Source organism: Dermacentor albipictus, chromosome 3 (genome assembly GCF_038994185.2).
Source record: "Dermacentor albipictus isolate Rhodes 1998 colony chromosome 3, USDA_Dalb.pri_finalv2, whole genome shotgun sequence".
In the NCBI taxonomy this organism is placed as follows: domain Eukaryota; kingdom Metazoa; phylum Arthropoda; class Arachnida; order Ixodida; family Ixodidae; genus Dermacentor; species Dermacentor albipictus.
In genome coordinates this window covers 166588540-166732718 of record NC_091823.1, presented here as the reverse complement: position 1 = coordinate 166732718, position 144179 = coordinate 166588540, and the positions used below count along the sequence as shown (strand labels likewise).

Below are 144179 nucleotides of genomic sequence, written 5' to 3'. Positions count from 1 at the left end.
TACCTTGGCATTAAAGTCGCCCATTATTATAGTGTATTTAGTTTTCACTCTACCCATCGCCGATTCCACGTCTTCATAGAAGCTTTCGACTTCCTGGTCATCATGGCTGGATGTAGGGGCGTAGACCTGTACAATCTTCATTTTGTACCTCTTATTAGGTTTCACAACAAGACCTGCCACCCTCTCGTTAATGCTATAGAATTCCTGTATGTTACCAGCTATATTCTTATTAATCAGGAATCCCACTCCTAGTTCTCTTCTCTCCGCTAAGCCCTGGTAGCACAGGACGTGCCCGCTTTTTAGCACTGTATATGCTTCTTTTGGCCTCCTAACTTCACTGAGCCCTATTATATCCCATTTACTGCCCTCTCATTCGTCCAGTAGCACTGCTAGACTCGCCTCACTAGATAACGTTCTAGCGTTAAACGTTGCCAGGTTCATATTCCAATGGCGGCCTGTCGCGCAGTGCTGCGACATTTTCCCCGGGGGCAGACGAAGCTCGCTGAGCGAGTTAAAGGGACCTGTGATGGTACTGCTTGAGTCTGGCCACGTGAACAACTTGCGTCGCACGTGAACGCCGATTACTTTCCGTCACATTGACGACGACATAGTTCACATCACTAAAGCGGCTGAGTATAACGAATGGTCCGGTCTAAGTGGCGAGAAACTTGCGGTACAATCCCTTTTTGCGAACAGGTGTCCACAACCAAACATAATCAGCGGGAGTAAAGCTAACGGGGATATCCCGCGCATCATAGCGAATCTTGCTGTTGCCTTGTGAGGACAACGTCCTAAAATGCGCCATTCGACGTGCCTCCTCAGCATGACACAGAGTTTGGGCGATGGAAAGATCTTCTTGGCGCGATAAAGGTAGAATAGTGTTCAGAAAGCTCTGGGGAGTGCGTGCGTACAGCAAAAAGAACGGCGCATATCCAGTAACTTCGTGATTGGCACTATTGTACGCGTACGGTACAAAAGGTAAGACGGCGTCCCAATACTTGTGGTCAGCAGCGACATACATTGATAACATGTTGGTAAGGGTTCGATTCGTCCGCTCCGTAATGCCATCGATTTGCGGGTAGTAAGGAGTGGAATGACGATATGCAGAACCACAAAGCCGTAGAAGTTCTTCAACGACTTCGGCGGTGAATTGCCGTCCACGGTCACTGCTGACAACCCGGGGAGCACCGTGAAGGAATATGACGTGATGCAATAAAAATGAAGAGACATATTCTGCAGTGGCAGATGGAAGTACCGCCGTTTCCGTGTAGCGAGTAAGATAATCTACGCCTACTATAACCCAGTGGTAGCCAGCTGACGTCTTTGGAAGCGGGCCAAGCAAGTCTATGCCGACTTTTTTAAAGGGTAACGTCGGTGGCCTAACTGGTTGTAAATAGCCCGCTGGGGACGTCGTCGTTTGCTTGTGGCGCTGGCAAACAGTACAGCTGGCGACATACTGTTTCGTCGTTTTCGAGAGCTTGGGCCAGAAAAATCTCTAAGTCGGTGTAGTGTGCGTGCAAAGCCAAGGTGCCCGGACATGATATGGTCATGCATGGAACGAAGAACAGCAGGGCGCGGGTTTTCGGGCACAACTAGAAACAATTGGGGACCATCAGCCGAGCAATTTTTTTGTACAGCAAACCATTACGAAAAGTAAACGGTGTTGTTCCTGCTGGCGCACATGCAGCTGCCCGTAGGGATTTCAAGGTAGGCTCGCAATGTTGCTCACTCCCGATGGTACGCAGGTCTGGAAAGTCGGAAGAAGTGGAAACTAGGTAGCCATCGAAGTCATCATCGTCAGCTTTAGTGTGCGGCGAAGGGAGACGGGATAGGCAATCAGCATCCGTGTGACAGCGTCCGCTCTTGTAGTTAACGAAAAAGCTGTACTCTTGAAGGCGCAAAGCCCAGCGGGCCAACCGACCAGATGGGTCACGCAGCCCAGCCTGCCAACAGATTGAATGATGGTCCGTCATTATCGTGAATGCGTGGCCATGTAGATACGGACGGAATTTCTGAATGGCGAAGACGACTGCTAGGCACTCGAGTTCAGTAACGGTGTAGTTTGTCACCGCTTTTGTAAGTATCCGACTAGCGTAGGCAATGACATGCTCACGGCCACCGCAGAGCTGAACAACCACAGCACCAACACCCGCACCGATGGCGTCAGTGTGCAGCTCAGTTGACGCCTCCGGATCAAAATGCCGCAGTACCGGTCCAGAAGTCAACAGAAATTTCAGCTGTTCAAACGCCGACTCGAAGTCAGCAGTCCACAAGTATGGGGTGTCTCTGTGAAGGAGAGACGTGGGGGGAGAGGCAAGCTGTGCTAAATTCTTGACAAAGCGCCGGGAATATGACCAAAGGCCCAAAATACTTCGCAAGTTTTTCACCGTTTGTGGCTGTTGGAAGTCGCGAACCACTGCTATCTTTTCAGGGTCTGGTCGTATGCCGTCTTTGTCAACCAGAAAACCTAGTACGAGGGCTTGACGCTCACCGACATGACAGTTCTTCGAGTTTAAAATAAGGCCAGCTTGCTGGATACACTCAAAAACGATCGGCAAGCGCTGATTGTGCTCGTGAAATGTCCAGCAGTAGAGAATGACGTCGTTTAAATAGCACATACAAATTTCTCATTTGAGTCCGCGGAGCACGGTATCCATAAATCGCTGGAATGTCGCTGGAGCGTTGCGTAAGCCAAAGGGCATAACTTTGAACTCAAAGACCGTCAAGTGTCACGAAGGCTGTCTTCTCCTTGCCTGATGGGTGCATGGGAATTTGCCAATATCCTGACCGTAAATCAACAGAAGAGAAATACGACGCGAAGTGGAGGCAGTCGACGGCGTCATCTATTCGTGGTAGGGGGTACACGTCCTTCCTTGTGACGGTGTTTAGGCGACGATAGTTCACACAGAATCTCCATGAGTTGTCTTTTTTCTTCAGAAGGATCACAGGAGCAGCCCAAGGGCTACATGATTCCTGGATCACTCCTTTCTGTAATATTTCTTCAACCTGCTCGGCGAGCACTTTTCACTCTGAAGGTGAAACGCGGTAGGGCTTCTGGCGAATTGGCGTTGCTTGCCCTGTATGGATGCGGTGTTGCATACGAGACGCCGGTGGTGTATGGGACACTCGTTGGCCTTGAGGAAAATCAAACACTGTGGCGTAGCGAGTGAGCACAGCTTCCAGCAGACACTGCTCACTGGAAGACAGCGACTTGTTAATCATGCGCTTAAAGTCAGCAGAATTATCATAGTTGGAATCGGGGTTGGATTTTTTTTTTTTTTTGTTTTCGAGAGGTACGGGAATCGACACCCCGCACCTCCACCAAAGATGTTACGAATGATGTTTATTTACAGGGTGAAACAAGCTCCGAGAGGGAAGCTACAGGCCTGGCCCAGCCGGTGCAGACTAACCCCGAGATCACGCGCGCACACTCTACTTCTTCTTTCTCTGCCTCAGTCGCGCAGTGCTGCGACACTATTGTTCAACCGGCGTCGCGTAGAATAATGCAAACACATCGCACCTAACCATGTGTGGGAAAGCAAGCTGCCAGATATCGTCGTACGAGCCTGGGAACTAGGAGAAGGCGAGGGCAAGTTCTGCGGGCACTTCAAAAAGGCTTCCACAGTCAAATGTGAACAAAATTAGGCAGCCATGAAAATTCTGGAATATTTCCTTCTCTGCAATTATCCTCGGTACAGAAGCAGGATAAATAGACGGGAAGACAGGGAAGTTAGCCAGTTCTCTGACCGGCTGGATACCCTGTGCTAGGAAAAGGGGTAAGCGGAATAAAAGATCATCGAAAAGGGATTTAACAGAAAAAAAATAACAAAGGTAGAAAAAAAAAGTCAGAGAGAAAAAGGAAAGGAGAATATGGCACTGCTTAAAGTGCAAGGCCAGTCCTACGCAAAAAGCGCGACAACACTTTCAAAGCCTTCTGTGATGAGGATATGGTCTCGACCAGTGTCCCAGGACCTTTTCCTCCGATAAAGAGCGTTTGTAAAGACCATCTAGCACTCTTCAATGTTATTTACTGGATGCCCGGAAGCGAGGACACTCACAGAGAAGGTGGCGATTCTTTCCTCGCAGCTACATTTATCGCATGTCGGCCTGCTGGCCATTCTGATACGAAATGAGTACGCATTTGTGAAGGCCACGGCAAGCCACAAGCGGCACAGAAGCGTCTCCTCAGTTTTAGGTTGTGGATCCAAGTTGTGGAGAGAGAGAGGGAGAAAGGCAAATGAAAGATTGGGAGGTTAACCAGAGATTATCTCCGGTGGGCTGCCCTGTACTGGGGGAGGGGCAAGGGGATGCGATAGGTGAGAGAGAGAAGGATTTAAAAAAAGAAAAAAAGGAAAAGATACTACGCACACACGCACGTACACATAAACTGTTTCTGTGGGCACTGTCACGCAACCTACAAAAGCGTTCCTAGTGTTATGCAGTGTCACCGTACAATCCTGCGTCACACAGTGAAGTCACAATCTGTGAGAAGGTCCAGTGTGGTTTAAATACCCCAGCAACGCCGTCTGTAAGATTCGTCGGGTGATCTCGTCGCTGCCACCATTTGTTAGAGTTGTCGGACGATCTACGAGCTGTAGGCCGATCTCACCGCTGCCATTCAGATGTAAGATTTGGCAGTCGTAGCTGTAGAAAGGAGCTTGCCTCTTTGTCGGGACTTAGGAGGGCAGGATTTATTTACATGTTATTTACAGTTGAACATGAGATACATCGACAGTCTAGCGTGACTCAAAAATGGAGCCCGCAAGACGAGCATACAGCAACAAGCTTACGAGCATACAGCTCACGAGTACATTTCGAGCACGACAGTGAGCACGACGACGAGCACTCCGCTTCACGTCATAGTTCGACGTCATTTTAGATGACCCGCCCTTGGAGGAGGTGGGCTCGAGACTTGGAGGAGGATGAGGGCTCACACACACGCACACGCACACACACACACACATAGGTGCGATGGTCCCGGAGCCGACGTCAGAGGGGCTTCGTAGAACTCTGAGCCGTTGCGGGTAGCGTGCCCGGGTAGCATATTGTCTTGCGTCTTGGTCGGCGCGTGAGAAGGAGCCCTCGTCGGTGTTCCCGCGGCAACTCCCCCACTCATAGCAGAACAGGGCGGCGTTGTCGTGTTGCGCACAAAGCCTGCTTCGTTGAACTCGGAGCCGACCCGGGTTGCGCGACCGGGTAGCACATTGTCTGGTGTCTCGAAAAGCGCATGGGGAGGTTCCGCCAATTACCTCCCCTCGAGAACTCCCCTGAGCTGACCCCTCGCCACGTGGCTGCCGGTTATCCGCAGTTCTCTGAAGTGCGCCGCCGTCCCGGTTGGATCGGAACACGTGCAGCGGGCTGAAATAGCTGCTGGTCGATCCTAACTGCTCCTCCATGGCCCGGAAAATCTCGCCTGGCCAGTGCTGGCAACTGCTAGGCAGGAAGAGAATGGCTGGCGAGCAAGACGATGGCTTTGCTCTCTGCAACCCCTGCGCCCTTGGAATGCCTTCAATCATCTCACAACAACTGGCACAGAGGAGTCGACCCGGCAACACAATACTGCTCAGCGTTCAAACGCCCGGAATTAGCTGTTAACCCACCAGGCTTCCTATCACAATTTCAATCTAAGTCACTCAACTGGGAATCCCAAATTTTGCCCCAAAATATTGTGCCGCCAAAGCAAGCGTTCACGTTCCCCTGAGTTTAACCGGATCGGACTGTCGCGCTGCACAAAAGTAAAGGTTTACGTAGAACTGAACCGAAGGCTCTCAACTACCAGTACCCAACCATTACTTAAGCAGCCTAGCTTCACGAACAGCCTGTTCTTACCCTATCACAGTGGCGTACTTATCTCATGTACGGTTGACACTGAAATGTCTGGCCAACTCCACAGGTAAGTAATCACAATCGCGCTAGCTTTGTGGTTCCTTTTCAGAACGCTCACTTGCGTCATACGTAAGCATTTCATCATGCTTACTCACATTTGTTCCTTTGGTCCACACCGGACACGTTCCTTAAACGAACAACCAAACTTGCGTAACTTACGCAACTCAGAGGAACCTGTAAACAAATGTGTGTTCTAATAACTCGTTCCCTGCAAGCTAACTACAGAAGTCAGAATACGGCTGCCCTTAACACACACGAGCAACCCAGTCAAACAATCTGCTTCCCTCCGTCCACACAGGACACGCGCTAAAGGAACTACGAACTCTTAGTGCAAAGAACGCACTTACTGAATATATACGCGCTTAACCTTAAAAAATAAAAAAACACATAAAAAAGAAGGTTAAGTAAAACACACGCGCGTTACCATAGGCCTCTCAACGATAACCTTTATTCAGGTTGCTCGCACCCACAAAAAAGCCTATTTACTCCTTAACGAACATCTCGCGAAACTACGTGTTTACATACAACGCGTCTTTCAAATCTCTGAGCTTCTCAAGCGAAAACACAAATAAAGTTCATACCTTACACATTGAAAGATATTCTAGTCTTGAATCGCGAAAATTTTCAAAATGTTCAAAAATACAACAGACATGTTTTCACTTCTACGGAAGCTCTCTTGGCCTCCCGTTCCAAACATTTTCGACTGACTCATACTTTTGAGCCGTATTCGAGGTGGTCGCGGTTCAAAAGCTACTCTGCCTACCGTGGAACAACAAAAGGGCTGACTCACTATCAGCTCCACCAAGACGTTACAGTCTTTTGCCAATTTGCGTCCTCGCGCCACGCTTTCATCTCGAACTCTACTGACCGCGTCGCGACTCCCTACCATCTCGTTTCGTCTTGCCACCTGGCGCTCCTTCGCCCTACATGCTGCACTCCGAAAAGAACGACGGAACGACGAGTAATTTAACTGCCCCGTGCCCTTTTTTCGCGTCCGTGCAGAACATGCTTCTCGGTCTCTCTTCGACCGGTGGCTCGAACGTGCTTGATGCGTACATGTCGTCATCGACGACCACACCTTTCTTCTCCTCGCGCCTGCCCTTTTGGGTCTCTCGCCGTCTTTGGCTGCGCTACATTAGTCACCGTCTTTCGGTCTTTATCGCGCTTCTTTTTACGGCGCTTTCTCTTTGAAGTCTCTTTCATGCCGTCCTCTGGTGCCTCGTGCTGGCCGGTACACATTTCGTCGGCCGGGATCGGTCTCTTATCCGCACAGTCTGAATGATTCTTAACTAAATTATCGCTCTCGTGGCTACCTAGACTAGCGGAGAGCTGTACCGATCCCTGGGTCTTCCCTTCAGCTACGGAGCTCGCAATCCTGCGAATTACTTTCAACTGCATCGTCCAGCTCGCACATCACTTCGGCACGCAGATCCGACTCGACATGGGTGCTCGTGTCTGTCGGGTCCGTAGTATTCTGTACCTCGCTAACGACCTCGCTACCATGAGATGCGACGCACACGCGCGGTAACTGTGCCAATTTGTTCGCAGCTGGCCTAGCTTTCTCTACAGTCCTCTGTTGGCACAGCACCCCGTCGCTCTCACTCTGACCTTTAACGGCCTCTGTTGCCACTAAGGCATCGTTAGCTGCTAGCACTTCGAGTTTACTTGTGGACGTGCTGCTAGTCTCGCAGGTACTGCTACTTCTCTCGGCTTTCGACTAAAATCTACTATTTACTTCCTGCCATTTTCACTACGTCCAGCCTACAGATTTCTCAAGCCGTTGTTGATTTAGTTCGATTGCCTGGTCTAAACCTTGAATCTCATTGTTCAATGCAGCAACGTACTGACTCGTTACTTCTGTTAGGCCTTCTTCCTGCGAAACCCCTTTCAGTTTCTGCCTAGCTTCTTCCTGTTTTTGCCTAAATTCATCCTGTTCTTGCCTAATTGCTTCCTGTTCCAGTTTCTTACTTAGAATTCGTTTGCCCATTTGTTCTATGAATTTCAAATCATTCTCACTTTCGAGAATTGTCTTACGAATTTCTGTTTCCGTCAAGTCCTCTTCTATGTCTACCTCGATCTCCTCACACAACCACAGCTAGTCAGCTCTCGACAAACACATTAGGACCATTATCGCTACTTTATGCTTTTGCTCTGCTGTCACACAATACTTGCTGTGATACCCGCGCAAATCAATATGCAAGTAAAAGATCCCAGCTAATCAAATCAACAAACAGAGCGAAATTGAAGCCTGGTAAATCTTACAGCCAAACCAAGCGCTTACCCACTGAAGTAGCACCATATCATCAGTCCTTCTCCGCCGCATCCGGTCAGTTGCAAGAGGTGGTCAATCCCAAGTCGCCTCCAACTTGACCAGGATACCGGCCGGTCAGCATGTGCCAACGTCCGTCAGCTGCCGTTGCTGTCTCCGAGTCGCAGGCCGATTTATGAGCCGTAGGCCGACCTCACCGCTGCCAACCAGATGTAAGAATTATCGGACGATCTCGCCGCTGCCACCATTTGTTAGAGTTGTTGGACGATCTACGAGCTGCAGGCCGATCTTACCACTGCCATTCAGATGTAAGAGTTGGCAGTCGTAGCTGTAGGAAGGAGCTTGACTGTTCGTCGGGACTTAGAATAGCAGGATTTATTTACATGTTATTTACAGTTGAACATGAGATACATCGACAGTCTAGCGTGACTCCCAAATCGAGCCCGCAAGACGAGCATACAGCAAGCAGCTTACGAGCACACAGCTCACGAGTACATTCCGAGCACGACAACGAGAACGACGACGAGCACTCCGCTTCACGTCATAGTTCGACGTCACTGTAGATGACCCGCCCTTTTGGAGGAGGCGGGCTCTCGACTTGGAGGAGAATGAGGGCTCACACACACGCACACGCACACACACACACACACATAGGTGCAATGGTCCGGAGCCGACGTCAGAGGGGCTTCGTAGAACTCTCAGCCGTTCCGGGTAGCGTGCCCGGGTAGCATATTGTCTTGCGTCATGGTCGGCGCGTGAGAAGGAGCCCTCGTCGGTGTTCCCGCGGCAACTGCCCCACTCATAGCAGAACAGGGCGGCGTTGTCGTGTTGCGCACAAAGCCTGCTTCGTCGAACTCGGAGCCGACCCGGGTGGCGCGACCGGGTAGCACATTGTCTGGTGTCTCTAAAAGCGCATGGGAAGGTTCCGCCAATTACCTCCCCTCGAGAACTCCCCTGAGCTGACCCCTCGCCACGTGGCTGCCGGTTATCCGCAGTTCTCTGAAGTGCACCACCGTCCCGGTTGGATCGGAACACGTGCAGCGGGCTGAAATAGCTGCAGGCCGATCCTAACACTACATAGCCGATCGCGCTGATGTTCGCGTAGGCCAGTTGCCAAGGAGCATGTTTTCTGTCATTGGGCGCTCGTCCAGTTTGTCTAGGGTGGCTGAGAGGACTGCTCTTTGCGGGTTGAAACGAGAGCACTGACAAAGAAGGTGGGCGATTGTTTCATTGCGCCCACAGAAGTCACAAAGTGGGCTGTTGGCCATTCCGATAAGAACAGAGTACACATTTGAAAATGCTACTCCAAGCCATAGACGAACTAGAAGGGTGCAGTCGCGTCGTGGAAGCTCGGGCGGAATACGGAGTTGTAAATTAGGGTCCAGGGAATGAAAGTGTGCACTTGGGAAATCGGATGAATTTCACTGAGCTAATGTCAGGTCGTGTGGAAGTACGGCAAGTTTTTTCGCTGCGTCAGCTCTCGGAAGAGGAATCCCAGTTGAAAAACACAACAGGAAATTTTGACAGTCTGTCGTATTTTGGGACGCTGTTTCTGTAGTTCTGTTGCCTGTAGTTCTGTTGCCTGTAGTTCTGTTGCCTGTAGTTCTGTTGCCTGTAGTTCTGTTGCCTGTAGTTCTGTTGCCTGTAGTCCTGTTGTCTGTAGTTCTGTTGTCTGTAGTGTGACGTCCTGTAGTAGAAAGCTCTGTAGTTCATGATCAATATTTAATTAAAAATTGACAGAGACCTCCTTAAGGATATGTAAATTTGTTAGTACAGAAAAAGAAAAATATAAAAGTGAAAAAAATTTAAAAAAAAACGTCCGCGGCCAGGATTCGAACTTGCGACCGCACGATTCCGAGCCCGACATCTTACCACTGCACCACCGCTGACTTTTTTTTTTCTTTATTACATGGAAAAGAAAACTGAAGGTGTATTACAAAGTGGACACAACTACACACTTAAAACTCAGGCAAACACACACATGCATCCAACAAGTGCATCCAGTCTGGCGGAGGTTCCTGCGCAGCGTAGACACTTCTTACATAAGCAGCACTTTCGCGAAAGAAGGACTTTGTAGATCGCGGGCTTTCGGCATGGCGGTCACACAGTCTACTTCTCCATAGGCTATGTAAGCCAAGTACTATGAACATGTCATAGGGAGGACCACCCGTAACCTTAAACGGTAGAAACCTAATTGTATATGGAGTCATGTCAATGTCCTTTTTGAGCGTCCGTTGGAGAATGTCCCAAAAGAATACAGCGTCCCTACAGTCTATGAAGCAGTGATCCATGGTTTCGGCACGTGGACAGAGCCGACAGTTTGTTGACCACGGCACAAAGCAACCCCTCGAATTCAACCAAGTTTTAACAGGGAGTGTTTCCGAATGTAATTTAAAGAAAAATGTTTTTACTCCAGGAGGTACACACATTTTTCGGACGCGCTTAAGTACATCCTGATAAGGTCGGCTTAAATAAGGTGCACGATACAAGGGATCTGGGAAAATAGAGTCAACCAGTGTCGCAGAAATTGCTTTTCGACTCGCTGTGAACACGTACTCCAGGCTGAATCTAACTTTCAAGAAAAGAAATGTGTCAACAACCTCCTTAAGAAAGCCCCAAGGAGCCTGTGGGACATCTTTGGCATTTGATGACACTACTATATTAGGAATATAATGAACTAAATGGAGTTGCAACATTTCACGCAAAAAAGGATGGTCATTGTCTCGAAAGAAGAACAGGCGTGAAACAATTTGCCTGATGAAGAGGTGGACTAATCCTAGACCACCACGTTCAAGAGGGAGGAACAGATTGTCGCGCCGCATCGATTCACAACTGGAACTCCAAATGAATGTTGCAAATACGCGATGCAGTGCCTGAAGGCGAAGTCTTGAGCAGTGCAGTACTTGCAGTACATACATAAGACGGGAAGCTAAGAAAACGTTACACACTTCAGCACGAAAGAACATTGACAAATTCCGCCCTCGCCATGAATTCACTTTACGTTGAATTTTGCCAACTTCTCCCGACCAATGAGCGTTGCTATTTCTATACTGTGAGAGAGGCACACCTAAATAACGCAGATCTTCTTTCCATTGAATGCCTGCGTAATGTGATGGCATTGTGGCCCATAATCCAAACCAAAAACCTGAACTTTTTTCAAAGTTAACGCTTGCACCAGAAGCCGCACAATATTCTTCTGTAATTGCAAGAGCAGTCTTCACACTCTCTTTATCTGTACAAAAAAAGGCCACGTCGTCTGCATACGCAAGAACCCGAACCTCATTAGTCAGTAATTTAAACCCTTGGAAATTTTGTTCTTTAACAATGCTCATACAAAGTAGTTCTAAATACAAGCAGAACAGGAGCGGTGACAAGGGGCATCCTTGTCGTACTGATGATACAAGCCTAATCGAATCGGAGAGAGAGCCATTCACTATCAGCCTCGTTGAACCATTAGCATAGCATATCCTGACACCTCTAAGGAGCAGGGACCCGATATTTATATGCTCTAGTACAGTAAACAGGAATGAGTGATTTACCCTGTCGAATGCCTTAGCCAGATCTAGCTGTACCATTGCCACCTGTCCAAACCCTTCAGCTACACACTCTAGCACCGATCTCGCAACATGAATGTTCGTCTGAATGGACCGGCCCCTGATGCCACATGTCTGATGATCACCGACCACAGATCTTATTACAACTTGCAAACGGTTAGCTAATACCTTAGCAAAAATTTTATAGTCAACGTTGCATAAGGAGATAGGCCGATATCCGTCAACTTTTTGCAAATTAGACTCATCATCGCTTTTGGCTATAAGGACGGTGTGTCCTTCGTACATTGTGGCGGTTAGGTACCCTACTTCCAAGGCCTCACGGTACACCTGAAGTAACAATGGTGATAAGAGGGAACGAAAACACTGATAAAATTCGGCAGTAAGGCCATCGGGGCCGGGCGTCTTGCCCTTCGCTAACGCATCGATGCATGAAGTTACCTCATTGATATCAATGTTTTCATTTGTGTAATCGTAATCATCCTGATTTAACTGGGGCAGCAACGATACAATTTTTTTGGCAGCATCTGTATCCAATGGCTTGTGTTCTCGAAATATTTTTTGATAATGCTCGAAAAACGCTTTAGTTATTAGAGTAGGCTCGTTAACAATGATTCCACCATACTCTATATGTAGTATTTGTTTCGACAGCGCGTGTCGGCGTTCATCACCAAGGGCCCTACTGCAAGGCTGTTCTTCCAGGAAACGCTGCTCTCGCGCCCGCACTAGTGCACCTCTGTATTTTTCTGCGTTCAAAGTTTGTAACTGTGCCTTCACCTTATAAATATCATCATTATATTGACCCGGGTGTAGGCATTCAAGCTCATGCAATTCATTCAGAAGTTTATACAATGCTTTGTAATTATTCTTTTTTTCAAAGGCCAATATCGACGATTCCTCGATAGCTATCATTTTAACTTCCTGTTTGAATAATTCCCACACAGCAAAGAGTGGCAAGTCCTTGCGGCATGACGCATGAGCTATAAGCTCAGTAACACGATTTAAGAAACACTCACGCGAAAGTAAGTGGTTATTAAATTTCCACAGCTCCCAGCACATACGCCAACTTTGATACCGACGGCTGCCAAACGATGCTGAGACTAAGCAATGGTCACTAAAGAATATAGGGTGCACAGTGTAACCATAAATAAGAGGTAGTGCGCTAAGTGAAACATAAATTCGATCAAGCCTTGCATGCGAGGTGCCCTGGAAGTGCGTATATCGACATCCTGCCTTTTCATTTTCCCCAATGTCCACAAGCTGATAATCACATATCAGGCGTTGCAATGCATCACTACTTGGATCATGTCTCAGCTTCAGTGACGTACGATCTTGCGCGCTACATACACAATTAAAGTCTCCAAAGAGGACCAATGCACGATCAGTACAGAAATGATGTTCTAGAGATAAGAAGAAGCACTCGCGTTCACGTAACTTGGTCGGAGCATAAATACACACAAATCTAAAGCTCATACCACTGATATCCATATCGCAACATATTAGGCGCCCTTCCCTATCTGTAAACAAATGTAGCAAATCACATGGTAAATGTTTTCTAACAAATAACATACAGCCTGCGGAAACGCCGACTGCATGGCTGACACAAACATTATAGTCAGATAGGAATGGAGATAGAGCTACTTCTGTGTTTTCGTCCGATTCAATCTTTGTTTCTTGGATAGCCGCAATGTCTAATTTTCTATTGCGTAACAAATGAAGAAGCTGTACTTGCCGTCGCTTACTTCGTAAGCCACGGACATTTAAAGTGCCAAAATGGAAGGGAAGAGCGCCCGCCATGATTACCTATGTAGGTGCAGCGTCTAAACACTGCTCCAGAGGTGCACCACTCCCTTCTTGATGAGGTGATGCACAATGGGCCTTCTGGTGCACGTTAACACAAGGGACATCTGCAGGAGTAGGCGTTCCCCGGAGCGGTTTTGTCAACTTTGACACCTTGGGAACGCGAGCCTCTTTTCCGGAGGGCGATGAATTGTCAGATGGCGCTGGACGCTTCTTAGCGGCCTCGCACATCGATCCAGATTCCCCTGACGGTGGGCGATCTTGAACTGGTGGCGATTCTGCCCATGACACAGTTGGTTCGTCGTCAGGCGCCTTAGTCTCATCCTCGCTCGCAGGCTTCTGGCTGAGGCTAATGTCAGCCGATGACGGCTTAATCTGTTCTTGTCGATGAGTCTCAGGGAGTGTTTCTCCAGTTGCATCCACAACTTCGCTCACGTCCATGAGATGATCGGTGATGGTATCATCCTCAGCTGGTCTATTTGCACGAAGCTTGTCAGCGTAGGTTCCGACGCATGCATCTGCAGGGTGACCGTAGCGGTGACAGTTACTGCAGCGTGGTGTTCGACATTGTCGCCGGATATGCCCAACTCTGTTGCACCGGAGGCAAAGTGGTGGTCGGCCAGGTACCAAGATAAGACACTGGTGGCCATATATGTTCAACAGATGTGGCAGATTACTGGCAGAAACGCCATCTTTAAATGTGAACGCCACGTCTCGGTTAGTCATTTGCCAGCCCTCCATGCCGTCACACCGCCACATTTCTCTCGTGATGGACTGCACTGTGCCATATGGCTCTAGCGCTTCAACAATCCGTCTCTGTTCGAGGTGTGGGGGAAGCCAAAGGAGCTTCATCTTGATATTTTTGCATTCCGGGTCAATGACAAGGCACTTGAGGCCCTTGACCAACAACTCGCCTTTGTCGACAAGTTTCTGTTTCGCGATGCTATTAACACATGTCACCAACCACAAATGGCTCATCTGGTATTGTCCAGCACCGAGGATATCAGTTGCACTTAGCACTGAAAGGAGAGCGTCGCGAAAGTCCGGGGCCCGATACGGCCGCCCTGCCAGGTCAGCATGCAGGAAAACTGAATTGAGGACGGTGTTGCCAGTCGGTAGACGAGGAAGAACGACTTTATAATTACCGGAATCGGTAGATGACGGTGGGTGTGATCCTCGGCCAAGGGCCGATGCGCTGTTTCCAGCGGAGCTCATCGCAAACGTGGCCGTTCGAACAAGCCTCTTCTTCTTCCTCCTTCTTCTTCTTCTTCTTCCTTCTTCTTCTTCTTCTTCTTCTTCTTCTTCCTTCTTCCTCCTTCTTCTTCTTCCTTCTTCCTCCTTCTTCTTCCACATGTCAGCACCACCGCTGACATGTGCTTCGAGGGTAAATTTTTGGCTTTTTGAACAGTACAATGTGCTGATGCGCTGATGTTTACATTTGCGTTTTAAGGGTCAAGATGCGCTATCACTCCACCGCGTCAAGTGCCGCATCTCTAGACGACCAAGAGTGTTCTTACCATCGACAGGTACATCATGGAGTGCTAGAACATCGATTTTGATGTACGATATCCATATTAACTGAGAAATTCAGAAATAGGCAACGGTGACTGTTAGGGTTGTTTCTGCTAATTTCGACAATTGTCGCTCTTTCTTTACACTTTCGAGCGCGCATATAATTCTTGTGTTCAATGCAAAATAGCTACATAAACATTCGTGGATGAGTGTTCTTTCTGACAGCATACTGGCTTCTCACGGCAGCGCTGTACCAGATTAATGTGACCCGAGCGAGACAGCCTTTCACGCAACTTTGTGGAACAACCCAAAACTTCTTTTCCGCTTCGCATAAGCTTGGGAAATATTCCTGGGAAATTAGCTAATGTGTCAGTGTAACAGCACATGTAAGTCCACAGGCCTGTGTGCCACATTTTACCAAATAAAACAAAACGGATGCGCAGCCATTCCCGCAGATGGTACGATTTTGATCAGCGGCCGATTTTAAGGAGACCGGCAGGGCGTTGCTGGTGCCGCGTCGTCACGGCACAATTATAAGTATTGGCCACGTCGACTTTAATACCGGTGTCCGTGCTATCAGCATTGCCGGCTCCAGAGAAGCTCGATTGAAAACCGCGCAAGAGAAAAGTGCAGTGTACATCACCGATCTGAAATTGACATACAATTTTAAAGGGCCGCGACGGAAGGCGCTTCTGTTGCGACTCCAGAACTCTTGGCCCTCGCGACCGAATGTTTCTGTTGCGACGTCAGAATTGGTGTTGTAACGTCGGGGTCGCTGTCACGATATAAAGCTGTTGTTCCGACTTCAGAACTCTTGTCGCGACAGAACGTTTCTGTTGCGACTTCATAACTCTTGGCCTTCGCGACAGAATGCTTCTGTTGCGACATCAGAATCCTCTGTCGTAACGTCAGAGATGTCTCTCAATTAAGAAACGTCAGGAACTTCTGTCGCACAACAGAATTTCTGTAGTTGCGGCAGGAATTCCTGTTGTCTTTTTCAACTGGGAATTTTTCAACTGAGTTATGTCTTCACAGTAGGTTATGTGTCAAAACGAAATTCCGTGCTACATATATGTAGTACACACTACAAAAGCTTGTCGCATAATTTCAGTGCACTTCTGTTGTCATCATTGGGTACATGTTGCGGCGATAGGTTTCTGTCGTACAACAACAGATCTCTGTAGTACAACAGAAGTTTGTCGCATTACTTCAGAGACACTTCTGTTATGACAATTGGGGGCCTGTTGCAGCGATAAGTTTCTGTCGTACACCAACAGTTCTCTGTAGTACAACAGAAGTTTGTCGCATTACTTCAGGAACACTTCTGTTGTGACAATTGGGGGCCTGTTGCCACGATAGGTTTCTGTAGTATTTCAACAGGTCTCTGTAGCACTACAGAATTTTCTTGAGTTACTTCAGGAACATTTCTGTTGAGACAACAGGGTGCCTGTTGTGCTGACAAATTTTTCTGTAGTACTACAAAAATCTGTTGTAGAGCTTCAGCTTTCTGTTGTAACAACAGACATACGACAGAGTGCACTTCTGTAGTCACAACAAGAAATGTCTGTTGTACATCAGAAAAGTCTGTCGCTCCGTCAGGAATCTGTAGTTACTACAGAAAAATCCTGTTGTACAACAGAAATTTCTGTAGTTGCGACAGGAATTCCTGTTGTCTTTTTCAACTGGGATGGCAGCGCAGTTGACGTCGTCATGGGCAGATCGGGCAGTTGCGTCTGCTCGATCATTGCCATGTATGCCACAGTGATTAGGCAACCACTGATATATGATATCATGTCCTTCGTCAACTATGCGATGGTGTACTTCTCTGATCTCTTAGACGAGCTGTTCATGTGATCCATGGCGCAGTGCTCAGAGTACACTCTGTAGGGCTGCTTTGGAATCACAGAAGACTGACCATGCATGGGGTGGTTCCTCCTGAATGAAATGAAGAGCCGCACGCAAGGCTACCAGTTCAGCAGCTGTCGTTGATGATACATGTGACGTTTTAGCTGTATTTTGACGGATCTTGTTGGTATCACCACAGCAGCAGCTGAACCTACAGATGTGACTGAGCCATCGATGTAGACGTGTACGCGGCCACTGTGCATCTGATGTAAAAGTTCTAAGGTGACCTGCTTCAGGGCAAATGACGGCATGTTAGCCTTCTTCGTGATTCCTGGTATGGTGAGGCGTATTTCATGTCTGTGCAGGCACCATCAAGGTGAGGATGGTTTCGCTGCAGGCATGTAGTTCGATTGCAATGAGGTACGATTAGCAACAATTACACGACTGATAGTTGCATGTGGCTTTTCTGCGGGTATAGAGCGGCAAGATGGTGAGAAAGTAGTCGGGCAACGTGGCGAATATGCGCTCTAAGATCGTCGGTTACCAAGTACGTTGATATTGGGTGATCTCGAGCTATGACAATCGTTGCCGCTGTAGACGCACACCTCGGAAGATCGAGACACGTCCTTAGGGCTTGAGCTTGTAGTCTTTGGAGCACAAGCAGGTTTGTTTTGCAGGTCTTACCAAGCAAAGGGAGGCTGTATGTTGAGATACCTAGGAACAAGGCGTTATAAAGCTGTGCTTTATACGCCTTGTTCACTCATTGTTCACTCAAACACTCAAATCTGAAGAAGGAATCCATCCACGTTTTGCCCGCTTTATAAAGTTTCGTGGAGCCACAATCCGCCTTTTGCGGCGCCGAACTGTGCATGCGCAGCGCCCTAGTGGCTAAGGACCGAAGCGATTTGGCAGGCGTACGGGGCGCACAGCGGACTCGACTCTCTCCTCCGAATGAGTTGAGTCCGGCCGTGGCAGGCGCTGCACTTGTCAGTCGAGTAGGGCGCCAGCCGTTTCTCTTCGACTCACACAGACGGGCACATATCCGTGTCTGGCCACTCTACCCGAAGAATTACCCCCACATATATCGCGACGACGCCTGCCCGTCCGACTGGCAGACCTCCACTCTAGCACACATGCTCTGGGTTCAGAGCATGTGTTCCACAAGTTCAGCGAGATGAAGTGGGACTCGCTTTCGCGTAGCCCCGTTCTAGACAAGCAAATCCTGGCTGTCCGCCATGCCCAGGACCGCGCCGGTGGGCTAGACATGCAGGTCCCGACGTGGGACTAGGCGGGTGCTCACCGGACCTCCAGTAAAGTACTTTCACTCGCTTGTCAACCTCACCATTCTTGCTGCCGCGCGCACGGAATGCATTTCGAACATTACTGCCATCGAAATTTAGCGCCGTGCTAATGTAGCGTGTCGCTTATGGCTGCACCTCCCGTGACCATCCCAGCAGGACAATGCGGTTTTTCCGATTTCCGGGAAGCCTGGATTAGGTCTGTGAAGTGGTAAGATGCGCAAGGGCGTCCATGGCAGCACTTTGTGACCGGTATGTATTGTCATGTGTACTCTTCTTTTCTGTTTTTTGTCGTTACTGACTCATACGAATAATCTTAAAAATTAAATTATGGGGTTTTACGTGCCAAAAACACTTCCTGATTATGAGGCACACCGTAGTGGAGGACTCCTGAAACCTTAACCAGCTGGGTTTCTTTAACGTCCACCTAAATCTAAGTACACAGGTGTTTTAGCATTTCACCTCCATCACAATGCGGCCGCCGTGGCCGAGATTCGATCACGGGACCTCGTGCTCAGCAGCCCAACACCATAGCCACTGAGCAATCACGGCGGGTATACGAATAATCTCGACAAAGATGCAAATGTATGTTTGAGTTACCAAAACAAACAATCCCTGAGCTTGCGCGAGCCGGCTGAGTGAAACGTGAAGTTTTTTTTTTCTTTTTTGCTATCGTCGCTGTGCGGCCGCCGCTTGAACGCCGTCGTTTCAACTTCACACCGCGCACACTTACAGCTTTATAAACGCTCGGCGAACGCTCGTGATGTCGTAGTTATCTGTAGGAATCACGCGCGCCCGCACTGGCGGGCTGACGTGGGAAACAGCGCGCACTGTGGTAGTAGCTGATGGTGCCAGTTAGCAATCGTTGCTTGTTGTCATTTCGTCATTCTTGGCGGCACCAAGTAATATTTACTTGCAGAAGGCTCATGTTCGTCTAGCGAAACGTAATGTAGTACGGTATGTACTCATGCTCATTTTCCCGAGCAGCGTCTTCTGGAGTCGAGTGGCGCATCTTATTGTGTAACTGACACATTTCAGGGGCGCCTTCGGTGTCGCCCAAACATCTGGACTTCATACCGACGCTGTTTCCGTACACGGACCAGTTAGAAAAAGAAAAGGACGTGGTCGACTGCTATGTTCCTACTGCGGCGCGTTCTAAGAGGACGACAGGCGCCCCACCACCGGAGGTATCACCGATTCTGGGCATCCTGACCGTTTTTTGACATTTTCGTAGATGTACACAAATTTTATGTGGTTAAACAACGTACGCGAATTGGCATTCTGTTGCCCCCCCCCACACTGCCTGTGTTTGTTTGTACGCCTAGCACTATGGCACATCATAAAAAGACATGCAGTGGTGAAACGTGATATTTGCCCTAAGAAATACACCTCACGCCCTATTTGAGCTATGCCTTTTTGTGTGTACTCATACTGTTTTATTACTCATTCACATTACGCCGCAGGTGCAGCGGTTTCAGGTCAAGGAGGAGCTTGTAAAGCATTGCCGAAGCGCTTCTTCCAGCCGTTCGTCACGCTGAAGGAACCTCCGGGTACAACGCGTCCGCCAGCGGGTTCCATGGCTATCTGATGATGACAAAATGTGACGGCGCGTACACGTTGTTTCCGTCTTGTCTCACACGCCGCTATGCGCTGCTTGTTTCGTCACGAGTCTGGCGTGGGGCAGCTGTCGCGGCGCGCAGCGGCGCCTGACAAATTATTTCTCGTTGCCACCCCACGATGGCGCCACAATGCATCGCAAAAGGGGGTTTGACAAATGTAGGAACTGACGTGAAAGACCTTCATATTTTTTTCGCAGATGGCGCCACCAGCGAAAAACGCCTGTGAGATTTATTATTAATTGGAAATCTTTTGTTTCAAGCGCTGCTTAGTAAAACCAGTCAGTCCTAGTAATTACAAGACACTGTATGACTGTACTAATGTTCAGCACTGGTTGTGAATTAGCGTGTCAAAAAGTATGGCCATTTGCACAGACCTGGCCAGCAGAAAAATTAAATTCACTGCTCCTTGTAGATTCCTTGATCAAGATAAGACAATTTTCTCTTCATAGGATCGCAGAGAAGGCGACGCCTGGACAATTGCTGTCAAAGTAATCACTCAAGGTAACTGGTAATCAAGATAATTACTATCAATGATAATTGTTATCAAGGCCATGCCTTGATAAATGCTTGATAATTGCTCAGTTGCAGAGTTTCAGATTGAATAGTTTTGCCTCATCTTCGGTAATGCTTGACCAAGTGCATAAATAAATACCATTATTGCCAATTTGAAGTAATAATAACTAATGAACTGTTCACCAAAAAACAACACAACTTCGCATAGATACGTGCACTGTACCATAGAAAACCATGAACTTTTGTTCTGCGTTGAAAAGGGAAAAAATATTCATTCATAAACGTTGATTGTTTTGCTCGTTTTTATTAGGATCTATAACAATTTCCAAGTGTTTTACACGCAATATCTCTTGCATAAACTTTGTCTGATCTTTCATTTAAAGGTACAGCAACCTTCATTGTGTTACGTTGAACAGTTTTGCATGAAACGCAGTACAACGGACAGCAAAACTACACAGAGCTAGCACAGCAAAAGCGTCGTTTCTTGCTCTCAATGCTGTCAGGTAACGGTTCAGGCTAGGCAATAATACTAAGTTTCTATAGAAAGCGCGAAAAGTAAGCTTTCTAATTCAATATAATTCCCATCCGTCCGTTGAGCGTAGCAAGCACAGTGGGTCCGCAGACAATGGCTAAAATGGGGAGCGCGTGCCGCCGGAGTGGGACCGGCACTTGAACACACAGCCACCACAGAAACGTACCTGCGCGTTTTGATTTCAGGAAGACAGCCTTTATTTTTTTTTTTACGTTCTTGCGATGCCGGGCAATAGACATAATCTATTCTTCCACATCAATTTCTGGCGGCTCTTCTTGTTCGGCCCGTTTTACTGCATTACTCGTCTGCGACACTCCAAGCGAGTACGTCTATGTTACTTATGTAACACATTGATGGGCTTTGGGAAGGTGTCCTAGACTCGACGGGGTGTAGTAGAAGCTTTTACAAATATGTAGCAAAGCACGGTAGCTGAGTTGTGCATTGTCACCAAGGGCGGCGCAATACTCCGCCGCCAGCAAAGCATTATCACTTGCCGTGCCAAGCTTTTCGCCGACATTTGCTTGGTGTTACCCGCTTGAGTGAAACTTGTCAGAAGACGTGCGTCTGGTTAGCCTCCCTGCCTTTCCCGTCTTGTATTTCTCTGTCTCTCTCTAGTCAGTTAGAAGGAAGCTTTAGTTCGCGAGCTCCTGCATAACTCATGGAAACAAAGTACTGGTTTCCCTCGGCAACGACGGCACTGAATCTTATAAGGTTTTCATGAGAAAAACGCTAAGCAATACCATACGTTTATAGCTTAAGTGAAAGGATCGCTGGTATTTTCAACAAATTACAGTACCTAGTTAACGCACACGTATCTGGGTAACGCACGCGTGAAGGACCGCCTAAAGTGCATTAGTTTCCCCGGGGGGTCGTCTACAAGATAGCATGCAATGACTGCGATGCTGCCTCCATCGGCGAATCTGGGAACCATTAACGACGCATGAGGCAACTTCAAAATGAGGTTGCAGAAGCACACCTTGTCTCGAACGCTTTTTTTTGAGCACCGCGAGAAGAGGGGACAGAACCTACCAGGCCTAGGTATCTGTAATCGCCATCAAAATGCGATTATCGACACGTCTGCTACTCTAATCACGGCATATGCAAACCACACATCACGCGATAAAATGGACACGAGGCAATCCGCAAGATGTTTGCTGCACTCGCTGCGCCATCTACTTCGTACATAGGCCACTGTCGTAGTATTTAATATACATTCTGAGCAAGGTACGCGCATAAACCTCGAAACAAGAAAAGACATTTATTAGTTTCATTTCGGGAACTTGTGTTGCATTGGAAATAGGTCCTTTCCTCACCAGACAGGTTTCCGCCGAATACTAGACTCCTCTAGCCAGCGTGTGTAGCGCGACGTTGCCAGATGCTACGTCATGCAAAAGTCAAAGTGCCTCTAAAGTGATCTGTCACGAAGGCTTTACTGGGCCATTTTAGAATAGAATACATTCACGCCTTCCGATCAATGTTGAATCAAGTCGTGTGCATTCTATCTTTTTTCTGATGTGTGCAAATGAGCGCAGTAGAAATAATTGCACAGTTTCGTATTGAGATGAATAACTTCAACTTTGCGGTTAGCTATACACACCAGGGACGCCACTGCTAAGGGTGCAGTAGCGCTAAAGCACCTTGTCGGGAAGCCTCCTGCAGCTAAGTCGCTGCGACAGGCCAAAAATGGAAGCTGCTGAGTGCCCAAGCCAAGTAAATAAAAGAAGACCACTGTCACGATTATCACTTTCTGCAGACGACAAACGCAGTGAGCAGAACGTCCTTCCCTGCACGGAGGCTTCACGCCGGATGCTACGTCATGCAAGAGCCAAATATCCCAAAAGTGATCCGTCAAGAACACCACCAGTTCGGCGAGATTGCGGTCTCGTTATGCACTAAAGGAGGCACCTCTTACACACACACGCTTTACTGATACTCTACCTGAGAGATATTTTTTCCTGCTACCGCCGCTTTTGACCCAACCACCGGAAACACGCGTACGGATAAGAGTGAAGACATACTGGGGCAGGGAGACTGGTTAAGGCGGCTCTGGGACACCTGGTTCTGCATGACAGACCCATAAGAGGTGTCAAATTGAAGTGGTCGCCGCACAGGGTACCTACCTTTGGTGTATTACAATAAGTAGATGTTTTCGCCACACATACGTTCCAGCTCGCCGAATAATTCTGTACGGTTTGATATTCTCAGAATTATTCAGTCCGAAGTCACTGTTTTCATGCTATAAACAAGTTTCCCGTACAAGAAACGCAGACGATGATGGAACGATAACTCCGGATTTTATGCAACAGTAAATGGCCTAATATCGACCAAATAACAACCAGAGTACTCATTGAAAACACAGAGCCGGTGGCTAACATTCCTCGCAACACTTTACGCTAGGCCTTTGGCCACGACGTAACAAAATCACGCCTAGTAGACGACTGAACATTTCACTTGCTACAGAAACCATCAGAAATCTGGGTCCAGCAATAAAGAAGGGCAAAGAGACTCAGTCAAGCGCATTAAATATGTCCCTCACTGAAATATAGTCAGTGTCAGGAGCATTCGCGATATAGGGCGCATGCTTGAACATAAGTAGTGCAGTGTCATGATGAGGTACAAAGTAGAGACGTCTACTGACGTTTCACAGATGGGCAGATAGTTAAAACAGCATAAAGCAATAGTAAACAAATTAAGGGAACCCGGATGACAGAAATAAACTCTCTTGAAGTAACAGAGCGTCAGGTAATAACGTCCACTTAGCCTTTTCATTATGGCAGTTCATCATTTAGTGTTAATCGCAGAACAAGCTTAGTAATTCCCTAACAGCTCGCATATACCCATTCCGCACATCAGAAGAAACTGCACGCTTTCTCCGGATTCATGGCGGACCTCTTGGAGCAAGAGAACGCTTCAGCGAAAGCGGGAGAGCCACGTACGGCTTTGTTGCAGTCGGCTGAGGAAGGATTTCTGCTTCCACGCTGTGAGCAGGTCATGCAGCAAAGGGTCAAGAAAAAGACCTTGTCTTCGGGCAGTGCGTGATCGATCGGCGGATTGGTCTCGCTGAATTTCGCGTAAGCAGCGTAGGTGATCTTCATAGCCGGAATCTCGGGAAACACGCTCGGGAATCCGTGTTCCTTGAGGCAGCCATCTTTTGCTTGGTAGGCGCTCATTGTGGACCGCGAATTGATGGAATACGCAAGGCCATGACTAGGATGCCACTTGAGGCCTTCGCTGTCCATTGTCTTCACCATTTCTAATGCCATGGAAAACCCCAGCCCACCGTACAACATCGCCCGCGTTCCCTGTGGGTAGAACAGGGGTCTCGAAGGTGCTCCGATTGCTACGTCTACGCTGCCCATCATGTAACTGAAGAGGAGGTACTTGGGCCAGTTGTTTCCGGGCAGTTCGAGTACGTGCTCGTAGCCAGGCACCCTTTCGTTGAGCTTCTGCAGCAACAGTCGCGACTTGATCCAGTAGTCGCCGAAAGACGTCTCGTTGTCAGGGAAACCAAAGTAAACGGCCTCGAGTGTATTGTTGCGGAGAAATTCTGGCTGCGGCCACGAACGGTTCGCCAGCAGTGACAGCTTCTGGCCAAGCATTCGTTTGCTTCCCACGTCGAGCCAGCGGGAGGCATTGACCTTCTCGAACAAGGTCTCCTTGAGGCTGTCAAAGGCGTCGTTGACAGAGTCAACGTAATCAATCTGCAAGCGCGATACGACGTACAAGGCCAGAACTAGTGCCTTGTAGGACACCTCGACGTTAGTGGCACAGAAGGCGGGTCGGTAGAACGTGAACCTTTCGCCACTTCCGAGCCGTGCATGTAGCAGGCTATAGCTGGCAACAGCCGCAAACTGCTGAATAAAATGCCAAGCTAGATGGCACAGGAGGTCTTGGTTACTGTAGTTCGCGAAGATGCTACCGATCGCTTGCAGGTAACGGACATCATCTGTAATCACTTTATCGCTGCTAGTCAGTGCTGAGTCGAGTTCCTTCTTTGCATTGAGCTCTTTAATCCAGTCCTCAGATGACAATGGCTGTGTGTGCAGATCGATTTGTCCGAAATAAAAGACTGCACTAGACTTTGACAGTGTATTGTATGCATTGGCCAGCCACGTCAATATGCTGGCCTCCATGGCAGCTGCTTTCGCAATATCTTCATCGCTGGCGGGAGTCCCAGAGGTGTTAAGGACGGCAGACTCGAAGTCCCTCCAATATTTTCTGTACTTCCCACTTGGCATTACGCTGAGATGGTGCTTCAGGAATACCATGATAAAGGGACTGGGCGAAATTATGACTGCCCGCATCCATCCTAGTTTTCGCGTTCTGACCACAAGCCAGATCGCCGCTTGGAGGTCAACGTCGAGAGCAATGAGCACGCTGAGAGCTGTCTCGTGTGACTCGGGCGGGCCCGGCCAGCGTAACCCGTAGTGGTGGAGCAAATCCATTAATTCAACCACCGACTCACCGAATATTGGTCCACTGGCCATGCAAGTGTCATACATGGCACGAACTTTTTTTCCCACATGCAGCACGAGCGTACCATGAGTGAGGGTTGTGTTGAATCCCTTGTACCAAGGAAACCTCACTTCGTCCAATGTGGACTTGGCGTGGTCGCGGTGCATGCTGTCCGGTAACTAGCGGGAGCACACGTGGCCGTGCAGATCTTCGCACGGGTCAATGCTCATGTTGACGGCATGCAAGAGCAGGTTAGCGTGCATGAGGCAGTCCCTCGTGCCACAAAGCTTCTCTCCGCTGAGTTGCAGTTCCTGCCTGGCAAAAAGAATCCCCACACCAACCAGGGCGACAGTGACGAGGGCTACAGCAATCATCGTGACCTTCATGCTCCTTTTACTGACCTGTGCCAATGCCTGAGTCAGTACCTGAAAAAGAGTTTCACAAATCAGACCGAGCGATAGCACAGTAAAGACTGCACTGTACGCTATCAATTTTTAGGGAAGGTCTGTCGGCATCAAAATTGCGGAGTGGCAACTGCGGAGTTGGAATGAATCTGGAATAATTCCACATTGATAAACAGCCGGAATGAAATTAGAGTTGTATGACGGCACCCGTTGAACAGATATAATAAGAACGAATAGGGAGCCCGAAATCCTGGAATGGGAGTCGAAATGAAATGACCGCGTAGTTCTGTAGCACTAAATATTTAATTTATGTAACACTGGAAAGCTACAAAACCGGTGAATTTGCCATTTCAAATCATCTAGACCACTAGTACAGGGTGCTCATATTTAAGTTTTATGGAATTTTTAAATATCGCCTGTGGCAGATAAATTCTTTTCATTGAGCTGGATTATTCACAGAGTCGGGCATGAATAGCTCGAGAAATGAAAGCATATATTCAGCTAAATAACAAAGCTTCGCTAATAAACTTCGTAATTATTTACTTTATGGCGATACTGCACGTCAGAAATTCTAGCTAGTGAACTCGCACGATGTATCCACTTAAAATTAATTTCCAGGATGACGCGATTTTCGACATTACGTTTTCCCAAAGTGTGGAACAGCATACACGGGCGTTCAGTTACTTTTGGGTTTCAATGTGTAAAAGAGCGCTTTCTTGAAGAAGTAAGTGGAGCCAAAGTGCATTTTTTTTATTTCAAGTTAGATAGCGAAATTCTCCAAACTGGCATCATTCTGGAAATTCATCCCAAGCGGATACGCCTTGAAAACTCACAGGCTACAATTCGTAAATTGCGATTTGGGCCACAACGCAAATAAATAAAATATTAATTAGTGTATTTCTGTTAATTATTCGAATACGTCCCTCAATTTCTCGTGCAAGTAAGGCCCGCCCCTATGAATAATCCAGCTGAAGCCCTAGAAGTATACTATTTCTAACTGGCTTTAATTTTTAAATCCATAAAATTGAAAAATTATCTCTCAGTATATCGTATTCCTCCCAGCGATTATTACAGTGTCTAAGCCTATGGCATTCCTCTGCCACGGTAATTGTAAGAAACATGGTATTCTGTACTTCCGAAAACCCGGAAGACTTTCTGCGTTACGTAAGGTCGAACTGCGTGTAAACACAGCAGCTTCTCGTCGTCGAGAATCACTCGGTTAAGCGAGAACATGCTTGGACCTACAAAACTAAGATGAAAACTAAGAACGACATCGCATATAGGTGCATCCGGCGCGAGCCCATGGTAATTTTGAACGCGTGCCTTTTTTCTATTTTTAATTTCGCACACTGTCTAGTATTCATAACGGGCGACTAATGGAAGCCAGAGAGGTGAAGCTTTGCCCGAAAAAGTGCATGCTAAGTGGCAGTAAATGTATAAAGAACATCGCCGCGCAAACTTTCGCTTTTGCATTTGTAATAAACATAACAGGATACTCTACCTGCATGCACGGCGTGTGGTGCGGTCGTAAACTGAAGAAACTAAACTAACCTTAAGCTAACTTTATGGATTAGGAGCGGGCCCCTGTAGGCTAGCATTTAAAGAACTGGTATACCACGATGTCATAAATTAGCGTCATGTTTGGCCTAATCCTAAATTCTATTTCCTAAATCCTAAATCCTAAAATTTTATTTATGAAAGCCTCAATCTTTGTAGATTAAGTTTATGACGAGAAACGTCTTTGAGTTCGCTCAACAGTGGGGATAGCTTGCTAAAACCACAGGTAAAAAACAAGTCACAGTGCTATCACTAATTTATTTGCAACCGTAACAACCCGCACGCCTTCCTTTGGTATTGTAGGATCCATGACTGGGTCTTGCAAAAGTCACGTGCACGGATAGACTGCTGTTGTCGCAACATCCATAGCCCAATAGGAGCAACATTTAACCTCTCGCTTGGCGTTCGGAGATGTACATAGGCACGTTTGTCGATCCAAGTGTGTGGGGTCACGTTTGAAAGATCTTACTACGCCGTAGTAGGTATGTTTTAACGAACTGAAATCTGTGGTCAGCAGCAGTCATAATGCTTAATGTGAGAAGTTTGTTGCTGAAGTATGACGGTTGTTCGGCTACGGCGCCCTCACGCTGGATACGCAGGGTCCAGCAATTGCGTGAAGAAAATTCAGCAGGAGAGAAGGCTGACAACGCGCGCCCGCCGTCTTTGACTACGGTAGACAGACTACGAATGGGAAGCCACGCCGATTGCAAGACTAGACAGTAGGACACCACAGTATCTGTGGCACAAGTTAAGCATATAAGCTTTGTAAAGCATGAGGAGTAAATGTCACGTTCATATTTGGTTACATCATTTCTGTACCGTAATGCCCATATACCCTTAAGAGCCCATTAAAGAAGTGCCACGTATGCCACTGTGGCTATGTCTCCTACACAGCGCATACCCCGCAATAACGTGCTAACTTGGGCTGGTTGGTACATGTTTGAAGAAAACAAGTAACAGCGCTAAGAAACGAGGCGTGACTGAGAAAGACGAAACGCTGACTTTCAACCAATATTGCACAGACAGCAACGTACGCAGGGCCTTGAATAGCTAGGAAGGAGAGGAGAACGTATCGTAATAGGAATATATTGTCAGGAAGATACCCACGACGGAGGGTGTAAAACAGCACAAATCAATAGTCGCCGCCATTTATGTGCAAGATGCGCGAGTTCCTTCGCGAGGAGCGATATCGAAGGCACACTCACACACATATCGCCTTTCGTGTCGACGCAAATGGCCTCGTGTATGTCACGTGCACGCTGGTAACCACAGCGCCTTAGTATTTTGCATTTATCGAACTGTGCGCGACAAATTAAGTTAATTGGTTAACCTAATTAAACTGAAATGTTCTCTGAGGCGGCCATTGATACAACGGCCTGTTTGACCGATGTAGCAGCGACCGCATGAGAGGAGGATCTCGTACCGTACGTTGTGGCAGCAATCATCAGACTTTTTAATGTGTTTCTTATCACACGTGCGGAACCCCTTATCCTCCCTATTCATTTCTGGCAGCTACTGGAGAATTTTCTTTTGCCGAAAAAACAACTCGGATGCCAGCCTTAAGCAGTACCTTGCTTTATTGTATTAGATACTCAGTGCAAATAGGGAATGACAGCGGTGCTTCAATGCGAACTTTTGTCTTTTCGATTGTTATGTTTGTCAGGTTTCGCAAAGGTGGACCGCAAAGGTGGACCGTAAATTGTGCGGAGAAGCCTGCTATTCACAGTCTGAGAACCTGGGAATTGCCAAACAAGCTAGCGTCTTTAGTGCGGACGATGAAGGACCTAAAGCTATCAGCCTTCTTCTCTACGAAGACTCACAAGGCTGTGGTTCCCTCCCACGTCATCCTTTCTGAACAAGTTACTTGGCTGCGCCTTGTGGGAAGGCTCCTACAGCGCTTCCTGTCTTCCTGGGTGTGGAAGACCCTTTCCTGATCAGGAATCTACAAGAAGTGGCCGACTATTTTCAGCACGAATGCCTACAAGTGAGCTGCTTTTCAGTCGATGTAAAAGACATATTATTCATTGCCACTGGATCAGGTCTCCGTTAAGTATAGCGAGTGCATCGACCGCTATGGGTGTATCCATTTTCAGGACTCATGCAGAATCAGCATTAGGCACTTGTTAGAAATTCTTAGTTTGTATTTACGTCCTACCTTCATACAGCACAATGGTGAACTTTTTTGTTCAAAAAGACGGTGTATGCATAGGCACGTGTCTTGCCCTGGTCCATAGTGACGTTGTGTTAGCAAGTTTTCACAGATGCCTCATGGAATGCCAGCAACAGGCAAGCACTCTAAATGTGTTCAGATTTGCAGACGACTTCTTTGTTCTTTACACATATGACCCCTGTGACATTAAGCTTTCTGCTGGACAAATTGTCGACGTGTTTCGTTCTTGCGTGGAGAAACTAATACTAACTACTGAATTTCCAGTAATAACAAACTTAGGTTCCTTGACTGCGTTTGTCTGTTGGAGCGCGGAGTATGCACGCTGCTCCAACAAGAGCCTCCTACTTTACTGCCCGGCGCGTTCAAAACTTGCGAAGTGTGCGATTGCCAAATATTGTTTAGGGGCTGCCTAGTCGCAGTCGTGCACAATGCGCATCAGTTTTGAATATCAGGCGCTGAAAATGCGAATGGCAGGCTACCCGGACAATTTACTGTCCACATTTGCCGAATGGCTTTTAGCAGACTTAAAGCAACCAAATTTGACAAACTCAACAGTCAAAAAGACAAAATTCTGCATTGAAGAACCACCGTCATTCGCTAATTTCACCGTGTAAAGAAGGTAGCAATAAGGCAGGCTACCCGCCGTGTTTTCTCAGTGGCTATGGTGTTAGGCTGCTGAACACGAGGTCGTGGGATCGAATCACGGCCACGGCGGCCGCATTTCGATGGAGGCGAATTGCCAAAACACACGTGTACGTACATAGATTTACGTGCACGTTAATGAACCCCAGGTGGTCGAAATTTCCGGAGTCCTCCACTACGGCGTGCCTCATAATCAGAAAGTGGTTTTGGCACGTAAAACACCATAATTTAATTTTAATTAATAATGCAGGCATCAGAGTTGTTCTTTCTGCAAAAATCAAATTCTCCGGTATGCGCCAGAAAGTGAATAGAGAAGACACATGTGTGATAAGAAACACGCAAAAAAGCCTGTTCATTGCTGCCATACGGTAGTACACAAGATACCCCTCTCGTGCGGTCGATGCTGCATATGCAGCATCGACCAGTTGGCTGATATTGGCCAGTTTGGCTGATATCAGCCAAACTGGCCGTTGTATTAGTGGCCGCCTCAGAGAGCATTCCAGTTTAATTAGGTTAACCAATTAACTAAGCTGGTCGCACACTGTTTGACAAATGCAAAATACTAAGGCGCTATGGTGACCAGCATGTGCGTGACATATACGAGGCCTTTTCGATCGACACGAAAGGCGATACGTGCGTAAGTGGGCCTTCGATACCGCTTCTCGCGACGGAACTCGCGTATCTTGGATGATGGCGACCATTTATTTGTGCTGCTTTTACATTCTCCGTCGTGCCTGTCTCCCTGACAATGCATTCCTGCTATGATACGTTCTCCTCTCCTTCCTGCCTATTCGAGCCCCTGTACACATTGCTGCCTGCGCAGTATTGGTTGAAAGCCAGCGTTTCGTCTTTCTCAGTCACGTCGCGTTGTTCAGCTCTGTTGCTCGTTTTCTTCAGACAGCATACCTTTTTTTTCATTATAGTTTTGAAGAGGCCTAGGGAGAGAAAGAGAGACCGAGAGAGCCATTGCTGTCGCTTTGCGTCTTTGATGTAGTGAATAAAAAAGAGGCTTCGGAAAAGGGGACTGCATGAGAGGCTGTCGCCACATATCAATATATTATAGAAATATATTGGTTACGATGGCCTGATGTACTTTGCAATCGCGCCATATATTCTTTACTACTAACCCATGCTGCTAGCACATATTTGATGGCGCTATTCGACAAGCAACATAATATTTATGTAATAACGTTTTATCTATTTTTTCCTAGTCGTATTACACGTGTAGAATAGAATAGAATAGAAACTTTATTGCAATTGAAAAGATTTGAAGAAGGGGTGGTCGGAGCTTCTCAGTCCAGGGCCCCACTGACCTCTGCCGCCTGCCTGACCTGGCTAATTAAGGACCTTTGTCCTGCCAGGTCGGAGCGGGCGAGCTGTGCCTCCCACAGCTCCATTGTTTTACTGGTTTCGGCCTATGAGGGTGCTTAGTGCACTCCCAGGTTATATATATTAGGGTAGGTATGCCACCGCACCAAGGACAGTTGGCCCCACAACGAGTAAGATGCATGGCGTTTATCAATTCTAAATGGGGGAATACCCCGGTCAGTATTTTACGCCAATCAGCGGTCTCTTCCCCGCTAAGTTGTGGGTGAGGCGGCAAGTATCTTCTGCGGACTCCTCGCTGATGAGCAAGGATGTCTTTGGCATTTAAATTCGGGGAATTTTGTGATGGATAGTGCGGGTGGTTAGGGTTAGAAGAGGACGCCGTCGCTCGGTTAGTGAACCATCGAGGTACCTCGCACACTGCCGGCGTGCGCAGCCAAAAAGTAGTGCGTTAGTTACAGTAAGCAAGAAAAATATAAGTGCGTGTGCTTCATAGCAAAATTAAATTTTTGCGATATAGTGGTAGCGTAGCAAGAAATTATTACTTGTGAGCTTGACCCGCAGCAGCCGACGTAACACCGAAAATTGCGCAGTCATACATTTTCTAGACCGCACTACTTGCTCTGCGTCCAAGCAATCTCTCTCGGTTGTGAAAAGGCCTCGAGCTCCACCACTGGAAAAGCTGGCGCCACCGTCGGCGTGACGTGCTAGGAGGGATCACGTGGGCATAGCGGCCGCGTCGGCTGCTTCGGGAGCGCCGAAGCGAGCTGAAAACGAGAGTCTAAATTCCCTCGTACGCTGCGGTCCTCATTTAGAGGCGAGATTTTCCCACTTCGAGTGTCTCCTTTACAACGCTTGAAAGCACTACAATAGGTAGTGGCTGCCTTTGAAGGCGCGCAACACGGTAGGCTACTGCTCGGTGCCGCAATGCCGGACGTATGTAACGGAGGCCGGTGTCAGCCTTATTCACACGTAGCCGCAGGAGAAGAAGCTGCGTGAAGCTTGGCTCGCGAAACATAAAACCGGCGAACAGTCATCGGCTACAACTCGGGTATGCAGCAAGCACAGACGCGAGGAAGATTTCTGCTACGGCGCCGGGACTGCGATGTTCGGAAAACGCGCACAGAGACGCTCGCCAGAGTCCGCTGCTCGAGCAATGTCATGACGGTATGGCCTATGAACTTGCCGATGCTATAGATACTGGCAAGTTCAGTGGAGTGGAAAGGGAGTGGTAAGAAGCACATTAAAAAAAAGCATGGCATATGGTCATGTTTGTGTTATGAATTAATGCACTGGATTACAAAAAAGGAGCAGCGGGAAATCGCACACTGAGAACACCGATAAACATACAGTGCGACGCAACTCTAGAAATAATATTGACAGGTAAAAGAATTTAGAAGAAAAAAAAAAAGATTGAATCGTCGCGACGGCACATCACAGTCCCCGTAGGCGTCGAAATCTCTACAATGAAATTATTTTTTGAACACCTCTGATAGCGCCCACGCAACAATGGTTGCTTGTATACTGTCAAACGCTCATATTCTGCGGCCTAAAGCTCAAGGCACGGTGCGAAAACGGGAACGCGGCGAAAGCGAAACAGTGCGCGGACAAGCCTGCAGACGCGCAGTCGGTCGCTGCGAATCTATGCGATCGCTGAATTGAGGCTTCATTCTATTGCGCTCCATTTAGTTATACAAACACTATAAGGACATCTTTCACATACTCTACTCTCAGCGTTTGCCTACCTTTCACGCAAGAAGCCGGTTCGGGAGACCCCATCGCGGCGACCGCGCGCAGTGGCGTTCACTGTACGTATACTCGGTAAAGAGATAGCGTCTGTAAACGATTGTGCGCTTTCAGTTTGCCCAAGATTATTATTTAGACAGTAAAAAACTTCTCTCATTTTGAAAGCACTTACAGAAATGTCCGGGAGAGCTCGCGCGTGGTGTTTTCAGTGAGCGCTGACAGCAAAACCTACGAGGAGCGCGCCGCGTGATCCCTCATACTACGCCAGCGAGGCGCTTCCGATAGATGGTGACTCTAACTCCTCGCCGCCAACATACGTCGCTGATCTGTCGAGTGAATCCTTAAACTCGGAGCCAGCAGGCGTGCGTCTAAATCAGTGTCTAGCACAGAGCGTAATGTTAATGCAATATCGGAAGCAACGACGTGACCAAAACCTATATGCGCGATAACAATTCGATTCACATCGCTGAATAAGAAGCTTTATTTACAGTACGCATACTTATGCCCTACCGTTTTGGGCGAGGATATCCGTTCACAGATACATAAAAACAGTTGCTTGCACTCCGGTCTTTTTCACTGGCCACACAGCCCCGCAACCAACTTGGGGTACGCCATTCATGTGCGGCTAGCACGGACGTCGTCGCTCGAACAGTGGTTGCTGTTGCCAGTGCTACGCAGTTTTTTCAAACATTACACCGGACGTTGTCAGCATGTACTCACAAGGATATACAAGTCGCATTTCACGTACTGAATAACACAGGCCACGGTCACGCAGCACGAAAACACAGTCAGAACCTGAGCCGACATCACGAGCCAGTGAGCAGTTTCGAGGTATACTAAGCCTTTTTCCGCACTTGAAAACGTTGCTCTTGCATTCATCGTTGTCAGCAAAGCGATCAGAGCTAACGTACTTGAAGCTGAGATACAGTGAGCTTCAGGCATGCCTATAACACATTATGGAAGGAAATACGGGAAACAAATTTAACGAAGCGCTGTCACGGAACGACACTTCACAGACGTAAACAAACCGTCAGCCATGAGCACCGCTGACTCCGCCGAACGCGCCCGGTCGCTGGCGAGGCGCACAGCCTCATGGGAAGCGCCACGTGGCCAACCTACTTCGGCGGAGGGGAGTTTTTTAAAACTCCCTGTCGGAGTTTCACGGGAGAACAAGACTTTGAAGCGGAGTAAAATAGCGTCATGTCGCCTTACTACTCACGCAGCTAGCCAGCGGAGTGAAACAAGGGAATGGCGCTGTTTTGCTCCCATACATCGGAGTAAATATTCGAGGAGGGGAGGTTTTAGGGTACATCACCTGTTAAAAACTCCCAGGTGGGTTTATTTTCGTTTACAGTGTATGGTCGCGCCCGTGCACATTCACACGCCACAATGCACGCACCGCAAGCACGCAAGCGCACACAAACGTGCACTAAAACGCGCGCATACGTTCACTCACGCCCAGATGCAGGCAAGCACACACACCGCGAACGCTCACACACGCATACACGCACTCTTGTGTATATGCAAATATGGAGGCACTAGCACGTGCACAGTCTCTTTCTCTCCCTCGCACGCACACAGACACACTCTCTCTTCCTTCGCGCATACACACGCACTCTCCATCCCACGCGCAGATATGCATGCCCACACCAACACTCACACTTTTGCCCGCTGGCAGGCATGCTGAAACACGAACACGCACGGTCGCACACGTGCACACTCACACGCCGCCATGCATGTGCCGCAAGCACGCAAGCGCGCATGCACGTGCACTAACACGCAGATGCAGGCATGCGCACACTCCGCGATCGGTCACACACGCATACACGCACTCACGTACAAGCATATGCAAATACGCAAGCGCTAGCACGCGCACACACTCTCCCCTCGCACGCGCACGCACACTCTCTCCCTCGCACATACACACGCTCTCTCTCCTTCGCGCAAACACACACACACAGTCTCCCTCGCATACAAACCCACTCTATCACCGGCACGTACTCTTCCTCCATCCGTCACACACACATACACACTATACGCGCGCACAGGCATCCATGGGCACACAAACACACACACATTTGTTTGCAATCGTGCATGCTGAAACTCGAAAACACACGTTGGCACGCCTACACGTTCACACGCCCCCACGCATGCACCGGAAGCGCGCGCACACGCGCACGCAGGCACGCACACGCGCCGCGAACGCTCACAAACGCATACACGCACTCGCGCGCGTGCCAACGCAAATACGGAGGCACACGCCCGCACACTCATACACAGAGCGCACATGCGCATACAACAATACCCAGGCACGCTCAGGACATGCACACGCATAACCACTCTGTACCATCTCGGCTTCTTCTCAAAAACCTGCGCGTGCTAACAGGCTGCATAACGCTCCCTCTACCACTACGGTATCAATGTCAACTGCAATAAGTGGTTTAAATTTGGCGCTTCTTCAAGTCAATGTACCCTCTGCCGGGAGGGTGCAAAACGATCTCCTCCAGTCGTGGGACTTCACCGCCCCTGTCTGGGCTGCTTTAACTGCTTTAACGCACCACCAATGTTCCGACTAAGTGCCAAAATGCATATGTTGTTAGAAGGGACTACCCTCTTGTAGTCAGCTGAAACTTTTTAACCCTAGGCCGATGTTCTGGAATACAAATTTGAAATAAAATTTCCCATTGAGTTACACTCGTGCATTGCTGTGAAGCTTCGAAGGAGAATGTCCAGAATTTCTGGACATGCCTATGAGGACCGCGCCGCGTTATTCCTCGTACTAGGCAAGGGAGGCCTTTCTGACAGATGGCGACTCCGTAAGTCGTCACACCCCCTTGGCGGCGAGCTCCACCACTCCAAAAGCTGGCGCCACCAAGGCGTGACGTGACATGAGGGATCACGTGGACATGGCGGCCGCATCGGCTGCTTCGGAAGCCCCGAAGCGAGCTGAAAACGTAAGTTTAAAGTTCCACCTGCGCCGCGGTTCTAATTAGGTGGCGAGGCTTTACCGCCTTGGGTGTCCACTTGCGAACATCTGAAACTACTATAATAGGTAGTGGTTGCCTTTGGAGGCGTGCAGCATGGTAGGCTACTGCTCGGTGCCGCAGCGTCGGATGTACGCAACGGAGCCCGGTGTCAGCCTTTTTCACACGTAGCCGCAGGGCAAGGAACTGCGTGAAGCTTGGTTGGCGAAACTTGGAACCGGCAAACAGCCATCGGTTACAACTCGGGCAGGCAGCAAACACACACGCGAGGAAGATTTCTGCTACGGCGCCGGGACTGCGCGATGTTCGATGAGTAGCATAAAACGCACACTGAGACGCTCGCCCGCGCCCGCTGCTCGGCTGTCAGAACGGTTTGGTCGATGAACTTGTTGATGCTAGATACTGACAAGTTCACTGGAATGTATAGGGAGCTGTAAGACGCACATTAAAAGGCATGGCATATGGTAATGTTTGTGTTGTGAATTAATGCACTGGATTACTAAAAAGAAGCAGAGGGAAATCGCACGCTGAGAAGACCGATAAACATACAGTGCGACGCAACTTGAGAAATAATATTGAAATGTCCAAGAATTAAGAAGACAAAAAAAGATTGAATCGTCGTGACGGCACATCACAGTCGCCGTAGGCGTCCAAGTCTCTATAACTAAATTATTTTTGAACAGTTCTGATAGCGTCCCCGCAACAATGGTTGCTAGTGTACTGTCAAATGCCCATATGCTGCGGCCTAAAGCTTACGGCACGTACGCCCACACGCGGTGCGGAAACGCGCTCACAGCGAAAGCAAAACATTGTGCGCGGACATGCATGCAGATGCGCAGTCGGTCGCTGCGAACCCGTGCGATCGCTGCATTGAGGCTTCATTCTGTTATGCCCATTTGGTTATACAGACAGGCTATTCATATTTCGCATAGTTTAGTTTCAGCGTTTGCCTACCTTTCACGCAAGAAGCCGGTTCGTGAGACTCTATCGCGTCGACCGCTCCTAGTGGCGTTCTATTGCCACCCTTTAGGAAGGAGGGAATAGAAAAAGTAGGGAAAGATAGGAAGAAGGGAAATAAGAGGAAATAACCAGCATGGTATTCGGCTTGGAAGCAAGCAAATGTGACCTCCTATAAACGAGGAGAGCGCTTTATTGGGCTGTTCAAACAACGCTACCGGTCCCTACCCGATGCTCGCGTCGCCGGTTACGTAAATTTCACGTCAGGAGTTTTGAAGAAAATCAGAATGCAATAGATATACATTATAAGGCCCCAACACTCAATTGAATTGAATTAACCAATAAGTTCCCATTAAAAGGTTGCTGCTGTATTGGAATGAGTGTGTAAGCTGAAACATACAAATACGCAAGGGTACTATAGCCAGCAAAGCAGTGGCCTGAGACAACACAGCGCAGTTATTACCGCTTTTTAAGGTGGCTTATCAATCTCACTCCGCTTCTACACGTTATTGACGTTGCAATCACTACAGATCTGAATATTAGAAACTGCACTGTTTTTATATTTAACTACACGCTCTTGTGGTGAAATAGTATATTAGTTACATAACGCCTAGTAGATGTGACAATGCATAGAATTGCTTTCATCTTTGTGGCATGTCGTTGGAAACTGCAAGATACCGCTGAAATACCCCGTTGATTTCGCAATACACGCTTTTCTCAGATGTTAACGGTTGCCACAGGATTACTCAAACGGCATACGTAGCGGCTTTGTTAACGTTTCGACATTACGATATACACAGTAGCTACGACGCTAATGCAACCTACAAACTCGAAGAGTTCAAAGCGCGTACATTGCAGAAGCCTCTTGTTATTTAATGGAGTTGAAGCAATGGCTTGGGCCCACAGACACACACAAGCACACACACACGCACGCACTCACAGAAACACAAACAAACAATCAAACAAAACATTTCAGCCGTGAGTCCGTTACATGACCTGGACGTCACCTTTTAGACAGAAGCGGTACAGCTTAGTGTTTTTGTACAGGCGATAATTTCCACTCAACGGCGTTTTTATGTGTCGAAGAGCGCTTTTGTTGGTGATTGATGACTCTTAAGCGAATTATACATGACCTGGACGTCACCTTTTAGACAGAAGCGGTACAGCTTAGTGTTTTTGTACAGGCGATAATTTCCACTCAACGGCGTTTTTATGTGTCGAAGAGCGCTTTTCGTTGGTGATTGATGACTCCTAAGCGAATCATAACCGTGCCAGCTGGCCGCTTGTATTTATAGGCTTGACACACGCTGAGCACGTGTGTGCGCGGCAAGCGGTAAAGTAGTGTCTTATTCCCCGCGCTTAAATAGCCTAACCACGTCAGTTCGACGTCTCTGATAGTGAACATGATATCTCACTATTTTTCTTTAGGTGGAATTGCGGCGTTAGCAAGTCCACAGCATATCGTAGCAACATTCGGCTCACGGTGCCGAATGGTGCCGCGATATGATGCCAGAGGGCCAATCGCACTCGGGCCGCCGAACCAATCGGCCACTTGCAGAGTCATGAAAATCCTCCTTAAATCACGTGCAATGACACCTGCCTTTATACACGCAGAGTCACGAACGTAGTCATGAAATTTTGCCATACGCTCAACTTGTCAAGAGAAACCCGTGGTCTAATGGCACAACTCCGGGAGTACTGCCGAGTGAAAGGTACAGGATAAACTCGTTCAATGTACCCGTACTTCGATTAGAGAGTGGTCAGTAGGCCAGCATTTCATAAAACTAAATAAGTGCATTTGCCCACGCAGTAAAGCCACACAGGCGGAACGGTGCCGACCGCGAGAGACCTTCCTCACGGAAGCGTCTCTCGCGGAAGAGCGCAGCGACCGCGCCCCGGACTGCTCGCATCACAAATGGAAAACGTGGAGTCCGCGCTAGCTTCGCGTCATCGTCGCTCCAGCCTGACGACGACACCTCGCTCCGGATTAATGATGACGCTGGGCACGATAAGCTTGAGCGGCTCCTGCGTTTCCTCGCAGCGGAGGATGCGGTATTCTCTCAGGACTCGACAGACGGCCATCTTGAGCTCTAGAAGGGCGAACCGCTTCCCGATGCAGACCCGCGGTCCCAAGCCGAAGGGCAGGAAGGCGGCCGGTTCCTGGGGAAGGCCACCGCCCCCATCCGGGTCGAAGCGCTCGGGGCGGAACTCGAACGGTTCTGGCCACAGGGTCGGGTCGTGATGGAGGTGCCACGTGGGAATCATGATGTTAACTCCCGCTGGGAAGAAGTGGCCCTGCGTCAGCAAATGCGACAGACATGTTTTTTAGGAAAGCGGCAGCAGAATACCAGTAAAGTGTACTTCCAGAATGCGTGCTGGTATACACTGGGCGACACCGAATAGTCGTTGCCTTTTGTTGTCCCGCGTGTTCGGCGCGAGTACTGATTTATCTTGTTACGCGAGAAAGAACTTTCAAGTCACCGCCGATTATTAGAGATTTAGAACTATACATACAAATACGCGTGTTGCGCTAGGGGACACGGTGGCATTCCACGTTCAGTTCACTTACCGCTAGCTGTGCGCTGTAATTGCGGCACACTCGAAATGGCTCTTAATGCACCTGCGGAGCACGTAATAAAATTACTGAATACTCGCTCCGAAAGAAAGTAGTTCAAGTAATACGTCAATTAGTGACCGTGTGTCATCTTATTACAGCTGAAGAAATGCTCCGCTTGTAAATAAATATATATGTACATTACAGAAAAAACGTACACACTATACAATGACGCATTACTCTCGCATCAAATCGGTGTTTTCTCCACAAAATATGCATTGTTTATCAGCGGAGAAAATGTTGACCAAACGTCATATTATGCAAGATTACTTTCGTCCGAATTTGCTAATTCGTTATCCCACCTAGGCCATAGCGGTGGCGTGGCATCGTACGAACCAATAATGGACAAAAATAATGAAGAATGAAAAGAATCGTTACATACTACGGCGCTTGGCAAACCGCCATTTCTTAATTTAGCGCCGAAAGACGATGACGCGATTGGGCGACGCAATCGATCCCAAGGTGTTTTCGAACTCTTCCGTTCTTGTAATGCAGAATAAGTGTAAGATTGATCAACGGGCTGGTTTAATTTTAGTTTTTCTGACGTAAGACTTCTTTCAATTCGGTCGGGAGGGGATCGCTTGCTAAAACGGAATATATCGAAAACATGTAATACTGTTATCGCTTGCAACTTTGCCTACTGTACTACTCACGCTCCTTAGCTTGGTATCACTGTGTAGAGGAAACAAGCCATTACTCTATCGTACAAAGGTCGCTTGCCCAGATGGTGCTCTTGTCGGGCCATGCACGATACAATCGGAGATAAATTTAGCCTCTCGCTCGTCGTTCAGAGAGGTATTGGCGGCGAGCTCCACCACTGGAAAAGCTGGCGCCACCATCGGCGTGACGTGGCATGAGGGATCACGTGGACACAGCGGTCGCGTCGTCTGCTTCGGAAGCGCCGAAGCAAGCTGAAAACGAGAGTTTAAAGTCCCGCCTGCACCGCGGTTCTGAATAAGTGGGGAGGCTTTACCACCTTGGGTGTCTGCTTGACAACATTTGAAAGTCTTATAATGGGTAGTTGCTGCCTTTGGAGGCGTGCAGCATGGTAGGCTACTGCTCGGTGCCGCAGTGCCGGAAGCACGCAACGGAGCCCGGTGTAAGCATTATTCACACGTAGCCACAGGGCAAGGAGCTGCGTCAAGCTTGGCTGGCAATACTTAGAACCGGCAGACAGCCATCGGCTACAACTCGGGTATGCAGCAAGCACAGACGCGAGGAACATTTCTGCTAAGGCGCTGGGACTGCGCGATGTTCGGTGAGTAGCAGAAAACGCGCACTGAGACGCTCGCCCATGCCCGCTGCCCGGCTGATGTCATGACTTGTCATGACTTCCTGCCCGGTTTGGTCTATGAACTGCGTGATGCTAGATACTGACAAGTTCACTGGAACGGAAAGGGAGCGGTAAGGCGCACATTTTAAAAAAAGCACGGCATATGGTCATGTTTGTGTTATGAATTAGTGCACTGGATTACGAAAATCAAGCAGAGGGAAATCACTCGCTGAGAAGACCGATAAACAAACAGTGCGACGCAACTTGAGAAACATTATTGAAATGTCCAAGAATTTAGAAGACAAAAAAAGATTGAATCGTCGCGACGGCACATCACAGTCACCGTGGCGTCGAAGTCTCTAAATTATTTTTGAACAGTTCTGATAGCGCCCACGCAACAGTGGTTGCTAGTGTACTGTCAAATGCTCATATGCTGCGGCCTAAAGCTAAACACACACACAAACACACACACACACACACACACACACACACACACACACACACACACACACACACACACACACGGTGCGAAAGCGCGCTCACAGCGAAAGGAAAACGTTGTGCGTGGACATGTATGCGGACGCGCACTCGGTCGGTGCGAACCCGTGCGATCGTGGCACTGAGGCTTCATTTTGTTATGCCTCATTTGGTTATACAGACAGCCTACTATAAGAACATATTTCACATAGTTTACTTTCAACATTTGCCTACCTTTCTCGCAAGAAGCCGGTTCGTGAGACTCCATCGCGGCGACCGCGCGTAGCGGCGTTCGCCGTACGTATTCGGTAAAAAGCGTCTCTAAACGATTCTGTGCTTTAGGTTTGCACATGATTATTACATCGACAGTCAAAAGCTTCCCTCGTTTTGATAGCACTTACATAAATGTCCAGGAGGGCTGCCTCGTGCTGTTTTTATTGAGCGCCGTAAGTGAAACCTATGATGAGCGCACCGCGTGATCCCTCATACTACGCAAGGGAGGCGCTTCAGCCAGATGGCGACTCCGTAACTCCTCGCTGCCGATTGCTTGGCAGTACGTTTTTATATTCAAACGGGATTGCGTTGCGGAGAGTTCACTAAGCCACAGGATACATAATCCACCAAACTCAGACTCTTGCTCATCAGAAGCTATAAGGCTTACAAATCCGCAATTTGTTGCACAAGTTTCACCGTTGCACGGCTATACTTGGCGCCTCCTGGTTCTAAACTTAGAATCTAGATATGGTGTGACCAGGTTCAGGCAGCAGGACAGCGCGAAGCCAATTCGCACCCACCACCTTTGACGACGGCGCGCCCACTGCAAATAAGCAGCGAGAACGACTGCAACACCGTAGGACTCCTCACTATAGCTGTATCATAAGTAAAGGGTAATGGGTCAATAAATGGCCGCTTGTGTATCTGGTTACTTCGATTCTGTACCTTAGTGCCCATACACCCCTAAGGGCACGCACAAGGCGTTTCACGTACCTAAGTGAGGCGGCGTCCTCGTTACAACCTAGCCAACTATGACATAAAACTAATGGTATTTACATATGACTTTATATGCCACCCATATCCAGTGGCCTTCTGCAAGTCTCAGCCACAGATACATTCATTATTTTCTTATAATATTTAGAACGCAAGGTTCTGGCAAGGTATCTACGGCCCCTGTCATGATTGACTTTTAAACACAATACTAATTACGCGTGGCAAAAGCTAACGGGCGAGACTATAGCGCCCGCCTGGACGAAAGTGCGCCCGACATAGACGGTGACACGCCTACAACAGCGCTCTCGTCGAGGCAACACAACAACCGCCATCCTTCGTGGAAGAATCGCTGGCACTCTACCGGAGCCTGACCCTGGCAAACAGGCCGTCACGAAAGGACCACTAATTAATCAAAGGGGCCAACGTCGAGAATTTCTGTGGGAACGACTTCGACACCGTATTCCTAACTCGCCGTGTAGTTGCCTCGTATGTGGAGGTGTACGTGCAAGGTTGGAGGCGGAGCCCGGCAGGACGATGCGACGTCATGGACTGGAGTTTTCGAACGGTTCAGCGATTGTCGGTTGGCCGACAAGAAGGACAATGAATTTCCACGACGAGAGAAAGGGGAAAAAGAAGTGCATAAAAAGTGGATCTTGAGTGCTGTCGAAGCGTGCTTCAACTTGCACGTGGCTCCGACTCGTACGTGTGCTATTACTCTTGTTCGTTCTAGTACTCGTGCTAGTACATGTAAACTCTCGCCATTGTAAGAGTTGGTACCGGGCTTGTCAAAAGGGGTGGCTGGCCAGCTAATCTGCGTAAGGACGTAAGCTACGTCTCATCAGTCTAGCACCCTGATAGAGTCTGATAAAAGTCTGATAAAAACCCCTCTGTCCTCCCTAGATCCCTAGGCCAGGAAAATCTGCCGTCCCACCTTCGTCCAGTCGGAGCGTCCAAAGTCGTCGAAAGACCGCGTTGACCACGACATACTGACACACTACACGAAACAAAGAGAAGCATACCCACAACCCCACAAACAACTCGACAGGTCTCAAGAAACAGATTGGAGAAGATTGCAAACCAGAAGGTTCCGAAACCCAGTACACTTAAAGAGAATAAATTCAACACAATATCCAGACGCAAGCTGCAAGCTCTGCAAACACGAACACGCAGACATGGCACACATCTTGTGGAAGTGCACACAGATCGGTTCAGTATACGTAGAGGACAAGATAGAACCGGACCTTCTCGAGGAGCGATGGCTAAGCGCTCTGACTAGCTCAGAACTACACGACCAATTATGGGCTATCCAGCGGGCCCGGGCAGCGGTGGCAAGGCTATGCCTCACCGCACACAATGCCCGGGTGGCCTGAGCCCGGGCTGGCAACCTCGCAGGTCCTTTTTCCATTAAAGTTTTTTCCGTCCGTCCGAGGGCGAGGGTTCACACATTCACTCCCTCACCTTTGTGCACTGAACACACAGAAAGGAGGGGAGCTTCGTAGACTGGAGTTGTCATGCTTGACTCAAACTGGCGCGTCTTGGTTCCTGAGGTGACCCAGCAGTTGAAGTTAGCTGGAGCGTCTCTCAAACGACCGTGGCGGTTACCTGAGTCCGTGAGGAAACACTGTAGGACACCCTTTTCCAGGAGTTTCTTGCTGATAGTGGCCCGTGCGACAGCGAACCAACAAACAACACCCGATCCGCCAAACGTCTCTCGCCTTGCTGGCACCGCAGCTCTGTCGGAGGGGGACGCAATGTTAGCTTCATGAAACGATTTATCGCAGTGGAGCAGCAGAGGCTAGAAGGTCACTACTTCGGCTGGCCGATCGTAACACCATGTAAATGTGTAGATAAACCCGTTTCCCATTCCTTGCACCTCGCCCCGGACCCCTCGATCACCCGACACCTGGCATATCACTAGCCACAAAAAAATAATGATCGCTTGTACACCCAAATCGCGATTCCCCGTTCACCCCCTGCTATATAGATAATATATATTAATAGATTATATATAATATGGTATATTATAGAATATATTATATTATATTATATTATATCATATTATATTATATTATATTATATTATATTATATTATATTATATTATATTATATTATATTATATATAAGTACAGCATGCTGAATGGTTTCTCTACTGTTTTGCAAGCGCAACTACATTACTTTTATTCCTAACCATTCATCAATCCATTTCGAAAGGGAGGAAAGAGAAAAGCAAGGAAGCTGCCTCAGTCTAGGAGACGCCAGAGCTGGCGTGGAAACTGGACAGCGGCGTCGGCCGCGGCCTTTCTCTCTTATGACTTCGTGTAGGAAACAAACAGAAACGAACGAAGGAAGAAACAAACCAAGGGCGAACGAGTCCGAAAAAAAGGACACCGTTCTCAGAACTAAAGGTTTTATAATTTTGACGATATAATTATATAGGCTTATATACAATGGGAACTCAGGCATCGGAGCCAGCAGCCGAAGAAGTGGAGGACAAAGTGACTCGTGAACGCGAGTGGCGGTTCGAGGCTCCTCTGGGCGCCTGAGGAGCCTGAGGTGTCGAAGGGCTAGGGCCGAACAAGCCTAGGCTAGAACAAGGGCTAGGCTAGAACAAGCCTCTCGCCCGAGCAGCTGGTCGTTCGTTCGGCGTCGTTCGGATCGTAACAGTGAGCTTTCGGGGTTTTGGCTAAGTGTCGGGCGGACTTAGTCCAGCTTTGTAGATACCTAGCAGGGTTTTAAGATAAATTTACATTGTCTGCTACGGAGATAGAGCCACAAATGTCTAAATGTTCTCCAGGGGACGGCACAGGGCGATCTCCGCCCTGGTCGGCCTCGCTACCACCTGATCAAATGCCTCTTGAAGCTTTCTTTCGTAGTGGGGTGAGCAGCATTCCTGTGGCGCTGGTGCCCCTGCATGGAGGAGCCATCCGGCTCAACAACCCGAAGGCAGTGCAGGCGGAACTTCAGGCGGCAACGCATCACTACTTGCACATCACTGATGTGCGACAGTTTGGCAGAGGTGGGATTGTTTGCCGTTCGCCAGACCAGGCGTGTGTGTACGACTTACTTAAGTGCTCATCATTTGGATCGATGCAAGTAAGTGCCTTCATTCCCCCACATCTTGCCTGCACTAAGGGAATAGTTCGTGGTGTAGACTCCTCCTTAAGTCCGACAGAGACCCTAGAAAAGCTCTCCGCGGCTGGAGTAATTGCGGTTTACCGGTGCAACAGAATGGTGGACAATACACGCGTCCCTACTGAGTCAGTAATTGCCACGTTTGCAGGTACGTCTTGCCCTTCAGAGATAAAAGTCTGGCCTCTAATATTCAGAGTGGACCCGCTTGCCTCGCGTCCATTACAATGTCGAAATTGTTGGCGCTATGGTCACACCATGGGTGGTTGCAAATCCAGCCTTCGTTGTTGCGTCTGCGGCGGGAGCCATTCCGCTAGTAATTGCTCGGCCGAGTCGGACTCTTGCTGCCTCTGTGGTGGAGACCACAAAGCTGATTGCTCAAACTGCCCTGCGAGAACTCAAGAAGTCCAAATAATGGAGGTTATGGACAAAAGGCGCTGCTCACGTCAAGAGGCAATTGCGGTGGTAAAAGAAAGAGCCCATGGTTATGCGAGTGTGACAGCACGAACCCAAGCTGTCGTTGATGGAAGCCTGTCATAGGTAATCGCACAAGCTATTGAAAAGTCTATGGCTAAAATTATGGAGCGCATAGTAGAAAGCGTCACAGAATGCTTCAATGGACTGGTTACCTCAAAGTTAGAAAAATTATTACCGAGTGTTCCTGCCCTGCCATCATGCTCTGACATGAATGCTTGTTTAACCCACTCTCAGGAAAATGGAGCAATTGCGTCCGCAACCCATATAGAGCAAGTCAGGTCTGCCGCAGGTACCTCAACCAAGGCAACTAATAGCCCAGACAACCCTGATCATCCAGATACCTCAAACATGGAAATTGACGTGAGGGCACATAAAAGGAGGTGTTCTCCCCTTGAGGCTACCACTTCCCACTCAGTTAGTAAATCCAAGAAAATCCTCCCTGAAGTCAACCCGAAGGGTAACATATTGGAGGAGGCTGTGCCCTCTGCGGTGCTCTCATCACTGGAAGGTAGATGAGGGTATTGCAGTGGAACTGCAGATCAGTATTCGCTGCTTCTACAGATTTAAACGTTCTATCGTCTCAAATTTCTCCAGATGTAATTTTACTGCAAGAAACCTGGTTATCCCCTGAAAAACAATTTTCTCTGCGCAATTTTAGGTCCTTCCGCCTAGATCGCCCATCTAGAGGTGGGGGACTGTTAATTATGGTCTCAAGCAAGTTTTGCCACAGGGCAAATATATCATTCCAGCTGATGTCTCCAGAATGTGAAATTCTAGCAGTAGAAATTACTCTCCCTGGCAGTAGGCCTTTTTCATTAGTCAATATATATTTTCCTTCGGGTGTGCAGGATACTCACCCACTAGACTCGGTTATGGCGAAATGCGGTAAAGATATAATTTTGGCAGGTGACTTCAACTCTCATCATGCATCATGGGGATCCAGGACAGACTCGTGCGGAAAGCGTCTATGGGACTGGGCAATCACAAATAACTTTTCGTGTCAAAATTCGGGATCAGTTACGTTTCTTCGCGGACAGTTCATATCTGTGCTGGATCTTACATTTTCAGGTCCAGGTATTCCCACATCCGCATGGGAAACGGTGAATGTCGGGACTACAAGCGATCATTTGCCTGTTGTGTTTGAAGTGGTAGTTCCGCAGTCCACCGTGCAGGCTCGCATCCACTCTTTTGTGGATTACCGTACATTTAAAAATTGCCTGCGGACTACTTTCAAATCAATGGAAAATTCTCCATTGCAAGCCGAGGATATTTGCTCCATCATTGATACTTCGCGCAAAAGATCAGAGTTCCAGGTAAAGGCATGTAAAAACACTGCTTCTACAAATTGGTGGAATGACGATTGCTCGCGGGACTACAAGCGACGCAAGGCTGCATGGAAACAACTCATGCATAACCAATCTCCGAAAAACTGGAAAAACTATAAATTTATTGCTGGAACATTTAAAAGAACGGTAGGTAAGGCAAAAGACGCTTACAATGTCCGACATTTCGAATTCCTTTCGAAAGCAAATAATAAGCGTGCATTATTTCGGTTTTTAAGATCCCAAAAAATGATTCCACGCCCCTTCAACTGGGAGTCGGTAGTTTTAACCACAAGTGAGAAAGCTGACTCTCTAAATGTTATCGCGCAAGGGTTAGAGACCCGCTTCGCTACCTCTCTTCCCTTCTCTCCTTACGCGCAGGGCACTTCAGAAGATTTCGAAGAGTTTTCCATGTCAGAATTGTCCCAAGCCGTTTCCTGTTTACCAGCTGCAGCCCCAGGTCACGATGGAGTCACTACCAAGATGATTAAACTTCTCTTTGAAGTCGCTCCTAACGGCTTGTTAGATACCATAAATTACTCAGTAAAATATGCATGGTTCCCTCCTGTGTGGAGAATTGCGAAGGTGATTCCTCTGCTGAAAGACCAAACCAAAGGGTTTGTCCTAGACAATATTCGGCCTATTTCTCTAACATCAAATTTCGTAAAATTAATAGAAAGATTATTAAACGCACGTATGGTTCAGTTTGTAACCACAAGAGAATTATTGAGCCCCTGCCAAATTGGCTTTCGACCAGGGATGTCCATTTGGTGCGCACATATCGACCTAGAAAGCCGAATTCAGTTGGCTCGTTACCAAAAACAATATGCTGCCCTAGTCACGTTAGACATTTCTAAAGCATACGATAGTGTGGAATACCCTTTATTAATAAAAAGGATGCAGGATATTGGATTGCCAGACTACTTCGTGACGTGGACTGCAGAGTTCTTGCAGGGCAGGGAGTTTTACTGTGCACAAAGCGGAATTTCATCGGGAAAATTCAGACAAACACGCGGGGTTCCTCAAGGGGCAGTTTTGTCCCCGCTGCTGTTTAACATCCTACTCAGCTCCATTCCTCATCATCAAAATGTAAGCACGTACGTTTACGCTGATGATATAGCGTTTTTTGCATCAGCAAGTGATATTCAGTCACTGTACGAATGCTTGCAGAAATACTTATGCGAGCTAGAAGCATGGCTGGACAGTATTCGCTTGTCCCTTAATGTAAATAAGAGTGCCGTTCTTGTCTTTCCCCTACAAGACCCAGTTACTATATCCCTTTCATACCGTCACTCCACTATCCCACAAGTGGAAAAGGTCAAGTACCTTGGAATTATTTATAATGGTAATCTTGATTGGCATCCGCATATTGAACATATAACTTCAAAAGCTTCTCGTGCAATGGGGATATTACGAAGGATAAGTAATTATCGATGGGGCATGCGCAGAGACACACTCATAATGATTTACCGCATGTACATTCGACCTATACTAGAGTTCGGTTGTGTATTATTCTCCGGCGCCGCGGCTTACAAGCTACGCCCACTAGTTTTGCTAGAACGGGAAGCGCTTCGCTTATGTCTGGGGCTTCCAAAGTTTGTAGCCAACGCTGTACTCTACAAGGAAGCACGATTACCTTCCCTTGAAATGAGATTTAAAATACTCACCGTTCAAGCGTTTATAAGGCTCTATGAATCCCCACTAAGAAGGTCTCAGTCGATCTTCATCAAACAACGAGTCCAATTTTTTGGAGTCAGATGGCCACGGTTTCACACGCCACAAGTCATTGTATCGCAATCAGTATTGCATCCGTTAGACGTAAATATAAATGATATAATCACGGAAAACAGAATCTCAAATTCACTAGTTATTACTTATGATGACCTATACCCAAATAATGCAAAGCAGCTTCCCTCACATATTCTTAACGGCTTACTCCAGGATCACTTGAATCAACTCCACACTAACGTAATTATAGCAACGGATGCTTCGCAGATTGATGAAAAGGCAGGAGTTGGAATCTTCTCATCATCATTGGACTGGTCTTTTTCTATTCGGCTTCCCGACTTCACTCCAATATACCTAGCGGAATTCCTAGCTGTTGTCCTAGCTTTACGAAAGCTACAGTCTTCCAGGTCAACGGCGGTAATAATCACAGATTCTTTGTCGCTGTGCACCTCACTTACTGCTCCCGGCGAGACACACATATTGAAAACTTTGAACTCACTGGCTCCAAGTCATTTGAGAAGTTTACGATTAATATGGGTACCTGGCCATAAAGGCATATTTATGAATGAGGTGGCAGACAGCTTGGCCAAGGCTTCTATCAGCGGCCCAGTGCTTCCCCTTCTTCCAACAACGGGCTTTATCACGTCCGCCAGGTTCAGAAGATACATCCTTTTAACATCTCAATCGAAGCTCAAATCATCATTGGAACTACGCCACTTACAATTCCCTTGGAGCAGGAAGATTTGCAAAACAAGACAAACGGAGGTTACATTAACGAGACTACGTTGTCGAGTCCCATCTCTAAATTTTTACATGCACCGATCTGGTCTGGCAATATCCCCATTGTGCCATTTTTGCAATGCATTAGAGACGATTGAGCACTACCTACTGGAATGCCGGCGTTTCTCCTCCATGAGGAAAATGACATTAGAAATTACAGTGCGACAGCTTGGTCTGCCATTGAACACTCCGGTACTGCTCTCTTTCGGAGCGTCTGTGCTTGGGCACTCACACAGGAATGTTTGCTTCGCCTTAGAAAAATTTCTTATTGAATCAAACCGATTTCATTGATGACCATATTATTTTATTCATTCCTCCTCTATTGCCTCATTGATATATTCAAGATACTTATTTTTTTTTCTCCTCTACGTAGCATGACAATCTACTGAACCATTTCGATTTTCCCTCGCCTAAATTCATGTAACAAAATTTTAGATTTTTACCTCCTTTTCTGAACACATAAGCAAAGTCTGCCCGACTCTTGGCCAATCCCCGCGAGTGGGTAAGCGCCAAACTCATCCAGGACATCATCATCATCATCTCTGGGCGCTCTTGTGCGTGGCCGGCCACGACTGGGGCCTGCTGGCGTGGACGGAGGTACCGCGCCGTTCCAACAATATGTACGTGTGTGTGCGCGTACACAAAGGCCCGTAATGCATGTAATACATGCAAGGGGAATTCTGTAGTTCATATGTTGCAATTACTCGTAGCGTAAGGCAACGAACGTCTAGCTATAACACGATCGAAGCAGAATGTTAACGATTTTCGAATCCCTGCGACATACATAAAGTTCCAGCTTGCACGCATACCTTTGCAAGCATATACAGGGTATTTCAGCGAACACTTTCAAAAAAATGTCTTTTTTAATTGCCTGCGGCGGATTGCACAATTACAGTCCATGAGCTGTCCTAGTGGTAGAGGCGGGCTTGAACAAAAAATGAAAATGCATAATTGACAAATTAAGAAATGTTCTCTAATTATGTTTTAACTAATGATATTATGGTACAAATGGCAACTTACCTATTCTAGCGGGTGAGACTTCAAGGCATATCCACTAGAAACGAATTGTATGGACACCTTTACGAGATATGCGCCATCAAACTTGCGGTAAAAATGCGCTGTCGTTCCACTTACTTAACAAAACGTCATTTCATGCAGTGAAGCACGCAAGTAACTAGAACGCCAATGCACTTCTCTGCAAAGTTCGCGAATTATTATCTGCAGACTGGTGTCAACCTGGGAATTCGTTCCAAGTGAATCCGCTTTGCGAAATTCACGGCTAGAATTCTTAAGCTGCAATATGTGCCACAAGGTAATTAGTGACTTTTTATTAATCACGTTATTATGCATTTCAATTTTTTGTGCCAGTTACCTCCACCTGTTCGAGTAGACCAGCTGGCAGACTACAATTATGCGATCTGCCATAGGCAATTATTAAAATATTTTGAAAGAGTTCGCTGAAACACCCGGCATATCTAGTTAGCGGACAAAAATCTCACTTGTGAGTACAGCACCCGTGTTGTCTCATAATTTCCTGCTCTTTTCCTGCCACTCTGTTGGTTTTCCATAGCGTTGAGTCCATATTCTACCAATCTAACTCCATGGCTTTCTTTCATTTTCCTTTAAGAGCAGAAGGCTATGTGAAAATACAGGAACATTACAATTTTCCTGAATGAACTTCAAGAGACCCCCGAAAAAATCGTTCAAGTGCAACTTCATGCAAACAAAATTGCATGTGGAAGCGTTTTGCCCATCGAGTAAACGTTTTGTACACTGGGCTTTTTAAAGGCAACATGACTGACTACTAACGATCATATTATTGAATGCTCCTTCGTGGTCAATAAGCACAAAATTTAAATGCCCGTTGCTCATCTTGAGCGCATTTAGTTATCATGCATTGTACACTGCGCGAAAAAATCGCACAAACGGAATTCACAACGAGCAAACTCTGTTGAATTGAAACCTACTTCAGTGGGCCATAAATATAAAGTATTGACAGGTCGATTAAGTTTGTTTGCCAGAAACGTTCATACAACTGATGTTCTTCATCGTCCATGAAGCAGTTTTATCAAACATTTATTTGAGGAAACTAAAAAATAGCGACACTATCCCGGTAAATTTCACAATAAGCAAGTGGCACATTTCAAAGGTAGGTAGTAATGAATTCAAGATGTTTATTTTATCAGATTTCGCGCCGTCTTACACAATTAGGCTGTGAAAATCCGGTACACATGTCCAGAGAAAGCTACAAAATTAACATCACCGGGAACGCGGAAGCACTTTTGCTGGTCGCAAAGGAAAAACCCGACTACAGAGCTTATAAAAGCCAACGATGTGTCTCACATATCCACTGCTGGTGAAAGCGGAATATATCTCAAAATTTTGTGCGCTGACAAAGAACCAAAAGAATATTTGCGGGTACATGCGCAGCGACACCAGCCAATCGTGTATGAAATATGGTTCGAGTCACCATGATGGTGGTGTCCTTGTCGCAGTGTCTGCTGATGAAGAGCACCACGGGCGGGTAGATGCGCAGCGCCTCCTGCACGACCATGTCGAGGCGCTTGAGTTGCTGCAGGCCCTCATAGCTGATCTCCTGGTCGGTGCCGAACACCGACTCGAGCTCGGCGCGTAGCCTCTCCTGCTCGTCGGGGTGCGTGGCCATCAGGTACATCAGGAAGCCCAGCGAGGTGGCCGTCGTCTCGAAGCCGGCAGCCAGGAAGATGAACGCGTTGCCCACCACGTGCCGGTCCTCGATCAGCCGCATGTCTCGCCTGGGCGACCACAAAATTCGATTGCACTTATAGCGTCCCTAATTTATCGAACTAAGGGGTGCGCTATCGATCACCTCTCCACATAACCCGGAGTGTTCACCGATTACTTCTTCCGGCTCTCTGGAAGTGCAGTGTCATTATAGGCAGAAATATAGGCTGTAAAGAAATTTTCAAAACAATACAACTGGTAGCAGAAAATGTTGAAAGCCACCTAGTCCTTCTGTGTCTGTACCATGGACTTCCACGTTAGCTTCTGCAACTCCGCGGCACTCTTTCCATTTTCGTGACGTTTAACATTCGGCCTCGATTGCCCGAGTTTCGATACATTTAGTGAAACGTGCCCTTGTTTGTAGTAATCAAAGAAATAATGGTGGATATGGCGAATTGAAAGACACTCCTGCTGATGATGCATCTGTATTTAAAAAATATACAAGATTGTTTCACGCGGAACTCCCGATCCACCAGCTCAATCGTATTGTGCCTAAACTTCTGCCTTCTCTTTCTTCCACCCTTGGGCATATGTATGGGGTAGCCAGAAAGCCGAAACCTCCTCGCCATTTCATTATCTTTCTCAACTCAAGCGCGGACAGGTCACTGCGACCCCTTTCTCACGCCCCTTTTTTATTGGTTGACCCTCAACTGATATCCATATTAAGCAATGTGCCTTAACTTCAAGCCCATACTTTACTTGATCTGAAGGAGGGCAAACATTCGCGAATTCTTTAGGGTCACCCCTTCGCCTCGCCAAAGACAGCCTCCTGGTAATCATAGGCGACTTCAACGCTCAGAACACGCTATGATGGTACCAGAGGCACTGGAAGGACCTCCAGCTAGAAACACTAATTGAACAATGTCACCTCACACGCATCACAGACCCGAACATACCGACGAGGGAAAGGAACAGCGTAACACGCGACTCCACTCCCGACCTCGCTTTCATGACACAAACTTCGCGAGCCGAATGGCTCAACGCACTCGAAAACTAAGGCAACGATCCCTACATATTGAACATAACACTACAGACCGGACGCCTACGCAGGCAGATCGGCGCAGCCAATCTCACTGTGTGGCGAAAATCAGAGAAGGCCAAGAAAAGGACGCAGACTTAATCACGAATCTGGAAGATTGGTGCGGCAACCTCCTTCGACAGAACGCCACACAAAGAAAATCACCAGAGCGGAAGAGACCCCACAGGTGGATCTCCAATTACTGTAGGATGCCAAACGCAACGACATTCTCCGCTGGAAAACACAGAACAACACAGAACTCAAGACACGTATCGCACAAACAACAGCGGAAGCAGAAGAATATGCCATGCAACGCTCCTCGGCAAACTAGTACAGATTCTGCGCCTCCTTCGGTGACGCCCTGGCTATGTCCAAGACGTGGCACATACTCAAAGCCATCCTGGGCCCCACCAAAACCAAAGGGCAGGGACACAAGGCTCTGGAGAGGTTACTACACACCTATCCAGAGAGCCAGCAAGACCTTATCAACGCCATCAAAATCAAGTGATAAGAAGATCCCGCTCCCACACAACTACGTGCAGCACCCTACCCAGATCAATCCCACCCACTATTGGACTAACCTATCACCGGAAACGAAATGAGAACGGCCATCGCAGCCACCACTCGTAACACAGTGGCATGCACGGACCGCATCACGAACACCAGGATCAGAAAATTCAGCGACACGATCATCTCCGCGCTCACGGCCTTTTTAAACCAACACTGAGAACAAAGTACGGTGCCGTCGATGTCGAAAGACGCGCGAATAATCATGGTCCCCAAACCGGGCAAGAAATTGGCAATTGAAAACTTCAGATCGATCTCGCTCATGTCCGAGAGCGAGAAAATCCGAGGTGTACGAGAAAATTAGAAACACGAGACTACAGAGACACTTAGAAGACATACACCTGCCGGACACCATGTTCGGTTTCCGCGCGGACCTGTCCAGAAAACATGTATTATTCCCAATCAATGAAAATGTTCTCAGTAACGTTCCCCGCAGCGACGAATACGTCCTCGTAGCAATCGACATGGAAGGGAGCTTCAATTGGATATCGTCAGCCACCAAGGAATCCTAGAAGCGCTCGCTAACATCAACCGCGACAAGCGAACGTAGAAGTACGTTGAGAGCTTCCTGAGCCACCGCACGGTGGCAATGAAGATAAGAGAGATCCAGACTCCACTGTACCGTACTCCCAGCAAGTGCATACCACTATGCGCTGTCATCTCACCCACGCTCTTCAACGTCGCCATGATCGGCCTCGCAAGAAAAAGTGCAAGACGTACAAGGTCTTCGCCTGCGCCATCTATGCAGGCGACATAACATTCTCGACCACAACAGGATCCCTCATTGAAAAAAAGAAAGACGACTACAAACTGCAGCTTACCTCATCAAAGAATACGTCAGCTAACGGGGACTACAATGCTTCACCGAGAAATATAAGTTCATACAAGCCTGGAGAGGCCAGGGTAACCACACGGTCCCCACAGACTAAACACAAAAGCTCGAGGTGCACATCTAAGGAGGCCTCATACAAGAGAAGTCATTGCTCTGGGTGCTGGGCGTGGCATCAGTCTAACCAGTAGGCAACCCACACCCTGACGCTCCTCAAAACCAATGTCAAGGCGATATCACGCGTGATAGATAACCCGCGTAACATCAAAGAACAGAAGCCTAAGGAAGGGGACAGCCTCCGAGTGGTCAGAAGCCTGGTGCTGAGCAGAATCACATAGAGCCTGCCCTAATACCATCTTATACAATCTGCGACGAAACAGGCCGACACACGCTTGCAGATGGCTTTTAAGACCGCTCTCCACCTGCCGATGAGTACATTGACTGAGAAATTATTGGCACTTAAGGAGGCATTAAGGAGGGCCTTGTTGTATGTACTTCGACAGCAGCCGCCAACGACATGGGTGAATTTCACGGATTCAAAAGCAGCCCTACAAAGTATGTGGAACAGGCACAAGCTTTGCAATAATCAACCTGCAGCATTTGACATTGCTTATCTTCACCACAGGACTAAAATTACTGGGCATTGCATAAACTTCCAGTGGATACCTGGTCATGCCGGCATGTCGGGAAATGAAAGAGCGGATGAAGCTGCCAGAAATGGGCTCCTATACCGCAAGTTCAAAAGAACATTTTTTTACAAAAGCCAACGTTTCAAACATGGCAAAAATATGCCTATCAAGAAAAAGACCGCATCTGGAATCTGCCGCTTCACCAAGATAAAAGACTTGTTTTTTGCCGCAATTGAACACTCACAAAAGGAAGACACATAAAGACAACACGGCCTGTGACAACAACTGATTTATTTTGGACTGTGACCCAAGAATATATATATATATACATACACGCATGCGCTGGCTGTTCACAGATCTACGTTACCCAGCGGTCAAACAATCTAGTTTCCGATTTATAGAGCACGATAGATGTATCACTAATACAATTTGTACCTTTCTTTTTTTATATAGTAGGCTTCCATCAGCTCACGTGCTGAAGATAACTTCCTGGGTTACATTGACCCAGAGATGAGACCGAAAATTCCACAACCACTTCCTCGACACTTAGAGACATTGTACCATCGTCTTCGACTGAACGTGGTATACACGAACAATTATCTGTACCGCATAGGGCTTACCACTAACCCATAGTGTGATAACTGTCGCCACTTATAGACAATGGAGCACATAATACTAGAATGCCCCGCGTACCGTGACGAGAGACAATTTTTTGAACAACAAATGGACATGATTTGTCACGAACCGTTCACGTTACCGAGCACCTTAGGTTCAATGCCCGGCCCTTCAAAACTGCGACGGGTTTTGGATTTATTGTTCAAATACCTGTCAGAAATTTGTCTAATAGGAAAGCTTTAAAGATTGCACACTTCATATACAAAAGCCTAAATTTACCCGCCATGTCATTTCTAAATATTAGTATCAGGCCCAATCGGACATTTACTATTTATTTTTATCCGCTTTTTCTCCCACTCTCCTCTGGAATATTTTTAACCCATTCCGTAACCCTATACAGAGTAGCATGCCAGTGGTTCTATACGCGCCAGCAAAATTTTCTGTTTTTCTAGTAAAGAGTTCTCTCTCTCTCTCTCTCTCTCTCTCTCTCTCTCTATTGGTATTGGAGTTACCCAACCCCCTCAGCGAACTCAGATACCCTTCATGTCTCACAGCAACATAGACTTCGGCGGACTCGCCCGGGTCGACAGGTAATATGAACCTTGGGCTTCCACCCTACAACAACACGAATCCAAGTAACCTGCATGATGCCTCATCACGTCCAGTACAGGTATCAAGTTGCACCGATACCGCGCTACATGGACCCTATCCTACATTCCGGCAGTAGAAGAGCGAGCGCCCAGTACATAGAGAAAACATTCAGGTTCCGTACCACAGTCCGTTTTATGGACGCCGCCATGTACAGGACGAAGGACAAGGGAGCAGTGGCAGTGGTCTGCGACCAGTCAGACCACGTTACCTCCACTGCATCATCCCGCTCCTGCAAGATCACGGAAGCCTAACAGCTGGCCATCACGTTAGCCATTCACGAAGGCCAACACACAAACGAACCACTGACAATCCTCGCGGATTCCCTGCAGGCCTGCCGCAACTCCCTACAAGGAAGAATCGGAAGACCTGCCGCACAACTCCTCGCCCAAAATACTCCAGGAGGACACTGAGAACATGACCACTCAAAGCGTCATCTAGATACCGGGCCACGCTGGCATCACGAGTAACCTGCACGCCGACAAAGCAGCTCGAGGATTCGGGCATAACCGAGCACTCATCACGCAGACTGCAGATGACCGGGACACTGTCGACCTCGAGTATTCAGCCATCGTGAACTACCACACAGGGATTCGCTCACGATATCCACCACCCCATCAAAAACTAAAGACAGAGGATGCTGCTGCCTGGCGTAGGCTCCAGACAGGCACTTATATGAACCTACACATATTACGTCGTATACACTCCACAGCCTACAGGTACGAATGCCCTTGATGCGTGGCCACACCAAGCCTATACTGTCTATACTACATTACGTGGGAGTGCACGCTACACCCCGAACACCCCGGGGGAGCATTGGGAGGCACTGCTGTCCAGCTCCACCCTCCACAACCAGCTCAAGCTGGTCCAGATACCTGAGAAAATGGCAAGAGCCAGCGCAGCCCTGGGCTAGGGGCAGCGACCAGTAGCGATTACTCTGATTATTCTTGCAATAAAGATTATCTATCCTATCATATCCTTAACTTCAAGCCCATGCTCGACTGGATCTAAATGACGCCTGACGTGAACGCGTAGAAGGAAACGCAATAAGCGTCTTTGGTACTTTGAGGCCAAGCGTCATTTAGCTCACCTCAAGCCTGAGCTTCAAGCTAAGACGCATATCTTCATATAGGGACGAAATCCAGGGTAACCCATCTGCTCGGGAAAGTTCAAGGTGGGAAACATCCAGCGTGGACAAATTGCTGAAAAAGGAAAAAAAAAAGACGTTTCGGCCCCACTACGGGAGCCTTGTTCACAATCTCAACAAGGTTCTCATAGTGAATGTGAACCCGGCTCCCGTTGTGGGGCCCAAACGTCTTTTCTTCCTTTTTAAAGGATTGGTCGGCGCTCCATATTTCCCGCCTTAATAGAGGGGTAAGGCAAAACTGCAGTCAGGGACGTGAAGAGAGACCAGCAATATATAGAGACGCTGTTGGAATCGCAGTATATCACGAAGCCGCAGCGAAGGGCAGGGTGTGGAGGATAGCCCGCAGCCTGGGTGGATATACTGGCCGTTTGAGACTCAGAACACTCACTCCTTTCTGAAATTATTATGGAATAGTCCCGAAAAAGGTATCTATTTATTTAGGTACTGGAGCAATAGCGCACCATAAAAGCAACGGTAAGTTCATAAAGGCGGAGTGCCACTCAACAGCTGAAGCGAGTCAGTAAAATTGCTTTGTAGCAAAATCATAAGCTTCCCAAAAAGTCTCATTTGAATGATCAGCTATGCCGTGTGCAAGGCCACAGCTTTCTCCCTTTCAATGGCATGGCAGATAGCAAAGAACCCAAGAGCACAAAGACCACACATCCACCAATGCCTCTGGTACGGGTCTCATTTACCATTTTGGCACTCATCTATCATAACTGGCCCATCAATTCCCTTCGACACGAAACACTTGCTCTCATTCTTCCATGTGCATGCTCCATAGCCCGCAACCTCACAAACGTGGAGGAAGTTTCCCTGAAGACAATACCGGATGGGGTAACTGTCACTCTTGCTGTTATCTGCAAGTGAAAGGACTTCGTCAACGACGACGCCACGTGGTCAGGCTGTGCGACCCTGGCAGAAGACGCCGATCTGTACCACACGGTATGGACTTGCCCAGGCACAGGGCTAACACAGCAAACTGGGCGAGTTCGTGACGGAACATATTCCTAGGAGCGAGCAGCGCAACCCGGAAAGGACGAAAGGAAGCGGAACAGCGCTCGTATCGTCCATATTCTTTTGTCCTTCATCCGGGTTACGCTGCCCATCCCTAGGAATGTGTTCAGGTACAGGGAACAACCGGGAGCCCTTGCTGATATGGTCTGACCTCCACAGTGATCGGCATGCTCATGCCATGCTGACTTCAGCAAGTGCAGTCAAGATGACTGTCGCTAGAGAGCCTTACTGGACGGGCCACGATGTTGAGTTACAGTTATTGTTTACAGTTATACTTAATGGATTATAACCATTGCCATGGTAACTCTGTCCGCCATGCACATACGCAATGACTTTGAATTTATGGTGATCGCCCCTAGAATGAAGAGAATAACTCGAGCAAGCTTCCACTCAGAGCCATTTATAGTGCAAAGAAGTCAGATTAGACGGACGTTCTTCGGAGGCCAATGGAAACCACGTCTAGGTGCCCGTATACGCGCTAGCTGACGCAAAATGGCTTAGAACGCATTTTAACGTAGGTTGCTCACGAACATTCAAATAATGAGATAACTGCCGCGGTGGCCTAGCGGCTATGGTGTTGCACGGCAGAGGTCGCGGGGTGAAATCCCGGCCACGGCGGCCGCCTTTCGATGGCGGCTAAATGCAAAAAACGCCTGTGTCCCGTGCATTTGGGGCGCGTTAAAGGTCAAAATTATTCGGGAGTCCCCCCCTACCAAATACCCCACTACCACTATTTTAGCCTGCAACATCCTAGAATTTAATTCAAGTAATGAGATAACCCATTTATGAAAAGTCAAGGGCATTACGCGTGTTACTTCTGTCATGATTCCGACTCATAAAGCGGGGCATATATCGTATTCGCCGCGCTTCTCTTGGGCTGCGGAGAACTCTCGAGTCCACCTTTCGAACTGCGTTTTAAATTTTAAACACTTTTCATAGCTCTCGTATTGCCCTGGGGGAATTTTCACACTGCTACCGCTTAAGCCTACTGCAGCCGTTCTGCTCGTAGTGGCCTTGGGAACTTTTGAAAACGGCGGTACATACGACGGCAGTGCATATTCAAGTACAATCTTCAAAACGTTTACACGCTTTGGGGCGTATCTTGTCCCACAACAGTAATCGCCATCCGACTTGCCCGCATTTCCATTCTTTTAACGCTGCGAGCCCGGCACTTCCCAGTCATGAACGGCACATGCGTCATCAGCGTGACGCAGCATTCTCGACAGGAAAATAGCGAGCGCAGCATTTTCAAGAAAGGAAACGCAAGCAGAGCAGATGGCGATTATTGTTGTGTAACAAACATTCACCCCAAATGGTGCAACTGTTTTACACTCTAAGGAAGGTTTACAACCTTTGGGGGGTGTATTTGCTACACGATTATCGTCACCTTTCTTGCCGACATTTCCTTTCTCGAAAAGGCTGCGCTCGTTACTTTCCTGTCGAGAATGTTCTGCCATGCTGATAATGTGCATGCCGTTCGCGACTTGGAAGTACCGGGCTTGCAGCGTTAAATAAAGGAAATGCGGGCATGGCAGATGACGATTAACGTTGTGTGGCAACTATACAACCCAAAGGGTGAAACTGTTTTTAGAGTGTAAGAGTGCATGGCGTTGAGCGCAGCAGTCACCATGTTTACGGCTGAAATGATTGCGCTGCTTGCCTCTCATTAAAAAGCGATGACGCATGGGTAACGTTTTTTTTTGTTTTTATATTCTAGTCGCCGATTTGGTGTGATTTTTGGCCATTACTGAATACACAGGTTGTCCCACGTAACTTGAGCCAAACAGTAAAAATATGCAAATGCCACGTAGCTGGACAGGACCAAGGTAATACTTGCTGTCGCTCGGAGAGACCCAGATTTTTTTCATTCCACCTAATTAAAGAATTAGTCCTAATTAGTCAAATTGCAGAGCAACATGAAAAACTCCCCATACAGCTTTCTGTTCCACGGTGCGTGTTACATAAAAGTGTTTTTCCGAGCTTCAAAGTTCCCGGCGAGTACACGCAAAATTCCTCGAGCGGCCAGTAGCGGGTGTATTTAGAGTACAGTTGCGTGTATTTGCGGGATTCTTTCACGCTCGAAAAAACACTTTTATGTAGCACGTGTTCAGCAACAAATGGGAACTCTTTCGTGGTGCTCTACAGTTCTCTCATTCACGTTTTTCATCTAATTAGAATATTTGAAAAGTTCATAAATAATTAGGTCTAATTATATAGTTAAGCGGAATTTAAAAAAATTATCTGTATTTCTCCAGGCGACGGTAAACAACATTACCTTGGTTCTGCACAGCTACGTGACATTTGCATATCTTTAATGTTCGGCTAAAGTTACGTTGGACACCCTGTATATAGTGACGTGTTTATCCCTGTATATCCGACATTCATTAAGCAGTGTCAATTGACACTGCCGTCGGTTTCTCCTCGTTGCCTGGATACGCCATAATTTTTAAATAGTACGAAGCTTGCTCTGGCCACGCCTCCCCTTGACGTTTCCTTTATCTTTGTCGTTTAAACAACCTATGTAATCTGCTTCTTTCTTCCCAAGTTCCTCGGGCACATTCTTCGCGTTACGTCATGCACTCTCAGCATACCCCGACAGTGTTACCTTCTCCGAGCACATACCGGATCACATACCCACAGCACATTTTTAAAGGCACTGTTCTTTACATCACGAGGCTACAGTTTCGAATTTCGGTTCTGCCAGTGGGGCGGTCAAGCGACCCTTTATTGAATCACCTCGTCACAAAAGGCAAGCCTGTCTGTGTCTGTGCTTTATGCTGTCACGCATGATGCAGTATTTTGCCTTCCCGTAGCCCCTGGTTGCCACTTCGCGGTGGAGAAATTATGCTGGGATCACTGGATGCGCTGTATGTAGAGTAACCAGCAATTTGTCATTATAACAGCAGAAACACCATGAAGTCATTGAGTAAATACAACAAAGACGCTGAATACAGTATGAGCATACCAAGGATCTAATGACTGTAGCTGTAGATAACGGTATCAAAGATTTCTCAGCGCTTTGCAATGCACGCTTGAGAAGTATAATTACCTCGGTTACAGATTGCCTTGCACACAGCACTTTACAGGGAAGAACGCCGACAGAAAAGCCACTTACTCATCGCAGCTTACTGCGACTGTCATCAGAAGAAAGCATACTTTCTCGGGCCTTTAGTAAACGTCACGTTTTTCTGAGATGGGGTGGCCGCACAGCTGCGTCATGAACGATCACATTACTAGAGCCAAAAAGAGAGGCGAACACAACATAAAATGCGATAGAGAAGAGACATGAAAATTAAGTTGCTTTCCTCTCACGCGCCTATCACGCTTTCCTCTCACCGACCCTATCACTCCTTAATTCTATAGTATTATGCTTCCCATGCCTTCCACCTGAGGCCATTTCAGAAATACAGCCCGTCTTCATTGCGCTGGACGACGGACAACACGACGGAAGAAACAAAATGCTCTATAAAACGCAAACAAAGCTGTTTCCTTGAAGCACAGCAGTGTGTTTCCTAGCAGAAGTCATCAATTCAAACTCTAGTCGTGCGCAATGTCTACTTTTGCACCACTTGAACTGTGAAAGCATTTGTACTTCAACCGCTGCGAACATTTCACTATTTATACAGTGAAGAACAACAACACTACCTAGACGTAGTGAGTGCGCTGAACATCCGGACGGCTATGCAAACTCGCGGAAATGGAGTAACCATCCAGGAAGAAGTTCCTCGCGTAAAATTAATGACCGGCGTTCCGTTTCTATTTCTGTATTTATTTATTTAGTTTGATCTGTCATTGTGAGTGTTGTATTTCAATAGACGCGCACACATCACCATCTTGCGCATTAGTTAATAATGAATACACACCCACTCGTCCAGTTTTGAGTTCTTATGTCGGGCTTATAAGCTCGCTTGTGTCCTGGAATATCTGCATAGCTATGTATCCTGTCATTTAATTCTTGGCCATGTGCTTGCAAGTCGCGTGTCAATCTCCTGATTTTCCTGACAATCCCATGGGATGTGCAGGCCCAGACAGTTTCTGGTGAATCCATGCAGGTGTGCAGGGTGTTGTGCTGGGTGTAATTAGCACTACAAGTGCTGCTTTGACTGCGTTTAGTTGAGCTTTTCTAGGTGTAGGATGACCTGGAATGGTACTCAATTATATGGGGTTTAATTTTATGTAGTGTCATACTACTACAGTAAAAGCTCGTTAATTCGAACCGCAAGGGGAAGCCGCTTCAGTTCGAATTAACGAAAGTGAAGGAGAGCAACAGTACACTGCGATTTGGAAGCAGTAGGGCATGTCAGAATTTTGGCGTGTCAGAAAATGATGGCGTGTGCCACAGGCACACGCCATCTTCAAGTCGAAGCTCTGGGTCGGACTGTGCCACACCACCGATGTCCACCGAAACGAACGTTAGCCGAGGCTTAACACTATCACAATGATTCACGACGGCCGATACCTCCTAAGCTGAAAACAGAGGTGCATAACCGATGAAGACTGCCGAGACAAAGACGCTGAACATGTGAAGGGGGCGAAGGCCCTGATTCGTTGGCTCTTGATTGCAAGCGCAGCTGCGACGTACTTGATTCGCTGTGTTTTGGCGCTTGCCGTGCCATCTCCGCACAACATTAGCAGCTGTACAAGATTTGCAAAGCCTCCAAGATTCGCAACGGGCAAGAAGTCTTGGAGGTTACGTAGAACGGAGAGGCGGCAGCCGCCACTGCCTTCTGGCTGACCCCGCGTCGATTAGATTTTTTTCCGATTTTGCCTTCTCTCGCCGTTCTCTCCGTTTCGGAGGCAATACAGCCTTGTGTGTAGGCAGTAGGCGCTTTTCTCTGGCCGTGTGCCAGGTGAGCGTAGTTCGAATTATCCGTGAGGGAACCTTCTCGCGTTCGAATTAACGGACTTTTTTATACATAGACTTCTGCGGAGCTTGGCCGAACCAAATCGTACAGTTCGAATTATCCATAAATTCGAATTATTGAAGTTCGAATTAACGAGCTTTCACTGTATTACACTGCTATTGCCATATCAGTGTACTATATGTTCCTGATGTTTCCTTGCATCTTCATGATTACCAACCTCCTCTGTGTGTATGGCACTTGCATATAGTCTCCTGGCCTAATTGTGTGCCCCCATATTGCACGGTATTGGCCTGTTGTGTTTCAAGTTCAGGTGCTCCCGAGGTTGTTTGTGAACGGAGGGGTAGTCATCTTTGCATCTCATATGCTAGCTGGCATACTATCTGGGGACGAGGTTCTGAGCTCTTGAGGCAAAGAATTTGTGCTGCAGGCGGCAACCCTACTCTGTCTAGGTTCCTGTTCATTTGCTCTTTCTCATAGAGGTCTTCAAGCATGGTAAAGTCGGAAAGACCTGTTATTACCCGATGCCTGTATTCGATGAGTTGTCTTTTTTGTGCGCTGCTGGTAATTCACACCGTACAATACCTTGGGCACAAGCACAGCATCTGCGATTTCCCGTAGTATCCACTCGTCCACCCCCCATGATTTCAACATTATTCTTTTCACGAGGTGTAGAATTTGCGTCCAGGCATGGCACAATTGTTTCATCTACGCGCTGACTCTGCCGTCATGGTCTTATACTAGCTGAGGATTTGTTGATGTTGACTTGCAGTTATGTTTGTCCAGCTATGTGGAGCACAACGTGCAATCTGGAGTAATTCTTGATGCTAGTCTTTTTTCCGACGTCGATGTAAGCTGACTTATAAGAAAGCGAGAGGCCAGACTGGCCAAGAAAGTCTGCAGTGTTGTCGAGAGCTTGTTGCCTCATTCTTGATTTCTGTCTAAGGTAGCTTTCCCATAGACTGTCGTACACCATAGGATGTAGTACTTCTTGTAGTATGCCTGTGTTGTTGGTGCAGGTGAGCCAAATGTACCTCCAACTCTCACCTGGAATTTATCGTCTTTCAAAAAGTTACTGTTTAACTTAAGTGCTCTACCATAAATTCTTTTGCTAATCGTTCCTCTTATTAGAGTAGCATGAGGTACTGCTGTTAAAAGCCTCTTCACTCTCTTCATTCTTTCATAAGCGGTATTTCACAATGCCGCTTAACAAAGGTTATCTTCGTACTGTGTGTGCGACGTATTATGAGCATTCATGTCCTGACATTTATACATCTGTAGAACCAGCTTCCTGACAGAGTACTTGCTGTACCTGATTACGCTTGTTTGTGCAGTGCTGTTGAACAACGTATACTGGTGCAATGAATGTTTACACACTCGAATTATCACGAAGGATGGTTGTTTTACAATTGTGCCCTTTGCTTTCGATTGGTGTTAGATTTTGCATAAGCATGCCCCCCTATGCAGTAGTATTTGGAAGTATAAGGGTTCAATAAAAGGTGATGAACTAAATCTAAGTGCACAAGCTTTTTTTACCTATGACGCCCACTGAAATGCGACTTCCATGGCTGGCAATTCAACCCCTCGGCTTGTGTTAGCAGCAGAATGCTATAGCCACAGTGGCAGGTGAATAAGCTGAAGAACAATATTTTTGTCTATAGATTTTTTCTTTCCTGTATGTAAGTGAAATTTGCAAAAGCTTGTCATTGCAAAAAGGCAGTTTGTGGTCCTTTACTGAATAAACCACATATTCTGTATAGTTAAAATACAGGAATTTGTTCTAAAGTCCCCAGGTGACATGTTCTTGCAGGTAGCATGGTGTTTCCTTACTTATAAAGATAGTAATCACAGCAGATATAATTATATGGGTGTACACACTAATATATGCGATCACAAACTTATTAGAAACTTGTAAGGCATGCATGTTTCTGCACACTTGATTACTGTGAGCGTGCAAGAACTGCTTGTACTTAAAAGATTCAAAGTTTCACAGGAAGGGATGCAACTGGCTGACTTCACTGCACAGTTTTAATTTGCTTTTTTTTAACGTGTGGTTTTCTACTGTTTTATCCCCACAAGGACAGGCTGTTTGCCTGCTTTCCGCATTGTTGCACGATTTTTACATGACGGTGCAGGAGGGCACGTTTTCACCGTGCCACTATAGCAAACGAATAATTTACTTAATTTACTAGCTGTAGAGTTAATTACCTTTCAAAGCAAGTTTTCATACAGGTGCAGTAAGGATACGAAGTCCGCAATATATTCAATGTTTACTGGTTTCTGTGCAAGAAACAAAAATATCTCCAGAGAATAGGTGCAACTTAACGTGCATGTAAATTTCGAAAACAAATTGACGACGTTGTTTATTGACGCCACGGATTTAATGCCATCTTAGAAAATTCATTACGATAGCCTCCTACACTGTTGCTCTGACAAATTTAAAGATGGGGTAAGAAAATCTTTCAAGGTGCATCGGGAAATTCACGCTTGAAAACCGACAAGAAAATGCAAAGGTACCGCGTACAGCACAACGTTGAAACCTCGGGTAATTTGCTGTCTTGTCATTTGCCCTTGCCGAGGTTAAAATTGTTTAAGCTCCTCCGTGCACGCGATTTTGTATGCTATTCAACAAAAGAAAATTGTGAAGACCCCAAGTGGCCATGTCGTCTCGTGGCAAATCGCATAGGTGTACGAAGCAAGCGTGAACATGCACTTCATTTGCTGCGTATCGTGTCACCGCACGCGTGGATGTGGGAGAATAGAATCTGCGGTACAAGTTTTTTATTCTCCCTTCGCGTACGTACCGAATTTTGTAATCCACATCTATGCACATTGCACTTGTTGAGGGAGACGCCATTTCCCAAAACAAACCAGCGAAATAGCTCTCCGCTCAATTTCGACGGAAAGTCGCAGCGATCGCTGCGACGGTGCGGCTGTGCGATCAACCGGTTGGTCGTAGCCGAAAATCGGGAGTCGGCAGTGCGACTGCGATTTCCGCCGCAAACGATCGAAATCGCACTTCCGGTGCGACGAAAATCGCATCATGTGAAACAGGCTTTAGGCGCCCGTGCCTGCGGCGAGCATTGGCGTCGGCGTAACAGAGTGAACGAGCACGGCGAAGGATGATAAATCGAACGCGGAGCGTACTGGCGGATGGCAGACTGCGATAGCGAAGAGAGTGCGAGGAGGAAAACGGAGGAGGAGGGTGCAGCGGAACGATGAGGCGGAAAGCGGAGGACGAAGGCCTGGCGAAAGCATGAGAAGAAAGGCGTGATGGCGCGCCAGACATGGCTACGAGATGGCGCCAGAGTTGCACGCGTAGGTTGGGAGGTCTGTCGATGGCGGCTGCTGTAATTCGCGCACATGCGTCAACAACGCGCTTCTCGCGATCTCCCGATTAACGAGGCAGTCGCGCCACACTTCGCTCCACTTGCAACGTGCCAGCCAATCTATCGCGAAATGAAAACACGTACAGAGCCGCGCTCAAATTTCACATTAGGGAGTATCGCAATCGTCGGTGATTTTTTTAGATGCTGCAACGAGGTGGACTTGAGTATGCGGACTTCCTTCTTTTCATCATCCCTACTTTTCCTTCTTGTCCCCTTTCCCCAGTGCAGCGCATCAGGTCACAGCGAAGAAATTTGTCTCTTTCTCTCTACACAGGAAATAGGGCCGGGGTTCCCGTGTTTTCTATTCCGCTAGAGCGACGCGGCCTGCTGCGACGCTCCGAGATTCACGACGGACGTAAATAGCATCTCCGTAAAGAAGTACCGTCTTCTCACCTGCCAGTATCGCTGCTCGAGCTCTCGGCCCCGTTCTGTGCCTCGAGCATCAGCTGGAGCATGTCGGTGGAGGTCGCATTCCGCTCTCGTCGTCGCTGCTCGATGACATGGCTCAGGTTGTCGGTCATGCGGCGCATTACTTTGTAGTAGTCGCTCAGCCGGTACAGCGAGGAGATCACGAGCCGCAACACCGGAAACCGGATGGCGTTGCACACCGCGGCACTCTCGGCCTCCTCGAAGATCTTTCGAACTCCCAGTAGGAGTGGGTCATTGGGGTTCTTCTGGCAGTCTACCTGCATAGTGAGTCGCGTCAGCGCCATATTCAGCTCAACATCGAACCTTAATTTTGCATTTCAATTTGTTTTTATATTTGTATACACCCCGTTCACCTTGTTTGTTCCACCTCGTAAGACACGTGGTCCTGAAACACGACAGCTTCAGTTGCATTATCACCGCGGAAGGGAGCGCTGGTTCAGTCTGCGGACGAGCAAGACGTGGCTCAATGCCAACGAATCATGTCGCAGCCGCTGTCGAGCTGCTTCCAGGACGCCTCGTTGCAGCTCAGTCACGTCCATGTGCATGCGTGTTGACTAGGCGATCCATCCCGTCCTGTCGCGTCAATTCCCCTTTAGCAGCGATCATTTTTCGTGTTCAACCGTACAGTACACATTTCAGCTTCCTTACAGAAGCCATATGGTGTCATACCTCGAGCAACCCATTGTTCGACTGGTTGTATTAAACAAGTGCCGCAAAGATTCTAACAAGTTCCAACTACAGAGCTTTCTAGGAAAATCTGTAGAGGAAACTATGGCGCAAGCGCCAACGAGAGCTGCAAGCTTCGTGCTACAGTCGGATATTAGATCAGTCGGTTATCCTACGCAGCTACACGGGCAACCTCATTGCCAAGCCTCCGTGAGCAACATGATGGTCTGGCGGAGCCGTGGCAGTATGTCTTCTCAGGAATGAGATTGATAGAATACACGACGCTGTCATAGACAGTGTAGACAGACATACTTATGAAACATGCGTGTCCACAGCGGGGCAGTATTACAAATATTTGTGCACCGTGGTGATTTGGTTTAGGATGTTGCAAAAAAGAAATTTCTTTACCAAGTTACTTTAGAACGCGAATTTGAATTGGCGGGAGGCAATTGTTCTTTTGAAAAGCTGGAAGTCGGATCTATTTTTTTTCCTATCACATCCTCTGTTTCTTTTTGGAAAAGGCAGAGGATGTTTGCGTATGAAGGAAACGATGAGCCAGTAAATCATATTGACCGCAAAAAAGACGGGGACAGAGGAAGGAAACACGTAAACAGCACGGGCGGTAACTCGGTCAACTGATGGGAGGCACGTCTAGCAGCCTTCAAATCCTTTTCCGCATGCCATTCTGTAGCTTTAGTAAAGCATATGATGCGAAGCCAATCGTTGAGCAGTCTAACTTGCCGCCACAACTCTGCGCGGAGAATTTTGCATAGGCGCTTGATGTGACCCCACGACGGAACGACACACCCGAACAGTGCACTCACTTCCAAAGGGATCAGGCCGCGCTTGATACAGAAGCCAATGAATCTTGCTCGGCAGGTAGTCGCCACGATGTAACTGATGAGGGATTCTTCGTTTGGGGACACGACGGACGAGGGAACACAGAAAGAGGGGCCTGCGGAAAAGGATTTGAAGGCTGCTAGACGTGCCTCCCATCAGTTGACCGAGTTACCGCCCGTGCTGTTTACGTGTTTCCTTCCTCTGTCCCCGTCTTTTTTGCGGCCAATATGATTTGCAGTAAATACCAACTAGGCCACACTGAAGTTCTTCTGAAGCATATATCTCGTACAGTTGGTCCCTCTTTCTGTGTTCCCTCGTCCGTCGTGTCCGCAAACGAAGAATCCCTCATCAGTTACATCGTGGCGACTACCTGCCGAGCAAGATTCATCGGCTTCTGTATCAAGCGCGGCCTGATCCCTTTGGAAGTGAGTGCACTGTTCGGGTGTGTCGTTCCGTCGTGGGGTCACATCAAGCGCCTATGCAAAATTCCCCGCGCAGAGTTGTGGCGGCAAGTTAGACTGCTCAACGATTGGCTTCGCATCATATGCTTTACTAAAGCAACAGAATGGCATGCGGAAAAGGATTTGAAGGCTACTAGACGTGCCTCCCATCAGTTGACCGAGTTACCGCCCGTGCTGTTTACGTGTTTCCTTCCGCTGTCCCCGTCTTTTTTGCGGTCAATATGATTTGCAGTAAATACCAACTAGGCCAAACTGAAGTTCTTCTGATGAGCCAGTAGTTGGCTTGAAGCCAAAATTCTGCAATAGGCTTTTTCAACCCAATTTTGGACATGACAATTAACTCTGCGTCAGTTAGATTTGACCAGATAGAAGAACACAATAAATGCTTCTATTTCTTGTACGATTTCAAGGAGCCGGATAGCGTTCTCCGAGAGGCATCCTTGTCATCCTGTTTGAACGTGAAAGCACTCCTAACTTGTGAAAATAGGCGAAGTGAGAATAATGGGCTTGATCTTTGCGACGAGTTCACAGCGCTTTCGGGAATCTTTAAAAAAAGGCATCTCTACACAGAAGTACTTGACTGCCTCTTGAAATATTACTTCGCTCCAAATGTCACCCCCAGAATACACATTCTCTTAAGTCAATCACAGTCGTGCCTGGAGAAAGAATGGGCTCAAAGCTGAACACCATAAAAACTACATCCGCTCCGCAATATCACAAAATAGATTAGTGGGTCTGGCAATGCTATCAACAGAACAGGAGCCTGTCGCTGAGATAAATTTTTCTCCGACCTTAAGAGATTTTGTTTCTTGAAAAGCTTTTTTGATTCCTCCCAAAGACGAACATACACAGTGCCTCGGTACATTTACGACAAGCTTATATTACGCCGTTCTTCATTGTCATGTGACACTCGCAACGTCTTTACGTGTTTGTTCAAGCCCATAATATGTTATGACTATATTTTGACTTCGGTAGTACGCACAGTTCCGACTTTTGATGTTGATGCCTTACATCGGTAGTACGTTACATTCCGTTCCATTTGACTCCCATATTTATCGATATTCTTACTTCTTCCGAGCATCTGTATTATGGTGTGGGCAGCTTGGCAACAGCTACGGAATGCCGCCTAAATGCTGTTTCTTGCTTATGCAGTTTGCCAGTCTTTTCCTCAGAACCGTCGTCCCTGCTGCTGCCTTCACGCGGCTGACTGCACCATCACCGGTGCAATTGCACGTGGCTGAGATCGAGGAAGCTGCGCAGGTCTGCACTATCGCCTACGTGTGTCTTGGGTGCCGGCCATCGATCCGCTCATCACTGCCGCTAGACACCGCCCTCAACGTTGCCATTCCTGACAAACCAATCATCAACCCTCCCAGCTCAGCGACATCATCAGGCAGGGGTTTAAAAGCCCTGTGTGCGGTTCTCCTCATCAGTGGGCAGCTTGGCAACAGCTACGGAATGCCGCCTAAATGCTGTTCGTTGCTTATGCATGTATTTTACCGCAAAAATGCTCATTGTTTAAAGTCCGACGATCGTTTTCTGCTGTTGCTGTGCTGCCTACAGCCACTTTTTTTTCATGATGTATGCTCTGTTATGTTGACGGCCCTCAACCGCCTTCTCTTGAGTGGTGATATCGAGCTTAACCCTGGACCTACTACGGGAACCCGGTCGACTAAATCTACTAAAAAGGGTCGCGCTTCTTTGGGCTATTCAAGCCGCTCTACTAATTCGCCGAGGGCTTCTAATCCTACTGGAGAGCCGGTGGTTGAGGAAGCATTGTCGAACTCTGATAATCCTATGCTTGTACAACTTTTGACTGAAATATTGACTAACAATAACAACATGGCTCGCGACATTGCACAGATAAAAAGTTCTGTTGGTATGCGCTTCGAGGCACCTGAATTGCGCATTTCCGCTGTTGAAAAGGCATTGGCCATCCCTGCTTCACGGCCTGACCATGGTCAATTACATAACGAAATAAGTGCACTGAAGCGTTCAGTCTCTGAGTTGACTGGAAAGAATGAAGATCTAGAAAATCGGTCTAGGCGGAACAACATTATTTTACATGGCTTATTGGAAACTGTTGATGAAACTCATGATTCCCTTCTTTCTAAAATATCTGAATTATTTCAACAGAGTCTTGGTATTCAATGTCCTCGCATCGAACGCCTCCATCGTTTGGGAAGAGCTCGTGAAAACCATCCACGCCCGGTAATTTTGAAAATGCTTGATTTTAATGACAAGCTTACTTTGCTGAAGAATGGTTTTAAGCTTACGGATTCCGGACTTAGGCTTTCTGATGACTTTTCACCCAGAGTTCGTGGAATTCGGAAGAAACTATGGGAGGCGTCCAGTCAGCACCGCAACAATGGGTCTTCTGTTAAGATTAGGTTTTACCATATTTTCATTGACAACATTCGGTATAACTGGTGAGATTCCACCGACTCCCTTGTAAAAATCTCTAATCGTCGCAACTTTTCTAAGACAACAGGTCCCGCATCACAGTCAGCAACAGCTTGAACTTCAACAGCCCAAAGAGACCTTACCATTATGAACATCAACGCTAGAAGTATAGCTAATAAATTTCCCATTTTTCTTGCGCTTGTTTTGTCCTATTCACCTGACATTATTGGTATCACCGAAACTTGGCTACATGCGGGTATTCATGACTCGGAGTTTACACCACCAGGTTACGTCACCGTGCGAAATGATCATCATAATCAAAGAGGTGGTGGAGTTGCATTGCTTTTTCGCTCCGATTTCAATTCAAAGTTCTCTTCTCTCCGCTAGAAATAGAATCAGTCTGCTGCAGACTTTACTACGGTAAACAATTCTTAAACGTATGCGTTTTCTATCGTCCCTCTAATAGTTCGTTGGAAACTCTTGACAACCTGGACCAACTTTTACTGCAAGAGAATTTAGTTTCCTCAAATTTCGTCTTACTGGGTGATTTTAATGCTCACGGAATCGACTGGACGTCTCTCTCATTTTTTGATCATGGTAATGCAATAAACAGGAAATTTGTTGAATTATCGTTATCTCTTGGCTTAAAGCAGGTCGTTCACAGTCCCACCCGTGGTGACGCAGTACTGGATTTGATTTTTCTAAGCACTGATTTTGCCAAGACGGGTTACAAGTACGAAATAATTGATGGTATCTCGGATCACAATGCTGTTTTTCTATCTGTAAACCGGCCAATCCATAACCAAAGCTTTACGCTGTCCACGTTTCGAGACTTTTCCAGAGCTGATGACGTCCGTATCACGGATGAACTATCCAATAATTTCGATGCATTTTTGGCACTTGGACTATCTAGTGACGTTGATGCGCTCGTGGCGTGTTTTGAAAGCATAGTAAAATCATGTATATATCGATTCGTTCCTTTGAAAACTAAGAAAAAAACATTAACCTTCCCTGGATGAACCGAGAACTGCTGCACTTATCGCGACGTGCTGGTAGACTTCGCACTAAACGCTCGAATAATCCTGAGGCATGCGTTTTGTACGCTCAGGTAAAAAATGAACTTCAGAAAAAAACCATCTCGGCCAAAAATTTCTTCTATCATATGTTCAGTTGCCGAAACTGCTCAAGTCTAACCCCCGTAAATTCTGGTCTTTCATATCTCCTGGCTCTTCTTCTTCCACATCTTTTAAAATCAACAACAGTGTTGTTAACGATCCATTAGAGATTTCAGAAGCATTTAATACATATTTTCAGTCAGTATTCGCCTCGGATGATTCCAGTCATTCAACATTTGCAACTAACGATTCATATGCAATTGATGATATCAACATTAACCTAGAAGGTGTTTTGAATCTCATACTAAACTTAGATACTAAAAAGCCAGCCGGCCCTGATGGAATTCCGAATTCCTTTTTAGTATGATTCTCGCTATGGACATCTAAATATCTGTTTATTATATGTCAGAAGTCCTTTAATAGTGGCGTTGTGCCTTCTTCCTGGAAAAGAGCTAAAGTACTACCTTTGTATAAATCTGGTGACAGGCAGCTTTCATCTAACTATAGGCCCATTTCTTTAACTGCAACCTCATGTAAAATACTAGAACACATAATCTATAAGCATATAATACTGTTCCTTGAAGATAATAACCTATTGAACAGCTTTCAGCACGGCTTCAGACGCGGTTTTAGTACTGTAACACAACTTACGGAGTTCACTCATGACCTTTCCCATTACATCGACTTAGGTAATCAGATTGACACCATTTTCATTGACCTTAGCAAAGCTTTTGACACTGTACTACATTCTAAATTGCTTTTGAAACTCCATAATATTCTAAATAACCCTCAGTTAGTCTCTTGGATTTCCAGTTTCCTTTCTTTGCGTTCCCAATTCGTGTGCTATGATTCTGCGGATTCGTCGGTAGTCGACGTCACCTCAGGAGTCCTACAGGGATCCGTACTTGGCCCTCTACTATTCTTATTGTTCATTAACGACCTTCCAAACCACGTTACTTCAAAAATACGCCTCTATGCAGATGATTGTGTTATGTACAGCCCAGTTGACTCACTCGCTGATCATCAGCGCCTTAAAGATTCCTTTGTTTCATTTTGTGACTGGTGTGCTACTTGGAAAATGAGCATAAATTTTGATAAAACTTTTCTGATGTCTTTTACTCACAGACACATGCCCGTATGTTATGATTATATATGCAACGGTGTACCACTAACACGGGTTTTTCAATAAAAATAGTTAGGCGTCATTTTTACACCCACCTTGTCTTGGTCTAAACATACCGATTACATTTGTAGTAAAGCGTTAAAAAAACTTGGTTACATCCGCCGGACGTTGTCTCCTGCTCCGAGGGACACTAAATTAGTAGCATATAAAACACTGATTCGCCCAATTTTAGAATATGCTTCTTCCGTATGGAGCCCATATAAACAATGTGAAATTAATTGTATTGAGTCTGTCCAGAGGAAGGCTATTCGTTTGGTTTACCGTCGCTTCGACCGAGACTTTTCACCGTCAGCTGCTCTTACGGAATTAAGCCTCCAGTTTCTTTCTAGGCGGCGGCACATAGAATCTCTGAAGATTTTCTATTCTTATAAGAACTCTCTTTGTCACCTATCAGATCCCTCCCTTTTAATGCCTGCTTGCCCGACTTCAACTAGAGCTTATCATGCCTCTAATATCAGACCACTCCATCCACGCACTAACACTTTCAAATACAGTTTTTTTCCCCGCATGATTGAACAGTGGAATTAGTTACCTGCCGAAGTTCGTTTGTTACCCATTTCTCAATTTTTAAATGCTATTGCTGATGTATAGTTCCGTCACATCTGTATATTTCTATGTTCTTGTTTCTCCATATCATAATCAGTTTTCTTCGCATGTAAACCCACTCCTGCCATAGCCCTAACTGGCTGCAGTATGTATAAATAAATAAATAAATAAATTACAATATCATCGAGTGATGCTGAAGGTACGAGCCGCCGCGAGCACGACGACGAAGTGTGTCTGTGCCTTTTGCCGCGAGCGAGTGTCGGCCTGGCGATCTGCCAGCTCCAGTGTAAATAACCTGCATATAGCCTCTTTATTCTGTGTCTTTCCACACGTAACAGTATTATTATTTTCTGGTTTTAACACATATAAATGTATGAGAACCCCTCCTCAGCGCAAAATGAATTCCAGTTCTTTATTTTTCCCTCTTTTCTATGACTGATTGTTAGCAGAATAATGAAATGACACCCGGAAATTTTCGCACTGTCTCAGAAAGTGAAGATCTCATTTCGATGTCAGAGGGCGGAGAGGGGCCGCTTCTCCTTCTGGTCCATAAGCGCTAACAATAAGTAGATTTTTTTTTTACCGACCACGTAAGAGTAATGTGTCGAGGAGGCCCAGTGGTACAGCAAGACCGAACACCAAAGATTTAAAGGTGTGGGAACGGCGAAAGCATCCCCGGAGCACCGGCACGCGCACGATGACACGGTGCAACCTGAAAAGCGCTGTTCTAAGCTCGCCGCTTATTTGGACTGAAGCGAAACGGCACAACCGACTACGAGACACATATCACAAGTCTTGTAATATCGGAGGGCACAATACAATAAAAAAATGTAATATGAAATAAAATCTGCGAACAAGCAAAGGTCGGTAAAAATTTCATTATCCTGATCATACCAGTAAAAGTAATTTCCTTGTCATGTGGCAACGTACGACTGTTCAGGATTAGCATGTGTAGCTTCAGTCTCCAGTGGTCGCTGACGGCGAAAGCGACGATTAACAAGAAATCACTCACTTGATTATTTTTTGACAAAGCTGAGGACACGTGTTTGTGTAACAGAAGCGAAGCCTCGCATTCGTCAGGGCATCCGGCTTCACGAAATATTTCGTGATAAACGTAATGAAAAGCAATGTGAAGAGCACAATCATGACGAGCTAGGCTGAAACCTTGTGTCCCTCTATTCCGAAGTGCTCGCTCAGGCACTACAATCACAGGCTCTAGGTTTCGGCGCAGTTAGATTATTGTTATGAGGTCTCACTCAATTGATCAAAGTGCTCAGGAACCTATACGGTATTACCATGAAGCTCAAATTTTCCAAGGACGTTTCCAAACGGGTCTTTTTTTTTGAAATATTGATCAAATCCAGATTGATACCTGTGTTCGTTCAAAAAATTTGATTTTTTAGCAGCGTTGCCCATTCCGTTACGCAATGCCGAGCAGACGTCCATTGCAAGAGGGCGCTAGGCATCTCCAGTGCCTCATCTATGGGGATTTCTGTGCGCGCAGAACCAGCCTCAAGTTCCAAGGAAAGCCCGTTCACCCTTCCCTTGGAGGAACCGCTGCCTCACGCCGGGGAATCAAGGTCACACTTACAAACGCCTTCTACGTCAGACGCATTGCCCTAAATGCCATCGAATGCCTGTAGATGAGGTGATCAAAACGAGAACAAGGCGAAAGCAGGAGCCACTGTTTCGACAAGTGGACTTGTCTTCTTCAAAGTGACAATGCTTTCCTCGCCACATTACATGTATTTATTTTATTTATTTACAGAATACGGCAGACCGGATTGGTCCAAGCAGGAGAGGGTACATACATTTGTTAGTAAGCACTATGCCTTAGGATCAGCAACAATGGTGAAGTTACAATTTACATCCAGAAAATATAACAAAACTAAACAAGGTTACAAAGCAAATACACTTTGTGAGGGTACATGCCCCAAACACAGGTACATAGACAAAGAAGCACACTATGCACAGCTAATAAGTAATCATCATTTCTAACCATGCATATACATACATACACATACAGGCTCTTAAAAAGTTGAAGAAAGGAGAGGTGGGTCATGAAGCAGGGAATTCCAGTCGGACATTGTTTCCGGGAAAAATGAAAGTTTGAAGAAATTTGTGCGGGCAAACATTGGCTTGATGCTATGACTATGTTTATGTCGTGAGGGTCTGGTTGTGTCCCTTTTGAAGTAGTCCTGTGGCTGAATACCTAGTTTCTGAAAATACAAGGAGTGATGAAAGCGCAGATGGGTAGCCTTTCTTCTTCCAGCCAATGGCTCAAGGGCTGCCTGATATAACATGGTGGACGGAGAGTCCCTTCGCTTATACCGGTTATATATAAACCTTACTGCTAATCTCTGGATTTTTTCTAATTTATCTATGTTGTTGTGGTGTGCGGGTCCCATACTATGCTGGCGTATTCAAGAGTAGGTCTAACAAATGATTTGTACTCCTTGAAGTCTAAGTACGCTTGAAGAATTGCCTAATTTATGTTTTAAGAAACCTAGCTTTTTCCTTGCAGAGGAGCAGATGTTGGAGATATGGGGTGACCATTTAAGATCACATGTTAAAGTCACGCCCAGGTATCTGTATTCTTCCACTTGACTAATTATGTTGTCCCCAATGCCATACGTAAATTTCATTTTGCTGATCTTATTCGTAGCACATAAATAAACGGTTTTGTCATAATTAATTGTCATATCCCACTTATTGCACCAGTCTGCAAGGAGCTGCAAGTTCGAATTCAGGACAAGTTGATCGGATACAGAATGAATGCTTTTGAAGATAATGTAGTCATAGGCAAATATCCTGGCCGACGTGCTTAGTTCCAGAACACCTCACAGGTCGTTAATATACATATTAAATAGAACAGGCCCCAAGACTGAGCCCTGAGGAACACCTGAATGAACATCTAAGAAGAGGGAGCTGTTGCCATTAATTTCCACATATTGTTTTCTATTTTGTAAATATGGCATAGCCCAAGCGATGATATCGGAAGGGATACCCATTTCTTTCATTTTGGTTATTAATCTGGAGTGAGGAACCCTACCAAACGCCTTGGAGAAATCCATAAAAATTATATCTACCTGACCGCCACTGTCGAGAGTTTTTGTTAAATTATGTACGGTATCAATTAGTTGTGTAGTAGTGGAAAAACGTTGCCGGAAGCCATGTTGCCTGTTGCTAATTATTTCATTCGTGTCTAAAAACCTGATAAGGTGTTTGAGTATAATATGCTCCATTAGTTCGCAAGGAATAGAGGTGAGAGATATTGGGCGGTAATTATTGATTTCCGATAGATTTCCTTTCTTTAATACAGGCACAACACGCGCAACACACCAGTCGTGGGGTGCCACGCCTGATAGGTGGGGTTTTTCTTAAGGGGAGAGGGTGTAAGGCGGGTCGGTGCGGCAACAAGGGAAGGTGTGCTAGAGTGTCGAATTGAGAATAAAGGAATGCTGTGCACAAGGCCATGACCAGGGCCATCCCCCCTCCCCAACCACCCCCCCCCCGTCTGTCAAACACGTGTCAACGCACGCGTGTTAGCTGGCGTGTCAACGGCGTCTGACACGCCGGCTGAAAACTAAAAGGAGGAAAGGAAAGAAAAAAAAACGGTTACGCCAAGAGACCAAACTCCGTGTTGTTGCCTATAGCTTGAAATTTAGCATAGCGAATAAAATTCTAAAGCTCCGTTTGAAACGTTTATGCCTCTTGGTTGCAATGTCTTGAACTTGTGGATAAGGTATGATTCTCTGTATTTTCTTTCTCGTTCAGAACGGAAATCTGACTGTACGATGTAGAATTTAAGTTCATCAAAGTTATGACCTGGTTGGTTGACATGCTCGGCGACGGCTTTGGGAAGCTTTTTAGCTGTGTCCGTGCGATGCCCGTTTAATCTGACGTTCATTGACTGTCCTGTTTCACCGATATGATATATATATATATATATATATATATATATATATATATATATATATATATATATATATATATATATATATATATATATATATATATATATGTCTATATGTATATATATGGAGAGAGAGAGAGAGATAGAAACAATACACCATGCCATGCCATGGCATGACGAGTCGATTCATGGTTTGATCAGATTGAAGCCGCAAAGCAGCACACGGGTTATGAAAGTCACCACAAGGTGGAGGGCTGCGGATTCATGCTGACCACTTGGAATTCCTTACTGCCCACCTAAATAACTTTGCATCCATTTTTCTCTAACTCTCGCCTAAATGTCCAAATGCGAGTGACCTTTTTTTTCATTCAGCACCATTGAAATTTGGCCGCCGTGGCCGGCAATCGAACCAGAGACGCGGTGTTCAGCGGCAGAACCCACACTGGGCCACTGAGTCCGGTGATCTGGCATGAAATACATCTGGAAGCAAGTAAGATCCCTTAGCCCGTATTCACAGAAAGCTCTTACGTTATGACCCTCCGCAAGAGCGAATTCCGGCTAATCCGGATGCCAGACATACTATTTGTGAAGGCTACCGGCCAATGGCAATTCATTCCTTTCCCCTTGCTTAGCTTGCGGTGGCTGATCGATAATCGGGGCAGCGTACAACGGAAGGTTAAAACTGCCGCTCAAACAGATCGTCAGCGAAGAAGTGTTGGCAGAGCGTTATCGCAAACGTGCCGAAAGGGCTCGACAACGTTACACGGTCACGCAAAAAAAAAAATGTTACATGCAAATCCATGCACCCCGGCAGCTCCGAGTAGCCAGTGTCCAAGTGATCGGTCGGCAGACATTTATTGCTTTCGGAACGAGGAAGTCCCAGATATTTAAAAAAAGCTTTACTTTTGTTCGGCTCATTAATGCATCTTTAATGCATGCACGTCACTTTCACATGGCGAGTTGTCGTAGTTTTGTGACGTCGCGTGACGGACAGGCGAATAGGGCGCAGCCAGATAACTTTTGAGGAAGAGCGGAGGGCTAACTGCAAATAAAGTGAAGAATCGGAAAACATTATTTTTCTTTTCTTTTTTTGGTCTAACCATCTATAATCAATACCTACACGTCGTATCAGATGAGGAGATTTCGCGGTTTTTCTGAAGCCGTGTGACAGGCAGGTGATATGGATGTGGTCCCATAAAGCGATCGTGGAGGGCTGATTGCAGAAATGAAATCGAAATAGTCTTGAAAAGCTTTACGCTATTCCGTCCCGGGTGCGCTCAGATAAGGGCAGACTTTGGGGTCCCCACTATTTCTTCACTACATCAAAATTTTTATATTGGGCGGTAAAATGCCTGTGTAGAAAGGACGCCTGTAAAAAAAAATGAAATGTCTGCAGAAAAAATGCACGCTGCATCTCGTAAGCCTTTGGTTTACGAGATGCAGCGTGCATTTTTTTTTTTAGAAACTTGTATACAAATAAAAATGGAGAAGATCATTTTCGCAACCTGCAAATTTTACGAATTTTAAGAATGATTCCTCAAAAACCAAAGCATTGTGCTCGGCCAATATTTTTAATTATACATTATTACGACTAGTCTAAGCAAATGTAAGTTTATGGCGCGCACAGTAGTTCTTTAATTAGAAAGATTTGCTTTTTCGACAAGCACTTCTCACTGACACCTAAATTAGTGACATTGTGAAGCAACGAAGCTGAATCTTTTTCTTACATATTTCCATAGGATTTCTCTTAAATTGAAGAAAAAATACGCAGCTCCACTACATAATTATTTCGTAATAAAATCCCGAAAGCGTAGAAATTGCAACTGTTACGAAAATGTTTCGTTCGTTGCAACACTTCAAACGGAAAACGTTAGCCTATTGGGGTCGAGCTCCACCACTAGAAAAGCTGGCGCCACCGTCGGCGTGACGTGGCATGAGGGATCACGTGGACACAGCGGCCGTGTCGGCTGCTTCCGAAGCGCTGAAGCGAGCTGAAAACGAAAGTTTAAGGTCCCACCTGCGCTACGGTTCCGATTAAATGGTGAGGCTTTCCCGCCTGGTATCTGCTTGACATCATTTGAAAGCATTATAATAAGTAATGGAAGCGTGCAGCATGGTAGGCTACTGATCGGTGCCGCTGTGTCGGATGTACGCAACCGAACCTGGCGTCCGCCTTATTCACACGTAGCCACAGGGCAAGGAGCTGCGTAAAGCCATCGGCTACAACTCGGGTATGCAGCAAGCACAGACGCGAGGAAGATTTCTGCTACGGCTTCGGAACTGCGATTTTCGGTGAGTAGCAGAAAATGCCCACTGAGACGCTCGCCCGCGCTCGCTGCCCGGCTAATGTCATAACGGTTTGGTCTATGAACCTGTTGGTGCTATACAGCAAGTCAGTGGAATGGAAAGGTGCGGTAAGAAGCACACTAAAATAAGCATGGCATATGGTCGTGTTTGCGTTATGAATTAACGCACTGGATTACGATACAGACGCAGCGGGAAATTGCACGCTGCAGAATAGCGGTAAACATTAAGTGCGACGCAACTTGAGAAATAATATTGAAACGTTCAAGAATTTAGAAAAGCAAAATTAAGATTGAATCATCGCGACGGCACATCACAGTCGCTGTAGGCGTTGTAGCCTCTATAACGAAATTATTTTTGAACAGGTCTAGATAGCATCCACTCAACAATGCTCGCTTGTGTACTGTCAAATGCTCATATTCTGCGACCTAAAGCTCACGGCACTGTGCGACAACGCGCTTGCAGCGAAAGCGAAACATTGTGCGCAGACGTACAGACAACCCACTATAAGAACATATTTCACATAGTTTGCTCTCAGCGTTCGCCTACCTTTCACGCCGGAAACCGGTTTGGGAGACTACATCGCGGTGATCACGCGCAGTGGCGTCCAATGTACGTATTCGGTAAACAGATAAGTCTATAAACGATTCTGTGCTTTCAGTTTGCCCAAGATTATTATTTCAGCAGTAAGAAACTTCCCTCGTTTTGAGAGTACTTACAGAAATGTCCAGGAGGGCTGCCGCGCTGTGTTTTTACTGAGCGCCGTAAGCCAAACCTATGAGGAGCGCGCCACGTGATCCCTCATACTACGTAACGGAGGCGCTTCCGACAGATGGCGACTCTGTAAGTCCTCGCCCCCAATATTGCTAATGCTAGACCCCTGTATGGTCATTTCTAAATATAATATAGAAATCACCTTCGTAAAGCATTCCGAGCTCATCGTTCTTGTGATCGTAAACAAAGTGCCTAAAACAGTGTGTGTGTGTGTGTATATATATATATATATATATATATATATATATATATATATATATATATATATATATATATATATATATATATATATATATATATATATATATCATAAGAAGCCAACAAACACTGACACCAAGGACAACCAAGACAACCAAGGACATGCTTAATAAATGAAATAAAGAAACGATAAATTAATGGAAATTAAAGTGGATGCAAAAACAACTTGCCGCAGATGGGAACCGAACCCACAACCTTCGCATTTCGCGTGCGATGCTCTACCAATGGAGCTACCGCGGCGCCGTTTTCCCATCCACTTTCTTGGGTATTTAGGTGTCCTAGTATGGGCCCCTCGGTTAACCCCCTTTCTTCTCGTTTTTATATATATATATATTGTTACGTCCAAGCGCGTCAAAGGGATGCGGGGATCAAGAAGAGAGGGGAAGAGGAGAACGAAGACTGTGCAGCGGCCATTCCTGTTGTTCGTAGCCTGCCGTTCCTGCTCTCGCACGTCTGAATAAACCCCTTTTCCCCGTGCTTGTAACAAATTGGTGGAGGTGCGGGGTACACCTCGTAACCACGGAGCCTACGCTGCTACAACTTCGCCGAAGCCGCCGACTTGCCGGACTTCCGCCACCATCACCTGACATAACTGAATACGCCTGCCAGATTCCCGAAGGTTCTGACGCGGCTTCAAGGCCAGCACCTGGCGTTCCGTGCAACACTACCGGGTGCCACTCACTTTCGAAGCAAAAGCCGGAGAAGATGTCGACGAGTGGCTCACAAACTACCAAAGGGTGAGCCGATCTCATGGTTGGAACTCGACCGCACAGTTGTCAAGTGTTGTGTTTTCCCTTACCGACACAGCACTCGTCTGGTATGAGAATCACGAAGACACGCTCACTTCATGGGAGCTTTTCGTAGAGCAGCTCAGAGCGTGTTTTGGAGACTCTAGCGCAAAAAAGAAACGCGCCGAGCAGACGCTTTCGCAAAGAGCTCAGATTCCCGGCGAGACCTGTATGACTTATATCGAAGAAGTGCTGAAACTGTGCAAAATAGTGAACTCTCAAATGTCTGAAGAGGACAAAGTTGGACATTTGTTGAAAGGGATAGCCGAAGACGTCTACAATTTTTTGATCGGCAAAGACAGCTTGGATTCCGTGTCTGACGTCATTCGCCACTGCAGGACCTTTGAGACGCTGAAGATGCGACCGATAATACCGAAGTTTGGTCGCCTGGCTAATGTCACAACGGTGGCAAGTGTAGACCCGAGTTCGTGTGTTGACCTTCCATCAACAATACGGCAGATTGTTCGCGAAGAGTTGCTCCATCGGGAAGAGATGTACCGTTGCACACCCGGCATCGCTGGTGCGTACTTACCACACGAGATGCGAAACACGGCCGTTTCGACCGCATGGCAACCCACGGTTCACTCAGCGACCGTCGAGTATAGGTCTACCCCACAAACGAGAGGGACCCTGAGCTATCAAGATCATGACTACGACCAACGCCCTCGCCGCACGCACGCCTCCGGGCGGCCGATGCCTGGCCATGATGAATGGGACCCACCTGCTGGCTATGCAGTCGACAGCAACATGCGTGACTACGTGCAAGAACATCGAAATTTGCGGCATCTGCCGGTGTGTTTCCAATGCGGTGTCGCGGGCCACATAGCGAGATTTTGCAATCGTCGCCCAACAACGTGGAATCGTCGATCGGGGGTATTCAACAAGGACCACACCTCCTACGAGGACAACTCAACGGCCATGCACCACCTCTTGGTCAGCTGGCGTCCCTCCTGGCAACGATTACTGGCAGAGAAGCTTCCGGAGCCGCTCGCCGGCATCTGACAGGAGTTTGACGCCACCGCCAACTTCTCGTGCACCGCGTTTACGTCAATCTCCATCGCCAGTGCGCCGCTCAGCCTCGCCTTCACAACCGGAAAACTAGCTAGCGCGGCCGATGGGGGTGAGGTCGCTCGACACGTGCTATCGACAGAAATGCCCCCTGCAGTTGCTATGATTAAGAACAAAGTGCATGTACTTGTGGATGGTGTTCCTACAATGGCTTTAGTGGATACCGGTGCAACTGTATCCGTAATGAGTCTCGGTTTTAAAGGTCAGTTGGGGCGCAAAGTTGTATTTCCGTGGGACCAGGCTGCAACGTTTTGTGGAGTGAGCGGCGAGTCGTTGCGCCCTGTTTGTGTGTGCACTGCTGAAGTGTCCCTGGCTGGTGGAGTTTTCGCGACGGAGTTTGTAGTTATTCCCCGATCGACGCACGAAGTGATTTCGGGCATCGACTTTTTGCGGCGGTGTGGTGCGACTGTTGATTGTCGCACGGGGAAAGTTTGCGTCGATGGCCGTGTTTCGTCCGGGCTCTTAGAGGAGACTTGCAGTCAAGGTGAACTTTGTGTGTCTGCAGATACTGTTGTGCCTGCGTCCACCTCGGTGTGCGTGCCGGTTGTATGTCGCGGTTCAGTTCCAGACAGTTTCGATGCCTCCGTAGAGCCAATGCATCTAAATTGTGTGAAGAAGAACGTTTTTGTCCCTCATTGTGTGGTATCCATCGGCAACGGGCGTGCTGGCTTGTGGACGGCCAACTGCTCGGCAGAACCCGTCCTGCTTCCAGACGGCTTGAAACTCGCCTACTTTACAGAATACACGTCTTCGTCCGTAGCCGTACTAACAGACTCGCCGTGTGAACCTGCTGACCTTCGCCAAGTCTCAGACAAAAAGCTTCTGTCTATGATAAACAAGTCGCTCAGCACAAGGGAGCGCCATACCTTGGTGGATACGCTTTCTAAGCATCTGTCAGTGTTTGACTTTGCGCAGCCGGACAAAGCGTTCTCGATTCCCGAGTCACGAACGCGCCATACTATCGATACGGGATCTGCGCGCCCGATCAGGCAAAAGCCTTATCGCGTGTCGCCTAACGAGCGCAAGATAATCGGGGAACAAGTGAGTGACATGATGAAAAATGGAATAATACAAGAGTCCTCGAGTCCTTGGGCAGCTCCGGTCATACTTGTCAGAAAGAAAGACGGTAACTGGAGATTTTGCGTCGATTATCGAAGATCAAACGCCGTGACTAAGAAGGATGTCTACCCGCTGCCCCGGATTGATGATGCAATCGATTGCCTTCATTCGGCCTCTTATTTTTCTTCAGTGGACCTGCGCTCAGGATATTGGCAAATCCCGATACACCCGACAGACAGAGAGAAAACAGCCTTCATAACCCCGGATGGATTATTCGAATTCAATGTGATGCCATTTGGGTTGTGCAACGCTCCAGCAACCTTTGAAAGGTTCATGGACACCATTCTGCGTGGGTTAAAATGGAACATCTGTATGTGCTATCTTGACGACGTTGTTATATTCGGGCGCACATTCAATGAGCACAATACGCGCCTGGATATTGTCCTCGACTGCATCAAAAACGCCGGCCTGGTTCTGAACTCAAAGAAATGTAAATTTGGTGACCGTCAAACCCTTGTGCTGGGTCATCTTGTTGACAAAGACGGTATCCGGCCTGATCCCCTCAAGACGGCAGCTGTCGAGGCATTCAGTGCACCGCAGTCAGTGAAGCAACTTCGTAGTTTTCTGGGTCTTTGCTCTTACTTTTGCCGATGTATTCCTGGTTTTGCTGACGTCGCTTATCCTCTGACAAATCTCCTACATAAAGACGCACGGTTGAGTGGACACCCGAGTGCGATTCTGCATTTCGTCAGCTGAAGTTCCTGTTAACCTCTCGACCTATCCTTCGCCACTTCAATCCTACTGCGCCGACAGAAATCCACACAGATGCTAGTGGCGTTGGTCTGGGTGCCGTATTGGTCCAACGCTATGACGACCGTCAGCACGTGATTGCTTATGCAAGCCGCTCATTAAGCAAACCTGAACGGAATTACACGGTGACAGAGCAAGAATGCCTCGCTGTAATCTTTGCGGTTCAGCGATTTCGCTCGTACTTGTACGGACGCCCATTCCAAGTCGTCACAGACCACCATTCCCTGTGCTGGCTCGTGAACCTTCGCGACCCTTGTGGTCGCCTTGCGCGCTGGGCTTTGAGGTTGCAGGAATATAACTTCACTGTTTCCTACAAGAGTGGCCGAAAACACGCGGACGCAGACTGCCTTTCCCGTATGCCGCTAGCCACGACGGACTGCGACGCAGACGATTTTGATCATCTCGTCGCTTCTGTGACACCCGCTTTTCCAGATATCGATGCGTTCAAAACAGAACAACGGACAGACACTAAATTGGAGCCACTCTTTACTTCAGCCCATTCAAGTGCAACAAGCAGCTACTGTGTACGTGACGGGCTCCTGTACAAAAGGAACTACTCAAGCACGGGTGCACGCTTCCTTCTAGTGGTGCCTGAGCGTCTCCGGCCAGTAATCCTTCAGGCTATGCACGATGACCCTACCTCTGGGCACTTAGGCACTGTGCGCACACTTTATCGCATTCAAGAACGCTTTTACTGGCCCCGGATGCGACATTCGGTTGAGTTTTATGTCGCCAGCTGCATACAGTGCCAACGTCGGAAACGCCCAACCACTGCCCCATCTGGTCTCCTTCAACCTGTGCCGCCTTCCAGCTCACCCTTTCGGCAAGTTGGAATTGATCTGTTAGGCCCTTTTCCAAAGTCATCTAAGGGGAACCGCTGGATAATTGTCTGCGCCGACTATTTCACACGCTATTGCGAGACGGCGGCTATACCATCAGCAACTGCCACGGAAGTGTCGCTTTTCTTACTTCACGCTATTGTTCTACGACATGGACCACCTGGTGTTATCATAAGCGACCGGGGACGTCAATTCACGGCGGATATAGTGGAAGAGCTTGCGCGTTTGTGTCACTCGCACCTCAGGCACTCGACGCCATATCATCCGCAAACGAACGGCCTCACTGAGCGCACTAATCGAACGATCACAAATATGCTTTCCATGTATGTTGCGTCCGATCACAAGAATTGGGATGAAGTTCTACCGTTTATTACTTACGCATATAACACCGCCAAGCACGAGACAACCGGCTACAGCCCCTTCTTTCTTCTATATTGCTCGGCCGCCCCGGTATACGCTCGACACTGTACTCCCTTTTTACCACCACGACAATCCTACGGTCGCCGATACACTGTGCCTCGCTGAAGAGGCTCGGAGACTTGCGCGTCTTCGGACTTTGGCATCACAAGAAAACTCCAAAGCCCGCTACGACGCACGACATCGGCCAGTTACATATAACCCTGGTGATCTCGTTTGGCTTTGGACTCCCACAAGGAAGCGCGGTTTGTGTCAAAAGCTGCTGGCAAACTACGATGGACTGTATGTTGTCATCGACAAAGTCAGCGAAGTGAACTATACTCTCGCGCGCCTCACGAACACTGGTAGACGTTCTGCTAGGACACACGTCGCGCATGTCGCACGGTTGAAATCATGCACGCCACGACAAGCTAGTTGACTCGCCCAGGGGGCTTTGTCTGCGAGGGGAGGTATGTTACGTCCAAGCGCGTCAAAGGGACGCGGGGATCAAGAAGAGAGGGGAAGAGGAGAACGAAGACTGTGCAGCGGCCATTCCTGTTGTTCGTAGCCTGCCGTTCCTGCTCTCGCACGCCTGAATAAACCCCTTTTCCCCGTGCTTGTAACAATATATATATATATATATATATATATATATATATATAGCCTCTGTTGAGCCATGAAAAGAGTTGAGGTTGGGATTTCAAGGCTCCTGTAGCAGTATTTTCCCTACGGTACGTTGAGGTAGTAAGCACGCGACAGCGCGCACAGCGGTGTTTAAGCTGCTCTGGGGAAACTACTTCTGACACTACTCTCTAATTACTCCCGCTATATCAAATGTTCCCAGTGTATATGAGCGATGCATCAGCCTACAGTGGGAAAGTGGGATGACTCCATTGCAGTAAAGGGGTCAACGTTGCTGAGATGTTGTTGTTGAGAAAGGTGTTGAGATAAGTCGGAAAAGGATTTCTGAATATGTTTAGTGTTTACAAAAATTTTATATTAGATAGAAAAACTCTTCCACACAATGAAACGGAGTCTACTTTTCCAACATACGTCTTTGTTTCACACAAAAAAGCATTAACTGAGACAAGGTGCAAAAATCTTGTTATCGAGTTATCGAGTTGCAAAATGTCGCAACTTAAAAAGCGCGTCGTTTACAGAATACACCTTTCTAAGCAAAAGACATTGTACTCTACATCTACGCGACTTCTGTCACGGAATCATGGTAAATTGAGTTTACTTAGTCGTAGCATGGCAGACAAAAACAGCCCAAAACTATTGATTCCTTTCTACGGAGGCCTTTGTCCACCTCACGCAAAAATTTGGCTGAAGAAGAATATTAGTCGGGACCCCCTTAGTTCATCTTTGTATGAACGCACCCTATATTCAGAACAATATTTCCGTTTTGTATAATGTCTAATGGAAGAATGTCGAACGGAAGGAACCAGACGCTTAGTCAGAGCAATCATTGCCGCACTACGAATCGGTGATGGCCAGTGAGATGCAACAAAGTTAATTTAAAAGTCCGCAAGAATTACAGTGTCAGAAAAACGGAGTTTGAACAAACCCGTTGATTCCCATATCAGCTGAACTGCACACTGGGGACGCGCACCGAAACTAGCGTCATATTTCCCTCTCGTATTATTCACTGAAGCTCTAGAGCCACTGAAACGAACTGTAAGCGAAAAAGCGTGTGTACCGACCTGCCAGGCGAAGGCGCACTTGGTGATGACGTCGAGAGAGAACCCCTGGGCCACCTTGAACATGTCGACCGTCTGCTGGGCGCGGCAACGCTCCTCGAGCACCTCCATCATGGTGTCGACGCAGGTGCGAACGATGGGCGCCATCTGCTTCATCTTGACCGAGCTGAACGTCGGGTTGAGCACGCTGCGCACGCGCTTCCACTCGGCGCCTGCAAAACAATCGCGCGGCGCCGTTGGATTGCGTAGACATTTTCAACGAGAACTCCATGGACGTCACCATGACGCATTCTGGGCTGTGGGAAATGCGCGTGAGTCGCGGGGCACAAGCGTTGTAGAAGTTCGCGCGTGTGCCTTTGCACTCCCGCGCCACAGTCCAGAGAGGCGGCTCGTTCTCGCAGTCCTGGCTCTTCCCGATTGGTTTCGCTGTACACTAGTGCCTATTGGAAGAACTGCTGCACAATCCTTCAAGAACAACGTTTGTTCGCCAGTAAAGCCAATGTGAATGTCAGTGCCAATTTTATAGGCACCGAGCACTGGCCAGGTGGCGTTGCAGCTGAACGTTTCGGCGTTCTACAAAATCTGCTGACGGCAGCTACTTGGGCTACGGTGAAAATGAGACGCCGTTCTGAACAGCAACACATGCGTAGTCGTGAACCGTAGCCTGATCCGCGGCACAGCGTTCGAACACACATGGCATAGACGGTTGTGGTATATGCACATATACTGGGTTTTTCAGCGTACACTTTCAAAATTTTTTTAAAGTTTGCCTGCGGCAGATTGCACAATACTAGTTCATGAGCTGGTCTACTCGAAGAGGCGGATATTAATTGCACAGAAAATTGAAATACACAAGTGACTAATAACAAAAATTCACATTTGTTTTTTTTAATATTTACCTTTATGGCCTATATTGCAATTTACAAGTTATAGCAACTGATCTTGCAAGGCGAATCCCCTTGGAACGACTTCTCAGGGTGACAACAGTTCCGAGATAATAATTCCCAAACTTCGCATTTTTCTTGTGTTCTGTGTCCACCCTCGCGCTGATTACGTCATCATGGCATTCCAACTAGCCCGGTCTCACACCTCGCTTCAGTTTATGGCTCGACGCTATTTGCGAAAGACGCCAGTATAGCAGTTTCATGGGTGAGTGTTGGGACAGACCTGCCCGCGTGATATCCGTATCTCAATCTCATGCAACATTCTACACAGAAAGGGTATCGTTGACTGTTCAAGAGAAGTAGTGTATAGCATACCTCTTTCCTGCGGGCTGCGTTATGTGGGACAGACGAGAAGGTGCCTAAATGTGAGGTTGCGGGTGCATAATTGGAAAGTGCAAAAAGGGGAAGGGGGTCCCCTCGTAATGCATTTCTCTCTATGCAAATGTCGTTCACTTTTTTGACAAAACAGAAATGCAGAAAAAAAAGAAATGGCAAAGAAATGTGCATGAAAACGCAAGACTTATCAGCGAGGTAGCGGCTATTGCACGAGGCAATTGCGTTAGTAAACCGTCCACATCGTTGACAGCTAAATAATTTGCTTACTTGGGATCTGCACGCGGGCGCGGGGAGCCGCCTTAGGCCTTGGCGGGCTCTTGGTTTGTGGTGCGCATGTCAACTTGTACAACTATATCTGGTTGTGATTATTCATGCCTTTTAGCAATAAACGCCAGTTGGTACTCATAAAGTTTGGCACGGATAGTCTCACTACTTATGTGCCACGTCTTTTGAAACGCTATGCTAGAGAATGACGGGACACAATAGGAATGTGCTATAAGCGTGCCCTTCGATGTGACCTATCCAAACATGCACAATTTGATGCAGGGCTCTGTGCAATAAATCTAAGGGAAGCAGCTATAAACTGATACAAGTGCAAGAAATAAAGCAATAAGAAAAAGATTTACGAGAACAAAATGTTTCATTACAGGCTACTCGTGCAGATTAATTTAGTGCTGGGAACATGCCACCACAAAGTTGGCGAGTGGGTCGGAGCGACAGGCAATCCCAGAAACTAAAGCAAAGGAGTATTTCTGTAAAATATATTTCGTAAAGAAAATATTACATCGCTCTTGTAGTTTCCTGAAATTCCTGGAGCTTCCAGAATTTCCTTTAAAGGGCTCAGGGCGCACTTTCGATGTTAACTTTTTATATGTGACCCAATTTTTTTGTGTGTGTGAGATGGCATTTTCTCTCGTGGACGCATTTTATCACTTAATTTGGTCTTTCTGTGCAGAGCATGATTAGTCTAATGTATATTCAACGTTTTCAGTTTCTGAACAAGAGCATACCGCACTTTAGGTTGGGTCCATCCAATGCAAAAATGTACTTTGTGTACGTGGTACATAATTATGTCTGTGTAATAACGTCTTAAAATTAAATTATGTGGCATTACGTGCCAAAACCACTTTCTGATTATGAGGCACGCCGTAGTGTGGTACTCCGAAAATTTGAACAACCTGGGGTTCTTGAACGTGCACCTGAATCTATGCACACGGGTGTTTTCGCGTTTCTCCCCATGTAATATTGTCTTAATACAATCGCTTACCTATACTGGACTACTTACCTGCACTCTTTGGATTTATGCAAAATATAATGAACTTTGCAAACCACGTGTCTCTGGACATTCGGACGCACCCTCGACCTAAACTGTTGCGTGCATCATCTTGAAATTGGTATGAGACATGTGATATTATTGCGTTAACAAATGGGCCCATCCAGGCGCATTTCTGCCGTCGCCGTCGGCGTGAGCGCCGCTGTGAGGTTCCGTATGAAGTCCAAGGCGATAAAATCGTCGCCGCGCGCCATATGGTGTACGTGCGAGTGAAAGCGTGCGAGGATGAGCCGGTGATCGAGGATGAATCGCGGTTGATGCCAGACGCAGCACGAAGGCCAGTTTGCTCACTGCTGCTGCCGCGTTTCCTCACTCCAGCGTTTTGACTGCGAGTCTCCGCGGTCATCGAGTGAGATGTGTTCATGTTTGCTTGTGCGCGCGTGACACCTTGCTCGCTAATTTAATTAGTCTGCCTAAGTTTACAAGCTTATACGGCCGATAAAAATAATATACTTACTTCGTATGCTGTCCACTAATTTGCTATCGCAATCGATTCTTTGCCTTTCGGGCGAAACTGCCACCTTTTTTATTTGTGCGCTGCGCATACTAAGTTGTCAGCAACTGCGTTTCCTTGAAATACACGGTAGGTAGGAAGCCACTATAACAACATATCGTGATGAAATCACGGCACAGTGCCATGGTGTGGTAGGCTTCTATGAAGAAGCCCGTGGTAATGTTGCCGTGAAGCCACCTTGTTCTGTGAGCAAGCAGAAAAGGGTGCGGCGTGGGAATCGCTGCCATTTACGAACTTTGTCCTACTGATGTGCATCCCTTGTAATGGTGATCTGCTATAATTTGCAGCGCAGGGTTCATCTGCAGTGCTCTGCCAATTGCCCAGATACCTGGTACTTGTGACAATGATTGGCCGGATGCAGATGTTCATCTAGCCTGTGACTCGTAACACCGAGTAATACTCTCTCAGGCATCGATCCATCGCAACTGAACTCTAGAATAACACGACGCAGGAGGTGTGACTGCACTCTGCCATCAAGTTGGCGATAGCATCTGTCGATGGGCGGAGCTCACTCCCAAATCTCTAATTGTTCCGCGAGCTGTTCTCTATGTATTCCAAGGGGGCGTGCTTTATCTCTTCCAGGATTCCTCATGTAGCAGTCTGGTATAAAAGCCTTTGCAGGTAAGCCTGCAATTAGTAACTAAATATGTAATTAGGCGAAATACAAAAATATACTGAGTATCTGCAAGCGACGGCTAGCAACATTACCTTCTTTCTGTTGAGCTACAAGGCACTCGCATATATTTTTTTTTTAATTTTGGCACATGTTACGTGGGGCACCCTGTATATATATACGAGCAATGCTCCAGTCTCTCTTGCATGACCGCATGGTCCTATGTCATTCAAGGCGCAAAAAGACAACTGTTGTTATTTGTAAAGGTTGGGCTAGCTGGTTACTCAAACATTTGAACACAATCATTAAAAGCAATATGGCGATAAACGAATCGATGAGTGACTTTATGTTCCCAGCACTGAAGCTGATCAGGCGCCCTTGACGTGCATGCTTCCGGTTGCTATTTCATTCGTTTAGCGCCGGCAATGTGCTCCGTAATCACAGCAGACAAATGATAAAATCTGCGAAATATCAGACCCCATTGCTTGATTTTTCTAGCACATCCAATGGCACTACTGCAGTTAACTCCATTATCCCATACGAATTTCATGAACACCAAGCGTCAAATAAAGCTCGATTCAAGCGGTAATTAACCACCGCCCACCCCAAAAATTCTTAAAATTAAAAGGCGGAAGCGTGAGAGAAGGGGAAAGGGAATCTATTAAAGTGGCCACTTGCATTCTTCACACAAGAAGACCGATGTCGTGTTGTCATTTGTCAGATGAAGGAATCTAATTTCGTTATCGGGTTTACACATACTCCTACCAACAGCTTTGGCTTCACGACATGTGGCCACTTCTACGTCTCTTTTAGAAAGATATGGCTAACTGGTACAATAGACGCGATATCACGAATGTCCGAACTTTCACGCCTTGGGCATTACCTCAGAGAACGAGATAGGAAGTACTGTACCGACCAGCAGTGATAACGATGCTTGCACGACTATAGTGTTGCATTACCTCTGCTGCGTAACAGAGCACCCTTCACCTCTACCTGCTAGTATATGGCACGACATCTTGCGGAATAGTGCCTGCCTTTCAGCTGTAGCATGCAGCTGGCGAAAGGTTCCACGCTGAGCACGAACGGGGCCCGGTCGTGGAAGGTGGGGAACTCCTTGACGAGGCACTGCTTGACTATCTCCAGGTCCGAGACCACAATGTACGGCATCTCGCCGCTATAGTATCCGAACACCTTGCCGTACTCAGCTATCCACCGTTCCATGACCTGCGCCAGAAAGAAGGGCAAAATTGAGAAGGCTACGTATTCACGCAGCCGCCGTCTGATATGATTTTAAATAAATCCTTGTGTGCCTCTATAATGTCCCTAAAGCTTCTTTTACCTGTGCTGCCCTAAGTAAGCTCCAGCGGCCAAGGAGAAAACGCTGGCGCAGAATTATTTATACGCATCTAGAGTACGCGCACCAATGCGCCAGCTTAACGTCCCATCGTATTAAACAATGAGATGAGGATTACGTCAACAGGCTAGCGCTTTCAAGTCGGCAGCACCCGTCAACCGAAACTGAGTGCCCTACACGCTGCTGCAGTAAGCGGGAAATCGTCCTATGGGAGCCTTTCATAAAAGCAGAGTAGAAATCACGGTGGCAATAACTGCTTGTCTTACGCGACTTCTTTTGCCCTGGCCTATACTGGTTTCTGTTACACCTCCCTGCCATCGCCCAAATCGGCGTGTGCGCACTCACTTGCAAGCGATTCTCCCTGAGTTGCAAGAAGTTTCCCCAGAAGAAGTCCGGTTCGGGTCCCGGGATGCCATGACGCCGGAAGAGGCCCAGCTTCCACTTTCTCCGCAGGAACCAGGACAGCGACGCGGACGCTGCCACCAGCAGCAGCGACAGCAACACTTCGGCCCACATGCTGTCAAGCGCTGCGGAGCCGCTTCTGTCCCTCACACGTTTTCTTCCTGCACCAGTACGAAGGGACGCCGTAACCTTTCCCTCGCTCCTCCCCCTATTAAACAACTTGGTTTTCTAACCATTGTCCGGCCCAAGCTGGAGTATGCCGATGATATTTTTGACCCCCACCACAATAACCTTATTAATGCCCTCGAATCGGTTCAGAACCACGCGACACGATTTATCCTGTCAACTTATTCGTACAACTCAAGAATCTCAGCACTAAAAGCCCAAACAAACGTACCCTCTCTAGCCTCACGCCGTAGAATAGCACGTCTTAACCTTTTTCATAATTTTTTTTCATTCTTTGCCTTTTGACAACCCGTACATAAAAAGAGCACATCGCATTGCCTGCACCAGACACTCTAACACAATACATCCCCCACAAGCCCATACCATTACTTTTCAGCAATCATTTTTTTCTGCGCACAACACGAGAATGGAACGGCCTGCCCGCCGAAGTTGCCACTATCATCGACCCACTTGCATTCAAGAGACTCATCGGAAATATCCCTTTGTAATTTGTAGTATCTATCTTTGTCATTAACCCCCGCGCCCTCATGTAATGTCTGAACAGAGACCTTTGAGGAAATAAATAAATAAATAAATAAATAAATAAATAAATAAATTGAATTCAGCGCCGGCAAACGAGACCACGAGTACATTTGCGGTTCCTGTAGGTGGCAGTTCTATGATTACGATGAAGTGGTTGGAAAGGCTTACTTACCGCTACTTCATTTATGAATGAGCACGGAAATCGCACTGATGAGCGGATGCAAAACGCGATATACCTTTGATTCAAGCATTATTACGCTATGAATAAAATGAGTGGAAACGAGGAATAAACATATTCACCCACGATTACGATACTCCCTACTGCGAAATTTGAGCGAAGCTCATAGGTGGCATCATTTCGCGATATATCGGCTGGCGCGGATAATCTGTTTCGTGCGGGCTGTTGCAAATGAAGCGAAGTGTGTGACGTATGGGGGCGATTCATAGGCGCCGCCGCCGACAGGCCTCCCAGACGACTCGCGCTATTATGGCGCCATCTCGTAGTCATTGTCGCCGCAGTACGCTTTTCTTCTCACGCTGTCGCCATACCCTCTTCCGCTTTCCTCCTCGTGTATTTCATCCACCCCTGCGCTCCGCATTCGCTCGCTTCTTTCACTGTGCTCGTTCACTCGGTGACGCCGAGCAACACGACGCCGAGGCACGCCGACACTCGCCGCAGGAACGGGCGCTTACGAGCTGCGCTCTAAAATAAATCGAGTGAACGCAAGTAGAAGGAAACAGTAGGCAAAAAAAATGAAACATAAGAAGGAATAGCGACTGCCGCATAAGCAGCACATACTGAAAGTATTTTATTTTTAACACTTCAAATACGTTATGAGAGAGGGAGAGAAAAGGATGCATAAAAAGGCAGGGAGGTTAACCAGAGGCAGTTCCCGTTGGCTAACCTGCACGGGCGGAAGGGTGAAGGGGGATAAAAATAGAATGAGAGCGGAAGGTCGAGATAGAGAGAAATAGAGACGAACACGAACAAACCGCATACACTATAGAGCGGTAGGGAGCGGCGTTCTTAATGTCTATCGTGAAGCCCCGCAGACTGCAGGAACCTTAATAACGCGAGTAAGGCCTTCAGCGCGGATGTTCTGTGGGAGTACTGACCTAAAGCTTTGAGTTCCGATAGTGGACGATTGTCCAACCGGTCCAGTACTCTGCACAGCACTTGTCTCTGGGCACTATATCGCGGGCAGACATAGATAATACGTACGAGCGTCTCATCGATGTTGCATACGGCGCACGTGGAGCTGTTGGCCATTCCAATAAGGAAAGTATATGAGTTCGTAAATGCAACGCCTAGCCACAGACGGTACACCATGGTCTGTTCACGCCGTGGTAATCCAGACGGTAGGTGCATCCGTATGTCTAGAGACAACGAACGCAAACGACACATGGTGAAAGCTTTCGAGTCCCACAGAGGCAAAATACATTCACAGGTCATCGATCGCAGCCCAGCTGCAGCGTCTGTTCGCGAAAACGTTATGAGCTTACCGTGGCGATTGAACGGGGTTATGTATGAACAATATGCTACAGGCCACAAGCCAAGCAGGCTGCAAGTGTGCAGGGAGTGGATATAGTCATGTCAAACGACTATAAGCTCGCTTTTTCGCCACCCACGTACGCTATGACTAGACTGCGTTGTCTCTACCGATAGCCCAGCGTTTTTCATGTTTACGAACATAAATCGCACGAGTGTACATTGTATGTGACGGGTAAAGGGCATTACCTTTTCAGACGCTATGTATACAATTGCGTACATTGCCAACTCGAATTTTTTTCTCTATTCATGCTATAGAAGCGACCGATTTCAAAGTACCAGTAAGATAAAAGCACTATTCTTTTGTTCTACTACTATTCTTCTACTCTTCTGCTCGAAATTGTGAAGCTTACTGCGCCATATAGCGAATTAGGTTAAAACTAATGTGGAAAATATACGACATGGCATCACAAGGTTCGGCATCGCCAGATACGCTACATTCTTTATCTTTCTGCATTTTCCCCATTGTGTACGGCCTCAAAAGTTATCAGCTGATACTTCCAAGAATTACGCGGGTATCTCAAAGTCAGATTAACACACACCCGCACATAACCGGGCGTCTTTTCAGTGTCAGAATTTTTCTATGTCACCAACGTCTACGAAGCATAAAGTGTAAGGGTACGCGCGTTTGGAGCGCTTAACGTGAAGCGGCGCATGACAATGCGCGGACAAGCTTCTGGAGAAAATGCATCGAAGAACCGATCGGACGACGACTCAAGGGACGACGAGGAGGAGGCTGTCGCCACAGTGCATAAGTGCCGCTTGCTTTTATTTATTTATTTATTTATTTATTTATTTATTTATTTACTTATTAGTCTTCTTTATTTTAAACTCACGGTTTTCTTATTCTCTTTTTTTCTGTTACAAAAATTTTACTTTCTAAGTTCCACTATTCAAATTGTTAGTTCCCTTGTATTTACCGCTTAATTTAACCACCCATTAACGGCCTATCCCCAACTTTAGGTAAGCGCCACAACTACTCAGGTCAACAACTGAAGACACGGATGAATAGAACGTGCGAGATGTAGAATGTTCAGGCATTTATGGCACTGTTCAAACTTACGAAATAAAGTTTAAGTGAAAGAAATTCCTTTTTTTCTCCCCCCGCCTCCGCAACACTACTGCAACGACCACCAACACTGTGCTCGGTGGACAGCCTCCTGAGTGCGGATAACACCCCGGTGCCACAAAGATTTTGTCGAAATGGGAAAGATGAAAGCCAATGGCTCTGAAATGAGAAAAAATAATGAAGTTGCGCTATTTTACGTCAGCAGCCTATCTCACGGAATTAACAGTCTGGCGGGTAGATATAATGTGCAAGTCGTTTTCAACGTTCAGTAAAAACTGCCAGATTTGCCCGGCCACTTATAACGACCTCAACAATCTGGGGCCGAATTCACAGAGCTTTACCTTCGTAAGTGCTGTTCGCCATTGGCCGGCCACATTCGCTAATAATATATCGAGCATCAGGATTGGCTAGCATCTGCTTTTATGAAAAGTTGTTGCATAAGAACTTTTTTGTGAATACTGGCCCTAAGGTCAGTGAGGCGTACCGGGTGCAGAGTTGCGCATAAGAGCAAGCGTGTTAATTGTTGCAGTAATTTACAAAATTCCCTATACACACGGAAAGGTCTGCAATGTGCGGACAGCTTGTTGTATGAATATCAGGCTTCAGGAGCCTGAGTTCAAAGTTAAAAATGGGACAGTGCCGCATATGGCCGTTCATTGTCGCGTGTGTCATAGTATGCACATTTTGGGGGAAAAAACGGAAATAATGTTATCGAGAAAAGTCCCACCACAGGAGGGAAATCATGGAAGCCTTCTTTTGATTAGTTAAAGGTATTGTGCAATCCAAACATCTATCACTCTATCACGAGAGGCAGCGATGTATGTTCGTAATTTCTTTGGCTTTTGCAGGTGACTAAACATCATTGTACCGCTTTACCTGTTCACAACCATCTTCGCTCTTACTGATTTGTACATGCAAGAAGGCAGGACTTTAACATTGTATGGTATTGCGTTGCCGCAGCCTTTTTGTATACTTATACTTGCTGTTTTATAAGATAAGCAATTAGTCGCGAGTCAGTTCCAGTGTTTGTGGTCTCCTAATACGTGTGCCTGTTTGTTTGCGCTGTTTGTTAACATTATGCAATCATGCCAACTCAGGTCTCAGTCATAATACAGTGCCATTAGGCGGCCATTTTGTAGTAAACACTATATAGAGAGTGAGAGAATTGGAGAAGCGCGGTGGGAAGTTTATTTCACAGCCGAATAAGAAATACACGATGCGTCCTTCCATCTCGCTCATCTAGAGCTGTGCCCACTGAGACTGCACAAAGATCGTGCGGCGCCGATGTAGAAGGACGCCCTTCGTAACAAATACTGATGGCGGATGTCTCGAAACTGGTGGTATAGTGGTACTGATTAATGCAAATCGGCCCGTTAAGAAGCGTTCACTGGCTACAGTTCCGCAATGGCAACACGTGCGCTAACGGCAAGCGTCGGGTAGCTATTTCTGCGTTTTTAGTTACTCAATCAGCCGACAAACCAAATGCAAGCAACTCAGTGGTCATGAGAGACACTAAAACGGGGGCTCCCGAATTATTCTGACAACCACATGCTTTTATTTTTTATCAAGTACCTAAAGCTATAAGCACACGAGCGGTTTCGCATTCCGCCCCGTCGGAGTGGGGCTGCCACGTAAGGCAATCGAACCTGCGACACACTACTCGGCTGACGAGCGCCACAGACACTGAGCAACAGCGGCGGCTCAAGCAGCCGACTAAAATGTTAACGCGCGCATGATGTACACCAGCCAAACACGACGAACAATGTGCAGTGTTAAACCTGGCTCGTCTACTTTAAATTTATTCTCCTTACTCTTCTTTTAAAGCGTATATTTTTTTGTTTCCCTTCCGTCACGGGTTTGGCGTGCACGCTGGCTGGGTCGCTAAGTTGCTCGCCGGATATATTTGTGGGTACATGTACAGCGGTTGTATGTGCGCTCAATGAAAGCAGCAGCGAACGGGCGTATATATAGTATAAAGTGCAAGTGCACGCACCTGTGCTCTGCGTAAGGAAAAAAAAGTCCAACATAAAATCTGAACACACAATGTCGGCTCACAGGTATCTACAAAGCCCGTTGACCTTTTAATGAAATCATAAATTATGATGTCAGAGTGCACCGAAATCAAGCCACGAGGATACATATTGCAAAACACAGCCTTTTTAAGAAATCAAGCGTCTAGCCGTTTTCTTCGCCTTGGGATCTTCCATGCTACGAGATGGAGTCGCGTCAACTGCCGTCGTTGTCATTGCAGTCTGCGTAGAGCAGAAGTGGAAATATTTATGTATTCGTTCATTTACTCCATCTTCTTTGACTTAGCCTTTCAGTACATGCCACTAGGTGTGTGTCCGCTCTTGGCGAATCCTGCAGAATTGGCGTGCGCCACAGTGACACATGGGTTACAGAATCTGTTAATGTTATTGATACGTATCGTATTTTTTTCTGTGCGTACACCTGTCATCGCCATTCTTCCCTTTACGAGCATCATATATCGCCTTGATGTCTGTGACATCACTGGGTGGACGTCTGAACCACCTGAACCGCCTTTTTTTTAATGTCGCGATAGCTTGAAAGCGACGTAGTGCACAAACGTAAAACTTTGATGAGAAGAACGCTGTGACCTTTGTGATGGATAAACACGAACAGTGCATGAGAGTTCACGTTACATGCGAGAAAAGTAAACATAATGGTATGCCTCTTCGTTAGTTGCAAAGAATTTAACTAACCGCTTTACTCTTTACTAAAGCTTCCCGTCACATAGATCCCAATAAATGCGTTGGGTCTGCTTACTTTTCTGCTTTTTTTTAGCTCTGCTGAAATATGCACTGTAACACGAGGACACGCAATAAATGCGTCTATTTGGTGCATTTCCAGCAAAGATACCACAGAACAAGAGCATCAAGGCATTAGAAAGAACAATCAAGAAATTACAACACAACATTAGTTATGCAGCGGAAACCTCTGCCCCCTCTCGTATACAGGTGATAAAATAAAACTAACAACTATGCATGCATTTAGTCAGCTACATACTACAATACGTCGCGAAAGCGCGTGTTGCCGTTCTTTTTTTAAGTATAGCAAGTGCTATGGTGCAGTACGTCATTTACCGCGGTCCAAATCACAATTGCGTCACATAACGGCGTAGTAAACCCCTTGCTCTCTCGTCTTGACAAAGTGCCGTATTCACAGCCCACGCGGCGCCAAGCAGCACGAGGTAGTTCCAAACCATCGACAAGATCAAATGAGTTGAGCGATATAGGCAGCTCTTCACTGTCAGATGTGAAAGTGATGCTGAAGTAAAACGATATAATGTGTCATTTTTCTTCGATGTATCCGCAAATGTTTATTTAGCTTTGCAGGTGGAACTATCATCGTCATCATCAGCCTGGTTACGCCCATTGCAGGGCAAAGGCCTCTCTCATACTTCAACTACCCCGGTCATGCATTAATTGTGTCCATGTTGTCCCTGTAAACTTCTTAATCTCTTCCGCCCACCTAACTTTCTACCGCCCTCTGCTACGCTTCATTCCCTTGGAATCCAGTCCGTAACCCTTAATGACCATCGGTTATCTTCCCTCCTCACTACATGCCCTGTCCATGCCAATTTCTTTTTTTTTATTTCAACTAAGATGTCATTAACTCGCGTTTGACCCGCCGTGGGCGCTCAGTGGCGATGGTGTTACGCTGCTGAGCACGAGGTCGCGGGATCGAATCCCAGCCACGGCGGCCGCATTTCGATGGGGGCGAAATGCCAGAACAACCATGTGCTTAGATTTAGGTGCACGTTAAAGAACTCCAGGTGGTCGAAATTTCCGGAGTCCTCCACTACGGCGTGCCTCATAATCAGAAAGTGGTTTTGGCACGTAAAACCCCCTAATTCAATTTGTTTTAACCCGCATTTATTCCCTCACCCAATCTGCTCTTTTATTATCTCTTAACGTTACATTCATCATTCTTCTTTCCATAGCTCGTTGCGTCGTCCTCAATTTAAGTAGAACCCTTTTCGTAAGCCTCCAGGTTTCTGCCCCGTACGTGAGTACTCGTAAGACACAACTGTCATACACTTTTCTCTTGAGGGATAATGGCAACTTGCTGTTCATGATCTGAGAATGCCTGCCAAACGCACCCCAGCCCATTCTGATTATTTCAGTCTCATGATACGGATCTGCAGTCACTACCTGTCCTAAGTAGATGTGTTCCCTTACCACTTCCAGTGCATCGCTACCTATTGTAAACTGCTCTTCCGAGACTGTTAAACATTACTTTAGTTTTCTGCAGACTAATTTTTAGACCCACCCTTCTGCTTTGCCTCTCCAGGTCAGTGAGCATGCATTGCAGTTGGTCCCCTGAGTAACTAACCAAGGCAATATCATCAGCGAATCGCAAGTTACTAAGGTATTCTCCATTAACTCTTATCCCCAATTCTTCCCAATCCAGATCTCTGAATACCTCCTGTAAACACGCTGTGAGTAACACAGGAGAGATCGTGTTGACACGTGTACTTATCTTTATCGGGCGACCACGTTTCGCCGCTTAACAACTGTAATCGCAGAGCGAGGGACGCGCCTGCATGTATCCGACGTTTCTGGAAAGTTATCGATGCTTCTACTCGGCTGTCTGTTGTCGCCGAACCTTGTGTTATCTGATTTCATTGCGTAACGCGAATGGTGTAGAACTTTGTGGAAGGCACGCGGGTCCAAACGATTAGTCTGGAACATTCGACGACTGCTCAATAAAAGCCGACGCGCTTGACCCGCTGATCAGATTTTCGACGATCGCCGACTGTGTTCGCCGCTCTCGTTGTGCTTTGAGTGTAGCCTGTTTTGTGGGCACAGGTTCGCCCAATAAAAGCTAGTTTCTGCATTTCACAGTATTGCTACTGTGTTCTTTGACGTCACGACCACGTGACAGTATCCTCCTGCCTGACGCCTTTCTTCATTAGGATTTTGTTGCTTTCTTTATGGAGGACTATGGTGGCTGTGGAGCCGCTATAGATATATTTCAGGATTTTTACATACGGCTCGTCTACACCCCGATTCCGTAATGCCTCCATGACTGCTGAGGTTTCAACTAAATCAAACGCTTTCTCATAATCAATGAAAGCTATATATAAGGGTTGATTATATTCCGCACATTTCTCTATCACCTGATTGATAGTGTGAATATGGTCTATTGTTGAGTTGCCTTTACGGAATCCTATCCTGGACCTTTGGTTGACAGAAGTCTAAGGTGTTCCTGATTCTATTTGCGATTACCTTAGTAAATACTTTGTAGGCAATGAACAGCAAGCTGATCGGTCTATAGTTTTTCAAGTCTTTGGCGTCCCCTTTCTTATGAATTAGTATTACGTTAGCGTTCTTCCAAGATTCCGGTACTCTCGAAGTCATGAGGCATTGCGTATACAGGGTGGCTAGTTTTTCTAGAACAATCTGCCCACCATCCTTCAACAATCTGCTGCTACCTTATCCTCCCCAGCTGCCTTCCCCCTTTGCATAGCTCCCAAGGCTTTCTTTACTTCTTCCGGCGTTACTTGTGGAATTTCAAATTCCTCTAGACTATTCTCTCTTCCAGTATCGTCGTGCGTGCCACTGGTACTGTATAAATCTCTACAGAACTCCTCAGCCACTTGAACTATCTCATCCATATTAGTAATGACGCCTTAAGAGACAAAGACGGCAATAGCATTACTAATATGGGTGGAACTATATTTATCTCTAGTTACAACCTATTTTTGGCCAATTTCATACGCAGTCTTTTAAAGCTCGCTCACGAAAAGCGGAACCCATAACGCTCTGCCTTGGAACATCTAGACTTTCAGCCGCCAGACTGGCGTAGTCGATTTCGCGATGCCCTGTTACCAAATTCAGACCGCGACGGCAGCATCTCGATAGGGTCAAAATGCAATATTGCCCGTGTACTGCGCATTGAGTGCTCGTTAAAAAACATCAGGTAGTAAAAATTACTCCGCAGTCCCCCACTATGGCGTGCCTCATAATCATATCCTGGTTTTGGCACGCAAAGCCACAGAATTTGCTTTACTTTTAATCTTACCTTCTTTATCATCGCACTGAGGAGGGGGAGGAATAAACCTTTATTTTTAAGCAGTATCCGGGGTAAGCCCCGGTTCTGCTCTCGGTGGAAGGTCTCCTCATTCCAGGAAGCCTCTGGCCTTCGCTGCCTCCTTGGCCCTGGCGACGAGGCGTCGTTGTTGTTCCAGGTCCTCGGAAACGAGCCTGGCCTCCCACGTTTCTATGAGGTCTTCGCTTTGTCTGGCGTTGCAACAGTCCCTCGATGAAGGCAATGCGTCTTTGTCTGGATGCCATGGACATTCGATGATCAGGTGCGCTAAGGTGTCCGGTACGCCGCACATTGGGCAGTGGTGTTTTTGTAGCGTTGGGTATAGTCTATGCATGAGGATTCCGTAGATGTATTACTTTGCAGTCGTCTGAGTGTAGTGCTTTTTTTTCTTTGTTGGACTATGGGTAAAGTGGTGGGTACACCTTGCGTTCCAGACTGTGATGTTGAAGTATCCCTGAGTAGGTGACGGGTACAGTCTCTACCTCCACTGACGCAGACCGGACGTCTCGACGGGCGTCTCGAGAGCAGGAAGGGTTGGCCGGCAGGTGTGGCCTCGGGCCGCGGCATGTGCCGCTTCGTTCCCCTCCAGCCCCTCGTGCCCAGGAACCCATTTCACGCAGGTGCAGGGGGTCGGAGTACTGCGGTGCTTCAATATCTTCAGTGCGTCTTTCGACGCGCGACCCTTAGCGTAGTTCCTGACGGCTGCTTGAGAATCGGAGAAGCTGACAGCTGCGTCCGTGCACGTGGTAGTTGCTAGGGCAATCGCTGTCTCTTCTGCAGTCTCGGGGTTTTGTGCACGGACTGTGGCAGGCACTAGCTCTCTGCCCTGATAATCTACGACGCGCAGGGCGTGAGTGTTTCTTTGCGGGTATTTGGCTGCGTCGGTGCATCTGGCGTCCGGATCTTGCCTGTGCCAGAGTCCTTCCATGTTTTTTCTGGTCACGAAACTGCCGCCTCAGTTTCATATAGCGCCAGCGCCCGCCGCTAGAGGCGCAACCGTGCATGAGAGGGCATGCGAACGCCGCTACCGCTGTGGTTGTGTGTGGGGCAGCCTCGGTATTCTAGCTTTCTCAACTTCCTCAACGATCGCTTTACTCTCACGTAACTATTTTTAACATTGAATATAATTAAATTACTGCCTGAGCGTGTCTTCTGCGATGATATGAGCGCACGGGACGAAAAAAAAAAAAGCCGCTCATAACATGGAGCTTGCGGCGGTCTCAGACCGAAAAAAATAAAGATCTGGAATTTTAAGAGCCAGAACCGCGATACGATTATGAGGCACGCCGTAGTGGGAGACTCGGGATTAGTTTTGATCACCTGGGATCCTTTAAAATGCACCTAAATTTAAATAAACGGGTGTTTTGCATTTCGCCCCCGTCGAAATGCGTCCGCTGTACACGGCCGGGCGGTCTCGGTCCGGATTGCTTCGTCATCACCGTTCGCCTCAACGCTTCGGTGGGCTCCGCTTTTTAATATTGGCCTTAAATTAAACACCGCGCATTCGCAACAAAACGCCAGTGGTCCCACTTATCACCAGATGAGTAAGCGCCAATTCTCCGTTGCGCATAGTGCCAGATTGTTCGCCGAGCACAGCTGTTCAGTTTCTGTTAAACTGTGGCAGAGAAGGACTCTGTGGGCATAATCTTATAACGAGATCAAAAGAATGAAATTGATATTGCAAAGGGCTGCTACCGTAGAATACTTAATGACAAAGAAAAGGGAACTGAGCTGCTCCATGCGCTTAAGATTTCTTGCGAAGCGATGCCATTTCTGAATAAGATTTAGGTAGAATTAACGCAAGACGAACTTCGCTACTAAATGTCTTCGGTGCGGCTTTTAACAACGGATTAAGGCGAACCTGAAGTGTTAGGACCTGCACAGTTGAAACTAGCTGTAATAAGGCAATTGCCTTAGCAAGCAGTCGTTTAGAGGCGTCAGTAAGCCCAGCACTTATTCACGCTGCTCAACGAACACAAGTAGCCACATCACAAATACAGCAATTTTTTTTAATGGATTGTTAGAGATACCACCTTTCTACGTCTTCAGCTGTTACATAAACATGCAAACAAAACTTGCTCAGCAAATCACAATACAAATGTAGCTAACAGTGTGCTAATAACCTTCTTACTCATAGCAGCTTATAGACTTAAAAGTACATGCAATTGAAGAATTGTAGCCCACCAATAGCCAAGACTAAAGGACAATGGAATATAAAACAATGCATATTATTCTGTTTTAACACTTGCATTTAAAGGAATTCTAATGCTATACCTTTCATAGATGGTCGGGGTAAGGGCGCTATTGCTGTAAACTACTCTATCCTGGTATAACACAAATTGAGGCTGCAACAAAGCATAAAGCAAATGTGTTTTGTCATCAATGCCCTGATCAGATCTCACAACACCCTTATTCTCCTTCATCATCAGCATCGCAATTTTTTTGTAAGTGGTCACCTTTACACGATAATCGTGATACCTACTGCGTCCCTTTAACTGGTACCGCTTCAACTGGTTGGTTTCCTACCACCCCCTGCTGGACATGAAGCTCGCCCCTTTGCTGTGACGATGTCCGAGGCGTCAAAGTGTTTCGCGCACACACGTGTATACTTCGATTCGAAATTAAAACCGCCACTTCCCTGCCGCGGTATGGCCCGCTTCCATTTCTCGCGCTGATCCTTGTTATTTCGTAAACAGAACAACGACACGTTTTCAGTCGTGCCCTTGTTGCCGGAACGGCACCCAGGCACGCAACACGTGTTCGGCATCGTTGTCCCACCCCACCACTTCAACCAAACAGCCCAACACTCGAAAAATAGCACAGCACACGCACAGAACGCACCCGATCAGTCAGCTCGCCTCGCACTGCGCACGCATTTCGGTACGCGAACGATGCCCTCTGTGGCACAGTGGCGCCGCGTCGCGGCACCTTTGGGCAGTATATGAACCTCTCCCATAGAGTGACGGCGGAGTTTCGTGACCACAAAAACATGGAAGGACTCTGCCTGTGCCTTCGCCGTAGAGCATCCACTAGGGCTGGGCTTCTTTCTTTGTGGTACGTGGGGTGCATGTTGCGTGGAATTGGGGCTATGCACAGGGATTCGCGGAGGTTTGAAGGAATTCTTTCGTTTCGGCCAATGGTGGATATAAAGGTTTCGCCGTAGCTCAGCCGTTGCAGCACTGATCTTCCGGTGGGCGTGAGCTTCAGTCGTTCTAATTGACTGGCTTTATGAGCTTCAGCTAGTTCTTGCCAGGTGTTGTGCACGCCTATCTTGAGGTGTCTCGTAGTCGAAGCCGTAGTTGGTACGCGTCCTTGGGCGATTTTGATGGCTTTGCGTATTTGAATGTTAATTTTTTCTACCTCTGCAATCTTCAGCGCGAGGTAGAGCGTGCCGTATGTTATTCAAGTGGTGAGGAGTGCTGGCATCACGCGTAGCGTGTCTTGTTCTTTAAGTCCGCTTCTATGGCTTGCAACTCTCCTGACGGGATGCGTGAGCTGTGATAGCGTTCGGTGTAGTCGCGGGAGGGTGGCCGCCCCGGACCCGTCTTTGCGTATGTGTAGCCCTAGAACTCGTACAGTTTCCACTTTCGGAATGGCGTTGGGATCGGGTGACGTTGGGAACGGGTTCATCGTAGCTGGGTGGTCTGCCTCTCGTTCTTGACGTGAGGACGAGGTTCTCCGACTCCTCAGGAGCACAGCGACGGCCGCATTTGGGCAAGCAGCTCTCGATAGTATCTACGGCTTCCTATAGGCGTGTTTCTTGTGTTCTAGTGTTTGAGGCCCTTGCCCATGACGTGATATCATCTGCATAGAAAGCTTGTCTTACGTGTGGTATCGCATCGAGGAGGCTGCGTAGCTTGATCATTGCGACGTTGAAGAGCAACAGCCATATGACTGAACTCTGCGGGGTGCCTCTGCTCGGTAGTCGGAAACTATCGCTGCGCAGGTTGTATATTGCAACTGTGGCCGTACGGCCCGTGAGGAAATTCATGACATAGTTGTATGTCCGAAACCCGCAGCCCAGGTATTCGAGGTTGCAGAGAATAGCTTTGTGACTGACGTTGTCAAAAGCTCCCTTTACGTCGATGGCTAAAATCGATTATTTGCTTCTGGTGCTCAGGTGGTCGATGAGGACTTCCTTGAGTAGAAAGAAGACATCTTGCGTTGACAGGTTCTGCCTGATACCGAATATAGTGTTTGGAAAATATCCGTTGTCTTCGAGGTATGAGGTTAGCCGGTTGTGTATCATATGCTCAAAACATTTCCCTACGCACGAGGTAAGGGAAATTCGGCGCAAGTTCTCGATGCTGAGCTGTTTATTTGGTTTGGGGATCATGCTAATATCCGACTGCTTCCAGGCAGCCGGCAGCTCTCCTTTCTCCCAGCATGCATTGAAGTACTGGAGCAGGGCTGTGGTAGCCTGCTGCGGAAAGTTCTGAAGATGCTTGTTGATGATCCGATCTTTGCCCGGGCTAGTGTTTCTGGTGAGCGTCGATAGTGCTGCAGAGAGTTCAGCATGCGTAAAGGGGTCGGTCAAGGTCGAGGTTTGGTTTCCCACCGTAGACTTTATCATGTGCCATCGTACTAACGGGTGCGTCACCGCACAGCTTCTTCTCAATTTCTCGGAAAATGTTCTCTTCCGATCCGGCATGGTCGTGCACGAGCCTACAGAGGTGCTGTTGCTGCTGCGTCTTCATAGGGCCATTGTCGAGAAGGGCGCGCAGGAGATGTCACGTCGTCTTTGTGCTCGGGGTTCCCTGGAGTTTGTTGCAAAATGCATGCCAGGTCTGTCTTCCTAATCTCTCCGCGTATGCCTGTGCTTGCTAGGTGAGGAGGGCAATTCGATTCTTTAATTTCTTGTTTAGCTTCTGTCTCTTCCATCTCTTGAGGAGAGCTCTTCTGGCTTCCCAGAGGTGGGGGAGTGCGTGTCGAAGGCTGGCGGTACTTCATTCAGCTGTATTGTTATCGTGTGGCGTTCTGCCGTGTCGAGGACTTTCTCCCGCCAGTCATCTATGTTCTCAATGGTGGTCTCGACATTTAGCACGTCTCCGAATGTCTTCCACTCCATTACCCGGGCCCTTCTAAGCCTATCGGGCTTGCGAGTGTGAGCCACGGTTAGTTGGAGGACGTGGTGATCGCTGCCCAGGGTTTCTGGGAGTCAAGGGCACGTTTAGCGTGAAGGTGAGATGCGGGTTGGTGTATCTAGAGACACTATTGCCTATCCTCGTTGTTTGGAGTGGGTCATTCCACATGGTGAGTCTGTGCTGTTGTGCAGTATCGTGCACTCGGGCTCCTTTCTTCGGGGTGGTCTGGTATCCGCAGGCCGTGTGTGAGGCGTTGGAGTCCCCTACTATAACGACTTGATGACCATCAGTGCGTTTCTTAATTTCTCGGACAAGGTGGTCGAAGTCTGAAAGGGGGTCTCTGGGAGGGCTGTACACACTCACTACGAATACGCTCAAGAGCGATTTCCTCTCCGGTATGATTTCGATTAAGGTGTGTTCGATCGGTGTATTGACGGGTTCCAGTTGATGTACAGTGAGATTCTTCTTACTGCGAATTACCATGCGTTTTGTTTGTATGTGGGCGTTGTACCCTTGTAGCCGGACGTTTTGTGTATTTGTTTCTTGCAGTGCTATGAGGTCGGGTGGGTCTTGTTTAACAAGTTCTTGTAAGGTAGCATGCCGCGGTCGATAGGAACGACAGTTCCCCTGCCATACGTGGAGAGTCGAGAGCGCATTTGTAGTCCTGTGATTAGGGACCGCCATCTTCGGTTGTTTCTGTTCCCTGTAGGCACTAGCGGGTAGGTGAAACTGAACAAGAGGCACGTCGGCCGTTTGCTCGTGGCCGCTTTCTGTCGGGCTGAATGTCATTTAGTGACGTGTTAAGGTGCTGTTTTGTTACGTAGGTCTTGATGTGGTCTATGAAGTTGTTTTGTTGCGCTGCCAGTCCATCGACCATGGCGTCTAGCGTGGTAACCTTACTTGCGGCGAAATTCGTTATTTCTGCTTGGACGATTTTCTCAATTGTGGCGTTCGTACTTTTCATGAGAGTTTTTTTGGAGGATTGAAGTTTCAGATGTATTTTCTCCATGCCCAAGTTGTTATTGGGACTCATTATGCCTGGTGCTCTTCGTTCATTGTCTATGCCTAAGTTCGCAAAGCCCATTCGAGATGCCCAGTTGTTGTTTCTCTCTCACGAAGACTCATCTTGTCATACTTTCTTTCCATATTCGCATTAGGAAATCTATTTACCTCTGTTGATTGCTCGTATTTAGGGTAATATAGCAATAAAGCAGCCCTTGTATACTGTTATCTGTGTTTACTCGCCCACTTTTTATTTTCAATATTATACTACACTGCAGTTAGGAGGCCACATGTATGAATAAATAAGTGAATGAATAAACATTTCGCAAGGGGTAAACCACAATACAATGAAATCCTTTTCAAATCCAGCGCTAAGTCCCTGAGAATATAGCGTAGGTTGTGTATTACCTTGCTCTTAATGTTAGCGGACGGTAACATTAACAGCAAGACAAAAAGTTCGGCCACATTGAGTAAGGAGAAATACAGAAAGAGAGAAAGCAAGCATGACATCTTTCGCGCAGTCACACCTTGACGTGGTATGACAACACGGACGTGTCGAAGACTGCGCGTAAGAAAACGCGAGGCGCGACCGGCTACAGCACGTGACGGTTTCGATTTGGCGAGGCGGAAGGAACTGTGATCCGCATCACCAACGCACACTCGAGTGTGAGCTACGTTGTGCACTGTTATGCGCTGTGCTGATCAAGTTTATTGTCAGGCATGATCAGGTATTTCACTACGTAAGCATAAACACAGGAATACGTTTCATAGTGGAAGCACTGTAATGGTACTCCGCACGGTACGTACAGGAGGCATGATATTAGTGCGGGCAGCGATTATGTAGTCATTGAAACAATAACGACTATGGTAACGCGACACGAACACTTGAAGATAATAAGATAGGTGGATGCGCGTTAAAAATATCAGTACACTTCGATGAGTCTCTTCGGTACACTTATATAATGTTGAACAAGAGCATCAATCTACAGGAAACGATTATGAAGAAATTACAATACACCAGTAGTTATGCAGTGGAATACTACCCTTCCCTCCCTCCCTGCCGTCTCTTATGTTGATCATCAAATAAAATTACAAAATGTGCATGCATTTAGTCGAAATATGCTGCAAAACAATTTCGCACAAGAAGTAGCTTTAGAGCAGTAACACAGTAGCTGGAAGAGAAGGCGGCTAGACGATATGAATGGAAGGTGGGGGCCTAATTTGCGTTTCAAGAGTCGAAATGATGGTTAAGTCTTGACTTCAAGTGGCATTGCGTTCGATAATTAGTCCGCAGTAAGGATAGGAGGAAGTTATTTCATGAAAGGGAAAATTGTCATCCGTCCGAATCTAGCCCGAAGCTACAAAGAAAACCTATACGGACTTCTGAGAAATAAATATTCGCGGTAGAGGAAAAAATCGTCATTTTCCTAGTTCGCGACCTTTTCCTTTTCATGACACTTCCTCCAGCTTGCGGGATATTGCAGAAGTGACTTGCCACATACAGGTTATTTTATGATAGACGTACTTTTGCTTATGTATGACCTGCAATTAACTAAAGTTATTAACACTGTGATTACTGAGGATTCCCATAAGGTAGCTTGTAAAATCACGCATAGTTGACTCGCTGGTCTGGTTGACTCCGCGTAAAACTGCGGACTGTTTGGTTTTGTAATTTTCTCAGGAGACATGAGATGACAATTTAGCGCCAATTATTTTGGACAGTAGTGTGCTTACAATGGATCCAAGAACAGCAACCTGCAATTATAGCTTATAGAACTGAAAGTATCGTGGAGCATTAAAATTTAACTCTCCTGTTTTACGTGCCACAACCACGACAAGATAATGAGGCGTGCCGTAAGGGTAATGATCGTGCCCATCATCGCCCCCATTCCTCTCCCATGTGTAGGGTAGCAAACCGGTTAAGCTAAACTGGTTAACCTCCCTGCCTTTCCTTCACTTTTTCCTTCCTTCCCTCCTCCTTCCGTAAGGGCGAACATCATAATAATTTTGAGCGCCTGCGTTCCAATTGCGTGACCCAGGTGGTCAATCTAAACTAAATGAGCAGTTCGCATTCAGTTTTCCGTTGAAATGCGGACGCCTTGGTGGTTATCGAGCCCACGACCTCGAACTCGGCCGCACAACGCCATAACGACTGCACTACCACGGCAGGTAATTGTGGAAGATTATTATGAAGCATGATGCCACATAATAAACGAATTTCGCGCCAAGACCACACACACAAGAAAGAAGGCAACACGGGCGCTTTTTTTTACTTTAACTGTTTAATGAGCGTAAAAGCATCCTACATATATAGAACTCCCGAACCCAAGCGCATGCGCACGCGTGCAAGGCATCAAGTAGATTCGGGGGGAAAAAAAGACACGCTATCTCAGTAAGCGTGAGAGAAATTTTTGCTCGGTCTCGTACAGTAGAACAGATGTGCACTGACAATTCTGACCAGCTTTTCTGATGTAAAAAGCTTACAACGTTTCACGTGCCATTTGTCGCCTGCTTCTATGCAAAATTCTCACATCTCGGAACCGTGGAATCCAACTGGTACAAGCCCTGGAGTGTTCTACTAGCCATTCACCATCATTATTTTCTATATATTTCGCACGTTTTCCTAGGTCGGTCATTCACGCAACGCCCCGTCTGTCCAATATAATTTTTTCCGCAGGGCAAGGGAATTTCATAAACTAAGTTTTTGGCACACTTTATGAAACGCTGGCCACGCCTTTTCTGGCAGCCAACCTTTTGGTCTTCGCAATTAACGCGTCGGTTAAGCTGGGCTAGCTTTTTGGAAGCTGAAAACACTACCGCTACGTTGTACCAGTTAGCCACATTTTTCAGGCAGTGCGAAACCCTGTGGATGTAGGGGACCACTGCAGGTTACTCCTTGCTCACCGAATCGTTTCTGCTGGCACCAGCTTTTGTCTTCTTCAGAAGCGTTTCTGCCACAGGGACCAAAACCGACTTAGGCAAACCAGCTGCAACCAGCCTGCTTAATTGGTTGTCAAAGCTAGCTTGCATTTCATGCACACACACGACTTCCGGAGTAACGACTCCTGGCAGAGGTTTGCGATGCCTCTTTTTACTACTTTCGAGTGGGCGAAATTATACGGCAGGAGTCCTTTTTGCGCATGCGGGGAATAAGCCCAGCAAACATGCCCATCTATAAACTTTAACCGTAAAAATAAAAACTGAAGCTCTCCATTCAGTGGCAGTTAATGGGTAAACATAGCCCTCTTCCGAGTTTTATAAACTCATCTAAAGCACTGTTTACCATTGCTTCATCAGAAAGCCTTCTGCCTGTTTAAAACAACTAAAAATTCGTCCAAATAACGAAACACTTTAAGGACTTTGTCATTACTAAAATGATTAAAATGATCGTGTAAAGAGAGATCGATGAATCATAAAAAGATATTGCAAAGTATAGGGGTTATGCAAGAGCCAATGCAAATGCCTTTCTCTTGCAAGTAAGCTTGCTTGTCAAATATGATAAAAGTGCTAAGAATATAAAATTATAAAAGGTGTAAACGCGCCCGTATTGTGTCCTTTCTTGTCTGCATGTGTGGTCATGGCGCAAAACTGATTTATTAGGTCGGATAACCAACCAGCCCAGCAGTTTACACTTCTAAAGTGATACCATATGATAGCTGCTTTCATATGAATAACTAATGAATGGGCATTTATTTTTTATGCCTACGTCGGTATACGCAACAACCTAGCGATATCTTTCTTCCTGGTGCGATTCCTTTTGTTAACAAGTAAAAAAAAAATTATTCGTAATACGAGGGCCGGCACTAAAATGGCGCAGCCAAAGAAGGTGGCAATATACGTTTGCGTCCGCTGGCCTTTAGCGCGTAAAAACCGGGCTGAAAGAACCAAAAACCTAACTTTTCTGGACTCGATAGCTTCTTTCCACTGCCTCACTAGAGTGCCTTGCCAATTTTGTGTCAAGTTGTGTGGACAACTTGCTAGTGTGAACAAGCATTTTGTTCACGCTTTATTTTAAGGACATGCAAAGACGACGGGAAAACAGGGAATTAGGGTGTGGTTTATCATACGTTCCTAATGGGCAAAAATTGCCACAGACGGTCCTTGGATTGATGTATGCTTCAGACATAGGGCTTCTAATGGACGTTGCAAGAGATTTACAGAGACTTGGGGACATGTGCGGCAACGCAGAAACAAATCTAGGCCTTAAGTTTAGAAGAGAGAAATCGAGAATTATGAGCTTCAATGCAGAGACGAGTAAGTACGTGGTATCATTTCAACAGCAAGTCATAATCGTAGCCAAAAATACAAATACCCGAAAGTATGTACGTAAACAAAGGAAATAACTACTCAAGCGTCCACCAGGATAGCTTGAATATAAAGCGGAAGCGGAATGCAGCAATAACAAAGCATAGAGCACTTTGGGGCCACAATAAGTATGAGGAGCTGCGTGGAATCTGGAAAGGAGTAATGGTGCTAGTGGTAACGTTCGCACGCGCCATTATGGGCTTAAAGGTCGATATCTTTTAGGGGTTGGAAGTTAAGCATATATCGCAAGGCCGATTGGTGTTAGGCGCCCACGGTAAAACCACAAATGCGGCAGTGCAGGGTGGCATAGGTTGGGCCTCTTTTGAAGTCAGAGAAGCAGAGAGAAAAATTAGTTTTGAAGGAAAACTCAAGAACACGGTTGAAAATAAATGGGCGGCTAAAGTGCACAAATGTGTGTACCTGAAAAGCGTGGACATAGAATGGATAAAGAGAGGTACACAAAGTTGGCAACCAAGTACATGTTAACTGAAAGTGCATATAGACAACCACTAGTCACCAAAAAGAAAGTGACGGTAAGAGAGACAGTCAATTGGTTGCATAGACTGAAAACAAAAGTGACCATGGAGATTTACAATGGGAAGAAATACATTAGAAGGGAAAATCTATACCATAACACAAAGGACAGTACGTGCATTGTTATTTAAGGCTATACATGGTTGTCCAACTACAACAACATGCTGGAGCAACTATTCGCAACTAGATGAGGCATGTGCATGCTGCAACAAAAATCCGGAGGTCGATCAGTGCATCCCAATCGAATGCGAAGGAATTCACCCAGCGACATCTCAGGAAACGTCCCCCTTCCAGAAGCGCTGGTATTTACAATGGGCGGAAGAAAGAGAGAGAGACAAATAATCTTTATTGAAAAGTCCCTGCTGGGTTCGAAGGGGGAACGGAGAGGCTGGGAGGCTGGCCCCTTAAAGCTTGCTCGGGCAGCGTCATGCGCAGCGTTGTTCTCAATTATCCCTGCATGGCCTGGCGTCCAGTTGAGTCGAACAGTTCTTCTGCGGGTATGATGTGTTCCAGTGGGAATCCGGTATGCTTGAGGTGATATAAGTCCCTTGGTGTAATTAATTACGACTGCTTTGGAGTCGGTGACGATGCATCATGAAGTGCTTTATGCGTATGCTAAAGCTATTGCAGCCTCTTCCCCTTCTTCTAGGTGTTTGGTACGTATGAAGCTAGTTGTTGCGTATCCATTTTTGTACCTGTAACAACCGCCAGAGTCCCAATGGCTAGTTGTGAAGGATATTTTGCAGCAGCAACATAAGCCACATGTTCAGCATCTTTGAGCACTTTGTTGAGTCTTTGAGCTCTTGCTTTTCGTCACCCTGCGCTATGGTTTGGGTACATGTACTTTGGGGTTGAGGGGGTAGGGGGATTATGAAGGTACTCCTGATGTTCGGTAGAATATCTCTCTTTTCTTCAAATCACGTCTGGTATGGTCTTCGTGTGAGTTAGGAGTTCATAGTCTGATGTTCTGTGCTTCTATAAGTTCGTCAATTATACCCTTACCCCAGGTCTCATGCCTACGGGTACTGGGATAGTACATACAAAATGACCAAAAAACACCACAAGGATCCAACGCTTAGAGACATACACGCACAGATAGGCCGGTTTATTTCGAGAATTGCTACCAGACACACCAGCATGAAAGAGGGCAATATCATTCGACTGATACAAGCCTTTGCCATCTCCCGTATAGGGTATGGTGCGCCGTTCTTAAATTTCACGCATACCGAGAAGCACGCCATTGACATAACGACAAATAAAACACTAAAACAAGAATTACACCGTCCTCAAAGCACAGCAAACGATAAGTGGGTGGAAACGTCAACCGGTCAGTAGTTGAGATAAGCAAGAGACGTACAGTCTATTGTTGGGAAAACGGCAGTAGATCACCATCACCAGCAGCTTACCTTTTTCGTCCATCCTCACTCCCCCCCCCCCCCGCCACAACAAATATAAACAAGGGATGCCCCGCCCATCTATACTAAATTGTAGCAGGCGTGTCAGCGTTTTTTTTTTTCAATTACAAAAAAATCATTGCAGATAATGACACACCTCTAATCTCTGAACTGGGTTGTTCGAAGAGATAGTCATCACTTGCATAATGTATCAAAATGCATGATCCACTAAGTAATAAAATGTTACTATATATGTTCTTAACTGATTACTTTTGAGGCCCATATTGCAATTTACGAACTGTAGCCGGTGGGCTCGAAGGCATATCCACTTGGAACGAATTGTGAGGACGGCACCGGCTTCAATACATGCGCCGTCAGACTTTCAGTGAAAATACATGGTTGTTCCTCTTGAACCTTTACACCAAAACACAATTTTATCCATTGTAGCACAAGAATAACTAGAACGCCTACGCATTTTGTTGCTCAACTTGAAAACTATAATCTCGAAACGGGTGCCATATGGGAAGGTTTCCCAATTGGATACGCTTCGCAAGCTCCTCGTCTACAATTTGTGAATCGCAATATTTGGTGCCAACTTATTAGTTGAAACATAATTAGTGAAATGTTGTTAACCAGCCGATAATGCCATTTCCGGTTCTCGTATAAATAATATCCACCCTATTGAGTAATCCAGATCGCTTACTGGAATTTCGCTGCCTAGCAGTGAAGATATTTTAAAAATCTGTATATATAAAAGATTCTGCACATATTGCCTAAGGAGAGACACCTTATATGAAATAAACGCCTGATGTAGCGGTCAGATATCACACGCGTGCACAACGGCCACGTTGACGTAGATTTACTAACCTGGTTATGTGCACAGAATAACAGCCGGTGCGCGTTAACCGCATTTAGCGTGCTTTACTAAAGGTTGCCGCGCGCAGTTGAGTGGCAGCAAATGCCGCCGCTTACATGCGATCGTGCGCCTCGCTGTAGGGAGTCGCCTCTGACAACGAACGCGTACGTGCTCTGACGGACGAAACGCTTTGGCCGGAACGCGCTGCCCAACTGCGTCGCAGGCGGGAGCTGTCACGGCCACCCGAGTTTCCTTGACATCCTCCGAGCATTATTTAATACGAGGTGGCCAGGAAAGGGCAGCTCGTACTCGGTGTTCGGCTTCGTTTGCGCGGCGCGGGGTCGCCCACCAGCTGAGCGCACAAAGAACCGTTACTTTGTTTTGCCTATCGAATCTTCGGTAGGATGGCATGAACTCTCCGAGCTACATGCAAAAGTCAAGAAAGATAAGGCGTGCCCGCCCCTTCAGTGAGGCTTATGCCCCTTGAGACAATGGAATGAACCTCACTGATTCGCAACCAATGCCCTCCCTGCCCGCAAACAACTCGAGCTGTTCTAATTTTAGAATACCGCGCTTGTCAGTGCGCACTAAAAAGCGCTAAAAAAATAAGAGCCACCTTCTTGCAGAATTTCTCCTCGGTAAGTGAAGAAGACGACGGTGCGAGCGGTCGCATGTTGCCTCTGCTCCTGCATTTTTTCTTTTTGTGCCTACCCAATCGCTTCAAGAGCCTGATTTCCTGTCTGGACCTATGTGAGTGTTATCGGCACTTCTTGACAGTTCCTTTAGCAACTCCGACGTCCCTTACGCGAGCCGCAGCCCTTTTTAGGGCTCTCGGCTGACCGTCTCGCTGCTGGGCCTAGCTCCGCCTAGCATGGGCGCAGGAACGGAGCGCGATGGCGCGCGCACCTGGCGCGAGATCCACGATAACCTCTCGAAACAGCGTCAGCATCCTTCGCCACCAGCATACCCCGCAGTGGCTCATAGGACTCAATCAAGAGCAGAACCGAAGCCCCCGCCGCTGCCGCGCAGCGATTATAAAATCATCCTAAGAGTTCGTGGGGGCCTCAACTGCGCTGGAATCCATGCATGCATCCTCAGACAAGTCATCCTCAAGGCTGCGGGGCTCCCCATCACCGACCGCACCAGTTCTGACCAAATTCGTGTCAACACCATCAACAATACCGTTCTAATCAGCACACCAGACATGGAACGTGCAGATCTCTACCACAACATCCAGAGTCTGCAATTCAATGGTAACCCTTACGAAGTCGCCACACATGTGGCTGATCCCATCGATACCTGCAGAGGATGCATTCACTTGCCCCCAGATTACTCAGAAGATGACATCGCCTCAACCCTCCGCAGATGCAACCCAACATTGATTATTGGGGGAGCACGACGCCTGGGCAATACTGAAACCATCATGGTCATATTCCAAGGCAAAATCATCCCTTTCTACGTCAACTACGACGGCTGTTCACTTCGATGCCGCCCCTTCAGGCAGAAGGTAGAAGCCTGCACCCGATGCCGCGGGATTGGTCATCGCCAGGACGTCTGCACTAGTGCCACCGACACACTCTGCCCCAAGTGTGGAATGAAAGACGCACCCATGGACCATGAATGTGACCCGATATGTGTTGTGTGCAACGGAAACCATCAAACCGGCTCCTCACTGTGCAAACAAAGGTTCAAACCACGCCCTACACGTCCCAGGCATAAACAAGACACTTCACCCACCAACCGAACTCCCAGTCTCGACCGCACTCGTGACTCAAGCCGGCGAAGAAGTCGCAGCAAAAGCAAGGACCGCGGGCCTGGCTACGCAACCCAAGACGTCGCCTGGCCTGCTCTATCATCAAGCCCTACTCTCGCCAACTCCTCGCGCAACCCACCCCAGGTAAGCTGGGCTAAGGTAGCCTCTTCCAGCTGCTCCTCAAACCAGACTGCTAATAATGAATCCCTCCTTGAAGAAAATACAATTCTAAAAGCCGAAATTCAAAGACTTAAATTAGAACTCCAATCTCGTCACCCCTCTACTTCAACCTCTGAAGCCCCTCTCTCTAACACGACCCTTTCGACTCATCATCCATCAGCCCTACCTGAAACCTCTTCCCACCGCCCCATGGACACTAGCCCTTCCACTGAACGGGAACCGCTTCACCCTCCCCCGAGCAAACGTAAAACTCCGAGCACTCCGCGATCAGAGGACACCCTGGACGAGACAATCTTAAATTATAACGACAGGCTAACCGCTTTGGAGACTAAATTTCATAATATCCTCACTGCAATTGAAAAAATCAATACTGATTACACATCAAGGAATGAAAAGCTCGACAAATTTATTGAATTCGTACAAGCACACATCCAACAAACTACAAGTTGGATAGCTGGAGTCACCGCGAATCACCCTAACATAGTTGCACCTGCTCGATCCGCCTCCCCACTAGCTCCGCTTAACAATGGCCAATAACCCGACCCGCTCCGAGTTTGAAGTGTGGCAGTGGAACTGTAGGGGGTTTCGAAAAAAGAAAGCACACCTCCAGCAGTTTCTAGCCTCCTCTTCTAATCTCCCAGCTGTCATTGCGCTTCAGGAAACTCACGGACTAATCAGCTTTCCAGGTTATAATGTTTATCAGAACAATAAGGTCTCCCGGCCCGATACGGCAATTCTTATGCAAAAGCACCTCACTGCCAATCACTCCCAATTCGACAGCGTCGATATAGAGCACGATTTTCTAGAAATTATTCCTCGCAAAAATAATGCACCTGGCCTTTACATTCTCAATATCTATAGCCGTCCACAAGACAAACATCACCGCTTTGACTCCCTTTTCGCTCAAGCTATTGCCGCTGCCACCCACCACCCCCTCCTAATCCTTGGAGATTTCAACGCACCTAACCATTTGTGGGGTCACTCCGTTTCTACTCCTAAGGGCAGAGCCCTATGGATCCACATACAAGACCACAGACTCACATTACATAACGACATCGATGCGCCAACCAGGCTAGGCAATAGCGTAGCTAAGGACACCTCCCCCGATCTTACGCTTACACACAGAATCCAACACGTCACATGGCACAACTCACAAGTTAACCTCGGTAGCGACCATTACATCATTACCATCACACTACAATTCAAACACAAACCCTTTGCACCCAAACGCCTCAGCCTTACCAATTGGGACAATTTTCGAGAGGCCCGCCAGATATCAGCTCCCACAAACATTCAAGACATTTCAGAATGGGTTCAGCAACTACACTCAGACGCCCAGACGCACACTACCACTCTGCCCCCCGAAACCGCTCTTACTACGGTTGATTCCAAGCTTCTACACATGTGGGAAGCCAAAGAGTCTCTTCTCAAACGGTGGAAGAGGCAACGGTTCAACCGAAAACTAAGACTCAGAATTGCCAAATTAGACCTTCAGATCCAGGAGTACGCCACACAACTGGCCTGCCAGCAGTGGGGCCAGGTATGTGAAAGCATGCATGACAACCTCGATAACAAGCGCACATGGCAACTCTTGCGACACTTATTAGACCCTACCACATCGCGCACACGCCACAACCATAGCATAAACAAACTGCTACATGCACACAAAAACAATCTCAACGGATTCTTCGACGACCTCCGCCATAAACATCTGCCTCCCGCTCAGAAGTATGACATGCCAAAATATACTGGCGAACCCAACGAGCTACTTAGCGCCGCTATCACGGAAGCAGAGGTTCGCCATGCCCTCGCCACCCTGCGCACAATGTCAGCACCAGGCCTCGACCTTATTAACAATAAAATACTCCGCAATCTAGACGACAACTCTGTCACAGCCATCACGGCGTACTTCAATCACTGCTTTGACACAGGCACCCTCCCTAGTTCGTGGAAAGATGCCAGGGTGATTTTTATCCCAAAGCCAAACAAACCACTCAACATTTCTAATCTCAGGCCTATATCACTAACCTCTTGTCTAGGTAAAACACTCGAACACGTCATCCTCAACCGACTTAGTAAATACATGGAGGACAACAATCTTTATCCATCAGAAATGGTAGGTTTTCGAAAATCTCTGTCATGCCAAGATATCATGCTTCGAATGAAGCATGACATCATTACACCTAATAGCAGTCTAGATACGCAAGCAATTCTCAGTCTGGACCTCCACGGAGCTTTCAATAACGTTTCACATTCCGCCATCCTCCGAGAGCTTAATCTCATTGGGGTTGGCGGAAAGACATATGACTACATATCTACCTTCCTATCCAACCGTACCGCAACGATACACATAGGCACAGAGCAATCCCTTTCATACGCTTTAGGTAGCTACGGCACGCCCCAAGGCTCAGTGCTGTCCCCTTTTCTTTTTAATCTTTCTATGATGCCGATGGCGCAAGCATTGCGGTCTATTCCCGATCTCGAGTTTTCACTCTACGCCGATGACATCACTCTTTGGATGACTGGCGGTTCCGATGGAGAGATTCAAGACACTCTACAGGCCGCAGCAGACGCCGTCGTGGCTCATGCCGGGGCTATGAATCTCACATGCTCCCCTCAAAAATCCGAGCTGCTACTTCTGCCATCCCACCGGGGGTCCGGAAAACACATGTCTAGTATAGAGGTCATCCTAAACCACATCCCCGTTACTAGAGTGGACAGGCTCCGGGTGCTTGGCTTACACATTCAAAGCAACCGGCTCAACACATATACCCTACATACACTCCACACTACAGTCGATCACACCCTGCGCCTTCTAGGGCGAGTCTCCAATAAACATGGCGGACTAAAGGAGGCCGAACTTCTCCGCTTGATTCAGGCCTTCGTTATCAGTAAGATTACATTCGCAACACCATATCTACATTTCCTTAAATCAGAATCAGATAAGATCGACACTCTTTTACGCAAAATTTATAAATTCGCTCTGGGAGTCCCCATACGTACCTCCACTGATAGGCTAATGCTTACTGGAACTTTCAACACACTTACTGAACTCACAGAAGCCCACCTCACATCCCAATATAGCAGACTTTCTAACACCGCAACAGGTCGACACATTCTACAAACCCTTTCTATCACTCCGGCACCCATCATCAAGACTAAATACACCATTCCACATCACATACACGAGAACCTCTGCATCCCCCCACTTCCTAAAAACATGCACCCTGAGCATCACAAACAGCGCAGGAGGCAACGAGCAAAGGCTCTCCAAAAACAATTCGCCACCTCTAAAGACGTGCTCTATGTCGATGCCGCCGAATATGGGAACAGAAATCATTACGCAATATCAGTCATAAACTCTCACGGCCAGGTCGCTGCGGCCGCTTCCATTCCTGGCTCTTCCTCGGAGGAGGCGGAGGAAGCGGCCATAGCCCTGGCCCTCACAATTCCAAATTCATCAGTTATCGTTAGCGACTCCAAAGCAGCCATACATAACTTCGGAGCGGGTAGGGTCTCTAAGCCAGCCCTTTCTCTCCTCTTGGCCCATCCTTTACTCCAAACTGTGGCATTAATCTGGACTCCCGCGCATGCGGGCCTTGCCGGAAACGAGGCGGCTCATGCCAGTGCCCGAGGATTTACTGTCCGGGCTCAGGCATCAGATGTGTCGGACCTCGCCACGGAGGAGGCACCGTTTACAGCGCGGGATCGACTTATTACTTACCACGACATCTGCACCCACTACCGATTAGACCGCTTAACCTTTCCGCCACTCATGGGCAAATCCCCGCGTAGGTGTGAAGTTCTGTGGCGACAGCTGCAGACTCGCACCTTTCCGTCCCCTTACCTCCTCCACCGCATTCATCCCGCCATTTACCTTTCTCCCTCTTGTAAATTCTGTGTCTCTCCCAAAGCAGACTTAAACCACATCATGTGGGGGTGCCCTAAGCACCCCCTTCCCCCTTTCCTCAAGCAGTTAATATCTAGTGAGGAGCAGTGGGAGGCTGCCTTGCGCAGCTCCAGGCCCGATCTTCAGGAGGCCATCCTGGAGTGGGCTGAGAGGATAAAGGAGGCCTACTTCAAGTAGTTCCTCCCCCACCCTCTATTCCATTGCCCCTTCCCTTTAAAGAGGGATAAATAAAGTTTTTTCATCATCATCATCATCCTCGGTAAGTCGCACGCGCAAACGAAAACTCGACAACTCTTATTTTCAAGCATGGAAGGAAATGTTATGGCTAAACCTGGACAACCAACCTATTCTCCTAGACCCGCAGATAACGCTCATGCTAAGCAAACATCTAACTCTTATTGAGCTTTTTTTTCTGTAGCACCTATACTCGCGGACAACTTTCTGTGGCAACGGAGGGTAAGCTACGGGAGCAAAGCGCACACAACTGAGCGCGCTTCTGAAAAGAGTGCCGTGTTTTCATCCACCTTAGTTTAAGCTGGGAAAGAGACAACACAAACACCTTGTCAGCAAAATTTAAACAAGATGAAAGAAACCACTCAATGTCAAGGTTTGCATATTTTGCGCCTTTTCCCTTCCGCGTCTGGGCGAACGCGAAACCGTCGCACGTGAAGCTGTGTCGACCCAGAGTCTGTTCCGAGCAACTAAACACGCTGTCAATCGCTGGCGGACTACTTCGCACCGTAACACATGTGCAGCAGCCACGTGCCCGTAGCTTTTTTTCTTCATTGCCACAGAAAGTTGTCCGTGAGTCCAGTACCCTGCTTGGGCCTCATTAAATATTTTATTTTCGTTAGGAGACCTGTTTTCAACTTGCCAGGCACATTCGCTATTCTGTGCGTCATGAACGCATGACCGGCTTCGCCGGCAGCACTGTTTCATTCGACCATTTCTCCAGAATACTTTCAGTCTAAAATGACGTATAGCTGACAGCAGGACACGGCACTGGCATCTTGTCGACGTACGCAATAGCTACGTGACGTGAAAATAACGCTAACTGTAGCTGTGCCATTTCCATCGCCGCATTCACTACTAGTGGCTTGGTCAATGAGACCGCACCTGTGTGACATCCCCGAAAGAGACTGATAGAAACTAGGTCCCCGGTCCTTTGCAAAACCTACTTTAACGCGATTACAGGACGTCGAAAAGAAGCACGCACAGTCCCTGCCCCAGACGCAAGGCTTATAGAGAGAGAGAGAGAGTGACGCCCCCGAGGGCGCAATCGTGCCTGTGGCGAAGCTCACCAAAACACGACGACGCACCGGCGGGCGACCCTCGGGTGGCAGGCTGCAGCAGCAAGCGCCGACGCGCAGCGGCTGTGTCGAGGGGCCTCGCACCGGATGCCTCCCTTTCTTCCACTCCGCACGAATGGAGCCCCCTCTCTTGGCGGGTGCCCGTCCAGCTGATTGGGCTTCAGCTCGCAAGCCCGGCGGAGCGTGCCCGCTACGCTACTACGCGATAAGCGAGGCTCCCAGCTGCAGCCGATTTCTTTATATTTTTTCAACCCCGATCTCTCCGCCAAGGTATATTGTGCAGCTTGCATAACAGCCCACATGACAAGAGCATGGCGCCGTGTGGCGACCGTCGCCATCTGTGTGTCGTGAGGACGTCTGTAAAAAAAAAAAAAAAAAGAAAAAAAAGAAAAAAAAAGGGGGAGTATGACTAAACAGCCAGAAATGAAAGTGACGTCGAGATCGTATGCTGCTTGTTGCGAATGTTTCAATTAATTTTGCGTCCCGCATTCCAACCGCTGCGCCAGCAACTATATTTGAGCTGAAGCGCCGGCGTGTCATTAAACTATAGGTGTGGCGTTATGTCCTAACGCGAACATAATTATGCCGTTATTGACGGCATTTGCTCCGATAGTTTCCTTAGAAAGTTCAGCGAATATGATGGAAATAAATGACAGTGCCACAGAGCTTTAGAAACCAATTTTTTTGTTATTCGTCTAGAATAATGCAACCAATATACTTGACAAAACAAATCTTTCAATGAATGAAAAGTACTGTGACCAGCAGACAGTCGTAATGTATATCAACATATGCGAAACCTTTTCATAGAGTCATTCCCAATTCCGTGCGAAACCATGCATATTCATATCCAACGGTTATCAGACAAGAGAACATTGCCCCTCATTGCCACTTAGAAAACATTCGACTTATACTGATTTTGCTGCCAAGGCTCTCAAAGCCTGTGGTAAGCAGAATCAACTAACATAGCGCGACGTTTCTTCGCAAAGAGCTCCCAATTTACCGTAATGAGAAGACAGCGCATCGGATACCGCAGTGTGAGCTTCCACGATAATACAAAGTTAGCACTCACACATTTCGCCAATAAATGCCGTGCGCTAGGTCACGCAAGGTTTGAAGTGCTCGCTACACTTTGAATAAACACGCAAGGAAGTAAAAAAGAAAGTTCGGATGAAACCGCCGCGTTGAAGTGAGCACCGCCATTCCGCAAGACATAATAGCGATAACAGCTCGCTTACACAGGCTAGCGATTTCTTGCCCCAGAGTCACTGACTGATAGGGGTCACCAAGAACGAACGAATAAATTGTAAAATATAAAAAAATTACGCTTGTTGTTTTACTACCGCGAGAATATTTGAAACGAAATATTTACTGGTATGACAGCATTCTGATTAATCATTTTCGGACATTTATTTGTTTACATAAGTTTTCTAGCTTCAGTGTCTGTCCGCCCCCCCCCCCCCCACACCTCGTCGCGCTTTAATGGCGCACCACTTATAACTGATACTGATAATAACCATATAACTGACACCACTAATAACTGATATATCTGGAAATAGGTTTCGGCACGCTTTTCGTTGCAAGCTTCGCGACCTATTTAGACGAACCTTTGCTCCGCCTTGAATTTGCATTCAAGCACAACCACCCAAATGTGCAACCCTGGCGAACCCGTGCTCAACGCATCGGTCAGAAACGAGCCAGCGTAACTAACACGGCTATGACACGGCGCACGTTTGATGCCGATCGAGCCCGATCCGGATAGAAATTCTCGACCGCGATTGCATCCTTTGCACAAGATACTAGATGGAGCCAATCGTGGTCGAGAATTTCGATCTGGATCGGGCTAGATCGCGATTGAATGTGGCCATGCGACAGGGTGTTCTACAAGAGGCGCGAGTCCCGGATCAACAGGCCAAGCGATTCCTCTCCCACGCTTGTTTGAAATTTCCCCTCGTCAAGACGGGGTGTCGTTTCTGGCTTCTCAGATCGCTGCGACGATATACCCGAGCCGGATAACAGTTATCCGAGTTAATCGTGCCACAATCGTCTCGCGATTCCAAGGCAAAAGCGAAGCTAAAGCTGCTATCGGCTGCTCAGTAGGCTGGAAAAACACGAGAGCAGCGTTGACAATGTGCCCAGACTTGGGGACGACGCCGCTGTGCCGTGCTGCCCGCTGTCACCGTCTTCCCACAGCGATGCTGATGAAGTTCATTCACGCCCCCTTTGAAACGAGGCGGGGTCACATATTACCGTATCCTGCTCGGTTTAATCAGGTTTTACTAACGTTTGTATCGCTATCTATAGCATTTTGAGTATCTGATCTCAATCTTAACTTTCGTATGTGAAGCCTATATCGCTATGTGGTAGACAACGTTTTGATATATATATATATATATTTTTTTTTCAGTCGCCGAACTGACTTCGAAAGGTGGCACCGTTTCGTCGCCCCGCTGCGCCAACGCTGGTCTGATATGGCGCCGACCCGCACCGCGCCACTGGAAGGACGCTCTCTCTCTCTCTCTCTCTCTCTCTCTCTCTGTGTGTGTGTGTGTGTGTGTGTGTTTGAACGCGCGCATAGTGCCTGGCGCTCTCGAAAGGTGAATGTCTGGGGCTCCCTCCCCGACAACTTTTTTTTTAGATACCGTAACGATAACGCGAGGTGGGTGAACACTGAGGGAGCGCGCAGTGTCCCGCATTTTTCCGAACTTACCTGAGCATCAGTCGAAACCACAGCTGCCCATGTCAGCAAGAAAACGACCCAAAGTGAGGACAGTGGTTCCCGCCCAAGTTGCTTCCTACCACAGTGATCTGGAATTGTGCGACGACATTGACGCAAGTGACGGCATCGATGGTGGTGAACGCGCCGAAGTCAATACGTTAAAAAAAAAGACTGCTCCTTGGCTTGCTGCTATGCATGGCGGTCCAACATTTCAGTCGTGGCATATTTGAACGCTTCGATCATCCTGGTTATTTTCTTCAAGCTTGAGGAGTGCGGGGGCATTGTACACACTGAAAAGGCCGTAGTAATGAGGCAAGTAGCAGACAACGCTACCGCAACGCGACCGCTTGGTCGGCGCTCGCGTAGACCCGCCCTGCACCACTGGAAGGTGGCGCTCTTCGCCAGTTGAACCTAATCTAAAGATGGTGGCTGTACACGTAGAGCTAAATGCATAGAGCCACACGCAGCTCTCTCACTCGTCAGAAGGTGCGCGAGAGCAGCGGCGGAAGCGGCGCACATATTCCGGGCTGGGCTGCACGCAATACGCCCGTCCACCGCGCGTGCTCTTCACGCAAGGCAACCAGCGGTTTTCCTTCCTATGCTCGTCTGTGTATTTTTTTTTTGTTTTTTGGAAGCACAATGCGCGCGCGCGCCGAACGTTAGTGCCGTCGATACTCATGTCCGTCGCTTCCTATCGCAGGCTGCCACGATAAGCCTCCTGCACGTGTCGCTAACGTCGAGGCGGCTCGCGTTCTATCTCCCCAAGTAAGGGAGATAGAACGCCACTCGCCTCCTGGCGATTGCTTCCCTTTAGTTGCATTGTCGGACGATCTAGCATTCGATGTCACCCGCCACGGTGGTTCAGCGGCTATGGTGTGGCACTGCTAAGCACGAGGTGGCGGGATCGAATCCCGGCCGCGAAGTCCGCATTTCGATCGGCGGCGAAAGGCAAAAAGCCCGTGTCCCGTGCATTGGAGGCACGTTAAAGAAACCGAGGTGGTCCAAATAAATCCGGAGTCCCCCACTACGGCGTGCCTCATAATCAGATCGTGGTTTTTGGCACGCAAAACCCCAGGATTTAATTTAACCATTTGTTATCGCACGGAAGAGAGCTCACTTACTGAATTAATTCTGTATAACGCACGAAATGGAGCTAAGAAATATATTTCTTTGACGCGAAACGTTCTTTGCCCCTTCCTTCTACTTTTACACTGCTGCTGCTGCTGCTGTCTTGCATGCCACGTCGGCGGGTGGTTGAGAAAGTGTGTAATGCACGTGGCAGGAGCACGGGTGATCTCCAGAAAGAACTTCGGAGGTGTCGCAACAATGCTCTCTGGAAGATTGTAATTACGCGTAAGCCACCAGCAAAAACATTGCCGTATCCGCAGCGCTGACCTGCGTACTCACGTGCAACAGCCCAGAGGGGAGACATAATGGTAGACAGAGGAGACAGAGAATGCGTAAAGCCAACGCCGCGGTCAAACGGGTGAACACCGAGCTCTCCCCCGTGGCAGTTTGCATTCATGGGATGATCGCGGGAGAAGGCAAAGACGCTGTCAGAGAGCATGCTTCGTTTGGGGTCTCCAATAAAACAAACGCTACTACTAGACATGGCAACGGTTGCAGACAAACTGTATAATAATAATTTGCATTTGTATAATAATACACTGAATAATAACTGTAGTATACTAATAAAGACACAGTTTATCTTTCGACAAGCCTCCAGTCTCATTGGTTTATCTAGATTCACTCTGGATGGCTATCATTCCTGGGGCGTTGCCTTCTGGGCGGCCGACAAGCTGGGGCTCACGTGATCATATCGTCGGTGCATGTTCGTGCCTCCTTTCCCTTGTTTGTCGTTCCACCGAGTGCATTACATGCACAAGCAAGCTAGAAGACAAATGAATTTAGTACAACATTATTAGTTACTTTAACATGGTTTAGAAGCATTTTAAAGCTTACAAGATGTACACTGAATACGTATCAGACTAATTTGTAATTTAGTACGCTTCGCATTATACCATGAGGGAACGCTGTGGTGGCGCCATCACATCCGTTCACCGGGCGAGCATCTATGCGAGCATGGCGGCTAAGCATCGGAGAGGCCCAGTGTAAACAAACACGTACAGCGAGCCTGCAGTGCGCGACCTAGTGATCAGGCTCGACAATGGCCACTATTTCTTGGATAGTTCTGTTCCTCTGTGAGCAATCTTTCCGTGCACCCCGTAAGACTACCAATAGCTTCGGCGATTTCACAGATCGCAACGCACTCCTACTGTTCACGGCGTAATGCTGAAGAAACAACTTGTCCCGTTCTGCTTCTGTGAGTGCGCTGAGTTCCTCCACTCTGCGTGACTGCGAGCGTCACGAATATTATATAGTGTGTGCAAAAGGAAGACAGCCTATATAGCTACGATGCGACAAGAAGGTGGTGCCGACGATGGATCTAGCAACCAACACACTGAAGGAGACATCGACAAATGGCAGATAAGTGTATTTCTACTGTTTTATATTTAGCATAGTAATAGTGCACGAATTAAGTCACTTTCGTAGTAACGAACTGAATGTCCAGTAGTTTAAAAAAGGCATTGAAAACCAATGAGTGTTCGTGATTTTACATGCACGTGGGCCCGCGAAAACTAATATGTGATCGTGTTTGTCCGAACTTTGAAGCCACGCCAATTCCCCCAGTGGGCATATGTCATAGCTAGTAGCATGGCGGAAAGCGAACTCGCACCACCTGCAGCAAAAAAGGCTAGGTCGGGGCGTCATGCATCTGCTTTCCAAATAGAAGTATTAGTAGCCTTCTTGGAGAGGCAACGCGACCTAGCCAGGCGGAGCAGCGAATTGTCCGGGCGCTTCACTGGCCATGAACGCGAAAAATTGTGGTCCCACCTGGCGGAGCTTCTCAACGGACGTGGCCCCGCAAAGAAGAGTGCGACAAATGGGCGGCGGTATTGGTCAGAGCTTATCGCACAAATCAAGCGGGATGCAGTCGTTGTGTCGGAAGCTGCCACGTAATTTTCAGTGGTATTACAGTTATTTAAGGAAAAAGACGCTACTGTTGTCGGCCTGCGTTATGCTCACAATGATATGTCGCCTTATCCGTTAATTCATTAAATGTTGACCAACTTAGAGCTGCGGGGCCATGGTGTCACAGTGGCTTTTAGTAGTATTTAATCATGTTAAATACGTTTCTGTAAACGATTGGCCACTTATGTTCGCGAGTAACTTTCTCATTTGGAAATTTTCTGCGTACTTCCTTCTTAAACGCGTTTCGCCCTCAATTTCGGTGGCACAGGTGGTGGAAAGCTACCAGGGCTCGGAGGGAGGGTTCTTTCATTGATTGGCCGTGAATGTGTCCTGGGCTTGGGGCCTTCAATTTTGCTGAACGACCCCATACCGGTGAGTGCGGTACTGCGTATGCAGTTTTAATTGTATTTGTTTAATTTCTATCGTGAAAGTGCAATCCATAGACTGCATAAAATATTGCATTTCCACTCGACTACAGCAAACGCCATGTGAGAAGTGCAGAAAGTTCCATTAGCGCACAACTGTAGAGCTTGCACTCAACTGCATAACATACAGTATGGTTTAGCATTGTCACACTTTTAAATGGTTTGTTTGCATGCTTTTATTTAGGCAACTTATCTGTTTCTTTTACCATCGTTCTACAGGAGTCACAGCCCTCGACCAACCAGTTGGACCTCCCAGTAGTCCCACTGCAGAAGTCGATTTTCGGTGTGTCATTGACATTTTTTGCAATTAGATATGACTTATTCAATTGCAGCTTACCATTTTTCTTTTTATGAGCTAGCACAAGCATGCCTGTAACATGCCACACTGTGTTCTCTAAATTCCTTGTTCGTTTTTCTCCTCAGTATACACCACAGTGCCCCACACAAACACAATGCCACAAGGCTTGCAGACACCACCTAAGGCTGGTACTCTGCAGATAATTGCGGAAGACCACAAGAGGCTGACCGAGGCAGTGGAGGGTCTGCGGGCTGACACAGCACAGGCATGTATAATCTTTAATTGCAAACCACTCTGCAACCACACAAAGTGTTTGGCTTTTGACGCCATAAGACAAGGCCTTCATGCAGCTTAGAGGCTTCGTGGGTATTTCTGAAAGAGGCCCTGTGTTAGCCTTCCTTGCTCCTTTGCTGTTAACTTATTGGTTTATTCACATGTGATGTTTACTAGGGCAACAGAAATTTCACAAGGTGTAATGCAGATAATGTTCAGAATCTAGAAACCCATATGTCTAGAAACCTGGCATATGGGGCAAGTATTGCAAGCCTATTGCTTGTGCAGCGGTGGCAGCGGTGCAGCGATGGAGCGGTGCAGCGGTGGAGTAGAGGTAGAACACCCGCCTCGCGGGCAAGAGGTCCGTGGTTCGTATCCCGGTGCCGACAATTTTCCACCGGAATTTTAAAAAAAAATCCGCCTGTTGATAAAATTGCACAAACAGGCCTGGAGTGTGGCCTGATCCCGGTGACCAGAACCGGTAACGCACTCCCTCACCAGAGCAGGATTGGCCACCCTGGTGCAGTACTTGGCCACAACCTCCTATATGAACACAACAATCAAACCCCAGCCCCTCAGTCCCCAGCAGCTGCGCAGCAACTGACCACGGCGGCGGTCAGACCTGCGACGCAGCAGAGGGTGCTAAGAATCACTGGCTCCGGACAGGCCGCCATTGGAATATGAACCTGGCAACGTTTAACGCTAGAACGTTATCCAGTGAGGCAAGTCTAGCAGTGCTATTGGAGGAACTAGAGGGCAGTAAATGGGATATAGTAGGGCTCAGTGAAGTTAGGAGGCCAAAAGAAGCATATACAGTGCTAAAAAGCGGGAACATCCTGTGCTACCGGGGCTTAGCGGAAAGAAGAGAACTAGGAGTCGGATTCCTGATTAATAAGAATATAGCTGGTAACATACAGGAATTCTATAGCACTAACGAGAGGGTGGCAGGTCTTGTTGTGAAACTTAATAAGAGGTACAAAATGAAGATTGTACAGGTCTACGCCCCTACATCCAGTCATGATGACAAAAAAGTCGAAAGCTTCTATGAAGACGTGGAATCGGCGATGGGTAGAGTGAAAACTAAATACACTATACTAATGGGCGACTTTAATGCTAAGGTAGGCAAGAAGCAGGCTGGAGACAAGGCAGTGGGAGAATATGGCATAGGCACTAGGAATAACAGGGGAGAGTTATTAGTAGAGTTTGCGGAACAGAATAATATGAGGATAATGAACACCTTCTTCCGCAAGCGGGATAGCCGAAAGTGGACGTGGAGGAGCCCGAACGGCGAGACTAGAAATGAAATAGACTTCATACTCTGCGCTAACCCTGGCATCATACAAGATGTGGACGTGCTCGGCAAGGTGCGCTGCAGTGACCACAGGATGGTAAGAACTCGAATTAGCTTAGACCTGATGAGGGAACGAAAGAAACTGGTACAGAAGAAGCCGATTAATGAGTTAGTGGTAAGAGGGAAAATACAGGAATTCTAGATCAAGCTACAGAACAGGTATTCGGCTTTAACTCAGGAAAAGGACCTTAGTGTTGAAGCAATGAACGACAATCTTGTGGGCATCATAAGGAGTGTGCAATGGAAGTCGGTGGCAACTCCGTTAGGCAGGATACCAGCAAACTCTCGCAGGAGACGAAAGATCTGATCAAGAAACGCCAATGTATGAAAGCATCTAACCCTACAGCTAGAATAGAACTGGCAGAACTTTCGAAGTTAATCAACAAGCGTAAGACAGCTGACATAAGGAAGTATAATATGGATAGAATTGAACATGCTCTCAGGAACGGAGGAAGCCTAAAAACAGTGAAGAAGAAACTAGGAATTGGCAAGAATCAGATGTATGCGTTAAGAGACAAAGCCGGCAATATCATTACTAATATGGATGAGATAGTTCAAGTGGCTGAGGAGTAATATAGAGATTTATACAGTACCAGTGGCACCCACGACGATAATGGAAGAGACAATAGTCTAGACGAATTCGAAATCCCAAAGGTAACGCCGGAAGAAGTAAAGAAAGCCTTGGGAGATATGCAAAGGGGGAAGGCAGCTGGGGAGGATCAGGTAACAGCAGATTTGTTGAAGGATGGTGGACAGATTGTTCTAGAGAAACTGGCCACCCTGTATACGCGATGCCTCATGACCTCGAGCGTGCCGGAATCTTGGAAGAACGCTAACATAATCCTAATCCATAAGAAAGGGGACGCCAAAGACTTGAAAAATTATAGACCGATCAGCTTACTGTCCGTTGGGTACAAATTATTTACTAAGGTAATCGCAAATAGAATCAGGAGCACCTTAGACTTCTGTCAAGCAAAGGACCAGGCAGGATTCCGTAAAGGCTACTCAACAATAGATCATATTCACACTATCAATCAGGTGATAGAGACATGTGCGGAATATAACCAACCCTTATATATAGCTTTCATTGATTACGAGAAAGTGCTTGATTCTGTCGAAACCTCAGCAGTCATGGAGGCATTACGGAACCAGGGTGTAGACGAGCCGTATGTAAAAATACTGAAAGATATCTATAGCGGCTCCACAGCCACCGTAGTCCTCCATAAAGCAATCAGCAAAATCCCAATAAAGGAAGGCGTCAGGCAGGGAGATACGATATCTCCAATGCTATTCACAGCGTGTTTACAGGAGGTATTCAGAGACCTGGATTGGGAAGAATTGGGGATAAAAGTTAATGGAGAATACCTTAGTAACTTGCGATTCGCTGATGATATTGCCTTGCTTAGTAACTCAGGGGATCAATTGCAATGCATGCTCACTGACCTGGAGAGGCAAAGCAGAAGAGCGGGTCTAAAAATTAATCTGCAGAAAACTAAAGTAATGCTTAACAGTCTCGGAAGAGAACAGCAATTTACAATAGGCAGCGAGGCACTGGAAGTCGTAAGGGAATACGTCTACTTAGGGCAGGTAGTGACGGCGGATCCGGATCATGAGACGGAAATAATCAGAAGAATAAGAATGGGCTGGGGTGCATTTGGCAGGCATTCTCAGATCATGAACAGCAGGTTGCCATTATACCTCAAGAGAAAAGTATATAATAGCTGTGTCTTACCAGTACTCACCTACGGGGCAGAAACCTGGAGGCTTACGAAAAGAGTTCTACTCAAATTGAGGACGATGCAACGAGATATGGAAAGAAGTATGATAGGTGTAACGTTAAGGGATAAGAAAAGAGCAGATTGGGTGAGGGAACAAACGCGAGTTAATGACATCTTAGTTGAAATCAAGAAAAAGAAATGGGCATGGGCAGGACATGTAATGAGGAGGGAAGATAACCGATGGTCAATAAGGGTTACGGACTGGATTCCAAGGGAAGGGAAGCGTAGCAGGGGGCGGCAGAAAGCTAGGTGGGCGGATGAGATTAAGAGGTTTGCAGGCACGGCATGGCCACAATTAGTACATGACCGGGGTTGTTGGAGAAGTATGGGAGAGGCCTTTGCCCTGCAGTGGGCGTAACCAAGCTGCTGCTGATGATGATGATGATTGCTTGTGCTTGCAAATGAACATCAATGTCTTTACTATACAAAGCAGGCGGAACAGGCAATTGGTGACTGTGTAGAGGGGAGATTGGCAGAATTTGAAAGGAATAGATTGAATAACGAATATTTTCTTCTAAAAGTGCAATAACATGAGGTACACCTGGAGAATCACCAGCAGGAAAACAAAAAAATAAAATAACTTTCGTTACATACGCCTATGTCAGCATAGTACACTATTTCGAAGTGTTTTGTAGGGTAAATGGCAGTAATCATAGGTCTCAAATTCCTATGAATTTCGAAGAGAAGAGCAAAATTAGTCAAGGGAAAAATAAATCAACGTATATGCAGTCAGGGTGAGAACAGATTATATCATGCTCTACACAAATAATTACGCACCTACAGATAGAACTACAGAAAAATGGAAAAGCCTTTCCCAGCATGAGTGGAGGCAGCCTGGGCCAACTTCCTATCAATCTTACCACAAATTTTAAGGCGTAAGCCTTTAGTGGTTCATAAGGGTCCGGGCGCAGTCCGTGGCGGACGCAGGAAAGTGGTGATCTCCGGCGAGGGAAACAAGGAGAGGAGGCGCGACCAGCGACGGGAGCAAATAGAGGAGGGGACACCGGCGAGAGGAGCAGAGAGAAAAGGCACCATGGGCGAGGGAAACAAGGAGAAGAACCACCGGCGAGGGGAGCAATAAGAGGAGGCGCCATGCCAGCAGCGCTGTGCCAGTGGGCGCGTGGGGGTGCGAGCACATCGCCAACAAACCTTGCAGCCATATGGCTGTGATCGCATGCCATGCTCGCGGCCACGGCGGCGTCTGTTCGCAGAACAGTTCATACAACAGAGGCAGTCATAGTGCCTCTGTTGCTGTTGGATTTCGCCTATCGCTGTTTAGCTGAGCAAAGTGCCCATATATTCTTTAATCATCTTATTAGGGGCAGAAAAAAAACCTTTACATCAAACCTGCCTGCGGTCACGTCTATATCAGCCAAACAGATCGATGCCTGAACACTAGATTGTCAGAGCAATGCCTCCTTTACTAGACGCCCGCCGAGTTGCTCGCTTTCCCATTGTAGCCGCGGTTCCCTTAGTTGAAGTTAGTCCAGCATAAATTCCGTGAGGCGGCGCTCGTTGCCTTTTCAACTTCCGGCGGATGTGGCAGCGGCGGCTGGATGCATCCGCCGGTGCGTTATATGCGCGGGCGTCTGTTAGCGAGCGTTATCGCGGGCCTCCGAGACGGTAATAGATGCTATGTTAATCTCAGAGGTCGCAGCAAGTGATTGCAAGTTGCAGGCGTTCGCCATGAGAGGCGCTCGTTGCCTTTTCATGGAGGAGAGAATAGGGAGAGGGCCAGGAACCGAGCTATCGGACAACGCGGCAGGCATCTAGTAAAGGAGGCATTGGTCAGATCATAGGCGCTAGCTAACGGGTAATCCTACTCCCATGTCGCGCGGCATTGCTCTGTGTATGGGGGCACTCCAATCTATGAAGACACCACAATACTTTCCGTGCATAGCAATCACACTACGAGGGAGATTATTGTGGCCTACTATATCAGTAAAAAGGATCGCGTTGTGTAAGCTGTTGCGTACCCCAGGGTAGCGTATCGTACTGCTGCCGAGTAGCGGCGCCTGCCTATCGAAGCTCGACCGACATTACTTATTGGGTAGCGTGGCGTTGTCGGCGGGATGCAGGCATCCGGTAGACCATGGCGACCAAGCAAGGGCGAGACGATTTGCTAGTGCGAAACTTGCACGGTTTATTCAAAGGTAGATGAAAGAAAATAAGAAAAGCTTGAAGTATCTAAAAGCACATTTCGGAGCCCCTTAAATAGGCTCTCTACAAGTGTGGGCGGGATCTTGCTTCCGTCGATGTCACGTGACAGGCACAGAGAGAGGGCCCCTCCTCCTCTGGCATTACCGAGCAAGGAAAGGAAAAGTCACGCCTCATTTCGACGAAGCCTGGTAGAAGGCCGGGTGGTAGAAGGTCGGGTGAAATTCCTGTCGCCACGTGGTGTCAGACGCCAAGCCTAACAAAGCATGCCATCATTAAATGTGTATGACAGTGAATTCAAATTTTTAAACCGCCTCAAAGTGTGCATTAGATTACAGGATATCGCGTTATTTTTGCCTGTGCACTGATAATGACGCCATCGATGGGAGAGCACGTGGGTATGGGTTCTGGTACATAAATTTGTGTATGCCTTCTTATAAAGTTAGTTATGAGTTCAGCGCTGTCTTGCGTGTTTCCTGCCTTCTGTCTTCGTCATATTGCGCTGCCCCTTCAAGATGTTCAACCAGTACCAACTCGACCAAATATCAATTCTTCTACAGAAACCCATGATCTTATACAAAGCACGCCCCACGAATATTTATCATCCATTACTTACATTGACGGACACAGTGACCACAAAGTAATTCATGCTACATTTTCCTTCAAAACATCTTTGCGCCAGTCACACATGAAAAAAAATATCGCCGCTACGAAAAAGGGAGCTACTCTGCTATACACGGAAAACTGCAGGAATTTAACCAAACAAATGAGTACGCTTTTGGAACTCGGTCTGTGCAACACAACTGATTATTATTTTAGAAGAAGATAAATTCATTAGGCGATAATTATATTCAACTTATCTCTATTCCTACAAACCGCCAAAAACCACTGTTCACCAAAACTTTGAAAACACTTGAGAACAAAAGGAAATGGCTCTTTCGTTCTGCGAAGTTAAAATCAATTGCCCACTCGTGGCACACTTACTATCAAGCTGAGCACGTATATCTAACAGCGGCTCGCCAATGTAAGCGTTCTTTTTTTTTTCACTCAGACCTCCCCCACATGATAAATGATAATTCTCGTAAATTCTGGCAGCCCATGAACCCTCAGCCTACTCGCACTATCCATATTTATAATGGTCAAGGTGATACTCTTTCAGACTCTGAGTGCTCCAATACTTTCAATGTCGCTTTTTCATCAGTTTTTAAACTGAACCTGAAGTTCCCCTACGCGTGTTTTCTTCACCTGCCACGTCTCCAATGCCGGTCATAATTTTTTCCGCCAACGGCGTCGCATCACTAATTGAAAAACGAAGAGTGTCTTCGTCCACGCGTGTTGATGAAATCGCCCTCCAAATTATTAAAAGCATTAAGCATATTTCTCCGGCATTCTTAATTTTGTTGTTTTCATAGTCCTTGTCTTCGGGAACTCCACCAAACGAATGGAAAGTGGGCAAGGTCGTTCCGGTCTACATGCCAGGTAACCAAGCTTCACCTTTACATTACAGGCCCATCTCCATAACAAGCATACCATGTAAAAAAATGAAGCGTATCATTTACAGTCATATGACGGACTTCCTTGATTCCAATAGCTTCTGTCATCCATTACTGCATGGTTTTCGCAAGGGAGTATCTTCTGAAACTCAGTTGGCTCTTTTCCTTCATGACTTACACTCAAACTTAAATACTAACATTGTCAGGATTGGGGGCTCAATCCCATCGTCCGTGGTCCTTTGCCAAGATTGGAGTACGGCATGAATTCGAAGGTAGCTGGCCCATGCCGTCGTCCAACTTATTTACGCTGAGATCGTTGATGAAGTGAAGAACTGTTTCTCATCGAGAACGAGGAAAAAGGGGTTTATTTACAGAAATTAACTCAGTCTAACATGACTGCTTGAGAAAAAGAGTATCAGTCCAACATGACTGCATGAGAGAAGTGACTCAGTCTAACATGACTGCTCAAGAGAAGTGTCTCAGTCTAACATGACTGCTCAAGAGAAGTGTCCTCAGCATTCGCACAACCACAGTTTTTATACACTCGATCCGCCGGTCATACGACGCGGCGACTGTTCGTTTACTCATCACCAACTCGCCGCTGCTCTGCAGATCAGTTTACGTACACAAAGGCAACCGCGCTCTGATGCCCGACGACGGCGTTGGCGGGGTGCCGTTCCGGGAACTATCGGTGCCGATCGAGGGTCGCTCGTTGTTCCGTGCCACGCCGAAGCGTGAGAAGCACAAAAATACGTCGTTCCCGCGGCAGCTTGTCCATGCGTGTCAAATCAGCTCCGCGTTGGGGAACTCCGGAATCATTGTTCACGCACCGAACTAGTTCCGTCACAATGTCGAAGGGGCTGGAGGAAGGCGGCGGATTCCAGCGCAAACGCCGCTTCTTTGAACGCCTCCCAGCTGCAGCGACGGAGAGGGAGAGGTGCGCGTCGTGTCGCCCTGTCGTAACTGTGTGGCAATCTTGTTTCGCAGCTCGCCATTCTTGACAACATGCAAACTGCCGCAATTTTCCTTGACTTGGCTAAAGAATTCGAAAAAGTACACCACCAACGGGTACTATTAAAGCTTTCTCATTTTGCCTGGCATCCAGCTGTCATACGATGGATTAAAGAATTCCTTACTAGCCGTTCACAATATGTATGCATCAATAACACTGCCTCTGTCCCTGTCCTTGTCCATCAATAACACTGCACTGTCTCTGTATCATCTGGCGTCCCCCAGCGCTCCATATCGGGCCCCCTATTGTTTCTCATATACATCGATGATCTGCCACTGGAAGTTTCTAGCACAATTCGCATGTTTGCAGACGACTGTATTATTTACCAATCACTAACACTAACGACAAGGTCACACTGCAGCGCAACGTAAATAATATCCTAAACTGGTGCGATTGTTGCCTGATGGTTCTAAATCCCACTAAATGTAAAGCAGTGTCTTTCACTCGTTCTCGTAACCTTCCCCTTTTTCCGTAAACAATTTCTAACACTCGCATTGAGACACTTAATTGCTTTAAATATCTAGGTGCCACTATCTCTCAAGATTTTAATTGGCTTCCGCGTGTGTTCAACATCATTACGTCTAATAACAAAACCCTAGGTTTCCTCAGACGTCATTTACGAAACTCCCCTCCTCATGTTAAACTCATTGCATACAAGCCTCTAATTCGCGCTTAACTCGAATGCGTGTCACAATTTGTAATCTAATCAAATTTATCTTATAAATGCACTAGATATGGAGCAGAATCGTGCTACTATGCTCATCCTCTCACCGTATGCATACAACATAAGCATATCGTCATTAATTAAAGGCAGAAACAGGCCTGCCCCCCCCCCCTCTACTGATGCCGTCGCATCACTAGTCTACCCATAATTCACAAAATATATCATAGTTCTCTCAATCAGTTACCTTACATCTTACCACGAGCTCGCATATCACTTCGTACAGGACATTCCCTATTGCGCGCCCCCGAATCTCGCCTTTTCGTCTTTTCTTTTTTTCCACGCACCATTGTAGACTGTAACGGCCTTCCTCACGTCATCGTGGACACCACCAAGTCACACGCCTTCATTGGCGCTGTAAGAGCTCACTACTCATATTGAATGGTCATCGTGTTTTCCCTTTTTGTACATCCACCCCTTATGTAATATTCCCACCAGTGGGGCCTTTGAGGTAATCAATTGAAAGTGAACTTCTGTATTTCGCAACGTCATTTCTGTACGCCTAGTTACAATACAACCTTTGTAGCACGCACAATAAGTTTTACGCACTCTTCTGTGGCTGCGTCTAAGACAGGCAAGCTTTTTTTTCTATTTTCTTCTTTTTATTCATGCTGCCTCATTCTTGTCTTAACGTTGCACCTATCGTGTTCCATTCCATTGCTGGTTTAGCAGTCATTCGCTTTCTTTCGGTTTACTTTGTTGTCCCGGACACTTTAGCAATGACGACTGTTTTTGTTACGTACTCTTCATTCAAACAATATTGGTGAGCTATTGTTCACGAGTAGCGGGAGATACATTCGCATGCTCGAGCCCGATCCATACCTGATCTTAGTCGTAGTGAAGTCCATGTCTGGGACCGCTTTGGCGCCATCATTCGCACCTGCCCGCTGCCGCTGCTTGGTGCCGGTCAGAGGGCGTTGACTGGCCACTGTTCTTTCGAAGCCCGCAGCTCCGCTGTCAGACACCGTTGCTGGCTTCTGCTGCAATGAAATAGTTTCGACTAAGCGTTGCAAACAGCGCCTAATTTTCCACAAAAAAAAAAAACAGAGAACAATTTACCGAGAGGACAGGCAGCTGTCATTTATCAAATATGTGGTACATCCTATAGCCCATATCATCTGATATGTTCGGCTGAAGGCGCCCCATCCCTGTGACACTAAATATACAAGGAAGCCAGAAAGTCACGCTAGCATGGAAGTTTGCATGAATCAACAGCGGCACAAGGGCACAAAACGCATGCCCTTGTCGAAACGTTGGCTACATCGACACTCCTTGTTCACCCACTGCTATGAAAATGTGCTTGGCTGTTGGAGGCACCCCTTTCCATGCCACAAATGTTAAACGGGTAGAAACAGAACAGGAAAATGTAAAGATGGTAAAGAAGTTAGAGGATGTGTAGAGAGGCATATTGGGTGCGAAAGTGTTGGAAACGAAATGCGAAACGAATTTAAAAGTACAGTTGAACAAACAGTTAGGGAACAGAGGATGGCGTCACACCATCGCGCAATGCACGTCCAAGGAAGCAGATCAGCAAGCTAGCGTTAGGAGGCGCCTCCTAACAATACCAGGTAAAGAGTGACCATTACAACTTTCTCAGCAGGCGAGCATTTGCCTGTCGTTCTCGTTCCCAAGTTACTGCTGAACAGAAGCAAAACACGGATGTGGTATATATATATATATATATATATATATATATATATATATATATATATATATATATATATATATATATCGCTGTCCTTTGAGACCTTCTCGTTTTCAACTATTTTTATACAATGAGCGCACGATCGGATAGAATTTCAAGCCCACATCGTAAATGTTTCGAGATACGCCGTTCCACGCTTATATGTTTCTTCTATTCTAAGGAATCGAGGGGTGCAATGCAGAAGCTGGACGCGGAGTTTATGACTCCCGCCGCTGAGTGCCGTTCAGGTTACCTTCACTCGAAAGTGTGGCCGGGAGCGCTGCTGAGCCGCCGAGTTTCTCCACATGTAAACGCTCATACGTCATGTATGGACATCTTTCTTCAATTTCCCTAATATAATGAGCCCTGCAAGTCTAATAGTTAACAAGTTCATTAACCAATTTTCGTCAATTAGGGCATTAATTACCTGATCTCAAACGTTCTCTCACGTCCACCCGCACTTGCACCACGACTTCACGTAAGTTATGCTTATATCTCGAAAATCTTATTGTTTTCTAAAAAAATTTATTTTACATCCACAATGTACAAACAACGTCCCGTACGACCCTCAAAGCAGCAAAAATCTAGCACCCTTTAGGGCCCTTTATGCATTGTCGTCTGTGGGCTATCCCAGGGCCGTCCAGTGTAACTGACATTCAACAGGTTGCATGATAGCCCCTCTGCGCGCGCATCCTGCTTTTACTGACGCTTAACCATTACTCTGCAAATAACGCGCCGCGGTGGCTTAGCGGCCATGGTGTTTTGTCGCTAAGCACAAGGTCACGGGATCGAATCCCGGCCACGGCGGCCGCTCTATGGGGGCGATATGAAAGAATCGCCCGTGTCCCGTCCATTGGGAGCACGTTGAAGATCCCCCGGTGGTCAAAATTAATCCGGATTCCATCACTGCAGCGTGCCTCATAATCAAATCGTAGTTCGACACGTAAACTCCCACAATTCATTCAAACTTTGCAAATTTACTAAAGCGCACGTGACTCACGCAGTTTTTACACAACTGAAGCAAGAAACAGTGCGAGCTGTCAGATACGGGACCATTTCCTGAGCCTACTTCGAGTTCCTCAGACCACATCGAATCGCACCACAGCTTATGGTGTATCCACACGACGGACGGCTCCGCGCATATCTGTGCCGCGGACGCTTATTCCGCCGCCCGTCCGGCTGCGAAGCGCATCCAGACGACGGACGGAATTTAAGAGCGTTGGGACGGACTGAGTAGACGACCGCGCCGGAAAAATAAAGATGGCGGCACGGCTCGAAGCGACTGCCGTCCGCCTCGAATCTGTCAAGTCGTCGTCGTCCAATGTGTGGCCCGTAACTTTCAAACTGAGGATTGTATTTGGCTTAAATTTGTGTCCAGAAGCTTCGACCGCAATGTATTCGTGACGAGAGGGCACCGTTTCCGAAAGCGATACTCAGATTCACGGCGTGTAGGCTTAGAGTGGCTGAATTGGCTGAACATGGCCTCGAAGATGCTGCGGCGGCCCGGGCGGATCTCAGTGGCCGTAAGTTAACAGGATTGTTTGTTTCTACTCACTCTAGATGGCGCCATCCGTGTAACAAACACTTTGTCATAGGTGTTTTTCACTCTGAATGAAAATGGAGATCGAAAGGAAACGACGGTTGGCCGCAATGGCTGTTGTTTTGTCCGAATTGGACACGAATGGTGTCAGCAGCGACGAAGCTCTTTCAGAAAGATTCCAAAGCCAGACTGTACAGCATGCTAGGCTAAATCCGCAGCATTCGACCCCCAAAATCCGGATGCGAAAAATAGCTCGGCATTTTCCGTCCGTGGGGGTCGCGGACGACGCGCGGACGGCACAAATCCGTGACGCGTAGTCACGTGATGCACCATCCGTCGCGAAAAAGACGGATTTCGTCCGTCGTGTGGATCCGGATGCCACATTCCTGAGGCACGACACGTGCAAACAAGTTGGCAGACCCCACTTCGTGTGCAGCCGGTGGAGCTATTCATTGCTTGGCTCTTCCCGAAAGTGAAGGGAAGGGACTCTTCCATCCTGGCACTGTTGCGGGTAAAGTGGGCCCCGAAGAAAGACGGCTGTAATGCGCCGTGACAACCTGGCGGCGTCGCCCCCTTCCCTCTATGGTGACGGCGCATTGCAAGTCAGCAAGGCAAGACCGCAGGGAGAAGAAAGCCCTCGGACAAACACCCGAGCAGCGACTCTCTTCGCCGGGTGTGACTCCATCGCACGGGCGCCTACCATTGGCCGAAACTGGCGTCACCTGAGCGGGCTCTCCCATTGGCCGAACGTGACGTGTCTTATCGACACCGAAAGGCTTAAAAGATGCAGACCGAGAGGATTCCTAGAGCATTCCCTGATTCATCTCTCTCGAACTTCTTGCGACGGGCCGCAGCGTCCGAGTTGCTGCCGGCCCGTAATGACTCTAAGACTGTTAATGCATCGCTTTTTAATACAATTTTTATTGAGGTTCCATGTAGCCGAAAATAAAGTTCTCCGTTTGCTAGAGTGAAAACTGCTCAAAACAAAGCAAATCAAGGCAACGCTGCGCATAAAGATTAAAGCTATCTGGAACCACCCCTCGGGCTTGTGAAAGAACGCAGTCTGCAGATAGCATAAGCTGCGATGAACATCTCAGCCAAATTTTGCAGTGGCGCACGGCGCGTGGGTCTCTCAAGCGGAGCGCATACTCGCGTATTTCTCAAGTACTCTCGTTTCAAACGAGGCCTCCTCCTCACCCTCTTTGAAGTTGACGGCGGCTTGCGTATGTCCTCATAAGCAAGATTCCCGTATATAGCTACCATTGGATGATATCTAGTGTCAATCAATAAGGGTGTTTGGATCAGTCCGTTTCTTCCTATTGTTACTGTGAATATTTGTTGACGTCATTCAATAAACAAACTGCAGTAAGCGAGAACCCGATTACGAATTTCGATAAGAATTACGTGCTTCCGGATGAAGCCTTGTATTCTCATGCTCGACCGCGGCCACCCAGTAGGAATAAAATTTGGCCAGCCTGCTTATCGGCATCGTAGCCGTTGGGTACCGCTAATTTCGATTCGTGTAAACGCTCAACTCGCTTCGCTCCACGAGAAACTTAAGGTCAGACCACACGCACGCTT

The 144179-nt window shown here is 47.3% G+C and overlaps 3 protein-coding genes and 1 long non-coding RNA gene across 5 annotated transcripts; 2 read left to right on the top strand and 2 right to left on the bottom strand.

Annotated features, from left to right (window-relative positions):
- Positions 1-23674: 23674 nt before the first annotated feature.
- On the bottom strand, positions 23675-25447 carry LOC139057780 (neprilysin-like). Its single transcript, XM_070536537.1, has one exon. The coding sequence runs from the start codon at positions 25445-25447 to the stop codon at positions 23675-23677; it is 1773 nt and encodes a 590-aa protein (XP_070392638.1).
- An 11794-nt stretch (positions 25448-37241) lies between these two features.
- LOC139057651 (cytochrome P450 3A8-like) lies at positions 37242-127379 on the bottom strand. Of its 2 annotated transcripts, XM_070536260.1 has the most exons (8): positions 126825-127379; positions 124109-124474; positions 94332-94549; positions 93667-93856; positions 88896-89104; positions 67731-68023; positions 52324-52627; positions 37242-39361 (listed from the first exon to the last, which is right to left on the bottom strand). In XM_070536260.1, the coding sequence occupies exons 3-8, from the start codon at positions 94500-94502 to the stop codon at positions 39014-39016; spliced, it is 1515 nt and encodes a 504-aa protein (XP_070392361.1). In that variant the 5' UTR covers positions 94503-94549; positions 124109-124474; positions 126825-127379; the 3' UTR covers positions 37242-39013. The 2 variants fall into 2 exon arrangements, with proteins under 2 accessions (XP_070392361.1, XP_070392362.1); XM_070536261.1 differs by lacking the exon at positions 124109-124474.
- On the top strand, positions 117697-124127 carry LOC139057652 (uncharacterized). Its single transcript, XM_070536262.1, has 2 exons — positions 117697-118861; positions 124002-124127. Exons 1-2 carry the CDS (start codon positions 117836-117838, stop codon positions 124050-124052), a joined length of 1077 nt encoding a protein of 358 aa, XP_070392363.1. The 5' UTR covers positions 117697-117835; the 3' UTR covers positions 124053-124127.
- A 2758-nt stretch (positions 127380-130137) lies between the features above and the next one.
- Positions 130138-130818, top strand: LOC139057025 (uncharacterized). The gene is made up of 3 exons (XR_011512521.1): positions 130138-130238; positions 130511-130574; positions 130715-130818. It is a non-coding gene; the product is annotated as an uncharacterized lncRNA (long non-coding RNA).
- The last annotated feature ends 13361 nt before the right edge of the window (positions 130819-144179 follow it).

What these genes read in the sequence shown, in the direction of transcription:
- LOC139057652 (XM_070536262.1), top strand. Translation starts at nt 117,836, where the DNA reads ATGGGCGCAGGAACGGAGCGCGATGGCGCGCGCACCTGGCGCGAGATC. An exon ending in CCTCGCGCAACCCACCCCAG is followed by an intron (nt 118,862 to 124,001) that starts GTAAGCTGGGCT and finishes ACGCGATTACAG; the next exon opens with GACGTCGAAAAGAAGCACGC.
- LOC139057780 (XM_070536537.1), bottom strand. Translation starts at nt 25,447, where the DNA reads ATGCACCGCGACCACGCCAAGTCCACATTGGACGAAGTGAGGTTTCCT.
- LOC139057651 (XM_070536260.1), bottom strand. Translation starts at nt 94,502, where the DNA reads ATGTGGGCCGAAGTGTTGCTGTCGCTGCTGCTGGTGGCAGCGTCCGCG. An exon ending in TCAGGGAGAATCGCTTGCAA is followed by an intron (nt 93,857 to 94,331) that starts GTGAGTGCGCAC and finishes TTTCTGGCGCAG; the next exon opens with GTCATGGAACGGTGGATAGC. An exon ending in TCGAGCAGCGATACTGGCAG is followed by an intron (nt 52,628 to 67,730) that starts GTGAGAAGACGG and finishes GTGGTCGCCCAG; the next exon opens with GCGAGACATGCGGCTGATCG.